Source organism: Corvus cornix, chromosome 4 (assembly GCF_000738735.6).
Source record: "Corvus cornix cornix isolate S_Up_H32 chromosome 4, ASM73873v5, whole genome shotgun sequence".
Lineage (NCBI taxonomy): Eukaryota > Metazoa > Chordata > Aves > Passeriformes > Corvidae > Corvus > Corvus cornix.
This window is the reverse complement of record NC_046334.1, coordinates 45,424,579-45,568,757: the sequence shown is the minus strand read 5'-3', so window position 1 is coordinate 45,568,757 and position 144,179 is coordinate 45,424,579. Positions and strand designations below refer to the sequence as shown.

Genomic DNA, 144,179 nt, shown 5'->3' with positions numbered 1-144,179 from the left:
TGTAACTCAAAAAGTTTGCAAGCGGTCAGCATCCCGTGCGGAATACATCTGGAATGAGGCAGCCGGCAGCTGTACTGCCTCTCGGTCACAACCTCTGTGCCACAGCCACGGCTGCAAGCACCTCAGCATCAAGTGCAGGAGTGGGTGCTCCCTTCAGCTCTGTCTACATTGCAGACTGCACCACTGCAGCAGCCTGCAGCCTTGGCCCTAGTGTGGCTTTCTTCAGGCCTGCATCCACGGCACACCGACAAACTTTGATGAGGCAGACATGGAAGTACATTTGAGATGCCACTTCAAGAAAATGAGATGGCATTCATGTAAATGACAGGCAAAATCAGAAATACATTTACTACAACATGTACTTCGTGTGTAGACCACACAAAACATGTTGGTTTGCAAGGGGCATTGCAAAGGACAAAATCTAACCTTCCAGCTAGAAATGAAATAATAACTGTCTCAGGTGAGAACAGATGTGGAAGTAGGAATGAGACAGTATAAACCCACTAATTTTCAGACAGTTGCCTAAAGGTAGAGGTTTGAATACTTCTATTTTCAGAGTATGCCAAAAATGTTGACACCTTTGCTGAAATCTAGGGATATGTGCTTTGTATTTGGCTTTGTCCATCTATAAACAGGAGGTGTGTGTTCAGTGTGCATGGACATCCCCAAAGCGGCTTTATTCTAGCTTGGCTGGGTGCTGCAGGTAACAAAACTGGAGGAGCAAGTTCATTGCTGTCAAGCCCCAGACTAGTCTAAAGTGCCTTGGATATGTCTCTCCACTCCTAGGCATGTAATTATGGTTGGAGGCATGTGGAATTTTAGGGACACACCTTTGAAAAACTGAATTTATTTCATTGTTTATTTGCTTGTCCCCATAGTGTCCTAAAACTCTGCATAACTACTCATGCCAGGATAACAGGGTCCTACACATCCCTCATTGAAGGAGTTCCTTTTTTTACCCTATCAAGTCACTTTTTGCCACCAAACTCTTTGTGGGGCAAGGGCTTTGTGGAGAAGGGACAAATGCCTTTGTTGTTTTTGTGGCTGAAGTCTATGGAAATTTCTCTGCTGCTTGCAGCAGGAAGCAGCTCTGAAGCATCACTTTCTGAGCAGGAAGCAGAGGGTGCCTGGGGCCCCTGGTCAGTTTGGCTAATGGATGGGCAACTGGTGACAGGGACAAGCTACAGATTCTTATACAGAAGTGGCACGTAATATTTTTTTTCTTGTTTCTTTTCCTTCTTTTTTTCCCCTTGACTTTTCTTTTTCCTTTTTGGGGCTCAAAGTCAAAAGTCTCTAAAAAAAGTCTCAAAGCCTAAGTTGACAAAACTGCCAGAGAAGAACAAAAACCTTTTTTCCATTAGTTGCCAGGTGCAGCATGCTTTCACTGCATCCTCTCCTGTGAAGAGATTTGCATTCACAAGAATACCCTCACCTCCATGCTGCAGGAATGGAAAACAGCATCCTTAGGCACTTTGTCCAAATGGCTGTGTTTTTACGTGAATTCCCTTAATATTCACTGAAGGAAAACAAGGGAGTAAGTATCACACTACTCACAAAGAAGAACCTAGAGCAAAGACCTGGATTCTGGACCTTGCACCTGCAAATATGGAAGGAGTTTGATATGGAACAGCACCATCAGGAAAACTGAAATGGCTACCTGTTATGGCATGGTGTCTGAGGCTTTCTAGTGACACAAAGCCAGGCCTCCCACAGCTGAATTTCCATGGTAGTGGAATTCTAACTTTGGGAAAGAGTCTGCCAAAGATATGTGTTATGAAATAAAGAAAAAATGTGAATGTATCTGACAGAGAGCCAGCCGATCCAACATATTCTTGCAAGCCATCATTGCGTTCAGAGTAAAAGCAATGCACCCCAGATCCCAGGGTGTTTGTGTGTCCCATACTACATAAGGAACAATCTGAAGGGTTTTGGGTTGTTTGTAGCACTTTTCTGCTATGGAGGTGCCTCAGTGTCTGCTAAGGATTTTATCATGTTGCAGCCTTTCACTGGTGAGAACTCTGAGATGTCTCTCCTACACCTTACCACTTCTTAAATGAAATAAATATGGACCTAATATCTTAGAGATATTTAACCACTGTCACGTTTGCTTGAAACTGGCAGAAGAGTTAAAAAATTATGAGTCAAGTAGATATAAAAAGTAAACAGACAGACATAAAATGTGATTAGGTAAGTCCTATTTCCCTAGGGAACCAGCCTAAAAGTTACAGGTCACAACAACTGGAAAAAACTGCCAGCACTTCATAGGACAGCATTAAAAGTTGAAACTGGAGGAAACTCAAAGGAGAGAAACAGGCTGTCAGAAATTGTGAAAACTCAGCCTACAAGGAAAGGCTGACAGATTTGAGACTGTTCAATCTTGAAGAAGAGGAGACCAGACAGACAGGTGCGATAACAACCTTCCAGAGGGGACAGACTGGAGGTCCCTGATCAATTATCCTTATAGTCACCAAAGGTAAAAGAGGAAATAATCAGTCTAATTTTCTAGACAGGAGATTTATCTCAGATAATGGGGAACAGTTTCTGATTTTCAGGGCAGTTAAGCACCAAATAAGGTTGTCTGGAGAGTCTGGGACTGACATCAACTGAGGTATTTAAGATCAGGTCTGTCAGATATTTATAAGGGATGAAATTTAATTCTGATTTACAATAGAAGTCAGTATTAGAGAGTCTTCTCAGGTTTATTCACGTCCCATGTATTCATAATTAATAGGAATACAATTTGTGGTTTCCCATTCTTTAATAAAACAGCCCAAAAATTAGGTACTTCTTTATTGGGCCAAGTGTAATACTTCATCCAGCCTACAACAACATTTCAGCACTCCTTTTCAGCTAGAAGAACTAATGTGACCAGTCTGAGTTGATACCTCTTTTACACCTTTTTCTTGGAAGGTATCTTGAAGTGACTAGATTTCCTGACATTTTTTGTGTGTTCAGCAACAAAATTGAAAAAAATCCCAAACCACCCAACCTCCAAACCATTATTCACATCACCCTACTTCCAGCTAGGAACTCCTGGGAGATACCTGAGGGCAAAAATTGGTGAGGACTTCTGAAATGTGTCAACGGTTGCCAAAGTACAAGCAGCATTTTATAGTGATGGTTCAAAATTACATCAAACGACTTTCCCAAATCAGGGCCAATTGCACAAAGCATGTGACTTCTCTTTCCCAGCTGTTGCTTGCCAGTACATTTAAACTGCATTTGGGGAAACTCCCAAACTGGCTCCTTCCAGGTAACTCATTTTTTTCCCAAATGTTTTCACAGCCAGGATAACTGAATAGTAACTGAACATGTTTTTTATTATGGGACACAATGTAGGGACTTAAGAACGCAAAGAACTTTGAGATCCACAAAAGACGCAGCAAGGGCTCCTACAGACATAGGAGGGATCTCCATCTCTCTACCGTTCTTCTGAAGACCTTTTTGGGTACTAGCACACCTGGCTCTCACAGTCCCTCTGAAGAACTGAACCTCCCAGCAGTGAGGAAACCTTGTTTTCATGGTCAAAATTTACTTGCATAGCAGATATCTTAAATGTGATTAAACTCTTTAACGTTGTAATACAAGAGTTGATTTTTAACACCCATGTCTCAAAAGCCTTTTCTTACAAAGTGTATAAGTTCATCACAACTAATTGTATTTGCATGTTAATATTTTGTTTACAAAACACCCATTTTGTTTATTTCATACCCATTTTAGTGAGATAACGGTCATCATTTTTTCCAAAGAAAAGAACTGTTCCACTAAGTGCAAGTTCAGCTTCTGTTCAGGTTTCCCTTCCAGGACACAAATCAGTCAGGTTTGAAAAGGAACAAGAAGAATATCACAGCTTCTTTGCTGATCAAAGTACTCTCTTTACAGAGGTACAAATCGTGTTTCAACAGTCTGGGGAAGCAGACTACCTCAATTCTCAGATTCTTTACCCCAAAGCCAGAAACCGTAACCCAAAGCTCTGGTTTCTATGGATTTTGCCTTTATGAACAAGCTGACTGATTGATTACACTATTTTTAATCACCTGACTATTTTCTCACATCTCTAATCCAAGAAGAAATATCATAGCAAATATTGTACTACCTCCTCATTGTTTTCTGCTGTGGCTGTAGCTAAATGAATCCTCTGAACTTTTAGTAGCTGATGTGTGGCGATGTGGGACCAGAAGAAAAGCATCAACAGGAAAGGAAAGGAAGTGACCAGGCACTGACTGTATTCTTCACTGGGTTTGTCTCACCAAAAGTTGTCACCAACCAAAGGTTAAAAAATACATTCCACATTGTTTTCTGGAGGGGGACGCCCAAACAGGCCACGCACAAAATTCATAGAATAATCATTAAGGACAGAAGGAAATATTAGGACATTCAGTCCGACCTTTGAGAACCACGGGCAGCAAAGGGAGCCCACTGGGACACAGTGCTTCATTATTGAAGTACAAATTCTACTAGCAGAGAAGAGGAATATTTACTAGAAGCTTGAGCCTGGCTGAAGTTAGAGCCAGACAGTTAATAGCAGATGAAGGGCTCAGAGCCTGCATGTTATTCAGGAGGATTTTAGGATCATATATAATAGCAACCTTAGCACTGTGTTGAGATTATTCTAAAAAGACAAACTGTATGCTCATATATATGGGGGATATAATATATACATTTATATTTATACACATATATATCTGTACTTTGTGAGATGTCAGGAATATTTCTGCAATTCTACTAGTATAACATTTATTAACTACACAGTAAACATAGCTGATAAGCATTTTGAAATAATTTCATTTCACTGAATTGCTGATTCAGTTCATGTAATACATTACCATTCCCACCCTTTCAGTTGTGGGAGTCACCAAGGCAACTCTTCCTTGTAGCACTCATAGCAAGCAATGAGGACACTTTTTTCATCCTGCCCAGACTCAGAAGGAGCTGATTAAGGCTAACAATGCCAAGGAAACAATAAGGAAAGCACAGAACCTTGGGAGGGGCTGGAGGGTTTCCTAGAGAACCATCCTGCAGCTGAGGGAGCAGTGAGGGAAAGAGCCCAGCTCTGCTCCTTTCCATAGTCAGCATCACATTTTCCAGGCGAGCCCTGGATACAGAACACCACAGATTGGGAAAACTGATCTGCAGGAGGCTATGTGGTGGAGGCTGCCAGACTTTTCTCTGGGGCATTGCTTTCTCTGCAGAGGTCATAATTCAGTGGCAGCATTTTCAGCTGAGACCAGCAGTGAAATGCCAGGCAACGGAAACAAGGTGATTTTGGAATTTTGAGTCCAAGAATGACATGGTGCAAACTACACAGGTGCAGATGTAGATAGGGATGCCAAATCTCCAGGCTTAAATTGGTAGGAAGGACTTTTTCCTGAAGCCACAACTATCACCATTAGAAATGAATGGTGAAAGCAACCATTTGGGTGAAAAGGGTGACAACCTTATGGAATTGACATGGACCTCAGATTATCTGGTTTTGGACTTTTGTCCATAAAATGCCACAGGATGTGAGTCAGCAGGAATTCTCCATAAGCCTGAAATTAGACCTTTATTGCAGGAAATACTATGCCAACTCTGAAGTGTTGGCACCACACAACACACACCTCCTTATTCTTTGACATCTGCAGACTGCCATGTGCCAAGAAAAAGGTAACTGAGCAGTTCAAGGAAGGAAGACATTGAGATCAGGGTCAGTGATATCTGCCAAGAAGACTTATTTTATTTCAGACTTAGAAATACAGGAATGTTTGATTTATAAGGGGTGAGAATCTAAGCATAAAATTACCATTTCTAAATTCTTAAAAATCACAATATTTTTAACCCAAAAAATATAGCAACAGGGGTCAGTGAAGAACAAATCTGTCTAATGTCCACAGATGCATGAACAGTCACTGTGTAGAATAAGCCTCTGTCTCTTAATTCCTTTCTCTCTGCCTCATTTATAATGTCATTTACTGTATTCACACAGTTGAACTGTGAATTTGCTATCCTCTTGTTATCATTTCAGTCACTAGATTTTTTGTGTGTGTGTGTGTGCCAACCTGTGAAAATATTTTGATTGAACTGGTGCAAAAATATTTCAGGCAAATCCAAGGTATGGATGTCAAAACTTGGTAAGAGAATAACACACCTACTGGTATGTAATAACATTATCCAGTTATTAAAGGAAGCAAGTGGGAAAGTACAGGTATATGGTTTCTAGCTAGTAGGGAAAAAAAAGGAAAAGACAGATTAAAAGTTCTTAAAGGACTTTGAATACTGCTTCCCTTCCTTAATCCATTTGGAGTACAAAGCATGGCGCCAGCTGGCCAGGAGAACACATGAAAAGTGGGTAGCTTTACCACACTCGCCTGGCGCCGTCAGCGAAAGTCACTTTCTGTAGCCTCTAGCCTTCCTCTTGGATGTGCGTGTCATCAGGAAAACTAAGTCCAGGCTCCCTACTTTCTCTTCCGCCCCTCTAGCTCCACATGTTTCCTGACCCTTGGCTCCTCTGCTGCGAGGGCTTGCCACCTGCACGCCGGCTCTGCTAGCACAACCACATCCTGTACCTTCCCGTGGCCAGGGTTCATTATTTTCATCAGCCCTTAGGATAGCTGTGTGATGGGAATGTATTGGGTTCAAACTGCCCTTGTGAATGAAAAGAAACCAGTGTTTCCATTGCAGGGTGCAGCAGGGATAGCTGAGTAGTAAAAAAGGAACCAAAGACCATGTAGCATCAGGCTGGTTGCCTCTTCGGGCAGGATGATGAATGGCTGGGGGGGATGGGGGCCTTGACCTTTGCAAATTGGCATACAGGGGTTGCAGCATGTGTGAAAAAGCTGAGCTCTGTTTCTCCAAATAAGTCTGTCTTCTTCTTCCAAGGGAGACGCTGCTATGAGTGACAGGGAAAAAAAGGTCATTTGCATTTTCTCCTATATTCCCAATCCCATCTGCCCCCCGCCCCCATTTTTTCTCTGGTAATTTTCCCAGGATAAGAATCTCTCCTTGTGAGATGCTGTTTCTGAGGAAACAAGAGAATAGCCACATCTGTAGGGTGAGAAGGAGACATCATCAAGGAGGTAACTTAATGGAGAAAAAACAGGCTTAAAAAGGCAGAGCCAGAAGGAGAAACATATCTCTCTCCATATGTTCAGGCATGGAAGAAAAAGTCACCTCAGTCCAATTAGAGCTCAGCATGGACTTTTTCCTACCTTTATTGATCCAGCTCCCAAGATGGCTGCTGTTCTGGTGCTACAGCAAATTAAATTACTGCCCACTTGCAGTTACCAGGCTGTACCATTGAAGGACAGAGACTGAGCAGTGGAAACAGGTCCTCCCACATGAGTCCCCAGTGCTGTGTTCTCCAAGAGGATGAAGCAGGCCAAAGAGTAGCACAACAATCTCTAGCTGTATGGTGACTTTGGAAAGCCATGCAAGCCCACAGCATGTTAATGAGGGCTACAACAAAGCCCAATGTGTTAATGTGTTACTATGTTCACCTGTACTGCAGGTGCCAAATGCCAAAGTGCCTTGGATTTATTTATCGCATACCATAGAAAAATGAAAGGCCAGTGCCTTCCAAAAAGAAACCACAGAGTTTCCAAATGAAGTCCAGTTCTGACCTCCTGCACTGATGCAGGCTGGAAAACTCTGCATGAACATCCTTCACTGGTTAATGTAAGGTATCTAAAATGCCACTTAAAAATAACTCACCTTGAGAGTGTCAAAGACAGAGGAAAAAATCCCCAACATTTCTGATAGAATTATTCAGCTTTATAATCCTTTTGACCGTAACTCAAATTCAGTAACCCTTAATTTCTCTGAAGCTGATAATGACTTCAGCTCAGTGTGATGAAAGAAGAAATGCCAAGTAGTTCTTCATCTGAAATATGATCTTCTGATTGCAGTGTAGAGTCCTCACACAGGACCAGAACTTCCACCAGTGAGTAAAAAATAATTTTACCCGTGAGCTGATGTCAGATCTATTTTCTTAAAAACAACAGACAGTGTTGCATGTGAGAAAGAACCGACACAAAGAAGAGCACCTACTTTCATTCATCAGGAAGTGTTTGCACAGCCTATAGAAATCTGTTGGTTTTATAAAAATCCCACAACTTGGGGCAGGAACGCATCTTTGGAATTCAGCTACAATTGGTTTGAATAAATGGTAAGGATATTTCCACCAGAAAAGTCAATCTAGATTTCCTCAGTAGGAACAGGTTAGATTTCATTCTTAATGGCTGGATTTTACCAATTATCTACCTGAAGTCATTACTTTTAAAACTGTATTAGAGAAAGATATAATCCTCTACTGTGAGTGTGGTGGGGCTTTTTATGCATTAGGAATAGAGACATCATTTTCTTCCAAGTGAGCATCAACACACAGTGATAGACAATGAACTTCTGATACAGGGAAAAACTTGTGTCAAATTTTGGAGGTGATATTTGGGGACAGTTTTAACCTGGAAGAGATTTACTTTGGGAGATGACACAACAGCAAATCAGGCTCTCCACACTTTATCCATCACACTGAAGGGTTTGTACATTGTCCTTTTCCAGAGGTGAATGAAACTGCCCCTTATCTTTAGATCAACTTCAGTAATAGCCATATAGCACTTTGGAAATGCAGCCTTTATACCCTGGAGGATTTGTAATGGGCTGGATAAGGAAGAACTTCCATTTGATGTCAGACAGCAGGAAAGGCTGTGCAAAATGAACTTTTATGAAGGCTGGAAGTGTCTGGATTTGGTATGTTTAGTGGTAGAAAAATGCTCTGGTTGTGAGAGAGGATGCTATAGTGGGAAAATAACACAGTATCTGAAGAGATAATTCTTCTGAACATGTAAGTGAGAAAAGTAACTCAAGAGCTCTCACCTAACTGATAAAAGTTTTATAGGCATAGAAATATTTCCTTCTATGAAATACTTCTCAAGATGATCATTGTCAATCCAGAGGTCACAGTCTGTAAATATTTAGGTTTTTCTTTGGTTTTGTTAGAGCCTGACAGTCTTAATCCAGTATTAGCAGCTATAGTTTTGAGTTACCATTGACCAGAAAGGGCATAAAACCCAAGCCACCCTTTCTTGGCTATGAAAGTTGACTACTGTGTTGTGTAACAAATGGGCTACTTTGGTGGGCTTTCCTAAAACAAAGGCCCTATAGTCATATTATAGCCCAGGGAAGCCAGTGTAGGAACAGAGGCCACTCTGCCTAGTTTCTGCATCACAGTGGAGGAGAGGGAGCTGCTGCAGCCAGTGTCACTCTGGCTATGGAGGCAGCACAACAAGCAGATACAATTTCCAGGTCCAACAGGGACCTCCAGACCAGCTCAGGTGCTAGATTGGAGTGGCTGATCAATGGAAGTACTTTTAAATCTTTGGATGGAGCGTCCATGTAAATCCTGTTTGAGGTGAATAAAGTCCCTTTTGTGCTTCTGGTCCTTTGATGCGCAAAGGATTTAAAGACCAGCAGTGTATTTATTTTACAATGCATTCAGCGTGTATACTTCTGAATGATAAGATGTTTTATCTGTCGTTTGCTTAATCTTTTCCTGTCATTCATGGAGATTAAGCACCATTTTCATTGTAAACATTCTCTCTGCTCCCTTCATGATTCCCTAAGGATGCACTAGTTCAGATATCCCTTCAAATAATGAACAGGCAAGGACTAATAAATATTTCACACATAAAAGGAATCTTGTAGCAAAAGGTTCTAATAGCCCCCTTCATTATGGGGAATATTTCCATCTGGTTTTTACTCGTTGAATCTTTTCTTATAACTCAGAGCCAAATACAGATTTCCAGTGAAAGTGGCAAGCACACCCAGACCTAGATAAAATAAAATGATGGAAAATAAACTGTCAGAAGCAGAGCGCTTATTTGGTGTGCCCATCCCACTTCCTATAATGCATTTCTAGCAGGGGCTGTCCTATATCCCAGCCCAATGAAGCTTACTATACATTTTTCCATTGTCATCTAAAGCACACTGTGCTTTTAAGACTAAAGATTAAGTAAGGGGAAATTGAAAACATAATATATGGTGAAATTTCTGTACATATCAAATCCAAGTTTAAAAAAAAGCAAATAAAGAAGAATACCAGAAGGCTCATATAGTTTTCCTTCAGCTGGTTTTTAAGTAAGAGTTGCCAGTCTATTCCATTTCTAGTCATCAGAGAGCAATTAATTAGTAAGGGATAAGGCATTTCATTTCAATGGTCCTGATAAATTCCCAGTGCCCAATCTGGGCAGAAATCATGCTGTCTTTGGTGTTTTTTCACACATTTTGAAGGTATTGCTTCCTTCAATTTTTTTACTGCCCAAGTACTCATTCTCTGAGAAAAAAACCCAAACAACAAAACAGTAGAGGAAGCTGTGTGAGTCTAAACATCTAATTCCTTTTCAACAAGAATCAGTAACTTTATCTGGGGGAAGTAAGTCCACAGACCCCAAATTTTACACATAGTTTCTTGTTTTGAAAGAAATGTAAATGGTTAAGAAAACAGAACTAGTGGTTTTTCTTTGAATAAAGGTCTGACTTATGAGCTGGAAAAACCTGTGGTGATTTCAGTCTCCCATTTCTCAGAAGCTGTTGCTTTTGCTGTAGGACATCTCATTGGCCTCTGTGAATCCATGAGGTTTACAATCTGGCAAAATTGCAGAATGAGTGCCTATTTTGTGAAAAGATTATAAGCTGCAATAGTTCAGTAAGGACAATATCCTTTAGGAAAGAAGAAGACTGAAGAGATAGGGACCTGGACACCTAAATGCATCGCATCTCCCTGGATATGTATCCTGCTTCTGTGGAGGTGTTCCACAACATGGACTTAGCTGGTCAGGTAACACTTAGCCAGTTCTGTGGTACTTACATCCAGACACCTCTAAAGGAAGGTAATGACGGAGCATCACTGAACACAGAAGCGGCTTTGGAGCTCCCCCTTCCACTTTCTTACCAAGTCATGCTTACCATTTGCTAACAAAAACATACTCATCAATCAGTCACTGCCAACATGGGCACAAGACCTCTGCGTTCACTCAGAGGTGTGCTCTTGATGCAATGGCTTGATCCCTCATCTTCCTTTTATGTGGTGACTGCTACTGTGCTCCCTGCCATGAGTTGAAATGAAACTGCATAAGTAGGAAGTTATCTCTTCTGGCAGCTAAACAGATTTTTAACCACATAGTTTTAGCAATAGCCAAATCTGCTGGATGGTCAGCTTTCAAAATCTTGAGCTTGAATCATTCACCATGACACACATGTACTGATATTAGTGGAAAACTTTGGTTCAGGACTTGTATTTTACTAGTAGTAGTCTTCTCAAACAGAGACAGAAAATTTTACCTACATTACCCATTAACACAGCAGGTTCAGGCCCTGATGTTGTGCTACGTATGTGGGCTGAGCTGAGACTACTTCTGAGAAAGATGGTCACAGCTTTTTCCCCACACATCCCTGTGGATTTCTTAGGGCCAGCTTTAGTGCTACTGTCCTAGAGGAAACACAGGTTCTTTCCCACCCTCAACAAAGTATTGGTTTTAGGGCTAATGTGAATACTGCTGGCCAGCTGGTGCCTCAGAAATGGCATCTGAAAATGAAGCTGAATATTTCACCTTTTCCAGCATGATCCAGGCAGCACTGGAAGGGATCCCATGCTACACCTCCAGGCATAAATTGTCACTTCTCTTTATCAGCATAATCATACAGTTACAGTGAGTTGGTCAATTGAGTTCATCCGGCAGAAACAGACCTAATTCCAAGAAACAGCTTTCCATCAGCTCAGATCAACAGACCAACACAACCCATAATCATGCAATTACTAGACAATAAGGAACTTATGATAAAAACTGGGAAGCATAGATGAACTCCTTGTTGGCAGTGAGCAGTCAGGTCTGATTTGGTATATCATGAAATTGCACCAGAACGCTGCTGCCTCAACTGAGTCTAGTGGATCATGTTCCCTGCAAAGCTTCCTGTTTTCCAAAAAGTCATCCTCAGAACTGGCATAAGCAGCAGTGTCACTTGCCTTTGCAGCCTGAATCACATTCATGGTTCCCTCTTTGTACTCTCCTGTTCCTTCCTGAGGGCACACAGTCTGGAGGATTGCTCTGCCAACAGTTTTCACCAAACTTGACTTCATACAAATTTTGCTTTTCTTCCTCCATTTTGGAAGCTGTTGATTTAAAAAACCTCATACTACTAAAAAGCTAAGTCCTGATCTGATACAATCACATTTCAAGACTCTGTCGCGTTTTGACCACTTGTGAGCACCTCATGGCAGTAACCTTGTTCGGAATGCCAGCAGGCTTTCAAATGGAGAGGAAACCTTTCCAGCAAGCTCTCAGGGAGGTGTGCTGGGAAGGCAAGAGCAGATGGGGAAAGAGGCAGCTTGGGGCTCTGGCCTGTTTGATGGAAATGAAATAACATCAGCAAATTTGTAAGAGCTGACTGAGGCCTTTTTCAAAGAAGCACAACAGCTGCAGGGCTGACTTTGAGGCTGTCATCCTGTGCTGTGCGGTGCACTTTGACCACGCTCTCACAAACACCATCTTCCAATTACAGGCAGGCTCGGTCACTTTGCTGGAGAAAACGTGGGGTGAAATGATACACCAGCGCTGCAAGACATATAGTAGTGATCAACAAGCAGATCCACAGTAAGAGTAATAACGATGAGGATGTTCATAATTAATAAAAGCAACAGCATCACAGCTCATAAGAAGAGGTGGGAGAAGTAAAAAAATTTAAAAAGGTTCATTGAAAAAAACCCATTTTTCAATATGCAACTTTCTTTGCTAAAGAAGGTAATTTAATTTGGACATCACCTCTAACAACAGTTGTGATTTGACCCCACAAAGGTGCAGTTGCTTATGGTTTGTTTTAGTTCAGTCTTGCAAGGTCCTGCCCTTGCTATTCCTAAAGAGGTTTCAGCATGTGTCCTCAGTTTTAAACATATATGTATCTCCCATGGCTTTCACAAACAGGAAGAGTGTTGTGAGGCTGACATGCACTACGTTGACATGCACTATGGGACTGCAGCTTGGACTCAGCTGCAGCACCTTGTGAGATCAAGCCTTGCACGATTTGAAGCTGTGACTCAGCATGTTGTCCTTCATTATGGTCTCACTGGACTCAGAGAGCGGAGCCTAGGCTGTGCATCACTTGGAGCAAAGCAACTTTTGCAGTAAGAGCAGGAATATGTCTTAAAGGAGTGAGTAATTTTGCTGTGCGCTGCAGTTTCCACTACAGTGCCTTACTTCAAGTGCTGCTTCTTGCCTCAGGGAATATTTTCCCACTCTCTGGTGTTTATAATAATGAAAAGGCTGGTCTTGATTTGGAAAGAGCAATGTGTGCAGATAAGATAAAATTGCCGCTGAGGAACTGAGAGCAGTCCTTTCCTTGCATTACCGTTTGCCAAAGGCCATCGTCTCGTACCCAGCCTCCCTCTATCTCAGGAGCAAGCAGCAGGGCCCAGTGCTGTATATGCTGCTCAGCCAGTTTCCCAGACATCAGGAAATGAACGTTTTGACAACTTAGCCAAAATAACAAAATAGCTAAAGTTAACAGGATAGCAGCTGTGAGGACTTATTTCTCACATGGGGCTTACCCACAACTGTTATTGCATGCTGAGGTGGAATGATGGGACACTGAGCTCTCCCTTAATTTCACATATTTATTAATAGAAATAGTTTCTGTAGCAGCAGATAGGCTCACACTCTTACAGTTTGAGGTCTGAAGCCCTCTGATTGCTTATAGAGAAAAGGCACCAGCAGTCTTTCTCTATTGCAACACTAGCATTTTCTGTCATCATTCAGGTGAACACATTTGGAAGGGGAAGGTTAAGTTTCACTACAGTTTTAAGTCAGTCCTAAGTCTAAAGGTTTTAGCAAGAGGTTTTTTATTTGGTGTTGGATTAGGTTTCTTTTGAAAAGGGGACAAACAGGAAACGGGCATCTCTCCAGGACAAAGCTGTGCTCCTGCTGAGCTGTTCCATCTCACTGCACCAGGCAGGAGCAGGGTAGGCCCCGTTCCCCACCTCCCTGTGGCAGCATGATGAATGATGAGGTCTCAAGGCTGCAGCTCAAAAGTCAGACACCAGGAAAATCCTGCATCCCTGTGAATCATGAAGACAAGATAGGAGTGCAAAGCCTTTTGTTGAAGGGTTGGGAAAGTTCCTGTACATCAGGACTATCTACACCAACACAGGACATCTGGTCTCCCAGACTTAGACAAAATGGGCCAACACGGTCTCTTACTACACCAGTAATCATAGCAGGGTTTGTGGCCATTGATGCTGCTGTAATGGGGAGCAGATCCACGAACACATGGCATGACCATGAGTGACCGTCGTTCCCACACAGAACAGCTGGAGGGTGAATCACTGGAGCAATGAGTTTTGCCCAGGAGTGAAAATTTCAGTTGCTGGAAAATCATGCAAGTGTTTAGCCTAGAGCTCTGGAATTAGGAGCCACAGTCGCAGTTAGGGAGGACTCAGCATCCTGAGGCTGTAAGATGGAAGTAGGATGCAAAATGCTCCATATTACCTTCAGATTAGCAGGTCTGCATGCACTGCCACTGGGGAGGGCTTCAAGTGGGACTTGAGGCATGCTCAGTCCTGGGCTGGTGACACCTAGCCTGGGTATTTCTGTACTGGGCTCCAGAGCACATCATGCTCCCATAAGATTTTTTGTCTATCATAAAAAAATCGACAGGTGCCTTCCTGCACAAGTTTTCACTTACATTGGTGGAAGAGAAGTGTCATGGGATAAAGCTGGAGCTGGTATAAACTGGTGCTATTTATTCAAAGTCACTGAAACCATCTCCATTTATACCGACTGATTCAGCCATCGAGGTAAGAGAGAAGAACTTAGCCAGTGGGCAGCTCAGTTAGAGGGACTGACAAGTGGAAGGCAGAGTACAAAGCTGTTTATGGGATGGCCTTTATTAAATTCTCCCAACAATTCTCAAACATTAATGAGAAACATACCATGTGGTAACAGTGTTGACAAGTGTTATCCTTGGTCCTAGCTGTGTTATAATGCAGAGAGCAGAAGCAAAGGCAGTGTTTGTGATGCCACAGGACTTTTGTAAAGAAAGAAGCATTTATGGAAGGTATGGCTTGTTCATTCTAGACTTGCAGAAGCTCTCACTGAGGTATTGTAAATACTTGGCATTGATAACCCTTGTCCTTTATGTGCCTTGGACCTCAGGCTTTTCATAATGCCATTCTTCTTAAGACAAACCACAGCCCCCTTCAGAACAGGTTGTTGCTCTGGTGATTCCTTCTACCAGCTCCAGAAAAGAAAGTTGTATTTCATTCTTGAAGAAATAGCTGCTGAGTGGCATGATCCTGCACCAAGAGAAGAAAAATCCCTGGAAAAGGTTTTTACAAATAGAGGGCTTTTATCACCACGGTGTGACCTCCCCTTCAAGTTGGTATAAGAATGAAGTTGCGTCTCAAACATCTCAGAACCATTCTGCTTGGACCCAGCCAGGAGGATGCTTGTCCCATACTGACTGGGGGTGGAGGTGGGGTGCAGTGTATTAGGAGTGATGGAGAAGGTGAAGAAACGTCAGGGATCAGGGAGCACAGCCCACCCAGAGCCACTGGGGCTTTGCTGCTGAGCGGAAAAGTGGGGCAAGGGTTGGCTGAGCAGGGGTAGAGGTGCCACAAGCATGGGGCCAGGTCAGGAGCAAGACCAGCACTGTGGCATCATTTTAAGGACCAAGAAGGGACACCCATTTTTTCTTGATCATATAATCTTAAAACAACTTTACTGCTTTTTCTCTTACACATGCTCAAATTAACTTTGACTTGACTTCTGGGGAACTAACCTAGTCCTTAAAGTTAAGCATAGGTATAAGTATTTTTTCTGGAGCAGTCACAGTGTACAAAGCCCCTGGCAGGATCAAACATACACTACAAGGAATCTGCAGAATCCTTTTATACACCCAGGAATCTGCAGAAAGTAAATGTGCCTTTTATGCACACAAGAATTTCTAAAAGAAACCTGATTCTAGCAGTTATATTCATTTAGCTAAGAGTGCAGAAATTTCTCATGTAGCCTAAAGCAAATCATCTCAAATGTCCAATATTGATTGGAAACTATTTGCAAATGGTCTGCAGCCAAAACTTATGTGCAGAAATTACACAGCTAAAAATTCATGACAAGTAAGTCTGTTTACCAGTCATTTCTCTGGGAAATAATGGGCCAAGTTCAATAAGTCTTTCAAATTATTTCATGTAATTTTATTTCTGAACAAAAGCTGCTTCCTGTCATAGTGGGAATGTCAGAGCAATGCCCAAACCAGGTGTGCAAACAGGACTATATGCAGAAGCAAAGGGCGGGCCAGAAGGAGACCCTCGGAATGTGAGGAAAGGTTTAATCACCATTAAAATCAAGAACTGAGAAAAGTCATAATGAGAAGGCAAGACTCAGAGGGCTGAAATAAATTTGGGTTTCTTATTTTAACTACCCATCCTTTGTGGTACCAAAATATGTTTCATTCAATTGATCTTGACTGATGTAACTGCATTTATTCTAATTAGGCTCTTACTCTAATGCATATTCTTCTAATATCCTCTCCAGCAGTGCACAAACACAGGTTTGCCCAAATTAACCTCGCGTTGCCCTTGAGAAACAACAGTGACACCATAGTCCATAGGTCCTTTCCTTCTTGTGCCAGCTGGATCCACACTGAGAAGCTCCTGTGGCCTTGCTTTATGCACTACAGACAGGATGCTGCTGTCTGTCCCACGGTAACAGTCCATATCTGCTCCTGCCTGGAGAGGCCCTCAAGAGTCAGCTGGGGCCCATTAGGCATTTAACAGGATTATATTCTCTGCTTGTAGTCCCAGAGAAACTTGTACTCATTTTACTGGTGAAAGCAACTGGTGCTTTCACACTCATGGTGCAGGTCATCTCTGGTAGGGGGACCATCACTGGGTCCCTGAAGCCTGGGATGAGGTTATGGCTGAGAGGATGACATGAGGAGGTGAACTGATGGCCAAGGAAGGGTCTGAGTGAGCCAGAAAAGCCTTTTCTCCAGCAGTCCCCACGACTCCTGCAGAAGGCAACAGTTGTGTTTCCTGAGCATAATTTGAAATGCAGGTGTGATACAGCTGCACGAGAGCCTTGGACCATATGGAGGTATATTTTATTACCAAGTAACCTTGACACACTTTACCAGCACTTACTGTCTGTTGTTGGCCTATTAGTCACTTTTCCCTTCTTGGAAAATGGCAAGAAATGTTAATGAAGAGGGTCTAATGTCACCATCTTCCTCAGCAGCCATCCTAACTCCAGTGCATGCCCACTGGAGATAGCCTTGCTTACTGTCTGCCTACTGAGTGCCTGTTTAGTCATCACTTTGCTGATACTTACAGGAAAGAGCCATTGTTCCTGGGCTTCCTCGTCGATAGCACAAGTTCCTGAATTTCTACTTGTAAGTTAAAGAAAACACTTCTGAAGAAAGCCTTTGGTTCTGATTCGTAACTGTCAACGTTTTCTGACTATAATCTGCATGAATTGGTTTCATTTTTTAATTCATAACATCTGAAGCAGCAAGGGGGATTGAAGCAAACTTCTTTGGGCAAGATTATAGGTGCAGCTTACAAGAATTAAAATGCCAAAACAATAGCAACCAGCAAACCTATGGGACTGCCTGGAGGATCCTTGAGTTTTGAAAGCTGCTCAGCCCTGCACTGGTGTTTGGAAGAGGAAAACAAGGTGCTTCTCAAGGGGTATTTTCAATGTAGCCAATGTATTTGTCAGGTTAGATCACAGGAAAGGAACATGGGCAAAAAGGAATAATTTTAATTAATTGAGTTGATAAGCATAATAGCTGCCTGGTTCAACATAATAAGGGGCACAAATAATTCCGTCATTTGCCAGTACCATCTGGTACATTTAACTGGTTTATAATGTTAGTATTGTTGTTCACCTAGGAAGGGCAAGAAATTACATCTACTGGAAATTAGGAAGAAGAGAAACAAAGCATACAAGATAGAAAGCTGGGGAGGCATCAGTGTATCTAAAAAAATCACTAGGATAGATGGGAATCTGAAAAAATTGGGTAAGAATGAGACATTTTTAACAAAGTAGAAACCCATATGAGTACATTGCTTTTTCTGTAGGCTGTGTCCTGAATATGCAGTAGCCTTCTTTATCTAGCTGACATTGGAGGGAGATACAGAATTTACCTAGTTAAATGTGCTTAGATAATAAGAGTTTTTCATGTGAGTGCTGCTCTGTAATAGACATGGCCTTTGCTGAGATAATGAGTGATTTAGGTAAAAGATGGGCATACTGTATCAACTTGTAAGATATAATTTTCACTAGGACATTCTGAAAGCTGAACCTAAAATAGGGTTCTAATAATTGCACATGTCCAGGAACATTTCAGTAGATAAATGCAACAACAGCAGCTGAAAACTGTTCAACTCTTTGGCTGCTAAAAATGCGATCTGCATGACATCTACATAAAATTACAGACTTGTGTCACTCACGCCAAGCAAAAAAAAAAGCAGTAATATTGTAAAACATTTTGGCATTGCTTTGGGTGCTTGCATTAGTAAAGGCTAGGAGTTAAGGCTTTTATAGACTCAGGTCATGGTTCTGACTGTGTTTTCCTCTCAGACAGACACAATTGCATCTGTACAGCCCTGTGCACACCCAGACGAATAGCGCAGCATGGGCACAGTAAGGCTGGTACATATGGTGTGATTTATCTGTAGGTGTGCAATAACCATTTTTCCTGGCAGCTGCCAGCCTGCACTCCCAAGCATCTGGAACAGTGGTGCTGCAAAAATACAGGAAAAGACACATCCCGTATCCTTGTCATATGGTGCATGGGAACTGGCCAGGCAGTACAGGAAATCCTATGCAATATGAGCAGTGCATAGCAACCCTGGCACTAAACACGCCTCGGGAGCTTGTGTGTAGGGAAGGGGGTGGCTGAACCTGTGTTGCAAACCTGTGAGCTCAAAATTCAGGGTGGTACTGTCTCTGCCTCCTCGGGGCCCAGCTGCACCAGTGCCTAAGCGTCCTTCTCATGGAGCCAGCAGCTCACTCTGCTGCTCTCACTGACTTGAAAGAAGCTACTCATATGCTCAAAATTACCCCTGGAGCAGAGCCAGACTTCTCAGCACATTATGGGACAGAACTGTCGACAGACGATCTTAACTCTCTCGCTTGTGAGAAGTTTGTACACACGCTCAGCGGAGCTGCAGGGCCAAGGTCTTGGCCTCACATTCTTGCTGAAAAGCCCACAGTGCTTTTCATGAGGATTAAGATATCAGGATCATCAGCCTGATCCAATCAGATGCTGATGCCAGTAAAACCCTCCTGCCCTATCCTCCCTGGGTATCTGTAAACATCTGTAAACCAGTCTGCCGTACCCCAGCCCCAAGCAGCAAGATTTTCAAACAGTTTGGCATTAATTTGACTTTAATACTGAAAAGTGTTAATGAAGAAATGAAATACTCAGAAAACTGATATTCCTAGCTGCTATTTGTGGTCACATGTTCTGTGTTTGTACAGAAACAAATTAGAGAGTACAGCTGAGGCATTCACAAAAAGCAAGGTGCTTCTGTGGTGGGATTATGCCAGCAAGCAAGCAGTTGAGTAGAAAGGTTAAACTGGAGTAATATTTCATTGGGTTGAATGGCAGATTTTTCTTCTGCTATTAGTTTGGGCAGAATAATCTGGAGGGGATGGTGCATCCATAGAGTTACATTCTCGTTAAGAAAGAAGACCAAAGGAAGGAACTCAAAATTCTTGGCCCCAACAGGACAGCAGACTTTTGTCTGCTAACCTTTATAATACTGATCTTACAATGAGGTGGCAAGGCAGAAGTGCCATGAGGCAGCCCCTGACCACAACAAAAACAGTAAGACTGTCCACATTAGCAGTATGGAGCATGTTACATTTCCTGGGCATCTTCTTATCTGCATCTTACTTGGGTTTTTGATCTATGGATGAGCGAGTCAGGAAGTGGCCTGAAAACATCCCTTTTGCCTTGTGCATGGAAATTTTGTAATTATAGGGCTACATCGACAGGCTCCCACTCCTGTCATGACACTTGCCATGGTTTATGTGGTTTAAACAAGAGGGGGAAGAATTCACCTCCCCAAACCAGTGAAATAATGAGGAACAAAATGCACTCTTTTATCTTTTTGTCAAGTGAGGCAAATCTATTATCTACCCAAGCCTGTCTGGCCCAGAGCAGCATTTTACAGGCTGATTAGTGTATAGCTTCCTGCAGTAAACTGCCTGCAGTGACCAGAACACAGGAGGGGAAAGAGAAATTTAGGGATGAGATTTAAGTGCCAGCCTTAGTTTTTATTGCCTATGCTGTATGTCAATACATATTTAACTGATAATTCACAGATATTGTACGACATGCACATACAAATGTGCATGCAAGCACAGAATAGCCTACATCAACCCCAGGAGTCACAGCTGACTTAGAACAATGCTAAATCAGGAAGGAGTGAACCAACTGGCTTTGGAAAAAGGCACCCCTGGAGCAGGTTGGAATGGCAGACAAGTTTGTAGGACAGTGCTGGAGTTCCATAGAGCCATGGCCTTCAGATTTGAAAAGAGCCAGAGTCAGTGCAGTGGAAAAGCGCTTCTGCTACACTAAAAAACTATTAGCTTTTAATATTTTATATTCTTGGGAAGTAATTATGCCATGTTGAATTTGTAAAGGATTTCCTTTCATAATCTTGTTATTATTCAGTTAGACATGTCTGTTAAAAATGGCTAATTGTATAGATACAAGCAGATAAATATATTTGTGACAACAGGAAGAACCAACCCCTTGTTAAGTGTCTAATTTGTATGGCAGAGTAATGATATGACAGTAAATTTCTTACACCTCCAAACTGTTAATGCTTTATTGCATTGTGCAAAGCAGGACAAAGCTTGAAAGTCATCAGGATCTTTTGGGTTTAGTGACTAAGAATCTTGGAAAGACTCGAAAGTAGTATTTGCTGTCAGATTCTATGACTGTATGGAGTCTGTAAGCACTGTAACAGAAGAACTGGCACAAATGATAAGCAAGAAAGTGGCCTTATTCCTAAAAAAGCTTTCTGAAGATGTCTCAGCAATGGAAAGAGGTGACTTGAAGGCTAACTGGGAGCTTGCAGCGCATCTCTTTTTATGAGCCAACGCACAGCTCACTCAAATCAGCTCTGGTTCTGTGGAGGCAGCTGCTGTGCAGGTTTAGCAGGAGGAGTTTTTCTTCACTGAAACCAGAAAGATAATCAGCTTTTAGATCCCGGATGTGATTTTGTTAGGTGCACTGATCTTGATTTGGAGATACACTTCAAATGAGGCTTTGTAATAGAAGTTAAAGAGCCCAGAACCCTCCTGCCTTTTATTTATTTATTGTTAGCAGCATTATACACTTTGTTTAGATGTAAATATTTATTCCAGGTAAATGGGATAACCTTGGAAAACCACGGTGATGATACCATGTGTATTAACTCTGCGCGTTGTGCAAATCTGATTTACTTCAAATATTTCTATATCATCCTTGCTGAGACTGTCACAAAAATTAACTGCTGTGGTTTCTCAGATGAAGATGAGTTAACGTAACTCCCATTATTCAGCTAAATCCAGTGGGCTACCAGGATTATAGAGGAGATGGCTTGGGTGCAGACCCTGATCTCTCAGCTCCCTGGGAGCTGCTGAGAGGTGCTGCCTCACAAAACAGAGATAAATGAAAATAGAGCAGAAAGATAATGAGAAAGATAAAATTGCACAAACCTTCTCCCTCACCCTCTCAATGAGCTTTAACATCCATTGAACATGACCTAGTCAGGCATGCAAACCTTTCACACATCCAGAAAGGAATTATAGACCATACAATCAGATGTTGTGAGGGAGAGAAGCTGTCCTAGATCAACTATTCAAGGTGTTTTCACAAGGAAGAACTGTTGCAGATATTGCAGCTCTGGCAGGCAGCTGGACTGGGCATTCCCTTCATGTTCAGTCACTTGGCACCAGTCTTAAATTGCCATTAGTATTTTTCACAAAGAACAAGTCCAGTACTCTTTTAAGCATATTATCTTCATCAGTAGACTTTCCAGATCCAGAAAGTTCTCTAGACGTTAGACTATTGTCAGAACCATACTGAGGGGATTTGCACAGTCCCAAGCAAGGCATGATATAGAGAAAGCAAATTTAACTTTAAAAGTCTGCCAAGGTAGGGTATTGACCTCCCTCACCAGAGGATTGTGTTCTTTCCCTGTGTCAACTCCAAATGTTAACCTGTTCACAGCAGAGGCATAGCATAAGCATCAGCAGCTCCTGCAGAGCAGCCAGCCTGCTGCTATCATTGAGATAACCTGCCTGTGGTTGGCCCTCACTCATCTTAAATCAGAGAGAGCAGCTAGAAGAACAGTATGTCCAATTTTTTTTCCTTTTCATTTCCCCAGAAGCAGGGCAAGCTAGCTTAGAGCAGGATGGGGCACCATGAGCAGTCAGGGCACAGGACTGCAGCCCAGGGATCTCACCTCCATCCATGCTTGGACACACAATCACTGCCTCACATTCCCTGGCCACAAAACAGGAGCCATGGGGCACACCCAGATGTATGATAAAGGACCTTCAGATCTACACACCTGAATGGCAGCAGAAGTGCTATGAACTAATTAATAATTTTAATATTTCTTACCTTAATATGAGCTGAGATTTTTTAAAAAATAACTGCTGAGCAAGTACAGAGGCTGATGAGCGAAATCACCAAGATCCCTTCAACACAGCTGGAATGAGAGCTGGATGATACACTTGGCACAGGAAAGGTTGGTGGCAGCACAAAAAGCACTCCAAAGAATACGTAAAAGGTGTCAGCTCAGAAGAGGATAAAAGCCCAATTTTATCAGGGCAGAGGGGAAAGAAGGAACTGTAGGGAAGGGAATGTGTGTGAGGATCAAGGTGAAGACAAAATCTGGCCCAACAAAAGACTCATGAGTCCCAATGAATAGAAAAGGGAAAAACACTACTTTTTTATCCTCTCTCACATATGAAACAGAACAGAAGATAAGTTAAAAATCAGACACATCAGTTTTAAAACATAACTTCATTTGCAAACTCAATATATGAACTTAAGTTAAACTGCATCTGTTGTTCCTTTTTTCCCAGTGGACTAAAGAAATTATTGATTTGACTGACAGTGCAATGGAAACTTTCAGAAAATGAAGAAAACCTTTATCACCCACCAACTCAGCACTTGCTAAGGTAAAGGACTAGGAAAAAGCATTTGGAAAAAAGCTTGTCTGAAGCCATCAGAATGTGCTCCTAAGAAACCATTTTTAGCAACCCCCTATTCAACTGGTTCCTACCCAATAAAAAAGTTCCTTATTGCCTCCTTTTTCTGCACATGGCCATTAAAGGATCAGGGATTTGTGGTTCTTTGGGATGCATCCCTGAATCACCCCCCTTCTTCATAGAAAATACACATGTATGCTAAATGCATAACTTTTTCAGCCTTTTAATACAGAACCAGATCCCTCTCCAACCTAGTGAGTAGAAGAGACTGATTTATTTCAAGTTATACTTGAAAAAATGCCTTTATTTGCAAAGTATCTGGGACTGCAAAGACACAACTGATGATAAGACTTTTCTTTACCTAGCTCCTCCTAAAATGAAATAAGATGGCAGCAAAGCTAGAAGGAGTTCTCTTTCAATTCACAAAGCCTCTGCGTGTCTTAGCTGTACCTCAGATTTAAGCATTTAAGTCATAGCATAGCATTGGGTGGGAGAAGACAGTAGTAGTAGGAAGCTTTGCTCAGTTAGATTCATTCATCATGGATCTGGTAAAATGAAGAGTCCATAGGATATAAGTGAGTTTATTTCTGGCACATGAAAAAGGTCAGCACTCACTGTGATAAGCTGTAGTGGATAGTGATCATCAGTTTCCAACACTGGAAATTTAAGCTCTTCACTTGCATCTGAGTAGAGTGACTCTTTTTTTACCAAGTAATTGTGCAGAAAGCTATGATCCAAACGTTGTGTTTACCCCAGCACAGATACAGACTTCTATCTTGGAAAGCACAAAGGAAACAGGCTTTTCTTGCATGGCTTTGTACTGTCTTCAACCCCTGTCAGGAGTCAGTCCCAAAACTCAAGTGCCACAACACAACAGGGAATGAACTCTACTCACAGATTTTTTTTTTTTTTTTTTTTTTTTTTTTTTTTTTTTTTTTGTGTAACTTCCTCATGCTCCCTAAGCATTTTCTATAGGGACAATTTCTCCCACTGAACAGGGAAATTACCTTTAAATATACCTTATCTCATGCCTTGCTTTGGGGAAATATTCATGTGCTTGAAGTCTGGCCAGTTACATTCTGAAATGAAGGCTTTATGCCATTTTTCTTTGGGGAACAATTTACAGACATAACTAACCAATTCAATACTTACTGTAGAGATCAAAAGAACACCGTATTTTTTGTTTTGTGATCACTTGGTGCCAGAGCCCAGTGATGGGGGAGTATCCCGTGAGGGCCACTGAGCCCACTGCAGTAGCTGAGGCTGTGCCAGACTCCACACCTCAGCACAGGGACTAGAAGCATTGAGTTTCAGATAGTGCTGTATGATGAATAACAAAACAAACAAACAAACAAAACCAAACAAAAAACCCCAACCCCCTCCCAAAAAAGAGGAAAGTTAAAAAGTAAGGAGAGATTTTGTTTCCCCGGTACCTGCAACTGCAACCCATCGTCTTCCTCCCTCATCTCCACACTGGCTGCTACCTCATGAGGCTCTATGAAGAGGTGTTTGCCTGCCAGCATTTTGCAGCTTGCAATATGTAGTTTGATGTCAAATCCACATTCAGAAATGCCTATTTTCTTCTACACAGGTGCTTACATTGGCAGCCAGGAAGGCTGCTCTTAAGTGGTGTTGGCTGCTTAACAATACAGTTTAATCTGTGTGATACTCAATTTGGATTAGAAACTGGCAATGTTTTCTCAAGAAACTGCTCCAATCTCCTTTGGGATTTCTGCTCTTTTGCATTTTATGTAAACTGCACTTATGTTTGGATCTGACAATGGGAAGTGTACAGGATCTTTCTCTTTTTAAAAGAAAATTAATTTAAGTCCAGCAGGAAGAGCTTAACTATGGAAGAGTCTATATTTAGATTATCTTCCTTTTGTGCACAGCTGAGTGTATTTCCAGATCCCTTGAGTGTCTGTCATGTAGTGGACAACTACAAAATACATCCCACCCTTGAAAGCTATTCCAAAGGCAGAAAGAAGACAAGAAAAGAATAATTATCTGCAATGATCACAAAACTTAGGAAGAAGTCCCTTCTTTCCTCAGAAAAAAATTTACCTTGTTTGACAGCACAGTTGTTGAATTACTTTCAGTATTCTGTCATAAGAGTTAAAACTCACCCATAGGAGCACAAAAGCATTGAATAATTTAAGTTAGAAAGGATCTCTGGAGATCATCTAGTTCCCTGCTCAAAGCAGCTCCTGGATTAGACCTAACATAAAAATTAGACCAGGTTCTCAGGGCCTTGTCTAGTCCAGTATTTAATATCTTTGAGGACAGAAATTACATGGCCTTTCTGGACGACTTATTCAGGTGCCTGGTTATCCACACAGTGAAAAACTGAAAAATTGCTTGAACATAGTCTAGCAAAGAAGGACCGGTTTAAATATAAATAAACCATTTGGTGCTGTGTGAATACTAAGAGGCTTTAACGCCTCAAGAATGTATGAATTCCAAAGGTCTCAAATGGGAAATTTAGCATTGTCAGCAGCATAGAGCCATAACTTACATAATTTTAAAAAAAAGTTAATTCAGCACACACTCATGTTTCTCTTCCTATTTACTGCTCTTTCTTTTGATCCAGTCAAATACTTCTAGAGAATTACATTTACAGTTTCCAGTAGTAACATTCTATTAATTTCAGTAATATTTTAGTAATAGTTTAATGGCCAAAAGCACACACATTAACTTCCATAACATCTTTCTCTCTTAAACAGAAGAGAGCTTTAGGATGTGATATTCCAGAGAAAAACCCAAAACCAAAACCAGTTTTTTGCTAAACTGAAATTAGTTTGGCTTTAATTTCTGATTTTCATTCTAGTTTCTGTGGTTATAGGTTTTAGATGGATTTTTCTTGTATTTGTTGTACAATATTTATCAGTGCTGTGTTGGATAATAAAAACTATATTTGCTTGTGCAACAAAAGACACAGCAGAATGAATGTAATCTTTAGACATACTTATTTCAGACTTTCAAAACCCTTCAAAATCTGTCAAGCATCGAGAAAGATGGTCAAACGTGAAATTTGGAGGCAAAAACATAATCACACACTGTATTTAGATGGGTCATAAGTAGCCTCATTTAGAAACTCAAACAATCTTACAGTGGAGGTGATGTAAAAGATGAGGTCATATCCACTTCAACGTGACCTCACTGAGAAGTTAAACATCATCTTTAACACAATTTTATAATTGAACCAGTCCTCTATCACTATTTTGGAGTTATTTTTATTTGCACTAGCATAACACTCTGGTTTTCATATATTACAACACAAGCTTGACCCTCAGACTGCTTACAATTTTTGGAGATTTGTAGAAAAGAACTAGCTGTTTCCTTTCCAAGAAGATGTGGATCATGGTACAGCTGAACAGGATCACAGAATCTTATCTCCATTGTTATGACAAAATAAACAGTCATTACTAGCTGCAAAGAAAATAAGCTCTTCTGTAAGCAGAGCAGATCCCTAGCCTACGAGTTCACAAATATAAAAACAATGCTTTATGAAGGAAAAGTGTCATGAAAACCAGTTGATCATTAATTGCTGAGGAAAGAAAAATCCTCACGTAGTAGAGACATGTTGAAGACTGTTGATGGACCAGTAGCACTGTTCACATAAAGGCGGTTTTGATTTGCTTCTAAAGCTCAAGGTTTCAGACACAAACAACCTGGTGGGCACACAGCTGTCCATGGTGCAGGCAACCCCAGGTGATGTGCCTACAGCTGAACACCCAGCCCCATGCTTTGTGCCCAGAGAGGTACACACTGCTGGATGGAAAAGTAGTTGAGCTTGGCATTGCCACAGTTTTGCCAGGAAGTCCACATGCTAATGAAATACACACTTAATGGGTGTAGTTAGTAACACTCAACAACGTCTGACAATTTGCACAGATAAGGACAAGTTCAGGCTGAGTAAGCAATTGAACCACTGCTTCTAGTATGTGATAGTGCATAAAGGGTCCGAGCAGGAATTAAATCCTCCTTCAGCTAGGTACTGTACAAACAAATAGCAGAAAGAGAATCTCCCTCCGAGTTCACCACCTTGAGCAGTGCATTGCCAATAGCAGTATCACTTATAGCTGAGACTTGGCCGCATTTTCTGAGTTAATAAGCAGTGAAGCAGTATTTGGTATTAGATGGATTCTGTGAGAAATCTGGAAGCTGGCACTTAAGAGAGAAGTACTGGCAGGCAAAATGTAAAGGAACAGCTTATAATTTAGAATACAGCCATCACTTAGAAAGGACAAAAAAATCATATAGGTTATGGTATGACCAACTGATAGTCCAGGGAGAACAAGTAATGCAAAAAAAAAAAAAAAAAAAATCATGGAATGGCACATAGGGTGGCATTTAAGTAATCCAAGAAAAGACTGAAGACAGGGTGTTTCTTGCAGAACAAAGACAGTATAATTATTTTTTTCTTCCGTTAAACTCTTAGATATTACTGCAGAAAGGTGTGACAAGAGAAGGAAAAAAACAAGTCTTTCTCAGGACACACCTCCCTGTGCAGAGGGAAAGAAAGGAGTCCAGTAGCATCCAGCCTGCCCAGCATGGCAGGGGGCTTGCTCCTTGCTCACCCCTACTCGCTCCTCACGCTGCTGACTCTCCAGGCACCTCAAGTCTCCCCCCTCTCCTCAGGACATGGCCCCATGCTGGCAAGTCCCTTTGCCTGAACTGGAGCTGCTGGGGCATCCTCCAGAGAAAAGTCACTGAAACTATGGCCAGTACTGCTCCACCTGTGTCATAGGTGATGCCATGTCTTGAGTGAAAAGCTGCAGAGGGGCTAGAATAAAGCTAGAGAATTAAACTTTAAGTAAACAGCAACACATTTTCTTTGTTTTCCTGTCATCCTGTTACCCTTGTCCAGACCTTGTGCTCCATCTACTCTTCTCTTCCAAATTTTAAAGAGGCAAATAGACAGATCCCAAAGTCAGTACTGCCAACCCCTAAAGTAGCTTTTCCTTTGGACCCATGCAACTTGTGTTCCTTGGATCCCCAGAAGTCTCATCACAGAGAGCTGTCCTGGCCATTGAACACCCAGCTCCATGCTCCATATCCAGTATGGTATTTGCTGCCAGATGGAGACAGAGATAGTTTGTCTTAGCATTACTGCAATTAAGTCATAAAGCAGATTCCAGTAAAGGTGAGCTTGGGTATTGACACTTAAGTTCAATCAGAAAAAGGACGTGAGGGATCTATCTTAATCCTGGTAAAAAATGTAAGTAAAGCACCATGAAATCAAGGCATTTGAGATGCATCTTTATCCCAAACAGCAGATTTTCTCATCCCTGTAGTCCTATATCACATTCACTCAACTCACACAATTCATCTCATTATTTAACATTTTACAAAATATTTCCTGGTATGCAGACACACAAATATGGGCAGAGCATTATCCTCTAGCACCACAAACTCCTTCAGCTAACATACAGCCACTGAGGTCCATCGAGCAGAGGCTCTGCTTTGTAGCTCAGACACACAGGTTGTGTCTGCAGGGAGGTGATGTGGGGATGATTAAGCTACAAAAGTACCGTGTGAGAACCATTAAGTGTCACAAGTTGTCTGGAGAGTGATTTTTACACTTATCAGCTTAATGGCAAGCAAAGGCCATTAGCTGCACTCTAAAAATTCCTCCCTGCTATTTGCGGGTCCCCACAGCATGCCGTGGACACGCGCCGAGGGCTCGCGTCGTGAAATCCTGCCGTTCTGGGAAGGTGGAATCAATTACCATGTAAGATGTGTGCTTAGGGGAATGAGCCTTGTTGCGAACACCCGACAAGAGGTATTGGCCAGGCTGTTTGCTCACATGGAGCCTGTTAGTTACACAAACACAAGGAAAGAAGATAGTATTACAGGTGAAATCCTGCAGTTCTCCTAATGAAAGTGAATTTGTTTCTCTTCCTGTTTTTCTGACTTATCCTTACTATTTGACCATTATTAGAGTGAGGCTTGTGTGCTGGTTGAATGCCAGTTTTCTTCCTCCCATTCGACATTTTGTCTCTCTCTCACTGACTTTAACTCAGAGAAATTGCAAAAGAAGTACCTAGACTTTTCTTGGGAGCAACACCAAGGAAGCTGTTGCTGATCCAGAAGGCTGTTTCAAAATACAGCTGGGAAAAACAAACCCTCAGAAATGGATCAAAAGTGGCAATTTCAGAAAGAAAAGCATGCTTTTTAAATTTTTGTGTTCCAGTGATCTTTGACCTTCCCATTTACATTTATCTTCTTCAGTTTAAGAAGGAAGCAGTGCTACCAATAAGAAAAAGTAAAGCCCCAAGAACAGCAGCTTCTGGGGAGGGAAGACTTGCTTTATCAGAAATGGCATAACCTGTACATTGATTTTAATGCAAAGCCGAGGATTTAAATTCTCTATTCTACCAGAGGATCTTGGGAAGAACAAATGTTAATTCCTGCTGTCTGATCTGGTGACACCCTAAGCATTACTCAATCCATGTGAGTAGTGAGATATCAAGCCAGTGTTAAATTCCTTTTCTTATTCTGAAAGATGGAGTCCATGGACAAGGGGAAATTATCTTTGCCTTAATGAGTTTTTCCACTTCTGGTCTTACCCCCTAAAACTTGGGGACTGACAGTCAATATAATGGGTGCAATCTGCCCTGGCTGGTCGCTGTCAGGGAACATGTGCTGAGTGGAGGTGGTCTATAACAAGAACTGAAGCAGAGGTAGTTCAGCAAGAAAAGACTCTTCTGAGATCTTGGCAATAACACTTAGATGAAATTTTCAGATTATGGCTACTTTTCAAAAGATTCGTAATTTGGAAAAAAAAAAAAGCGGATTTTTTTCAGGACCAATACACATCTCAAATTTAATTCTTTATGTTAAAAGGGATAGTTTTCCAAACAAAGCTCACCATTTTAAGACTGGAAAGCAGATGATGATGATCATGATGATCATGATGATCATTATTATTATTATTATTATTATTATTACTATTATTGAAGCAGACCACCAGCATGGGCAATATCAATTCAAAGGGCTGACATCTGCAGCAAGTAATAACATGTAACTTTAATAATAGCCAATACTACCAAGCAAATAAAACTGTGTTGTTTTTATTTTTAGAAGTCTGGGAGAAAGTATGGTGGAGAATCCTGAAATACTTCTCTTACCATAGAAATACAAAAACTAGTAGTTTTCTTGCATCTTTTTATTCTGCAAAACTATGCAAAGCCTGTCATTAATTTGAAAAATCCACAGGATTTTTTTCTTTGAGTTATCAACATAAGTGCCATTGACCTCAATATCAATTCACATAAGCTTCAATCTTTCAGGCAGCAAGAGGGAAGAGTGGGAGTGTCTTGAACAGAAAGCAAGAATTGAAAAATTCAGCGCAAAATATGAATACAATGAAGAATACATTAAATAGGGAATTTATAACACAAGCACTTTTTATTCCTTCATCTCTGTAACACACAGATACGCTGAGACTTGAGCAAAATCAAACTGAAGATGGGTGGCATGAGATGCCCTCTCATTTGTGCAGAGTAAATGTAAAAAACATTTAGGATCTTGAAGAAACAGGATGGGTTAAAATTAGAAATCAGCTCTTAAAATAGGAGTTACCTGTAAGGACTGGGCTTGAGCTGTATGGTTACAGCCTCAGACCAAGAGATGAATAAGGAGCAGAAAATGCAGAAATGTTTTTATTGTTTTTGGGGGGGCAGTAGTGATGAGCTGCTTATGGTTAAACGGTCATTTTAAAAAAGTGATAGAAAGGAGGGACTGATTGAAAACATAACACAGAGTCGGGGGAGGTATCATCAATTGTATATCATGTTGTTCCCTGAAACTATGAACATCCTCTACCAATCTGAAAGCTCTTGTTGCTCTTCAGGATATGGACCCGAAAGAAATAATTACCAAAATGCATGTCTCTGCAGTAAATAAAATTTCAACTAATTACTCTATTATAAACATATTTGCTTTTACTGACAGATCGTGGGTTTTGAAAAGTTTGAAAGAAAGACTTCCCCTTCCTCCCAGAGCTTTGAATCTGTATTGTCCATTTGATGAAAATATGAAGTCATGTTCTTCATATGACAATGCAGGAGGGAAAAAAAAAAGGAAAATGAAAAAAATAATATCAACTCAGCACCATAATTTCAGAACATTTTGGCACATTTTATTGTTTCCTCTTTACCACCCCCTCCTTCTTATCTCATACACAGGCCCATCTACAGTAATGTTTTAAATGAAAAGCCTTTTAGTGAGCCAACTGCACCTTTCTCTAGGGAGTTCCCACAGAAATTCCTGATAACACCAAACAATGGAACTTTTTTCAAAGAGTTACAAAGCGCAATGAAAATGACATAAATTATAATTTAGAAATTTCATCCCTTTGAACACATTTTTCCTTCATTATTCAGAGCATTTTTTTCTAGAAAAACAAACCATGATAAATCTTTCCACAGAGTAACTTACTTAAGCCAGAATACTAGCTGTAGTAGTGGGCTCCCCCAATTATTACCATTTCTGTTTTAGATTGCTTTTTATAAAACAAGCAGTTAGAGAGCTGGGGAACTCAGGAGCCAAACATTTCCAAATATTTACAGCAACCAATTAAAACCACAGAAGAGGGGACACAGCTTAATATGTTGCAGGCTTGACTCAGCTGTGTATATCTATTGCATTTAGACAGATTTGGATTTATGGATACATGGAAATGTATGTTAATAACAAATTGACCTCCAAAAATAGAAATCCTGAGCCTTGTTCACGCAAATCAATGTGTTGAACAGACTTGTGCTGCCTTCCTTCATATAGGTACGTAGGAGATGGAGAGGTGTAGTTGCTTGGGCCTGTTTCTAGTGCTCCCTCAAAGCCATGCTGTCTGTCAGGGATGAGAATGGAAGTCCAGGGGAAAGGGGACACCCACAGAGATCAAGGGACTCTGTGTGGAACATCTTCACCTGGTGGAAAAGACAGAGTCATTTCATGTTTTACCTTATTGATTGCCCAGTTTAGGTGCCTATGCTGGTACATGCTGGTAAAGTTCTCTGAATGTGGACAGTTACTTCAATTGCACATAAGAAGAAGAAAGGGATGAGTTAGTCCTCTGAAAGTAAGCTCTTAAATTCACTACAAAGGCCCTGGCAGGAGGAGGGTGTCTCTGAAAACTGAAGCAGATCCCATCCTGTGAATTGGACTTCTCACCCACACGGGGAGAGCGTGCCTGCCCAAAGGGTGGTCTGCTCAAGACAGGTTTGGTGTTCATGCCTCTCCTGGGTGCCCCTAAGAGGGGAAGAATGACCCAGGGGTACCCCTGCCTGGAGGAAGGACACCCAGCCTTGAAGGGCTGCTGCAGGCTGCATTCGCCATGGCTGCTCAGCAAGTGGGTGGATGGATGCTTATCCCAGCTGAGTGCATGTAGAGGGGCTCCTTCAGACTGGGGCAGACATGGACTCTGTTTTGGGGGAGATCTCTAGCAATTTGATTATTGCCCAAAAGTGCGGGTGTGGGTTGCTAATACTATGCTTATAATTTCTGGCATCAGTAGAGAGATTAGCCAGTCCGAGAAAGTAGGATCAGTATGGGGTTTAGGCAGACTAATTCCCATCCCAGGTTTTATGCTATTTTGATTTCTTTAGTCTTCTGCCAGGCCAATACACAGATCTGCAGGAATTGCTCTTCTTCCAGCTTCACACAGGCTTACAAATGCCAAAATTAACAAATCAAGATTGCCTTTAATTCCAGATGAGCACATCTGAATTTCTCCATCTTATGATAATATTTTGCATTTTGCATACTTAAACAACTAAGCAAAACATTTCAAAAATCAACTTTTAGCTCACATCTCTGTTCCTGACTCCAAGACTACAGAGTCCTCTCACTCTTCCCGGTCAGGGTTGTCTGGTGCAAGGGAGAACTAAGGAGTTGGGCTCCAGCAGTGTCAGGCAATGAAAGAAAGCGGTTGCAGACCCCTCGTGGGTGAGATGCAGGTATCATGGCACTGCCAGGACTGGGATCCCTCCAGACAATTCCAGCTGTGGAAGTCAGTTTCCAGCTGTGGGAACTGGTGGAAGTGCAGCGGTGAAAGCTGGGGTGCTGAGCACCACACTCCTGAGTGCTGGGGCTGGTGATCCCATCAAGTCACAGCTTGCCCTGTCATTTACAACCTGCAGTCCCAGGGCTCGGCCGCTGCTGCACAGGAGGACTGCAGCAGGGAAGGCTACTGCACATGCAGAACCTGTGTGCAAGGATAATTTCCTAACCATTGTACCCTTCTTTATTGTTCTTAGTGCTTCTTCAGCATGCAGATCTTCTATTTGCAAAGGCAGGTGCAGCATGCCAGGGCCTCCCCAGGGGTAACACAGGACGACTCTTGATGAATTTCAGACCTGACCTGCAGCAGATCTAAAATATTTCAAGTGAATCTGAGAGGAAGACTTGGCAACAATTCAAGAGGTTTGAGTTCTGGGTTGTGTAGTCTATAAAACCACCCCCGAACATTTTGTTTAAACATCTGTTGCCCACACCAGCCTTCTCTTTCCAACCATTATAAAGGAATAGCAAAGCCTAAACTGCAGAATTTCTTAAAAATACTTCCTTTGTGTAGGGGACTGTGACAAATACTAGGCAAATCACCAAGAGATGAAGACCTAAATCCCTAAGAGCTTATACATATGGATTAAAAAGAGTGGTTTGGATGTCAAAATAAATAAATATAAAGCTGATTTTACACTACAGGATTATGCTTGGGAGGGAAGGTTTTCCTCCTGTCTTACACAACCAAACTTCAAAAGAAAACTCTCTGTTAAACACTACTGGGTTTCTGCAATCATGTGGACAACTTGGTTGAGCAGGACAAAGCTTTTTTTTTTGTTTGAGGGAAAAGCTCCATTTGGAAGGTTTGGAAGCAATTTCTGCTCTCCGTTTGCAAAGTGCAAATCAGGACAGTTTGTAACAACATGGAGCTATTGAGATGCAGGGAACTATTTACATAAGTAAGGTAAGCAGGATTTGACCCAGCTCCATGAGCTCTGCAGATAGCATTGTCCTGTCAATTTTCACTCCCTACAGCAATGAAGCCAGATAAATGGCTTCCTGCCATATGGCATCACCTTTTTACAAGAGATCATGAGGGCACTACCACTGGCCGATAGATGCTTTGGAAGGAAAATCCCACTTTGCTTCACAAAATAATTTCCAGAATGTTTTCCAAATCTGCTGAAATATATAAAGATGTCCTGGGTATGGGTACCAGGAAAAATGAGACTTGTGTGTGCTACCTGTGAGGTTTGATATCTTCAGCCCCCACCACTTGACAGGTCAGAGATCAGCACATGAATTATGTGATCACTCAGGGTCACTACTGCCTATTTTTGTCAGGCATGACTCTGTATGATCCCCCCATGGGCCATTCATTTATGAGTTGGACCCCATGACCCTTGCGGTCCCTTCCAACTCAGAATACTTCGTGATTCTATATTTTGATCTATTTCTGATGCCTTCAGGGAGAACAGATACCAGCCTGAGTTTTGAACACAACCTTTCATCAGAAAGCTTAGACTGTCACATGAATGAAGTTTAATAGGAGAGTTTAGCCTGTTAGCTGGAGATCTTCCTCAGTATCCAGGCTGTGCTTTATCCATAGGTGCTTCCTCTCATCCTCTCCTGCCCATCAACTATAAACTAGCTAGTTGCTATGTGTCTCATGACTGTGTTACACCAAAGAAAATCAAAGAAAATTAACGATGTTATTCAAACTTGACTTCAGAAAAGAGCAAATCTCTCAGGAAAGCACTCCTCCCCTCTTATTTATGATATAAAACTCTAGATTCTCACACCTCAGGAAGGGATTGCTTTATACTCTCACTCTATGTAAAATTTAGCCTGCCAAAAAACAGCTGATAAACTCAAATCTCTTCTCACAGCATGAGTTTCTTAATGCCTCTGCCTCATTTGTTCATCAGCACTTTATGAGAAAATAAACAAAAACACTGTCTGTTTGCCCATTGTCATCAAGGGCATCTGAACACTTCCTGCCGGGAGAGGTGGTTGTACCACCCTTGGAGCAGAGGTGATCGCATCTTTCTTCTGCCTCTGCATTTACAATGGCCCATCTACAAAGCTGGAATCCTAGGGAGCTTAATCAAAAGCCTGAAGACACCCCAGGGTACATGTTATTGTCTAATAAGACTAAGCAGTGTGCACTGTTAGCACCAGCATGAGGCTAGTGTCAGCATCTCTGCATACTTGGGCATCCCTTGGAGGAATCCTACTGCTCTTATGGAGCAGAAATTTTTACAGATGTAAAAAGCAGGCTATGGCAGTCACACATCAATGATTTTTGATAGGGTAAAAAATAAAAATAGATCCTTGGTGCTCCCCTCTGGAAATAGTTTTCTTTCTCATATCAGTTTGGAAAGGACATTTATGCTTTTTTTCAGTTCATCCTATCAGATACCATAGTAAAGCAGTTCAGCAGTGCCCCAAAATATCCCAGGATAGCAGGTTTGGGTTAAAACCCACAGATTTCATCCCAAGTCCACTGGCCAACATTTCAATGCTTTTTAAAAGTGCAGCTCTGTGAGAGGCTCAATGCAGTTCTTACCATCCATCCCTCAAACTAGGCAGCAGTGAATGTGCAATCTTCTAATGATTAGCACAATGGAATTTTGTCCAAGAGAAATTGTTTTCTTCTTGTCTGATGCTTTTTTTTTCTTTTTTTGCAGTTCTGGCTTTTTTTGCAACCAGTCCCCCTCAAGTCCTTTTTTTTCCCTCCACAGTCCCTTTTAACAGTACTTTTTTTCCTTGTTTTTAGCTTCTTAACTGGATAGACATGGATTATTCGACCCCACTTCTGCACCCACATGTGCTCCTGTCAGAGATGTTCAGCTGGGAGGGACATTGTTCATGCAGGCTTCGCTCATCCAGAATCGGAAACTGATTTAGATGAAAGACACCTAATAGTACTCATTTGACTCCAACCTTTATGTGAGGTGCAGCATGGAAAAGGTGCTGGGGAGGGGATTCAGTCTGCAGGGAGGCTCCTGTGCCCAGAGACAAAACAAGGGCCTGCTTCTACCCTGCTCACTGTACCCTGAAAGTGAGAGAGAGAATGTACTTGTGAGACTGTAACTGCTATAATCAGGAGGAATAAATACTCTGTCAAGTCCTATTTATACCATTCTTAGGCAACGGGAGACCTAAAGATCTTTGCATCTTTCCTTTTCATCAATGAAATGGTTAACAAGGGGAAGAGGAGCCGGAGCAGAAGCGTCCTGGGCAGACCTACAGCCGTGCTGCCATTCCACACAGCAGAGTGCCAAGAGTTCAGTTAAATGTGTTGTCCCACGACCCGGACTCCACAGCGCTCCTTGTCCTCCACAGCCACAGCGGGGCAGGATGATCGCCAGCCCACGCACTGGGCTACACCTCCATGCCCGCACACTGCATTTGTGTGCAGCTAGCAGGGTGAGGTGGGACAGCCTCTCAGAACTGCTGCAAAACCTGATGCAGAGAGCGCTCTTCCCAGCAGAAGTACCTCCTGTAGAAAAGGTCTTTTTGTTTGAAGTCAATTCCAAAGTGATTCTTAAAGGGTTTTGCAGTCTGCTTCAGTGGGGAACTGGGACTCCTAGAGAGATCTCAAATGTCCCTCTTTAAAAGTGTTTATAATCTGGTACCAAGTGTTTTTCACATGGGATTTTTGCATTTTAACATTACAATATTGCATAAATATACCCAGAGACATACATACACACAAAGAAACAGATGTATAAAAAAAGTGAAATAAAATAAAACACTAAGAAAACTAACCAAAGCCAGGAATATCTCAGCAATTCTCACTGATTTGGTTTCTTGTACTGCCAGGGATCATTTTAAAAGTTAAATTCTCATCAGATATTGAGGAGGGAGGGAGGGAAGGGAAGGAAATTCATGACAGATTGTGCTGCGAATTCCTAAGCCTGGAGTTTTGTTTGTGATTTATCATTGCTAAGCCTTATCAACCACTGATTGAGTCTTTCCTCTCTCAGCCCTTGAGGGTGCAGTCTGTGGTCTCCCGCGGTTCCCTCCCAGATGACCAGCTTCTCTAAATGCTAATCAGATGATACGGACCCTTCTGTGATCTTGTGAAGGGCTCTATCAGCAGTTTGGTAGAAACACCGTCATGTAAAAATGATACTCCCTTGTCATCTCTGAGAGGTGTCTGCCAGGAAGCAGGGTAGAAACACAACATCAAATGGTTTGTATACTGTCAGCTCCTGCAGTTCACCCTGTGATGTGCTGAATTGTGGACAAATACTTACCTGACATGAGTTGTTACAGAACTTGGGCTTTTGTGAAGAAAACAGATGCTTTATAACTCATTAATTTTGTTTCTTTATTTGCTAAACTGAATGAAATTCAAACAGAAAACTCTGCTGTTCCAGATAGGATAAACTCGGGGCCAAAGTCCTAGCAACTTTAGTTTCCTCATGGAATATATCATAAACATCTACAGGCAACAAAGCCAGCAATCTCCTAACACATAAGCAAGCAATGAAGCAATGTCTCCCAACACATAAGTAAGAAGGCAGCTATGCCACCAAACCACTATTCCTTGGTGCAAACTGCCATGCTAAGGGCAGAGGAGGAATTCTGCTTTTCCTCTTTGAGGGTAAAACTCCTTTGTGATAGGGACCTGGCTGGTAGAACGTATATGTGATCCTTCCATTGCCAGCTGCTAGCTGAGTGGTCCTTGGATCAGAGGGTGGAAAGAGGCTGCCTCAAGAGCTCTGTGTCTGCCCAGCACTTCCCTGGTGTAACATCCACCAAGGGCCACCTCTGTGGTGTGTTATGGACAGACTTGTCCAGGCACTACCTGGGATGCAGGCTCTCCGAGGAGTTCTTGTACAGATCTCGTGGGGCACTTTTCAGATGCTCACAGGGTTGCAGCTCCCCATCATGGGCAAAGTGACCATCTGACCACATCAATGTAACCCCCTTTTAACCAGGAACCAAAATGTAATATAATATATAAGATAATAACAATGCTGGGTACTGCCTGCCCTTCCCTTTCAGATGCCCTTCCCTATTTCACAAGATGCCCAACCTCAGCAGAGAGGACAATGGTCTACTCCTCTCCAACCTCAGAGGAGGGTCTGGATTGCCCTTTGTGGACAATCGGTTTCTTGGGATAGCACAGGAAGAGAGGAAGGCACCTTTTCAGGACTGGATTTCCCACCAGAAACATGCAGAGGCATCCACATAGAATTTGCCTATAGAGTTACAAGGGAAATCCACTCCAGCTGTGCAATATTATTCCACTATCCAAATACAAAAAACATGCAAAATTTAATTAATTTCTTTTTTGCTACTACTATTCAGGTTAAAGCTATCTCAGCTTGTGTCATTGACTATGCCCAGAAGTTTCCACCTGGGATCAGTCGAAAATCATTTATTGATTTCAGTTTGCTCACACAACAAACAAAAACGACCCCCTCTACACCTGAAAGCACCATGACAGCCTTTAAGGGAAAAGCCAACCACCTGTGTCACAATATGTCAAAAATACTCATCAACCAAGCCTGTTGAATTTAAGCAATCTATAGAGATACTGTCTTATAAAAATGGCTAATAAAATGTGTCTTAGGAACACAGAGGCATCCCCTAACCGAAGACCATGAGGAACTCATTCCCCAGCCCAAAAACTGCTTGTGTGACAATTCTGGGAGCAGATCTGCTACCTGACTCTCACACACCACCCACCCACACACCCTGCACAGATCCACAGGTCATTTCTTCTCTTTCAGCTCTCTGCCCCTGAAGCTACAGTGTCCAGGTGAGAAAAACCACTGGGGTTTCAGGCAGCACAATGGCCCCAAGCTACCCACAATCACCACACATTATTGGAGTGGGGGGGTTACACTCACTGCAGGGCTCTTTTGCTTAATTAGAGGCAAAGCAGTTTCAGATATTAATTACCGCTGGCACTGCAGGGCCAAGTTCAGTTCCCCAAGCTTTATCCAGAAGTGTAGGAGACTATGGAGATACAACCTGATATGTTTATCTTTGTGAAGCACGCTCTCTGCCTCAGTCGTGTGCCAGATGTAGCCACAGCTGCAGGAAGTTGTTTATCTGCCCTCGTGACCTTGCAGAAGTGTCGGGTGATGGTAAAATCATGTTTTTATTGAACATCTCTTCTCTTCAACTGGAAATTCTTCACCATCAGTTAAAATGTATTTTAAATTCTATAAGGAAGCCAAGCACTGATACTGCAGAGCTCTGTAATCCAAATATATCCTTTACGGTGTGCTCACTGAAAGAGTTTATTTTGGTGAGCTAGCTTGAAAACATTCACCTTAGGGAAAAAAAAAATTGAATGTCTGAACACCTGTGGTAGCTACTGTTATTAGCACCCTTTCCAAATCTCATAAATCTGTATATTTATTGCTCTTTACATCGCCACTTTTATAGAAACTTCATCTATCCCATTAGCTGTACTGTGACATTATTCTGGAGCATAAGGAAGATCCTACGAGCCTTTGTCTGTGTTGTCCAGGACTACTGGGGCACACAGGCACTTGGTACCCCTAGGATTTCACTAAGAGTTGGAAACCAAATTATACTAGGTCCCTCTGAAAATTTTATTCTTTACAGTTCTCCAAAGGAGAAAAAGGATACTGTGTGTCAGATAATCCTGTCAAAATAAATTTACACCTGCAAACGACAGAACAAGAGCATTTGGCAGTAGAGCTAGATACTAATATACATTGATTGATCAACACTATGGTGTAAGCGATAGTCCTGAGCATGGGAGAAAAAGAATTAAGCAAAATACAAATGGTATGCATCCATCAACCTTATCACTCAGAAGAAAAAATAACAGTGTCATTAGCTAAGTTTCCAAAATAGCCCAGTTTCCTGCTTGAAAGTCAATCCTTCAGAAACAGGTTAAGCCTTTATTTTGTTATGACATGCTGGTAAAGTCACAAGGGTGCCTTTGGTCTTTTTCTGTCAACATTAACGTGCTAAGTGAAAATAATTGATGCAATGGAAAATACTCACTTGGTGCACAATACATTATAATTATCAATATTTCTTTTTATTTGAACAGAAAGATCTTGTTTACCAAAAAATAGTGAGTAAAAGGATTTGGTAATGCTTTGTTTTCATTTTTCCCTCTACTTTTAATCCCTTCATTTGAGTTGAATGAACACAGTAATTTTAGTCATTCTTTTTATCTTTTTCATTTTTAGAATAAGCAATGCAATTAATAGTAACGTAGTCACTTGAATATTAAATCTTCCACATAACATTAAAATCAAGGCACATTCATTACGCCTGCTGGTGCTGTATTCAATTAGCTGCTTCTGCCTTAGCTGGTAACTTCCAGACATTCGCAGTAGCTATGTTTAGACACATTTACTATGTGCTCATGACAAAACCAGAGCCATAGATGCTTTAAAACTTGGAGTAGATCCCCATAAATACGAGGCTGCTCTTGAAGGTTTGCATCAACTGGAGGTCAAATTTGAGAATTACATAATTCTTCGCTGCAATCTCATTTGTTAGGGCCCCGAGATAATCTGTTTACATTTGGATACAGAGCTGATTTTTTTTTTTAAAGTTAATTTAGTGTTCTTGAAAGAGCTGGGAGCAAATATCTTATTTAGCCACAGGGAAATGACAGCTCGGGTAGGAGCAGCATAAATTCCCCACCTGTTCCTAATGAGGTGCCTCATTTCTTTTTCTGAGAGACATCCTGATGGGGCTGAATGGGTAGGTCTGTCTCTACGGTCATTTTGGCCCTGGAACACTTACTTAGTCCTTGGGAAAAGTGCCTGCTAAGAACAGCCATGGTGGCAGTACCGTGGTGTGGGTACTTGCAGTTATAAGACTCAATAGTTCCTTTCACACGGGACACCCAGTAACTATTAAAGGCCAGTAACCCTCACTTACCAGTGACATGAGAACAGACTAAACCTACAAGTAAGTTCCTCATCCAAGATTTTCTAGCCTGCCAGTGGAAAGTAAATCCTAATTTTCCCAGATGGGCAATTAGATGCTGAAATACACAGATTTAGAGCACCCATTTTTTCATAATGTTAGCTTGAGTCTGTGTATTACATGAATCTTTACTTCCTAAAATCCTCTTTTCAAAAGGTAAAGAGCTCCACTCTAGGCAAAATAACCCTCAAAGTGGACCTAGAACATCATATGATTATACGTGAACACAGTAGAAACCTGCTGACTTCACAAAATTATCCTCGTGCATTTTCAGTGCCATATGATCTGGACACGCAAAATCTTTGAGGTTTCGAAACAGACAATTGGGTGGACCAAACGAACACACTGTCACTCAAACTAAACTGTATTCCAGTATTTACAAAGTACTGACTGAACTCCTGTTGCAGTAGGATGCCTTGTGCAATTCTTGGTCATATAGGTCATACTGAGTAGGAGGGTTAGATCTCTTCATATTTAAATTATCAAAACAGAACAGAGATGATTTGATCATAGGTGCATGCACTTGTGCTGAGCCTACAAGCTGGATATTTTAATCTGCAGGAGACCAAGGTATAATAAGTCCATAGAGTGAGAAGTTCAACCCACACAAATTCAGTTTAGAAATAAAGTGCAAGCTCTTTGGCTATAAGGATAACTAATCACTGGAAAAACTTACCAAAGCTTATGGAAATTCTCCACCACTGAAAATTTGTAAGTCAGGACTAAACGTCTTTTTCTTTATCCTAAAAGGTGTTCTAGGTCAAACTTTCATGGAAGTTTCATGTGTTTGATGGGGAGGAAGGTATCCTGTATGTCACAGGGGCTTTGGAGTCTATGGCACTGTCAAAACTGAAGTCACAAAGACTCATTTTGATTAGAATTATTTAAAATACCATAAAAAGCTTAAAAAAACCCCCAGAAATTATCTATTTTTTCTTTTCTCAATTAAATATCATGGCAATATACACATTTTCACAAAACATTCAATCTGAAATGAATCAAAAAAAGTGCTCCTAAATGCAGCATTGGGAAATTTTGGCCAGCTCTTGTTTAAAAATACCCCATGAACTCTCTGTGCTTGCTGGTGCTTTTTCTGTAAAAAGCTCCAATTGAGAGCAATACAAACTGTGATGCTAGGAGAAACTTGGGGCTGCACTCTATAGGCAATTTCAACTGAAGCATAAAACAATAGAGGTGATATTTTATATGTGGCATCACTAATGTTCAACAGCTTCCTTGAACATGAACATTTTAAAAATGAGTGTTCTGATCTTTTCTGTTATTCTGTTTCATTAAGAAACAATCTAAGAGTTAAACAAACTCTTTCACGTCTCCTCCAGAGATTTATCTTTTCATGTCTCTACCATCTATATTCCTTTTGTTCACACCATAAATCAAGGTTCCAAGCCAGATATTTGTAATAAGTCTATAAAGAAAACAGAAAGAGGTGTGGTGAGTTTATCAGCTTGAACCACACATTTAAGTTTCTGGTGTACATAAAAATTCCAGACTTAAGTCTCTTGACTCTCCCTTCCAAAACATTTCCTGTATAGTTGGGAAAAAAAAAAAAAAAAAAAAAAAAGAAGAAAAAAGAGACAGGGACAGAGAAAGAGAGAGAGGGAGATTTTTGGAAGGACACACATAAAAAAGCTATAGTAGCAGGCTTTATTGGATCTTCAGCAATGGCATGGCATGTTCAGACAAGCCCCACTGTGCTCCCAGGCTGCAGGACTCACCAACCACATTTGATTTCCAAAGCAGAGAATGGAGGTAAGAAGCCTGAGATTTATGCCTGTTCTTCATTTCCATCGCAAAAAGAAGAAAGATTCCTCTTTTGTTTTTCTGGGAGCGCACACAAGTTTTGGTACAGGCCAGACTGGAGCTCCTGCAAGGTGAGAGCCAGCCCCCTCCATGTGCAAGGGCTCCGGGCTGCTGGTGGACAGCAGCGGGATAGCTCCATGTCAGCCCCACAAACAGGAATCCAAAACCCCAGGGTGGAAAACTCCGTGCTGGACAGAAATCCCTTTGTTTTTCCTTCCCTGGCATCTCAAAAATGCTGTACAATAACAGCTTAGTACTAGTCACAGAAAGACTTGGGGAGGCAACAGAGAGCTGCATAGATTTATTTTCATTTCCTTCTAAGTAGTGTCTTCTAATTCATCGTATCACTTTCCAAGTCTCTCTAGATCTAAGTGGAAACAAATGCTGCATGCAAAAGAAAGGAACTGAGCAGAGACAACCGTCCACTGTCACTGCATTTTTAGGTGTGACAAACACTGAAACTGCCTCTCCAGTACATCACTCCAGCACAGGTCACTGGGAATTAATCTCTGTTTTTCCTTAAGTCCTTAAGCCAGATGGAAGCTGTTGATTCTGTTTGGAGGTGAACTAGGGAATTTAGCAGGATAAAACTGTCTGTATTGGGGTGAAATGAAAAACTAGATGTTAGATGCATGTTTCCTCAGCCAGGATGAATTTTTGGGGAGCTCATGAGCAGATCAGGAGTTGAATTCAACCACAGGTGACCTTGGTAGTAAATGCTGAATCCAAAAGTTTCCAACAGACCCTCTGGTCACTAAGAACTGGGAGGCAGACAAGATACTGCCAGAACTGATTTTTGCAGAGGTGGGGAGGAAGCAAATGCTGCCATCCCCGGACAGCTGGTCAGGCAGGGGCTTAGGGCAAGCAGAGGGACTCCGCATGACTGTTGCACTGATGGTCCCAATGAAATGCAGCAGTGACAAGCAGCAGGCTGGCCATTCAGTGGGCATTCACAGCTCTGACATACACTGCTCACAACAGTCAGACCTCTGACTATCGTGCTAATAAATACAAGGAAAGTCCTGAGCTTAACTCCTATCCCTGTTCAGCAAAGCCACAGAGCTTGTGTTTAATCCCTTGCTGAATAGGGAGGGACTCCTGAAATAAGACCTAAGTCAGCTGCAGGATGACTAAATTTAAAGGATCAGGGAGAGTGTCTCTTGCCCAGTTAGAGCACTGACATGCCATGGTCTGTCCTCTTGGCCGGCAACAATTGCACACCTTCTGAGGCAAGCCCATCAAGCCCAGACCCACCATGCAGGATGCCCAGTGCTTACATCTCTACGTCCCTGCCAAGACAGGGCCACTTATACCACTCTGATAAGGTGTAAATGAGTGGCAGTTAAGGAGAGGTGTTTATCACTTATTGCCCTGTGCCCTGTCTACGCTGAGCACTGGCTCAGACAAGCTAGCCTAGAAGGTTTAGTGATGTGGCTGTATTTCTCCTCACACCCATGGGCTGCACAGTTGGAAAGGAAAACCTAAATTGTTTACATAGTGGTACAAATTGCTGTGGTTTTCACCTCCCTCTCTCTTCCTTCTCTAACTGCTTCAGGAGTGATTTCAGTAGGAATAGTATTCTGTAAGTAAAGCCCAGCAGAGCTACAGGTATAACACATGGCTCCGTGTTCCTGGCACAAAGAGCAGAAGCACACACAAATAATACATCCCCATTGCTCTGACAGCCATCTTGTTGCTCTCAGTCCAAGGGGTTTGGAACCTGTTAGGATAAGATTTCACTAAAACAGCCAAGAAAAAAGCAGCCTGGAGAGAACAGCCTTCATCTCCTCCTAGGTAACAGTGCCAGCCCCAAGTGACCTCAGCTTTGTTTTGAGTCCGGACAATAAGAATGTTTATTAACTGCTGTCTCAGCTGCTGAACCGAGATGAATCACACAATGAATCTGGCAAGCAAGTGGTGATGTTAGCCAAAGCTGCTTGCAGCATCTGAACACAGGGGCTGGGATTATTTATCGCCAGAGACCCCCCATGCCTCTATCATATCTACCCGCTCATAACCGTTTATTTTTCTAGCCCTTAGTTCAGAGAGCAGCAGAGCAGCATGTGTCAGTGCAAATACACAGGTAAGGCACTACAAGTAATTAACTTGTGGATGACCTTTCATTTGCTTTAACACTTCCAGGATCCTTCTTTAAATTATTTTTCCCAGTCATATACACAGATGCCAATGAAGTGGACACCAACGTGCTTGCCTAGCTGTATCACAAGAAGCACCTCTGGCTTCTCACATATCTATCAAATCCAGAAGTCTGTTTCCACTGGGAGAAGACGCAGAATATTTTCAAATGTGCTTTAAAACCAATGTAAGCTCCCAGCTCCTCTGGTTTGCTGCTGCCATTTTATAAAATTTGCTTCTTAATTCTGAGCCCCCAGCTCAGAAGCTAATCCTGCGCCATCATGTGTGTGACAGACCTGGTAGGTAAGGAAATCTCAGCTCTCCTACCTAAAAATCACCACGTATTTATCACTGATTGGCTGCATCTGAACATGCTTGCAGCAGGCAGTGCTCTTCAGGCACTGTTTCTCTCTCGGCTGAAGGCAGTATTTATCACAATTCTACTGGCGTTTGTAATGTTAAGTCTCTGATAAATATTCATTGAGAAAAGTACTAGCATAACACTTTCTTGAATGAATGAATACTTACCAGAGATTTTCAGTCAGTAAGAACACCAAGGAAAAAAGTTTCCTTTAAAAATCTGTTACTGCACAAAATGAATTAGAAAAACAAGACAAGACAAAAAGTAATCAAACAGCTGGCAAAAAGGAGTACAAAACTTAAGCACATGCCGGCAAGGGAAGAAGTATACAGCAAAGGGTTTGAGAGAATAAAAGATGATGTGTGAGCTAAAGTGGAACTGATTCCCTTCTCACTCCAGGTTTCGTTCAGAACTAGACTGGGATTTGTAACAAAAGCTACAGATAAAATTGATTTCCTTTGAATAAAATCCCATTCTCTTGCACCTTCACTTGAAAATACTGCAAAGCCGGCATTCGTTTGTCTCATTTACCACATCAGAGTGAAAGCTCAGATGTATTTAGGATCAAGTCCTGCTAAGGTAACTTAGCAGTTTGAAGTACAAACCATATACTGTTAGCACAGATCTTGCATCTTTTTTTCCCCTTTCTAGCAATGTGGCATTAATAACAAAGCAAAGATGTTAAATTTTCTTTCCAATATTAGACTAAATTAGTTAATCAGGAAGAGTTAATTTGCCCAGATTATATTTATACAATAAGGATAAATGAAAAAATTTTTGAATATTCATAAACAGCTTTCATTTCCCTTGTGACATGTTTACCTTTAGCAACACAAATTATTTTCTACAGCTGTTTTTACAGCTGTTAACTGTACTTAGTAGTTGAAAACCTGAATTTCTTTCTAGTCACAGGTCACAGACAGTAAGGGTTCATTGAGTGTCTGCATCTTTCCCAAGGCAGGATCACCAGTAAGTATAAGCAGATACATGAATTTAGCCTATGACTTCCTGTTACGGCAGAGCACTGATAACATAGGGAAAATTACACATCTGCATTCTGGAACAGGGGAGTAGCCTGGCATTTTCAAACATAACGTTTGCCATTTTGAAGCAGGTGGTATCCCTGGCACACAGGCACATTCTTTAGCTCCCGTACAAAGGGAGAGGTACCCACTCCAGATAATGCCCAGTTGAGAAGGTGGTTCTGCTACTCAGTAATGTCATTCTCATAGTCCATGACAAATGTGGGTCATGCTCCTATTTATGAGTTCACGTATAGACTGGAACACTTTCTACCACCCCAGACAATGGGACCTATGTCCTAAAATCCCTTCTGTTTTTGAGATTATTCTTCTTAAACAGGTACCAGCATTAAAGTATTATTCATTCACAGTCCTAGAGGGTGTGGAAAAAGCCCACTAATGTCATCCATTTCCATGGAGTGTATAAAGCAGCATAGAAATGGTCTGTATTTCCTTGAGGGAATTTTGATTCTTCCCAATTGTGAGCCGTAAGTATTGTTATTACCTTTCTCACTGCCTGCCAAGTTTATTTAGAGCTTTCCTTCTTCAGCTGATACACCTGAGAAAGCTAACTGCCCTTCATGACTTTTATCAGCCTTGGTCTTTCTCCTCTGGCAGGCAGTTAGTGCCCCTGAACTCTCAAATCTGAAAGTTTCAAAAGGAATCTCAGGGAGAAACTGTTACTTTTGAACCCATGCCTGAATGCAATCCATCTATTCCAGAAAAATCCCAATCATTTTGCAAGCAAATATGTTCTGGCAGATTTCTAAATTAAAAAAATATATACAGAAGACAGAGACAGGTATGTCCTTTGAGAATTTTTGTACAGAGTTAGACAATTATTTGCTACTCTTAAGGGCCTGAATTCTGCCCCTGCCAAACCCTGTGGTTGTAGCATGGACCGGTGCCCTTTGACAAAGAAACTATTAATGATTCATCCCTGAGAATTTTAAGTTATCTTCCCTGCTCTCATTTTAACCATAACTTACTTATAATCTTAAGTAAAGTTGTATTTACTTTTCATTAAGCTATTCTGAAACTCAAAATTATTCAAGTGATAATTATGAGCTTTAGGTAGTTTTCTCCCTTACAAACTTCCTTAGATAATGATAGTTTTCTAAAAATCCAAACGCCAGTTCAAATAGCAAACAACAGCCTGCCCAGACTTAGCCTTCACAGAACATTACCAGTCTGAGATCAACACCATATCATGTAAGCTGAAGAAAGCTGCTTTTATTCCCAGGGTGAAACTCCAAACTGTCTCAGATGCCAAGCTAACTATGCTGGCAAGATACTGGCTAGCTGTGTTTGGTGAAAACTCAGCAAATAATACAGCTGAATAGCGAATAAACCATGTATCTTAGTATCATGGCTCTAAGACATGTAGAAGTCACACCTTGAAGTCTATGGATTCCTGTGCATGAATTATGGATTGAGATCTATGCAAATACAACAGCATTTATCCCAGGAGCACGGCACCAATCCTGAACAGGAGCTCTCATCAGAGACTGATTCCTGCTTTCAGTCAGCCAGTGGAAACACTCACTTTTTATAACTTGAAAGCCAAGGGCACATAGTGATTCCCTGAATGGTGGGAAGTGCGTTTCAGTGCAACTGTCTCACATCTCTAAGCATGCTTTTTTGGTACTCTCTGATTTATGTTTTCTTGGCTACAGTATCTCAGTATATTCTGCCAGTGATCAAAACCAGTAGAGCACAGGCTAGCATTGAGCACAATGCAGCAGTCTGATGGCTTTCATGGTTTACTTGCCCACAAATCACAGAAGTGTATGAATTTACTCCATTGTGTTAATTAGTTGAATCAAAGAATGTTTTGACAACTAAGGTTTCCAGACCCACTAGTACCAACCAGCTAAACACAGATCATTACATCCTATAACCAAGTATCTAGATTTTAAAATCCTCACCGTACGGACTTTAAGCATGTTGATACAAGTCTGAAAGACTGTGGCCTCTACTTCTACTTTCAGGGTTGTCTTTGTGCTAAATTCACATTGAATCCTATCTTAGAGATTACCAAGAAACCTAACTGTAGCTATTTTGTTCACTAAGTTTTTGGGCTTCATTAGTAAATGAAAATATTAGCTGGAAAAAGAAAGTCTGAACAAAGCAACCAGCAAAAAGTACCTGAGTAACTGAATAATTTCCCTATTCTCCCTTATAAATGAAAAAAACAACAAAACAAAACAAAACCAACAAAATCACTACACAATATAAGTGGGTAAGTCTATTAAGTCTGGAGTTGCAGTGAAATCTGCTGTGGGCTGGCCAGTAAATGATACTGATTTTTGTCCCTCATGCAGACAAATTCCTTTGAATAATATGATGGCCTGAGCTGAAAATCTCCAAAGCAGAGCTTTCCTCTCCCACAATGCTCCTACAAGCATTTTGTGAAGTTCTATCAGACATTATGGACCTCAGTGGCCCATACTAGTCCAGCTTTGTGACACATACATTTGAGCTCTTGCCTGATCTCTCCAGCTTTTCCTATACGGTTCAGCCAAGCCTTGATCCTCCTTCTCCACTTTTGCACAGCATCTTTTCAAGCTCTCTCTCCATTCTCCCTATACTAAAACCTAGTAAGTTTTGTTATAAGTGATGTCTCACAGAAGCCTATAAACTGTCTGGGTAGGTCTCCTTTAACAGGCAGGAAACACAAAGCAGTTACATTTACAGATAACTCTCTTGCATGACCCAGGCTTTTGTGAAGGAGTTTTTTTTTTTAACTTAGTGAAAACCTCTTTGCATGACTCATCAAACCAACTCTACATCCAGAAGCATAAATAATTTATACCCATTTTTATTCTGTATCCTTTAAGATTCTCTTTCCCTCATGCAGATCTTCACCAGGGAGGAAAATTCAGCTTAACAGTTGAGACACCCATGCTTAGGAAGAAAAAAATTGGCAATCTGGGGATACCTGTCTCAATCAGTCATATCAGGAACTCACCCAAATAGTTTCATCCATTCGCCTAATTTTCAGATGGATAAAGTTAGGTAAACTGAACTCCATCCATCAAGATGCAGTAAGTGTCACAGAGCTGAGAACAAGTATTTGCCACAGAAAGCCAACAAGCAACCACAGACGTCTGCAATTGTCGAAGTTCAAAGCCTACAAATGCAAAAATCAGGTGTTACAGACAGCCGACGCGAGGAGAGGCCGCGAGGTGGGAGCCCCGCAGCGCTGCTGCTGGGAGGATGCTGGGGGGATGCTGGGGGGATGCTCCGGGCCCTCCCAGGCAGCAGGAGCCGGAGCCCAGCGCAGGGCGGGCGGGCTTCGGGGAAACCGAAGAGTGCTGGTGCCACCTAGAGGCAATTACTCGCCTAAAAAGTGCGGAAATCGTTACCGCACATGGTGTCACACGATTTGCCACAGATGTTCAGCACGGGGGCAAAAAAACCTAGAAAGAAAGGCTCTCTCTCACTGCTGTGCAAACTATATACACAATATGAGCAGTAGCACCGTACAACTTAAATCTTCATCTCAGTATAGCTTGCAATTATAAATGCAGACAGCACATTTAAGACAACCAACTGCTGATTCCTCTTCCCTTCAAAAAATTTCCCAGCCCCACAGCTGTACTCCTTCCCTTCTTCCTCCAATTATCCAAACTCTGAGGAAATAGCCAACAAGCTGACCCCATCTGGAGGCTGGATCCCACTTTCCTGTAGCAACAGCCATGGCTGGAGCCAGCTGGCGTGGAGGGTGCCTTGGGCGTCCAGAAAGTACTATGTGGTCAAGAAAGCCTCGGGGATGCAACTCCACAGCCCTCTGTAGACAACCAGCTTTTCTAAATTACCCACCTGGAGTCTAGCATCTTCCTGTGTAACTCAAATCTGCTCTGCATTATAGGGGGAAAAGGGCCAGCATCCACAAGCAAAGGAAGGATTCAAGCATAAACATAAATCATTGCACTTCTCTCATCATTAAATCTACCACCTACAACCTGTGTTTTGCCATGATTACAGCAGTGACAATAACTTGCAGGGACACTGTGGAGCTTGGGGGAATGTTGCTGATGGGTGGACTCTGAGACCTTTTCATAGGAGATTAAAGCAATTTCTGAGTAAGTGTTGACCAAAACATTGTGGACCACAGCACTTTCCTGAAGCTGCTGCACACAGTCACTGCCATGGATTGGTCCATGGGCACAGCATTCATGCTGTGGCTCTTATTTGCCCCACAGGAAATCCCACATGGCAGCAGTGCTGAAGCCAATTGTTAAAATTTAAAAGTGACCTGTTCTATCTCTTATGGCTGCAGTTTTCTCAAACACTAATTCTCTCCCTTCCCACCTTCATGTCCTGGTAGAGTGCAGAACAAGTCTTGGGCCATGCCCTCCTTGCCTGGCTTTGCTGGTAGTAACACTTCAGTCAACACATCACAGCTGGCAACACAGCTTGCCATGTAGAATTGGTGCCTTGTAAAAACACCCACATGTAGAAGATTCCTGGTCCTTATTCCTGAGAGCTTAGTTCATGAAAGAGTTATTTGATATTAAATATTTGGTAGTTCACTGACCTCCATGAGAGCTGTATCACCAAGGCTCTGGGTCAGATAAATTTGGAAGATTATTGAAGAGCCAAAAAGTTGAGTACCTGTCACCCTAAATGGGAACACGGCAAGATGCACTGTGTCTTCAGTTATGTGGGACAGTCCTGCTGTCATACACCAAATCTATTCCTGAGCAGCACACCTGTAGGCACTCTGGCCTTCACTGTCTCATAGGCACTGTAACAGCCACATTCCTTATCCTTCATTTTACAAACATCCCCAAAGCCCAAACTCCACAGAAAAATGTAGCTTGACAGCAGTGGAAGCCAAAGATCCACTCAGATGGCTGCAGAGCCATGCCATATACCCAGCCAGGAGTGTTAGACCATGATTTCATGAAAATGGCAACTGCACTGGCCACCAAAATTGCTGAGCAAAGCTATTTGAAGTTTTAGAAGGTTGCTGCTTAGACAAAGGAAGGACTTGCTTTATATGCCAGATCATTGCTGCCCCTTGTCTCATCTGTCTTTTGGAAGCCGTAAAAGGAGCAGACTGCAGAGGCAAGGCTGCAATGCATCTCCTTTGTGTTTCAGATAGGAGATGAGGCTGAAAAGAAAGAGGCACATCTGCAGTGTTTCAGAGAACCACACTGCAAGAGCAGACAATGTCCAGCTGTGGGGAATGTGCAGCACAAAAGGACAGGGTGCTTCGCATCAGGACCTGCAGAAGCACATTGCAGCTGTGACTTGCAGGCTGTCACAAACAGCTCTTTTGCCATCACTGCTTGCAAAGCAGACATGGCTGCTCCCTGCTTACACACACCCTGCTCTGCCAGAGCCAGTAGCCACAGCAGCGCTTCAGAAATGTGGCTGTGTGGAACGCAGAGATAAGCACAGCACGGCAGCTGCTGACTGAGCTCCCCAGCTGCAGGGCTGGGAAGCAGGGATGGTGACACCCCTAACTCTTGCCCAGCACAGCCTGGATACGCTCTCTTTCCCCCTTCTCTCACCAGCTGGGGGATTACTCACACATGGCTAGCTTCTCACTCCCCAAAAATGTACACCCATCTGCCTGATATACTCATCTCCTGCTAATTACTAAAACCATTTGGCCATGAAATCCCTGAACCAGATTTAGGTTTCAGTTATACAGAATTGACAAAAGAATTAGATTGAGCTCCAAGCATTGACAAAAATGATACTGAATTTAACATATTTGTATAACCTGCCATGCAGATAGAACCAGAGAGCTACCAACACGTTTTAGCAGGAAATGGGAACTTCAGTGAATTTTTCCCAAAGCAATGTTACTGATGCCATGCCTGCTTCAGCAGAGCATGTGCTGATTTGAAGGATTCACTGATAGGATTGATTAATGAAGTCATACCTCAAAATAATCTAGGCACGGTTTATACCTCAGCTTAGTAAAGTACATTGGTAAAATATAAAATTTGCACCTCAATGTGCAAATTTGCACCTCACCTTGTAGTGAGTGAGGGGCCCAAAACTGAAGACAGCACTCGAGGTATGATGATCACTGCCCTGGTCCTGCTGGCCACACTATTGCTCATACAGGCCAGGATGCCACTGGCCTTCTTGGCCATCTGGCTACACACTGGCTCATGTTCAGCTGCTGTTGACCAGCACCCCCAGGTGCTTTTCTGCTGGGCAGCTTTCCAGCCACTCTGCCCACAGCCTGTAGCAGTGCAGGGGGTTGTTGTGACCCAGGTGCTGGACCCAGCACCTAGCCTTGTTGAACCTCACATTACTGGTCTTGGCCCATCAATCCAGCCTGTCCAGATCTCTCTGCAGAGCCTTCCTGCCCTCCAGCAGATCAACACTCTCACCCACTTGATGTTATCCATGAATTTACTGAGGGTACACTCGACTCCCTCATACAATCAACAATAAAGATCAATAATAAAGACATTAAACAGGACTGTGCTCAATACTGAGCCTTGGAGACCAGCCGCCAGCTGTATGCAGCACCATTCACCACCACTCTCTGGGCCCGGCTACCCAGCCAGTTCTTAACCCAGCGAAGGGTGCACCTGTCCAAGCCGTGGGCTGCCAGCTTTTCCAGGAGACTGCCGCAGGAAACGGCGTCAAAGGCTTTGCTGAAGTCCGGGTAGACAACATCCCCCGGCGCTGCTCTGGGCGTAGCTACAGGGACAGCGCGCAGCGGCCGCAGCTCCCGCACAGCCGCTCGATCTCCAGGAGCCCTGCTTTCCCGAGAACGGGAAGCGGAAGGGACAGCGCCGCCGCCAGGGCGGGGCGGGGCGGGGCGGGGCGGGCGGGGCGGGGATGGGGCGGGGATGGGGAGGGGCGGAGCGGGGCGGGGCCGGGCGGGGGGCGGAGCGGGGGCGGGGGGCGGGGAGCGGGGCGGAGCGGGGCGGGGCGGAGCGGGGCGGGCGGGCGGGGGGCGGAGCGGGGCGGGCGGAGCCGGGCGGGGCGGAGCGGGCGGGGCGGGGCCGGGGCAGGGGCCGGAGCCGGGCGGGGCGGAGCCCGGCGGGGCGGGGCCGGGGCAGGGGCCGGCGCGCAGCGGGGCCGGGGCGATGCTGGCGGCGCTGGCCGCCGCCTGGTCCCTGCTGGCTGCCGCCTTCCTGGCGGCGCTGCTGCTGCTCCGGTGGGCCCCGGCGCCGCGGCCCGGTGGAGTTGGCCTGGTGATCTCCGGCCTCTTCCAGGACCTCATTCGCTACGGGAAGACGAAGCGCGGGTGCGGGCAGCTCCCGGGCTGGCTGCGGCTCCTCCAGGTGCCCAAGAGGTGAGGGGCGGGTCCTGCCGCCATCGCGGCACGCAGCGGTGGCCGAGCGTGTCTCGGTTACCGCAGGCGGAGGCCGCGGCAGGGAACAGCACACGCAGAGGGCACGGCGGAGTTTTATCGAGCTGGGCTCAGCTTTGTTGCAGAAGTGTTCGTCTGGTTCTGCACATGGGGATCCGAGGAGCGTAGATACTGCGAGCGGTCATACAGAATCTGTGTGTTCCAAATCGGAACAAAAGCCTAATCTCTTCCAGTCGCATGCGAGGTCTCCAAAACAAACCTTCCTGCAAGACTCAGGTCAGGCACCTGGGAACGTGGAATCCTGAGTAACTGTGACTGTGCAAATATGCTGCAGCTTGACTGTCCTACACAAATTCTCAGTCGTTGCCTTCTCCCTTCAAGGTTTCTTTTTGAAATGTGACCAATAACAGCAAGGGAACACAGCAGTCTAGATCCTGCATGAACAGTCTCTGATAAGGCAAACAGCCACTGCGTTATCCAAATCCATCTTAATGGATGTTTGGTGAAATGAAATTAAATATATGTATATGTTTAGATGTTGAATGAAATTAAATAGATGTTTAGTGAAATTATGAAAGGGGGCAATCCCCCCACCGACCTCACCCCTCCATTTACAGCTTTTTATGTGTTTCTGGTTTTTTATATTATGGGATTTCTTACTTTTTGATCAGCTGAGATTCGTGACTAGAACTAGTCTTTGACTTGAACGTGGGCCAGACAGGATCTTGCAAGGCCAGCAGGACAGGACTGGGAGGCTACTTAGCCTGAAGATCTGATTGCCCCTGTTGTAACAATCTCTGACACATTTTGTATACAAAGCTTTCAAACCAAATGTTAAATGTTAAAAAAAAGTTTTGTGACACAGCATGTTATTCATGGCAAGGTAGTGTAGTATTTTGGTTATCAGGCTTCATGATACAGCAAATACCCAGGGGTGTGTTTAAGATGTGCAGTACTCTGAGCAAAAATAAGGACTCATAAAGGCTTTGTCTTAATCACTGTGTACTGCAGGTTCTTGTCTGAGTTGACCTTTCTCCAACAAGTTTCCCAACATCCCTTCTTAGGGAGATTGGTGTCTGAAGAATGTGCTTTTTCAGGGCATTGGTCTCAAGGTCTCAACATCTACAAAGCAATTCTCTTACTTAATTAGTGAATCCATAACACTTCTGAAAGAATAGAGAAGATCTTAAAGGTAGCCACCGAGGCATTTTCTGTTCTTTTCATCTGTGTCTTTTTTCCAGACAAGAATTGTGTTTTTACTAGCCTGGGCTTGTTTTTAACTTTGCCATTCTGTCTTGTAAAATGTTGTGTTGCATTTCAGATTGGTTTGGCAAATAGTGAAAATTCCTCTCGTTGAGAAGGGATGGCACGTGTGCTTACTGCCGTGCGGGTTTGATCTCTAGGTCAGATATCCTCAGTGTAATTGGGATTACTGAAAGATCGCAGGGTGTGTCTCTTTTAAGGTGCCAGGGCTTGTTTGTGTGCTGGTAGCACAAATCAATGTGGAGAAAGTTCCCTGGCAAGTGGCAAGATACGGGTCGACTGAGTAACAGGACAGCAGGGAAAGAGCTTGAAACTTGGAGGTGGTGGCGAGTTTTTATCAACATACAAATTCTGTTTGTCTTATAAACAGGATGTGAGGGAGAGGGGTTAAATTTTAGTTCTGCTGTTGTGAATCAGCAGACGAAATGTTGCAGTTTCTGCTTGGTAGGAGAAGGAACTGAGAAGTGATAATCTGGAGGGGCAACCAGCTGCTAATGGGCAAGGTGCTCTGGAGCACGCAGGGATGCTCGCTGCCGCTGTGATTCTGACTTGAGCTCTTTTGTGATCTAGAGATACCTGATCTGCCCTGGGGGGGGGGGAGTCATTTTCATTGGTTTCACTACGCAAGGGTGTTGTACCCCTTCACTGCCCCGAGAGTAATATAAAGTCTTCCCTTGGCTATACAGTTATATTCTAGTTTTGTACCTATAGTTACATTGTCAAGTCAAGGCCATCAGCGTCTTCCCATGGGATGTATTTTATGTCTTTGCAGTTGTTTCCTGAGGTCCTGATTTGTCTTCACTCCCAGAAGGACTTTTAATTTTAAAAGCAAAAGGAAATACTGGATCACTTAGTTTGAGCTGGATGTTGTAAGCAGCTGTAGGCTGTTTAACACAACCCAGTTACCTGCCTTGACTGTCATGTCTTGCATTTTGTTAATGCACAGTACGCTTTTATAAATGCATTATGGGGTTGGGAGATTGATTGTTTTCCTAAAAAACCAAAAGTGTGGTCTTGCCTTGTAATCACCCAGCAGTGTTGATGGTCACTGCTTTTTTCCTATATGATTGTTGCAGACCTTGACTTTGCAGAGGGACAAGATATTTTAATGTAGAGCACGGTAATTACTTCTAGGTGCCTTTGATGAACTTTAACATGTCATGTAATGCACCCACTGGAACTGAGAAAAGTGGGAGTGCTGTGAGGTACAGCAGCTTGGAAGGAGAAAACTAATCTGGATATGCTTTGAGTGGTGTAAATTATAAAGAAAATGTTATGTACATCACAATTAGCTGTAAGCCTTGAGGAATACCTTTGCAATGTCTCCTCTTTAGTGCAGCTATGTTAGTAAGGTAAGCTAAGCTAAGTTAGAGGTTATTTCAGGCAGCATTTCACTGGGGTAAAATGTGTTAAGGTTGTTCCTGCTTGGTACCACTGAAGTCCTGAGTTCTCTACTTGGACATTTGATGTGGGCACCAGAAAGGAATGTCCTCACCATCAGGCAAGCATGTCCTGCAGCTGCATTTCCAACTAAGGAATGATGAGAACATTAAGGAAAATCCTTTTTTGCTCCCACAGGTGGTTTACTCACTTTTATGTGGTTTCTGTGCTCTGGAATGGTTTTCTGCTGATCTGGCTTTTCCGAGCTGAGTTCCTTGGAGAGTCATTCCCATCATGGATTCAGGACATGCACCATGCTCTTGGCAGAGATTCTCAGAGCGAGGACATGGGCAAGTATTCCAGATATTATGATGTAGATATATAAATATTAAAAAACTGTATTACCAACGCTGTGCTGAATTTGTATCCAAGTGCTACTTCATTGGTCGCTTTTCAACTACGCTCCAAATTACTTTCCTGGTACACCAGGTACCTTTGTCAAGGTACCTTATTCAAGGTAGAAATATTTCTACCTTATTTCTACCATATTCAAGATAGAAATATTTCTAATTTATGGATATGATGGCTTTCAGCAGTCCTTTTAACAGAAAGGGCCATTAGCTCCTTCTGGAATCTTGCTCTGGTCAGCAGTGCCTCACCTGTACAAATATTTTCCCCAGTTAATTTAAAATGAGGGTAAAATTTTGCTGTGGGTAGAGGGAACAACAGTCTTTTTGAAGCACTGCCAGGGTAAATTGTCCCTGTCTGTTTCAAAGTTGCTATTTTTTATCTGTAAGCAGATAGTGAGCACTTCTCTGCGCTCCTGGTTCTCATGCTCCTTTGGCTGCATAGCTGTCGAAGACTTGCAGAATGCCTCTGGACCAGCGTGTTTTCCAGTGGTGTCATTCATATTGTGCAGTATTGCTTTGGACTTGGTTACTACATTGCTGTTGGCTCAACTGTGCTGTGCCAAGTGCCTACTAATGTCAGGAATGGTAAGTGCCTGCTTAGTTATCATCAAAGATGCAATTTTGCTCTCATTTGTTTCTATTGTGGCAAATGGTTTCATAGAGGGCTGCTTGTTTGAGAAGTGTGTTAACTGATGAGACATAAAAGTACTTCCTGGCATAGTTCAAAGTAATTACATTTCAGTGTATCATACAATCAGCCAGCATTATACACAGACAGTGACACACTTTCATGTTAACTGTCATACTTATTTGCTGAAAGACATTCACAAAGATACTTTCAGGATATCGATCATATGCTTTGTGAAGGACAGTAATAAGTACCAGTTCTCAAATGCCACTACACAACTTCAGTTCTAAAACTGAAGAGGAGTTTTTTTGTTGTAAGCTTTCCTGCAAGGTGAGTCTGCAAAGCTGTCTTGGCCACCTTGTTTTTCTTCCACAGAGAACTTGCCACTTCTCTGCCTTGACTCAGGCAGACTCTTCTTTCCCTTGGTACTGTAATGCTTTCATTAATACATGAGAAATTTGTATTACATGACTTGTTTCTGCCAACACGTTCCATTGGGTCTCACAACTGAGCTGCTAAATCCTCTGCATAGACGAACCACCAGCTGGTTGTAGCACTCCTCCTGTGATTAATTTTTGTGAGGCTGTAATTACCAGGTTTGGTGAAGTTTTTAACCACTTTGAACCACATAGGGTGGGGAGCAGTATGCAGGTGTATGTATGTATATTGCTGTGAGGAAGACAACTGTGTGCTTGCATGTCGACCTGAGCCATGACAACATGTTTAATTAGGATAACAATAGCTACAAACAGGGTTGAATATTGAGGTCTTGGGCTACCAATTATGTATCTCTGCACATCACACTGTATTTCAAACTGCTGGATTAATAATTAGGTATTTTAGTATAGAGCAATCAAGGGAAATGAGCTACTAGCTGGGCACTTAAATGATGCAGGATTTAAAAGCATCTTTTAAGGAATTAGAGGCTCGCTACTAGAATTTGTAAGACAGTTACATTTTAAAAAATGTATATAGTGTTTTGGGATGATGCTTGGGAAGTTACTTCCTGGGTGTATATTAATAAAACATGTTTCATTCAGGAAAAGAACTTTCTGTGCAGATCTGCTGGTATCACATTATAGGAGTTATGATGTACATTTGGGCTTCTCTTCACCAACACAGATGTCTTGCAATTCTAGCTAATCTTAGGAAAAGCAGATCAGGTAAGATGTTTCTTTTCTGTCTACTGTTTACTTAGGGATTATCTTCTGGTTGGTTCAGTAGGCTTCTGTAGCTTCTAATACCTTAAACACAAGTGTAACTCAGTTCCTGTAGTGTGTAGATTAAATGAGGCTGTTTGGAAAAGAGATTGGATGGCTGAATTGGGGGGAGAGGGTGTGGTATGTCTGTATATATAGTTCTGTAAAACTTAAAATGAAGCTCTCTCTTCCAACATCTTAAGGATGGACACATCCTAATGATTATGGCCTGTGCCACTCCTCGGGGGCCTCACTTCTGTTTCCATGTGGGATAAAAATTGGTTTCCTTACTCTGTATTTGCACAGCCAGAGGTGGCATCTTCTTAAGTGCAAAGCTGCCAGATCAGATGGAGGTGGATGATGATGATAACTTTAATAACGATATTGTTCTGTAACTGTGAGAAGAAGAGTTTGTTTAATGCATTTTCCCAATTAATTTCTGTCTGTCTGGTTGCAGGAAAGGTCGTAAGTCTGAGCCACAGTGTACCTTTTGGAGACTGGTTTGAGAGTGTTTCCTGCCCTCATTATTTTGCAGAGCTTCTCATATATGTTTCTATGGCCATCACACTTGGAATTCGCAATGTGACGTGGTGGTGTGTAGTGATGTATGTTCTTTTTAACCAGGCACTGGCCGCTGTTTTGTGTCACGAGTTTTATCAGAAAAGCTTTAGCTCCTATCCAAAGCATCGGAAAGCATTTATACCATTTGTGTTTTAGAGAATTTTTTTCTAAAGTATCTCTAGTGCAAACTGGGAATATAAGAGATTAATGGTTTATTACAACCAAGGTAAAGTTGCACACTTTCTCTAGTTCTACCTCAATAGGTCATAATTTTAATGATAATCTCATCCATGTAACCAGTTTGTGAGGAAATGTAAGATCTCTGCATATCATACAATATAAAAAAGGTTTACTGAAGACCTTAATTCAAAGTGGAGAGATGCTAATCATGTCTTTTCTCTTTTATATCTTATGCATAAAACACTTGCTGTTGTGCAGCAAGTCCAAATACATATATGTGAAGACCATTGAAAGGAGGGAATCATTTGAACTACTGTATTTCATGTCTTGACTAATATTTAAGCATATTTCTTTCCAAGTCTTTTCTTTGAATCACTTCAGAGGGAGGCAAATCGTGTATCTTTCTGTGCTTCCCTGCTGACAATGGAAACCAGCCACTGCTTTACAACTGTAAACACAAAAAGCAATGGAAAAAGCTGTGGTGGAGGAATGACTCATGCTCAGCAGTGGAAATAAACATACCCATTCGCTGCATTTTCTCTCCTGCTCCAAAGTGTTTTCATTCATTGATGAAGACTGTTTTATCCCTAAAGTGGGGAAAATAGTGGGAGGTTCTCTGACTAAAAAGACAGTAGAAGAGAATTGGCAGAAAATTAATGTTCTTGGTTGTGGTTCTGTTGTCTTTATAGTGGGTTATTTGAGTCCCTCGTGTGTTAGAGGGGACAGCTGTGCAGGATGACCATGACCACAACTACACTGGTTTTTAAACAGATATAATGAACTGCTAAGGCAGAGACCACACACAAACCAGTACCTGACAAGCATTGCAAAGAAATTCTTTACTGGGGAGGTGATGTCACTCAGCACAGGGACTTTTTTTTGCACTTAACTACTGAATATTTTGGTCATTCTCATGATACTGGTGTGAATGATCAGTCTGTGTGATGAAGTATATGGGTGCTGGTGTTTCAGCATGTTGTCTATTTACATGCACTATTTTGTATATAAAAGAAGTATTTTTATACACTGAAATATATCTTATGAATTGCCTAATTAAAAGCTTATTACACTCTATCTCCATTTTGTATGATTTTTCAAAATTGAACTTACATATTTGAAAAACATGAGCAATCACTTTACACAAAATGTTGTGCCTCTCTTGGCTGTCACATCCCTCTCTCTATCAACACTCCCATAGTTACAGTTCACCATGGAACATCAGCAGCCATGTCTTGGAACTGCATCTATCTGTATAACTTTTTAAAGTGGTTTTCGAGAGGATCCTTGAGCCTGTGTCCAAATGCGTTCTGTTTAAATGGTGTTCTTGTCCTATTTCCGAAATTGCTCCTCAAGAAGCATATTCCTGTCCTTGCTCTGGGGAGAGCATCAGGGCACACGGCTCTCCTGGGGTCCCCAGGGAGAGCATCGTCTGGAATGCTGTGTCAGGTTCTGGGCTCCTCAGTACAGGAGTGACATGGAGCTCCTGGAGCAGGTCCAGCAAGGGCAACAGAGGTGATTAAGGGATTGGAGCATCTCTCTTACACAAGGAAAGGTGGAAGAAGCTGGGCCTTTTCGGCCTCAAGAAGAGACTGAGAGGGGAACTCATGTCTGTATCTAAAGGGGGGATGGTGCCAAGAGGATGGATTCAGGCTCTCCTTGGTGGTGCCAACCAATGGGACAAGAGGCAATGGGCAGAAACTGATGCACAGGAAGTTCCACCTGAGTATGACGAAGAACTTTACTGTGCGGGTGACCGAGCACTGGAACAGATTGTCCACAGAGGCTGTGGAGTCTCCCTCTCTGCAGATATTCAGGAACTGTCTGGACACAACCCAGTGCCGTGTGCTCTAGGATGACCCTGCTTGTGCAGGTTGGACCAGATGACCCGCTGTGGTCGCTCCCAGCCTGGCCCGTTCTGCGATTCCGTGCTCGGGGCGCACGGCCCGGCGGGGGTCACGCATACCCGAAGCGCTGCTGTGCACTTGGCCATCAGTGAAGCCGAGACGTGTTCGGGCCGTTTCTATGCGGATTGTTTTGCCGCCTGACGCAGCCGCTCCCTGTCCCTCCCGCTGTGCCCTTTCCCTGCCCGCAAGCAACTCCGAACGGGGAAATGACGCGCTTGGACTCGCCCGCTCCCCGGGAACGCCGCACAGCCACCTTTGCCCGTCCCCTCGCGACGCCGGGAGCCGGAGGAGGGGGTGGCAACCCAAGCCGGGATCTCGCCCCGAGCGCCGCGGGGCCACCCCGCGACCCCCAGGACACAGCGGCGGTTCCCCCGGCGGGGCGGGGCGGGGGCGGGACGTCCGCGCGCGGCAGGAAGCGGGCGGGGGCGGCGGCGGGGCCGCGGCGCGGGCGGTGACGCGGCTCTCCTAACCGGGGCTCGCGCCGCCCCCCAGCTCCGCGCTCGGCCGCCATGGGGTCCCCGCCGCCGCCGCCGCCGCTGCCGCCGCTCCCGCGGGCCGCCGCACTGCTGCTGGCGGCCGCCCTGCTGCTGGCGGCCCCGGCGCGGCTCCGCGCCGCTCCCGAGGAAGAGCCCGGTAGGAAGAAGGAGCCGCCGCCACCGCCGGCGGCGCAGGGAGCGGAACCGCGGGCTGAGGTGAGGCGGGGACGGGCCGCGCCGGCTGCCCGCGCTGTGCCCGCCGCGGCAGCTCTCGGCCGGCGTCGCGCCGCGCCGTCCGGAGGCCATGGCGTTCCGAAATTCCCCGCTTTTAGCAGAAAAAAGGAGGGCTGCAGGACCACCGCATCCTCCCCTTTTTCTGCTAAAAGAGGGATATCTAGGTCCGGCATGGGAAAGGGGTCAGCGCTTTCTTTCCCCCGCAGAAGCAGCTGAAAGCAAGCTTTGTTGCTACTCCGAGCCTGCCGGGTTTTTTTCCCCTCAACATTTAATATAAATTTCTTTGCGTTAAAACTTGTTAAACAGTGTTCTCGGTGAGGGGATTCTAGTGCCACTGATCACACAGAGGTATGGAAGAATTACTGGCATGTGGCTTGGTGTAGCACATGGAGCACGCCAGATGGTCACATACCCGAACCAGAAAACAGAGTGCTGAAAAAGGTGAAGGAGCTCTGGGAAGTCACAGTGTGTCACACAGAGCGTGGGATCTTCTAAATATCAACACCAAAAAACTTGGAGCACTGCTGAAAGTGGAATGCTGGGAAGCCGTCATGTCAAAACATGCTGCGGGGCTGTCTCTGCTGGTGGATGTGCTGGAACAAGCTTTCTCAGCCATGCCTGGTCAAGGATGTGAACACCGACACAGAGATCTTGTGCCTTGCTTTTGATCATAGATACCTTACTGTGTGTAGGAGTGAACACTTCGGTGAGTGGGTGGGAACTGGAGTGTGCTGGTCTGGTTTCACCGCTGGAGTGTCTTAAAGTTAGTTTTCAACAACCACAGAGCAAGTGCAGAAAAAGCTGATGAAAACTTGCACAAAATTTGCCTTGGGCTCAAACTGAAAGAGCAGAAATATAGGTTAGATATTAGGGAGAAATTCTTTCATGTGAGAGGGGTTAGGCACTGGTACTGGTTGCCCAGAGAAATTTTGGATGCCCCATTCCTGGGAGTGTTCAAGGCCAGGTTGGATGGAGCTCTGAGCAATCTGGTCTAGTGAAAAACGTTCCTGCCCATTGCAGGGATCTTAAAACTAGATGATTGCTAAAGACCCTTCCAACCCAACCCGTTCTGTGAATCTATAACATTTTAAGGCATCTGAGATGCAAAGATTTTGCAAGGGAAGAAAATGATCCTGACCATTTTTGAACAGGCTTCTTACTTTCCTAAGGTATCATAGTCATTCAGTTCTATTTTGAAGCACTTACTAATACTTATGTCAGAAAACTGTTTAAGGTTAAGGTCATAAAGTAGGTAAGTATTTTAAAGATTGCAGTATTAGACCTGAGCTGACCATGTTTTGTTGTAATCGTGGTTCTCATGTTCTGGTAAATAGTGTGTAGAGTGAAGTAATGTTTTAATAATCAGCAGGATCTGGTCCTCTTGCTAAGTGCCTAACTGGCAATTTGAGGTGGGTGGCAGCCAGGAACTAGTTAACAATCATTAATGAGCATGAGAGGTACTTAAAATGTCTCTCTACACAGTATGGTATGACAGGAGAAATACAAGGCTCTGTACTTCTGTCTCCTAAGTGTTAAAGCCTAATTGATGAGTGTTTAGGATTTGTTTTGGTTTTTTCTCTCCCCCCTCCCTCCCCCCCCCTTCTTACAGAAAGGCTCCTCACTAGTTGCTCCAGTCCACATTGTCAGTGAAGAGTCAGCTGACAAGACTAATTTGGGCTTTATTCATGCCTTTGTGGCTGCTATATCGGTCATCATCGTGTCAGAACTGGGGGACAAGACCTTCTTCATCGCAGCCATCATGGCCATGCGGTACAACCGTCTGACTGTACTGGCTGGTGCTATGCTTGCCCTGGGACTGATGACATGTTTATCAGGTTAGCAGTCTGTTTTTTCCTTTTTGTTTTATCTCTTAAGAAGTGACGGGTATGTATTTATCAAAAAACCTTATTTGGAATGCACATAGTACATCCATGCAGTTTTCTCTTTTGTGGAGAGTGTGAAGCTTTTCCTGTGGAGCATGGAATCTCAGATGGAATATTTAGGCTTTTGGCTCTAATGAAGTCGTTGTGTTCCCTAGGCTTCAACAGGAGTTTAAGGAAGGGGAATGAGATGGAGAGCCTAAGCACTTTGTTTGATTTTTGGACCCCTGGTTTCCTTTTTTTTTTTTTTTTTTTTTTTTTTAGCTCCTGCCGAATTAGTGTGCCTGAAGGGAATGTGGGAGTGGCGGAGTGGCTTCTGTTTTTCCTCCTAAGGCAAAAGATTCTTCTTTATATGATGACACATTTTCCTCATCTGACTTGTATTCCTGCACACGTAGCTGTTTGGATTTGTGCTGGGAACTGCATAAGTGGAAGATGAAGGGGAGGGAGTAGGAAGTAAGGTGTCAGGTGGCACTTGAGGAACCTGTAGCTGTGGGCACTTATGTAGCTGTGATTGTAAAATGGAGCAGCCTTCAGGTACATCAGATGCAGCACAGAGTTTGTCTGTGTGCTCATTTCTTACCATGCCCATGTCAGAAATACTTGAAATAGTGGTGATTGGTGTGTACACACTGGAGACAGCCAGTTCACTGGCTCAGGCTGCTTGGCAAGGGTTTCTGTGAATGGTTTCTGGGTGTGTAGCTGTTGCTGTGTACACTGCTGCGATTATTGCAGTTTTAGTTAGAGCAGTTTCCACTTGCATTGTGTGTAGTTTCTCCTGCCCATTATGGCTCTTTTCTTCTATACAAATTATTTCTTCAAATCTTTCTGGATGCTTTCTCATAAAAGCTTCCTTTTCTGCTTTTATCCCTCAGTTTAGAGGTTCCCAATTATTTCTTCCCTTTTCAGAAAGGAACTTGTTTTGTTGTTGGGTTCTTCCTCCCCCACACCCTTTCCTTCTCCTATCTCTTGCCCTTGTTTTATACAAGCTGAGTTTGGAAATTCCTGGGGGGTTTGCCCACCTTAATTTCATGAAGACATGCTCATTTAAACTCATTAGTTCCAAGTAATCTACTTGAGATATTTTTTCAAGCTGTGCTTGGCTAAATAAGCTGTCTTACAGTTCTGATTATTTCACTGTCTATGCTTATATATGTAATAAATGCTAAGAAAAAGATAGCTTTTTTTGTCTAGCTTTCTTGCATTGTTTTACTGTAGTATTTTCAGTCTTTTTAAAGAAGTTTACTTTAAGTCCTGGTTAATTTAGCTGTGCAAATAGTACTGCTATTCATGTAGGTATGTGCTGTGTTTATAAGCCTGATTAATTTTGGTCTCATATTCTTACTTCTGGTAGTGGCAGTGCAGAGTTATTTCTAGATCATGTAGTAACTTCTGAGTGTATTTTTCAACTAAGAAGGTGTGTACAAGAAAGCACACATGGTAATATGCTTTCTTTTAGCTGATTGCATGTGGAGTAAAAAAACAGCAGAAATACTTGTGAGTTCATGGTCCAAGCAACCTTGAATATAAGGTGTGGAGTTTTAATTTCTTCCCATTTATATAGGCCTTTTTCTGTCAAAAAATGCTAAGTGGTCTTACTTTGTGAAAAGTAAGTACTCTGTCCTGGATACATATTTCTTATTTAAGAACTAGTTTTGGCTTAGTTTGATCACCTTCAATACTTCTAAAAGATGCACTGTGGAGGTTGCTTTTCCATCTCTAAGTGGGATCTGCCTTTGAAATAAAGAAAGATCAAAGTTAGTCACATTGTGTGTATGGGGGGATGAGGGAAGTAGTAATGTGCACTTGGCAAAGGAAGACAGACATGGATTCACCCAGCTGGATGGTTTGTAGTTATGCCTGATAGATTTAACTTGTTGATGATCTTACTCTAACTTTATCTGATAAATTAAATTATTGGAAAGAGATGTTATCCAATATGTAAATGGAATTAACTGGGGTACAGTGTGACTAATCTAACACAATTACAGATGGTAGTTTCATGGTGTGCATGGAGAAAGGCAGGACTGGATAGACCTTGATGGGAAAGATAATTTTGTTTGGACTGGCTCTCAGGAACAACAGCACCCCAACTTTGGCTGGAGTGCGTTGTCTGCATCTTAGTGGACTTCAGCCTCTGGCATCACTGGTAATGGTTGGAGCGCCTAGCGTGTTATCTTCCAAAAACTTAGAAAATTATACAAAAATAACAAAAGACGCAATATTTATTTATCAGTGGATATTTGGATTTCAGACTTTGCTAGCAAGCATTTCTTAGAATGTGGGAAAAACAACTATGATCCTCGTGCTTATTTTTTTAAATGACACATTTGTTTTCTTTTCAGTTTTGTTTGGCTATGCCACCACAGTTATTCCTCGTGTGTACACGTACTATGTGTCTACAGCACTGTTTGCAATCTTTGGCATCCGAATGCTACGGGAAGGCTTGAAAATGAGTCCAGATGAGGGTCAGGAAGAGCTGGAGGAAGTTCAAGCAGAAATTAAAAAAAAAGATGAGGAAGTAAGTAACAAAATTGCTGTTGGTTACAGCTGGTGGAAGAATTACAGCCATGAAGCTGCAGAACAGCACTGTCATGTTTGGGGTGTTGGGCTGTGTCTGTGATTGGTAATCTGACACAGAAAGTGTGTGGTAGATAGGACAGAAGATGCCCCTGGAGGCTCTTTTAGCAGGTGATTCCAGTCCTGTGGCAAGCCTGGCTTCTTAGGACAGAAGGGACCTTCTGCTTAGTGTGGGTGTTCTTGAGGTGTTTTTAATGCATTACTAGTAGAGGACACCGACAGTTCATTCTTGGCTCTACTTCTATTTCTTTTTATGGTCAGACGCTTTATTTGTAAGCAGTACAAGATGGACAATAATCAGAGGTTAGAGCTGATTACAACTATATGTGTGTGTGTATTTACACATACATGCACGCATATACTTAGCATTTTTTTTGCAATGGTGACTGTATAAATAATATGTTGATAATGCAGCAGTCAGTGGCTAACAACATTCTAGAAACTAAATGTCTAGCTGTATTGTTAAGTGTTTCATTTGGGTTGTTCAGATGACATTTTTAATTTTATGGTTATTTCTTTTTTTTTTTTCCCCTTGACCTCCACAGCTTCAGAGAACTAAACTGTTAAATGGGCCAGGAGATGTGGAATCTGGGCCAGGCACCACTATACCTCAGAAGAAGTGGCTGCACTTTATTTCTCCAATCTTTGTTCAAGCTTTTACTTTAACATTTTTAGCAGAGTGGGGTGATCGTTCCCAATTAACAACCATAGTCTTGGCTGCCAGAGAGGTGAGTGTTGCAGAATCCCTGCTGTTCTTTTGCCTTCTTTGGGTTGCCCTTAGAGAGGTATGAGGCAAAATACTCTTGGGAGGTATCAGATTCATACCTGCTGCCTTGATGTGGCTTAGTGTGTATCAAGACCTGACAAGAAGGGCACTGAAGCTCTGTAGAGTATTAAAACTACTGTTACATGATTGGACTGCACTGGCATTTCTAGAAATAGCTGCTTTATATCATGCAGCCGAAATCAACTGGATTTTGTTACAGTGTTGAGAGATGCTACAGAACAGATGTTTCTTTGCTCTGTGCAGTCATTAAGTTTTAACTGGGTAACTTTAAAAGATAGTTCCATTCCATCGAACTTAAAACTGTTAGATACCTCAGATACCTCTTGTTAAAATATGAGTTCATATGGTACAGTGTATAGAAGGACAATAAACTCTAAACTGCTGGGCACTAAGTAATGCTGTAAATTAAATTACATTCATTGTGACGATTAGACTGTACATAACTGTATTATATTTAAGGAAGATGAAGGCTTATAGTCAAGCTTTTAATAAACATAAGTAGCCTGCCTGTGCTCTTTCATGCATTGAGATAATTTACATTTCTTTCCCTAGGACTCATGCTTCTTTTCAGGTGCACTTTCAAACATTCCCTAGGGATAAATCAGGGCTGTGTAATGAAGGAGGCTGTAATCTGCAGGAACCTCTTGTCTCCATTACAGTGTAGGGAAGATGTTTAGAGCTAATAGCAGGAGAGGATGATCTCATTGTTCAGGCAGTTACATGCCATCTTGGAAAAAACGGAAGCCCTACAGCCTCTGCCCAATTTGCTGGGCAGGTTGCTTAAGCCCATCTTTTCATGGGGGATTGTTGGCTTCTGGTTTGCATTTCCTAAGTGTCCCATTAGGAAGTGTCTGTCATACTCTTTGGTCTGGTTTGTGAAGTGCTGAGCATTGCAGTTAAAGCCTGTGGGCTGTCATACCTGTAGAATATGAAATGTTCATAAGAGTGCTACCAAACAAATGCTACAAAAACTTAATTTAAGGTATCTTGATACTGGCTTTCAAAATCAGTGAATAATTATGATGGAATGGGGGGATGAGATCCACCTTCTGCCAGTGAGGGCTGTATAGGTAATTGCTGGCTGCAGGGATATCCAGAGACTCTGGGTCCCAATCCTGGGGCCCTGTTTCTTCTGCTGGCCCAGCCCTGCTTCTCCTGCACTTCTTGGTGCTTTCCAACCTGCCAAGTGCTTGGTGGTCACCACCTTTTCTCACTGGCTTGTGGTTTTGGTTCTTTTGGGCCAGTGAGTGTTGTCTTCAAATGATAGAATTTCTTAGACAGTTTTGCTGTTCGTCTCTTTGAGATTTCATGCATTCCTCAGGTGATGGCAGCAGCTTTTTTTTTTTCCTCTTGGAGCTAAAAATGTGACATAGAGATGAGCAGAGGACATATGCTGTCCTTAACCATGTCATTTCTAAGGAGATCTGAGAAACCTCTTTATGTAGTACAGTTGTTCACACACTGAGGAGCTGCTTGTTATTCAGTGATGTGAAAAGCTGTTGTTGACAGTAAATTATAAAATAGTTTCTTATCCTCTGGACTTTCATGCTTCCCTCTTTGGATGACGGAGGGGGGTAGAGTGTAGAGCACAAGTGGGTGAAACAGGGCAAAGAACTTGGAATGTTGTAGCTGCTGAAAGCTTTCATTTGCAGTTCAAGGACTTATTTTTCTCTTTCTTTATAGATTGGTTGGTGTTCTTCCAGCTGATGCATATTGTGTTTTTCAACAGCTGCCACCTTCCCTCTAGAGGTTGCTTACTGTTTTAACTACAACGGAGCGATTTCTGGATCTATATTTAACAACTTAAAGATGTTGCTTGGCTGAAACATGCAATATGCTCCTATCTTAGGCTGGATTTAAGTCTGTCTCACCAGCTGATGTTCACTATTACTAGTCTTTAAGACAGTGCTGAATGGCAAAGCAGAGGAATCACCAGATGTATCCTCCATGCTTGGCAGTCTGCAACCAGGGAATCAAAGCACTGCTCCGAGGTTGTTGTAGGACTAATGGGTTTTTAACAGTGCTGATTTATCCCTTTGTGCTTTTTTTTCCCCCTCAGGATCCCTATGGTGTGGCAGTAGGAGGAACAGTGGGACATTGCCTATGCACTGGTTTAGCAGTTATTGGAGGGAGAATGATAGCACAAAAAATTTCTGTTAGGACTGGTAAGTGAAAGCTCACTCCAACCAAAAAAATGTAATGCTGGTAATGTTTGTGGTGTAAAGGGCTGCATGCTTGGGAATGGTGTTTCTCAAAACTTTTGGAAAACCCGTAAACTGGTGGTTTGGATTTTTTGGGGACTTTTTTTGAGCCTGTCTTACATCCCACCTTGTTTTGCTTCACTATTAGCTACTCCTTTTAGGAGACCAAAGGAAGGAAATACACTATTTTGAATGGTCAGTATTTATTGTTTGACAGTGGATAATAGAAATTCTGTTGCAATTCTGAGTCTAGGCCATCAGGTGAGCAAGAGAACTGCATACTAGTGACTTATACCAGCCATATAAAAGCCTTAAAAGCTACTCTGTGTGGCATAAATGTTTTTTTTTTTTATCATACCTGCTATCTGCAACAGGCAGGACCAGTAAGGTTGCATTGGGTTGTTTGTTTTTGCTTAGCTTGGGTTGCAGCTTGCTTCCACTGTCAGTCCTATGATGTGGGAGATTTCTTGCTCCCAAGAATAATCCTGTGAAGCTGTTTCCTATATATGTTAATTCAGAATATTTATTCTGTAGTTGCAGAGGTGGTAAAAAAACCCAACTTCGTTGCTTAAAGTGAAACAGGCATGCTGTTGTGTTTGTTTTCCGAGGAAGGTGGTGACAAAATGCTAATCTAACAATGATTTCATATGTGCCAAGCACAGTGTGGATCTTGAGCCACAGGAATAGCCTTAGATTAAACCAAAGATCCTTCTAGCATGTTAGTTTGTTTAAAGAGTCAGAGAACATATACAGTGGTGCTTTCCCAGAATTCTGTCCCAGTCTCTAGCAGACTGTGGCCATTGCAAGCAGTTAATGTTTTTGATACTTTTTCTTTCAATACAGTTGCCTAAAATGTGCAAAAAATGCTAATTATGTCAGTCCCAATTGATGGCTTGCTATGGCATGAGAGTATTCTATCCTATTTTCTGCCCTACAGCCAAATACTCAGCAGCAGTTGTTAACCTAGTTTTATACTGGCTCAAGTAATGAGTAAAACAAAGCTTCCTTCTGTGGGCCAGAATATATTCTTGGAGATGCAGTTAGACAGTGGGTTGGCATATGGGCATCCCCATACTGAGCTGGAAACAACATCCACTGCTTGTAGCACAGATTTTTAAGTAAGGTTATTTGGGAATCAGACATTTAAAAAAATAAAGTCTGTAATGTGTCATGGAAGATAATTACTTTTTGATATCTAATTTCATCTTGGTTTGTGTTTCCTTTTCAGTGACAATCATAGGAGGCATTGTCTTCTTAGCATTTGCATTTTCTGCACTATTTATAAGTCCAGACTCTGGTTTTTAAAATTTTTCATTGCTGTAAAAGAACAAGGATTGGAAGCATCAAGCAGTTTTCCTTGTGCATTTTTGTATATAATGTACAGAATTCCAGTTAAACAAGTGCTGAAGATGACACACTGAACTTTTTATAGCGGATGATTCATGGGACTGATGCATTTATGGACAGCTTCTGCAGTGGAGATCTGCTGATTGTCTGGTTTGTTTGTGCTGTGGTGCCTGCTCCCACAGTGGGATTTGAGTGGTTTTCTCACTTGCTGGACCCAGCTCAGCTGAGTTCAAGGATCTACTCTCTGAAGTATTGAGAATTCCTCTTTTCTTCTTCCATTACACACAACCACCTTTCCTGTTTCTTCAAGAGCTGATTCTTCAGGCGTCTTAAAGCAGACTGTGTCTTGTTCCATGTTGCTCAACAGCAGGTGTTAAGGAGAAAACTGCTGGCTCCCACCTCCAAAGATGGTGGTTCCATGGTGCACCTGAGGCTGGATAATCTAACCAACAAGAAAGCTGGGAGCAGTTCCTATGCCATCCAGTGGCTGAGCCAACCAACAGAGAATGTTACAAACTTAATTTAGAGGGAAAACTTCTTAATCAGGGATTTTTATCAGGAAATTGATGTGGGGTGATTAACAACCTACTGTGTTCAATATGCAATCTGGCTGGAGCTAGTATTATTTGACTTTTTTTTCTTTTTTTTGATTTTTAAATATTGAGGTATATAGAAAGTAATGAAGTGGTCCAACTTAACCATATTCCATTCCCAGGATTGCGCAGTAACAGAATTCTTAGGTTTAGATGTGTTCCTGATTTTTCTTTTTAGGAATAGAAATGTAATCTGGAAGAGTATTAATAAAACATAGTGTCTCCATTTGTATTACTTTCAGTATTGTTTCTGATGGCTGCCAGAATTCCTGCCACAAAGATTTACCTAGTGATAATGTACTTAAGGTGAGGAAAGTTTGCCAAATTTATTTTGGTTACTGATAAATGGCAGTGTTATAAAGACCTTGAAAATGTTGAGTGCTGAAGGTACATGGGTTGCAGAAATACATGCTTATCTCTGCTCTCCAATGGTGATTTGGATTCTGAGCCTGTATAACCCACTAAGAGCTACCTTGTAGCAGTCTTGGAAGATAGAAGACATGGTTTCTAATATAATGAATCTGCCTTTTTTTGAAGCTGAAGTAATATGGAGCATTACAAATTTGACCATTCCATTTGTATATCACAAACAGAGCAGCCCCTAATCCTTCTTTTAGGTGTCTCTTCCCAGAAAACCCCTTAATGCCACATTTCTGAAACTCTTAAGACCATAGCAGTGCAATGCCAGGCATGCACAGTGGTATGAAAACAGGCTGCCATTTCAGGCTCCAGGTCTGCATGTTCACATCTTGGCCCAAAGGAACTGCATTGGTTTGCTGGTGAGATTTTTTTTTTTATTGTTTTAAGGGGGTTTTTTGTTGTTGTTTTTGTTCTCTTTTGAATCAAACTTTGTAGCCAAAACCTTCTTTCCCACACTCTGAGGACCCACGCTGCCCATGATGAGTTTCAACTCCTGTAGGGAGTGCATTTGTAGCAGAGGTCATGTTAAAACAGGGCAGGAACAGGCATCTGCAGGGAAGAGCCTAAACTTCTAACTGTGGGACACCTGCTTGTTGTGTTAATCAGAAGCAGTGCCGCTGTACGTTCACACAGATCTGTCCCAGGTAGCGTAACTGTGGTGCCACCTGATTTTTCTTTTTAGGAATAGAAATGTAATTGGGAAAAGACATGGAAATTTTTTACTCAAAATCCAAAAAGCCAACCCAGTTGGCCATGCTCTAATTGTAGAAGCTTCCCGAAGTTTGTGTGTGCTGCTTAATGCTATTTTTGGTATGAAAAGATAGGATTGTAGGATCAACAGGAGAATGAAGCTCTTTAAGAGGTTGTTTGTAGAGGGGAGTGTGAAGTTGCAGAACAAATCTCTGCAACTTCCACATCTATATTTTACTATTACAGACTTACACAGATGCCAGGTACTGGTTTGGCCTAGTCAAAGCAATGTGTTTGGGTGCTCTCAAAGACCAGCTAGGCAGGTTAGTTTGAGTAGTGCTGTTTGGGTAGCTTTTTGATTTTTTTTTTTTTTTTTTTTTAAGCACAAACTGACGTTTTGGAAGTTTTGCATGAAATCAGATAGCTCACGAAATTCTTTGAAAGGTGCTTTAGTAGTTGCTGCTAGTTACAGTGATTGAACATTGTCAGTGCCTGTTGGAATTTTTCATGGTTTAAAGAATTGAGTTGGGATGCAAGGAAGGACTGTTGAAGGTGATGGAGGGCTCCAGTGACATATTCTTAGTAGTGCTGTGTCTTACTGTGCAGTTTCCCGCACAGACTTGGCCTTGTTGCTCCACAGTGTCTCTAAGGACTTGCACCCTGGCCAGCTCTCACCTGTTGGCTGGGTCAGGGTCTGGGATTTTAGCAGTTTTCATCAGCCTTCTTGTCATCCTAGCACATTGCCAGTGGAGAGGGGTGTGCTGCTGTACTGTCTCAAAAATAGCTGGATATTTAGGATATAGGCAATATATAGTGTGTATGGGCATTTTTATATAAGGTAACGAGCTGAAGTTTTGATTGCCACAATCCTGAGCACTTTCTTGTTCTTTTGTAGCTGGAGAATGTGAAATGCAGTGAGTGAGAGCTCAAGTGCTGAAGGGGGAAGGCTCTGCAAACCGTTGCATCTGCAACATGGGAAACGGGCAGCTGTCCACCACAGGCTTCCCGTCCATCCTGCAGCTCTCCCTGCTGGGGTGAGATGCAGCTGATTTCAGCTGCTACCAAAGGAACCTCGAAAGCAGCATCTAAAGCAGGAATTTACATCTCTGACTGCACATTGCACGCAGCAGAGGTTTCCAAATGCACACTGCCAGCAACTGCTCATTTCCAGGCAATAGAACTAAAATGGAAATGATGGTCAGTTCTACTGGAATGGAAAATTCTCACATCAATGGAAATGTTTACAATGAGAAAAACTTGTGATTGTTATTTTCAAAAGTGCCTATTCCCAATCCTTAGGTAAAGCCTGTCTCATTACTCTGTATATGGCAAAGTGCAATTAGCAAGGACTAAGGTAAACATCTAATCTTCCATCCTGCCAGGACAAAGTTTTTCAAAGGAAACCTGTTGAACTGAAGTACAGTACCAGGTCACGAGCAAGCCTGCTCTTCCTAGGGTAATGCCGGAAGGTGTCTGAGTGCTGGGCTGGTGCCTGGGCTTGTTGTTTTGAGATCTATGAGTCAGACACCAAGTCAGAAAACCAGAAGTGAGAGAGGGGCTGTGTTCCCTGAGCACTGTAAGAGGCAGCCTGCTGCCATACAGGCTCTCCCTCACCTCAGCTGCCCCTCCAGCTCAGGCTAGCTCTGGAACGCTGCCACTGGATTCATGTGAGCGGTTTTAAAACATGTTTCCAGAAAGAGATTGGTAGTTCAGTGTACCTCCATGTTTGTCCCAGATACTGTATATTAGAAAAAAAAAAGATACTGAATCAAGAGGATCAGACTCTTTCATCCTAATATAATCAGAGTTATCCTTAATTTCCAGAGCCATGGAAATAATGATGTAATGGCACTTGCTGTACTGACATGGCATTTTTCCAGAGATGACCGTGGTACGTTACAGCTCCAGGCTCCTGCTAATGTAGATGTACGTTCCCGTAGCATTTCCCATTGACGTGGGCATGTACTATAGCTGTGGTATCTTTGGGATTACTTCAATTTACTTCCCAAGTGAGAATGTCTGTGCCAAAGGGTCTGACAGTGACAGAGACTGTGTGCTACAAAGAATTCTAGGAAGGCTCTTGCTATTATATGTTACCCTCAAACAGCTGAAATGATCTGGAATTAATATCACTAATGCCTGAGAGTAAGAAGTGCAACTAACCTTTGGATTGCTAATCTTTACAAGTACTTAACAGCTTCATTCTCATATGAGCATGGCTTTTGTTTTCAAGATTGCATGACAGCAAAATGCCATTGAATAGCATTGCTTCAGGTGTGGCAGCAGTTCTAATTACCACTCTTTCTCCTGATAAATTTATGGAAAAATACACTCCTATTTCCAAAGTTCAGTTTTAAGAAAACTGACAATTGTGCTTGCTACGTGCTCTCAGTCTTATCACTGATGGGTGGTGACAGTTCTTAATTACAGCTACAGCATTTTTACAGCTGACTTTCACTCTGGGGCATGGGGGCCTCATGCCATATAGAAGTAATATACAACTTGCACAACTATTATTTAATTCTCAAAGGCAAATGCTTAATATCTTCCTCTGGGCATCCAGTGTGGTATTCCAGAAAAAAAAAGTACTGCAGACTGTAAAAATGGCTAAGTGTATTTATCATTTTCTCCAGGAATTCAGTTTCAATTACAGAATTTTCTTCCCACCCTCCTTTCCTTGAACATTTAATTAATTTGGAATTATTAATGTTTGCACTTTGATCAGTGAAAAAAGGGTCAGACCACCCTGACAGGTTACATATTATCACACAGCTCTCAACAAGTTGTGCTTGCTGCTAAATGCAAGTCTCTGCTTCCTTGCTCAGTGCCATAGCCAACATTTCAGACCACCTCTACTTTAAAAATAGTAATTTTTGACATTTCACCAGCAGAAGAAATAGCCAGGGAGGGGAGTGGCACCAATTTAAAGAGAGGGGAGTTTTGCCTGTGACAGAAAGTGAGGGAAGGGCTATGCCCATCCAAACACGCTGCAGTGCTGCTCCATCCTTTGGCAAGAACAGGGACTGTAGACAGGAAGGTGTGAAAGCAGTTTTAAGTTGTGCACACTCAATCCAGTGCTGTGTGTGTAAATTCCAAGGCAGTAATGTAAACACACAAATCAGAGGTCTCTAGCCTTTAGAGTGGGGCATCAGTTTATAAAGAGATACAGAGAGAAGACAAGGAAAAAATACAGTATGCATTTTTACTGAAATCTCACAAGTCATTTGTCTGGGGAGGGGAGAGAAGATAAAAGTGACATCAAGCAACTTCTCACAAGTCAGTTCTGTGGGTGGGGGAGAGAGAGTGCCTTTGGTACAGTCGTGGGAAGGGTAAGAGCGCTTCACTGTGAAACTTGGATAAAACTGACATCAAGCAACTCAGAAAAAAAATTTCTATAACCTTAGAAGCTAGAGAAAGCAAAATTTTAAATGAGTTACATTTATTCAGTTAAAAAATTGACAGTTAGTAATGGTCACATGAACACCAGGGAACTGTATCTACATTTCCTGACGTCAATATGAACGGCACTAGGGTTTTTCTGTTTGTTTTCTTTTACGTATATAAATCTAATGCCAGTTAAAAAAATACAAAACAAAACTGAAACCCAAGACACTGTGAAATCAACACTGCTTAAAAACTCAAATTTCAATCTGATATATTTGAAAATAAATATTTTTTACCTTTCTTGTTAGAAAAAGACAACTCGCCAACTGCTTTCAAAGCAGTTACACCTTTAAGACCATTCCCAAAAATGTTTCATAAATAATTACCCATTGATTGATTGTCTATTAATGCAGCATCTCTCAGTCATAGCTGGGGTCTCTGTATTAGGCCATAAAGTATTTTTTTCAGACACAGTGTTTTGTTCCCCCCCCCTTCCTTTTTATTTATATCTTTGAATATAGAATATCATGCTGGCAAAATTCATGCAGGTGGCATAGCATGAAGTATCACAGAGCTTAAAATCACCTGTTTAAAAAAGAAAAATACAAGGAATGTAGTGTTAAAAATCATGATCGTGAAAAAGCAACTATCCAGTCTCATGGACAACCAAGTCAATTTCAAATGTTCTCTCACAGTTGTCTCATCTACTATCATTTGTTTAAATATGTCTTTTTTAATCCAAATTCATTTCATTCTTTTCAATTTTTTCCACCAGGGATAAGTAAAAAAATAAAAGGTTAATTATTAAAACTAGTCTCTTTTCCCTTTTAATTAAAATAACCATTTTCCAGCCCTCTGACTGTACATCTAATTTTAATAATTATTTCAAATAGAGAAGCTTATGAATCTGACATGTTTGACATCTCCTGATGCCGTGACATTTAAAACACTCATAACAATACCTGGGTTAAATCTCTGAAAATATAAATGATTCTTGAATCGACTTCTAACATTTGAAAAAGGCCACATCTTTAAACCTTCAGACCATTCTCACACAATTTATAATCCTAAGGGACACTTAGAATTACTGAGCAGGCAAATGAGCCTCCAGATGATTCTCTCTCATAGGCAACTGTGCAACTTAAAAAGCCTCCTTCCAAGGAAGCTATCATCACTAATCCCTTCCCCATGCCATATAAAACACAAAGGCAACTGGTTTTAGAAGCCTTTTTAATCCTGCACTTTGAGCCTCAAAGGATCACCATAAAGAAACATTTTCCAGAAATGTCTCTCTTGACAGTTTTATGTGTTATTCCTTGATGCCCCCACTTTTTAACAGTTTCACTGACTAAAGAAATAAACTGTTTTTCAAATAGTCTTTTCAGTAAAGTGCTTGTTATTACTCAAAAAAAACAAAACAACAACAAAAAAAAGAGAAAGTGCTATTTAAGTCTTAAGAGAATTTCTTCCTGTGAAAAACTGCCTGATATATCTTTATTTTATTCATTTTTACATAAAGCTGAAATGAAACCTATTTCTTGTAAGGATACTGGGTTACTAATTTTGGTGTTTGGCAGTAGGCAAGATGCCCACAGAAGGTGGTGACACACTGGAACCGTAGTGCAGAAGGTAAACCTTCTAGATGAAGTGGAAGGCATATGGAGAGTTCCTACTAGAATCCTTTCATATTTATATACAAATATAATATATATTAAATATAATATAAAAATAGCTATATTCTTTTTTCTCTCTGAAGTTATCCCAGACACTTTTCTTCAAAGCCTCACCCACTGCAGACAATGTCTGTCTCCTAAACTCTGTGCAAATGCTGCCCTTTTCACTCCATTATGTATCACCAGCCCCTTTCTTTACAAATACAATCCTCCCCTTAACAGACTCCTTCCCTTCTGTCAGAGTCCTTCTGTAACATTTCTGCTCCAGAACCTGCAGCATCACAGCATTCATTGTCGTGCTGTTTATCAGGATGTTGCAAATAAGTCTGTAGTAAATGAGCTGGGCAGAAGCAAAAGGCTGCTTAAGAAAGAGGCAATGGCCTGATCCTCTTCTCACTAAAACTCAAGGACAGTTGATTCAGCAACAGGGGAAGCTGCAGACCTGTTAAACATACATTTTTTTAGTCACTGCTTGTGAACAAAGCATCTGCATACTTGCACACAATCTGGACCAAGTTCTACACACTTGCTTTTGTAAAGTTTGCCTGATTCACAGCAGGAATTCTTCAAATGTGTGCTGTATTGTTCCAGTTCCTTAGAATTTCTCCATCTTCTATCCTTTCTCTGCTAGCTGGTAGTTCTGTAATTGAATGACCTCTCTCTGAGGCTACAAAAAGCTTCTTGATCAAAGCATACATTTCTATAGTTCCCTTTCAGCAGCCACGCTATCCCATCATCTAATTTCTCTCTCCTAGTTTAGCCTTTTTACTGACAGACCTATAGCAGCACACCCAGAGTATTTGGGAAGGGGGGAATGGGAAGAGAAGTTGAAATGAAGCTTTATATAAAAAGCTGCATCATTAACTGTCTGGCATCTCTAATTTCTGTAATTCTCAGTACAATAGCTTAATACACCTATTTTACCACTATTCAGTAGTTCTAACAGCACTATTAAAGCTCTCCCAGTTTTCGTTTTTAGTGCTATATTTTCATTGTAATTGGTTAAATAAATTTGTATCTAACCTATTTTCCATTAGGAAAAGAAGTGATAGCACAGACCTCTAGTCAACGCAGCTTCATATAGAAACAGGTGGAATGGAGTGGTAGGGATAGCAGAGGGAGGCAGGATTTCTTTATATAGAACTTTACAGAAACAGGTCTCTGACAATTATCCCAGTCTGAAGAATGCCAGAAATCCCTTTAAAGAAGGGAAAGTGTTCCTTGCTATGTTTGGTATTGGCATCTGTTCCTTGCTCCAGGTTGCAATAGGCTTCTTGGAGCAGAGAGCAATCTGATTCTCTTTGGTACTGTGTTTCTCACACTCTCCTTCCTTGTCCACTGCTTGGCTTTTTGGTGCCAAACATTTGCATTATGACTGGGGAATAACAAAGGTCTTATGCTGGGACACGTGCAGAGGCAAAGGCTTGCCCCAAGACGTAACCAACGGCATCAAAGGCTTGGCTAAACTGGTATTACCTCTTGCGGGTTTGGTTCATCCAGTAATACAATCAAACTGTTCCATAGTACAAAATAGACCATCACCATTTGGTTACATTCATTCAACTCCTCCTCACTATTCAAGATTAATCCAGCTTTCTCTCCCTAGCACTAGTTTTAACTGCTTTTACTGTTTTTTGTTCTTAATTAATTATCAGATCTATCAGCATTTATTTATTTTCCTCCGAAGTTCTGGTTTCCACAAACTAGTACCATAAAAGCCTACCAACGTTTACTTAAATAGCACATATCTGTTGGAACTTTTTATTTTCTTTATAAAGTGAAGTTGCCTTCTGAAGTCTTAGTTCAGTGATATCTCTTAAATCAATACCTGGTAGTGTTAAACACAATCATGATCTCGCCCAAAACACACTTTAAATGCTTCCGAAAATGATTTAAGAAAAAAAAATCAGCTTATTATTCTTCCTTCCGCAAAAAGAGTCCTGTCTTTTAAGGTTTGCTTTTTTTTTTTTTTTAAGAGTATTACCTTAAAGATCTTAGATTTTTTGAGAATCCTCTATTTCTGGCTACTGTCTGAGGGGGAGTACCAGTCAAAAATATTCATGGTCTCAACTCAGACCACTGTTAAAATTAACACAATACAGAAATATCTATGAAGTAGATACACAAGTTTGGTTGACAATGTGCTAAGACTTCAAAATTGAAAATGGTTACAGATTCAAGACATTGTAATTCAAGATGTTCAACATTATCACCTGAATTAAAATCAAGGCACTATGGGTTTTGTTGTTGTTGTTAAAATGACCCTGAATTAGTTCTGACTAATTTTTGAAGGAGAATAAAAAGATTCCAACATGGTTTAACAAGTTACAATTCTCACCACAGAGAAAGTGGTTAAAAAGTGCCCAAAAGGTTATTAAATGTAAATATATTTTTGTGCAAATTACTCCTATAACTGAAACATTCTTGAAAATTACTGTCATTTTTTTTTAAACCTTTTACATAAATATTTCCAACTATGAACTATATCAAAAGATAGCTTTGGGGAATAAAATTCCAAACCATCCGCAAGAAAGCAGTGCAAATTCCTATTTTTCAAATAAAATGATGAATTCATTATGAAATGATGGATGATATTCATGAATCTGAATGTCCTGAACCCTGATGCATGATCACCAGTTCAAACAGCTTCATCAATAATTTAACTTCAAGCAGTCAACTAACCAACACACTATACCTCACCGAACAAACCCTGACATCACGGACAAAGCACAAACAAGAGACTTGTGCCCACATTAAGGGTGAAAATAATGATGCATCATGTTGTAAACAAAAGGGTAGAACAGAGGAAAACATTAGTCTGAGTATGGCGTGAGAATTTAGGGAAACATATTCAAACCTACAAATAACAGATTACACTTTCATGCATCATATAAAATATTTTGCTCTTTCTCCTTTTATGCAGACATATACACAATATTTTACAGCATCTGTACAACAGAGAACTGGATTTCACACAACATTTTCAAAATATTTACTGTCCTGTAATCATCTGAAAAAAAATTAGATGGTTTTTGGACTATATTTCTGGCATTTTTTCCTGCTAATTCAAAACAATTGCTTCATGTCCATTTTAATGCTTTAAAAATGTACAGGATTGATAAAAATACCAATATTTTCAGCATCACTCTCATTTCAGTCACATTTGGAGATTTCACCTGGACAAATTACAACATGGCAGCAAATCCTTTAGAACACAGAAACTGGGGCAACTCTTGAAGTTGGCCATGTCCCCATCATCATCTTGTGGCTTTTCTTAGCAGATTCCAGAAGTTAGAAGTAGATCTCAACACCATGGTGTTAGAAAGCCTTCATACTGTTACCTCTGTAGCTTCAGTGCAACTGTTTGTGGGGCAGCCCCTCTTGGCAGTCTGCTTCAAGAAGAGGCAGCACCCACACTACTGTGGCTGAACTTTGGAAGGATCAGTCATCTTGTCAGTTCTGTGTCGTGACAGCTGCTGCTGCTGAGACTGATGCTGCTGGTGGTGGGACTGAGTGAAAGTGCTTTGTTGTAGTGGGAAAGCAGCAGAGAGAATAAGCTGAGCCGACTGATTTCCATGAAGTAACCTGGATGTCTAAAACACAAAAATAGAAAAAAATTATTTTTCCTGCTGCACTAAGAAACACAGGCCTAGCTGCTTTTTAACTTTTCAAAAGGATTCAATCAAAATAAACTTCAGATTTTGCCAGTTAAGCTGAGCAAACAATGCAAAGATTTGTTCATACTAATACATTTAAGCAGTGCATCTGACCAATTAATAAAGCAGCTGTAATTGGTCTTTCTAATTTCTGTGGTGATAGGTAGGAACACACAGAAATTTGTCTTCATTTCAAACCACAAAAGCATAGCACATAGTGGGGCATAAGGAATCTATTTGAGGAAATGCATGGTTGGCACAGATCACATTTATTCCCCATAGACAAAATGCATAGTCAAAGAAAATGCTGCATTTGCAGACCCAAATATTCCCTTTGAAGGAGATTTATTACTACTGGAAATGGTACATAGTTTTAATATTATTCTTCATAGAACAACAACAACAAAAAAAAGATTACTGAGGAAAAGCAATGAAGGATGGGTACAAATGCACTAGGACGTCTCAATTCTGAAATGTTCTGCAGCAGAAAGTAAAGTACATCAACCTGCTCCACCTACAGAATCAGACTGTAAGATGCCCCAGTGAACAGAAGAAAAGGCACTTTTGTCCTTTTTAAAGAGTATTTTCTTCACTTCGAAGTCTAGCACTTTAACAGTTTGTATTAAAAACACTAGACTTTTGCCTAGAAAGAAATTCTAGAGTACCTACAGACCTCTTGGGATCTTCATATTTCACATATCTGTTTCATCAGGATTAAGTCAAACTTGTATAAACTTTTAAATTTAGAAACAGAGATAGAGACACTACCAACCTGCTAAACAGCACTGTTGTTACAGTATTTATCTGACTTGTCAGAGAACACATTCAAATCTGCACTCTGGTTTGATTCAGTTGAAGTCTCCCACTACATAAATGAGTGCTGAAATGCTAGTGAAAGAAAATTTTACTCAGCCCTAATCAGAACTGCATCTATTCCCTGTGCCTATAAATGTAGGTTAAGCCTCCAAATACTTACTGCATTTTTATACACTCCACCTCTGCAGAGGATCCCAGATTTAGTGGAAATGGCATACACAGTACGGAACACTTGCAAAGCAAGAGTTTTTTATTATGTATACTCTTAAAGAATAAAAAAGACAAAATAAATTGACTTTCCCAGAGTAGTCAAAACAATGTTAAGAATGTGCACAAACTACATTTGCACTTTAAAAGACTTTACCTTTTTTTGAAGAAGGCAACATCAGAGGCCAAATTAAGATTTTTTGAACCCATGTTTTCTTGGAGGCACTGCTTCTCTAGTGTTCCAGCCACTACACCTCCTTCACCAACTCCAGCTGCTGGGTGACCCATGTGCCAGTAATTAATCAACAAATGCCAACAGATTTTCCCATCAATTCCTTCTACCTTCTATTTCTTTTTGAGAGTTCCCATTTCTAAACTTCTTGGGGTTTTTTTTCCTTCTCTTTTGACCCAATCTCTCTTCCTTCTCCACTACAACAAGGTTCTTCCCTACTCTCTCCTTACAAAGTTACTTGCTGCTCAGCCTCCCCTGTAGCCTAGACAGAATTTCACCCCTCACGTTATTGGGACATGTCTTGCTTTGGGCTGTGTGCTGCTTTCCAGACCGTATCATCTCTCATGCCTTATTGCATTAATATGTCAATGCAAAGAAAATGTAAACTGTTTTAAAGGAAATACCTGTTTTTTCATCCCATAGTCAATTAAGAGCAATTCAAAGGGAAAAAGATGTAAGATAGGACAATGCATGGAGTGAAACTGCAGGAAAGACCACCTCTCCTTTAAGTAATAGGACTTTAGAGAACAGCTACAGAATAAACTTACCTCATGCATCAGGCTTATTCACAGGTTACTATTTTAAGTGCTTTGTTTTCAAGTAAAGCAACCCTGGATAACCTAAACATGCTGAAAGTGCCAGGACTTGGAAAAATTTGTAGACAACTCTACATTCATTACCTGTAGGAACTGCTGGGGCTGCTGGGTCAGCTGCGACTGAGCTGGTTGTTGAACTGTGGTGAGCTGCTGCTGATGGTCCTGCTGACTTTGCTGCTGCTGCTGCTGCGTTATTGACAAAGTCTGTGTCTGCTGCTGTTGGGCAGCAAAAGTGGGGTAGGCTGTCACCACCTGTCCCATAAACATAGTACTTGGTACCATTACCGCTCCACATGCTACCGGGGCCGTGACAAGTTTTGTTACAAGCTGCTGACCTTGAGAAAATCTGTCAATAGAAAAAGACATTTGGAGTCCCTTCAGGAAAAAAAAAAAATCCATGAAGCATCACATACACTTGAGAAAGGCAGATTTCTCAAAGTCATACTTTGCTACAACAACATGGCTTTTGATAAGCCTGCAAATATGTTACTTTGGGCAAAGTTTAGTTTCGGGAGTTGTATCCATACAGCTGAAACACAATCACACAACCTTTTTAATGCTACTTTAGTTACTTTTGTATATGGTGCTGCTGCATAAGCATACCATTATAGAAAGTCATCTTGAAGATTTACCTGATTTGTCTGTCCTGTGTAAAAGTGGTTACTGCAGCAGCATTCTGGTTGTTGTTCTGTGGTAAGCTAGAGGGAACCTGCACCACATTTCCTGCTGTTGGCTGAGAAATCACCATAGTGTTGTACAAAGGTGCCGAGACTGTGTTCTGTGACTGACTGGCAAGAGAAGACTGTTGATTGTGTCCACTAAGTACATTTTGTTGATTATGCTGAAAAGAAATTTTGAGATAGTAAGTTGAAAATAGTCACATACTACAGCTGTCCTCCTCACTGTCACTGCCCACACTTCAAAACTACCAGTGGTTTTCTTCCATTCAAATGAATTCTTAAAGTACACAGGTATTTCTACGTTAACATCTTCTCCTGTTCAGATTATTTTTTTCCCTGAATTTTTCAGCTACTTGCAAACTGTTTGTTCAAAATTCTTTTTATGCCTTTAGTGTCTCTGTGCCCAACTTAGACTAAAATGTGCAAATAATGTCACAAATTTCTTACTTGAAAGTTTGGAACTAGCCTACTGCTGAGATGGTAACACGCACCACTAGTCTGTGTCTTCATAAATCTCAAAAGGAAAGTATGGAATGTGGAAAAGGGTACAAGAGGAGGGTGACCACAGAGATCAGAAGTGTAAGGAGTCTCCATACACATAATGGTCAAACCCATTAGAAGTGTTTGGCATGAAGAACCAGCTTCTATGGGGATACCTCTGACAGAAGACTTGAAAATCATGAGTCAGAAGATGAAAAGTGGAGAGCTGCTCAATATATTTCCCCGTATATGAGGTGGATGACATACTGAAAAAAGCCAACATAATCACATTTCATAGGAAGTAAAGCTGTAGAATTCACTACAAGATACTGCAACTTTAGAAGTATACACAGAATTGAAAGAAACTAAATAAACTCATGGAAGAAAAAGGCTATTACAGTATAGATGTCCTATACCTATTGCATCTGATGGAAAGTGTATGTTCTCTCAAAAAAAAAAATCACACATTCAAAAAAAGGCAAGCTAAAAGTTTTCTTGAGACTGGTCTTTCAAAAAAGTTACTTGTTAATAATTATTTACATACCTAAGTCTTAATGAAAACAAGATCTGAAATTGCATTATCAAGAACCTAAATGCACTTCAATTGTAAAGCTTCAAACATAAAGAAATTAATGACTCAACAGACATTGTTCAAAAGAAATTTGGGAGGGGATGTCGTGGTGCATTCCCCCCTTCTCCTTTCCAGGCCACACTGTGATCTGAGAAATGCTTGTTAGGCCTCGGCCTTGAAGAACCTGAGCTTAGCTCCTCCCGAGCTTATCAGCAGCACGGTTTGCTTCCAGGAACTTGTGCTGCCCAACAAGCATCCTCTTCCTTATGAACAGTCTTGGACACTGTTGTTCTTGCCTGAATGGCATAACTTTCCTGTTCTCACACTTTCAAAGAGAGTGTCGACCCAAACTGTGGTCAGGATGAAACATTGCTATGACTAAAGTCCACTCTCTTGTGACCCTATAAACAGCAGTCCAGAATGAGACCCCTGGAGCCCTCCTGGGCCGCAGCGCGCCTGCAACCAGCAATGTCCCTCTGAGGGGGACGCCTCTCAGAGCCAGCAAACCCTCAGGTCTGCTATACTTGGAGAATCGCCGAACAAGGACAAGTCCTGGGCTGATGCCCTGACTCCTCAAGGTCCAACCCTTCGCCCATTGGGAGATGCAAAGGCATCAAAGTGAGTATGTCACTGACCTCTGAATTTTTCACAGGTACCTTGCTTGTACTGACTCTATGTCTGTGTGCATGCACATGCACATATGCTATAGCAAATCTGAGAGAAATGCTGCTTTCTTAGATATCCAAGTAAGTTAGGCCTGTAAATAAGCCTGTGACTTATGACATAAGCTTACTTAAACGCCTCTAAGTGTTGTTCTTTTGCTAAGCTGTTAAGTTCAACATAAGTTATAACCTAAGTCTTGCCAAGTGTTGCTCTTTCAGTAAGTTGCTAATTATAACTCTGAAGTTATAAGTTAGGTAAAATGCTGTTGAGTGTTGTTCCTCTGTTAAATTACTACGGTTAAGTTATAAATTAAGGTATAAGTTAAGTTAGGTGTGAGTTACATGTTGCTCCTTTGTTAAATTACTAGGTTTAAGTTAAGTGAAGTACTGTTAAGTTTGAGTGCTGTTAAGCTTTTAGGCCATGTTCCTTTTTTATCTTTGCCCTCACTGTCCTTTTGTCACATGCACCAAAACACACACACACATATACTCCCCTAGATAGTTCTCTGTTCATTTCCATTTTGATTGCCTGGATTCTATTTGGTTTTGTTGCTGCTTGTTTTTTCTTTGTGCCTTAACTGCCCTGTAAGTAGTAGAGTGAATCTTGCCAAGGAACTTTGTCGTGCTGTCACTTAATATTAAATTCGGCTTTTGCTGATACCCTTGCCGATAATTTTTTTCAACAATCTCAAACATTCATTCATAACAGGGGAATGTCAGGGAAGCTGTTGTGTTTCAGCTGCGGTTTTGAGCATATATTCTATCCAGCAAAATCAGTAATAGAATTTTACCTGTGTTGCAGTACTCTGCAAAGGCTGCTGCTGTATCATGTGTGGAGTACTTATATGGCCTGTGTTCATCCCACTTTGAGTCTGATTAGTCTGAACAACTTGGCCTTGCATGTTTATTGGTGTAAGCTGCTGAACAGTTGAAGAATTTCCAGAAGGAAGCTGCACAGAACCAAAGTTGAGTCCAGAAGCTGACTGCTGCAAGAACATCTTAAAAAATTCCACAAGTTATAGGGTCAGTATTCAGAGACTTGACACTAACTGGTAAGAATCAGAATCCTCATTTTCTACAGTTCTAAACATTAACATTCAGTATTTATTCCTTCAGAAAAAGTACCATTTAGAGACTAACTAGTAATGTAGTCCACAACTATCTAAAGACAAAACATATTTGAGATCACACTTCTATTTGTAGGCCCTTCAGCAGTAACACTAAATCAGATGAAGGAAATCTCTGAATCAGTAGATCTAGGCATAGCCCCAAAAACATAATCTTCCTTGACAATCAGGAAATCATAATGATTATACTGAACTTTCCAATTGTTGTAATAAACAGAATTCAGCACAAAAATATTTGGTTCTTTACAAAAAGTTAGGCCCGAGCCTATAACAAGGCAGAATGTGCACCACTGAAGTATTCTCTCTAGTTTTCACATTCCTGAACAAGGTCCCTCCTCACTGCAAGGGAAGAGAGCTGTGAATCTCTCCCTGTGAGACATGGATAACGCAGTCTACTGCTGGCATGTTTACACTAGACATCACACAACACTGAAAATGGCACATGCCAGAAACTCCTACTCTTTCAACAGAATTTAAGCAACATACTCAATACTTCCATGAAGTATTTTTTCTACTCTTTAGTCACAATCCAGACTGAAAATATTAAATTATTTCCTTAAAATGTATCCTAGTTTGAGGTGATCACTTTTTTTTGTTTGGGTCTTTTAACTAGAAAAATCCAATAGGGTAATTATTTTCTTCCAAATATAGCTGATAAGACAATGACAGAAATAGAAAAATATATACTGGTTAAAAAAAAATCAGAAATCAGGTAGTCAGCTGCTAGACTGAGTAATGCATCCTCTAGACTTCTTGTCTTTCTGGCTCAACTCCTTCAAGTTTACAATGCACAGTAGAGCCACTCAGCATGATAGGACAGTTTAAGAAACAAAAGCATGGATTTGACACCCTCAGAGCTAAGAAAGAGATGCTCATCTTGAAGATTTTGGATTAATATTCTAATGGCTGAAAAACTTTGCAAGAATTAACAACCACTCCATCGTTCTACATTTATTTAGGTTAAGTCATAAGCTAAGCTTGACCTGCTTAACACTGGGGGATTTCCAGATACATTCAGAAGCAAAACATCAGGTACCTCTGGAACAGCAGCTTCACATACTATGGATTTTAGACATATTAGGCCCAGATGGCAGCTGACAGAGAATATGGAGGATCATGCTGTGCAATTAGGTGCCCAAGACACATTTCAGATGCCTAAATTCTCTACAGATGAAACCTGTGATACACGAACTCACCTGGAGTCCTTGACCATGAACAATTTGAAGCTGCTCTTGAATCTTACGCAACTCTTCCTGCTGCCGATGAATATTTGCCTCTATCATGCGTGTTCTCTGCTCTAGCTGGTCCTTCAGATGCTGCATAGCTCCTAACTGAGCTGAAAACTGAAACACAGGCTGTAGTGCAATGAATAAATTAAAAGCTGAGCAAAAATGACATTTTATTTCCAAGAGGTAAATACAGTCCTCCACAGCAGCAAAGAAATCAAGCACTGCTCTTTACACTACTAATAAACCATAATCTGAGGACCAATTCATTAGTATGAAAACGTCACAGAATTAACATTTAATGGATGCATCAGAATTTGTGAACTAAAAATATCCATAGCATGAGAAACTGACTGTGTGTCCAAATCACACACACATATATATGTAGCCCTAGTAATTTACATGGTGCTGTGGATGTTAAAGCTCTCTCATGTTAAAAATTAGAACTGTGCCAGTTTAAAAAAAAAAAAATTCACCCAGAGCTAAAATATAAAAATAACTTGGGAATACCCTCAATCACAAAATGCTGATGGCTGAGCCCACAGAGAAACTATTTGCCACTTCTATTCCTCCTCAGACATCTGCTACAGGCCCCAAGTCAGTATAACCTTTCGATACCTGTATCCTGTTCTTATTAGAAGCATTTCACAGACCAAGCACCCTTGTGTTATAAGCATATGCCTGAAAGTTACCAGCAGAGTTGATGGATTTTTAAATTCATGCCCTAAAATATTTTAGCTTTAACTATGTTTATGTCTATGTTGCTAATGCGCATGGCTGAAAATTATATCCCCACAAATAACAGGAAGAAAAACATGAAGTAAAAGTGTCAGATTAGGGAATTTGCTCATTTCAAGAGAATAATTTTAAAGATGAATTTGGCAACAAAGGACTCAATTTCTGAAAGAGAAATTAACATTATATTCAGAATATAGAAGCAGAGAATTGTTTAAGATGGAAAAGACTTTAACATCACCAAGGATAATCACTAACCCACCACTTCCAAGTCCAACACTAAACCACGTCTCTAAGTGCCACATCTACATGGCTTTTTAATACCATCAGGGATGGTGACTCCACCAATTCCCTGGGCAGCCAGTGCCCATGACTTGCAGCCTGTTCCAATGACTGGCCACTCTTTCAGTAAACAAATTTTTCCTAATATACAATATAAACCTTCCCTGGTGCAACTCAAGACCATTTCCTCTTACCCTGTCCCTTGTTGCCTAAGAGACCAACAGTTGCCTTACTACAACCTCCTTCCAGGAAGTTGTAGAGAGGAAGTAATGAGGTCTCCCCTCAGCCTTCTTTTCTCCAGGCTGAACAACCCCAGCTCCCTCAGCCACTCCTTGTCTGATTCATGCTCCAGCCCCTTCACCAACTCCATTGCCCTTCTCTGGACTCACTCCAGCACCTCAATGTCTTTCTTGCAGTGAAGGGCTTAAAAGTCAACACAGCACTTGAGATGTGGCCTCACCAGTGCCAAGCATAGGGCCATGATCACTGCTCTGGTCCTGCTGGCCACACTATTGCTGATCCAGGCCCGGATGCCATTGGCCTTCTTGGCCACCTGGGCACAGCTGGCTCATGTTCAGCTGCTATTGACCAGCACCCCCAGGTGCTTTTCTGCTGGGCAGCTTTCCAGCCACTCTGCCCCCAGCCTGCAGCACTGCAGGGGGTTGTTGTGACCCAAGTGCTGGACCCAGCACCTAGCCTTGCTGAACACGGCACTTGGCCTTGCTGAACCTCATACAATCGGCCTCGGCCCATTGATCCAGCCTGTCCAGATGCCTCTGCAGAGCCTTCCTACCCTCCAGCAGATCAACACTCTCACCCAACTTGGTGTCATCTACCAATTCGGTACATCTGATTTACATTTACCTCTGCAGACTCACTGATGGTGACCTCAATCCCTTTGTCCAGATCATCAGTAAATATGTTAAACAGGACTGGCCCCAGTACTGAGCCCTGTGGAACCCCACTGGTGACCGGCTGCCGGCTGGACGTAACTCCATTCACCACCACTCTCTAGGCCTGGCAACCCAAACTGTTTTTCACTCAGTGAACAGTACCTGCACCCAAGCCACAGGCAGCCCATTACTCCAGGGGAACGCTGTTCTCTAGGAGAACAAGACTGTTTAAAAAATAATAATAAATCGAGTTAATCCATACCTGAGTCATTCCAGACTGGAGCTGTAGAGTTGCAGGCTGAGATATTGCTGGCTGTGTTACTGGTTGTCCAAGAGACTGTGAGCTTAAAGACTAGGATTAAAAAAATTGTTCCATAATCATAAGAGAATGAACTTCATACTTGACCTGAAGTATTTCTTTAAAGTGTCAAATACAAAACAGTATCATATGAAAATATGATAGAAACTAGTAAATTGTTTCTTGAAATATCTAGCCTTAATTATTAGAGAATTAAGAAAACAAAAGCAACTGATTATCTACATAATATACGCATTATTTCCCGGCTGCTAAAAATATATATATAAGCAGTAGGTATAAAACAGAAATTACAACTATAAATATTTTAGAAGTCTTAATTGTATTAAGGGAAAGACTTTTTCAACGAGTTTGGAAGTTGACACCTTTGATTTATTCTTAAACTAACAATTTTTAGAAATACATCTTTTAATAAGCATTCTGTTTTTGAAGTGAATGTATTAGTTCAATGGGAAAATGAGCACCAAGTACATGAAGCATGACACTTTCTCATACTATCAAGATTTCAGAAAGGATACAGAGGTATTCACTAATATTCTTAGTCATCAATTTGTATGAATTCTCTATAGGGACACACACACAGCATTACACTGGCAATTTTACATATATATGTGCGTGTGTGTGTGTGTATTAAAAAATCCAGAATCACAGAAAGAAGCTCCCTGTGAGTGAAAGCAGAGATTCATTCACATTCTTGCAAATCCTAATGACAAAACCTAAATACATATATGCTTAATTATTATATTCCTTTAAAATCTAGTGTACCGAAGTTGCATATTGATGAGGCAATTCTAAGAGACATATTCCATGCAAAACTCTTACAGTTTAAACTGTGTTTTTAGAAGAAATAAAACAAAGCTTATATGGATTTAATAATAGCTTTTAAAGGTGAACTACACTGTTTAAGTACATTTTTCTCTGAAGTTACCTGACTGCTCAGAGATGATCTTCTTTGCGCAGTCTTTTCATGACCAGATAAGCTTTGCCTTGGAGGAGTGCTAGTGTCCACTGTCATTTTAGTTGGTGTTGCTGACAATGTTGAGAGTTAGAACAGAAAGAAACATGTTAATAGTTATCTCAATTCTGTAATGCAATAATCAAATCACAGGAAGCTTTTAATGAATAAAAAAACTCTTAAGGCTTGGACTCTTTTTTTTTTCCCCCCCCGACTATCCACCAGTAGTGCAACCTGATGGATTGAAATGGGGTGTTCCAGTGTCTGATATTGTACTCTTAGAAGTAAGTCTTTTTCAGAGTAGTCTGCAGATCTCTGAACCATCAAAAAGGATGTTTTCACTTGCACACCTCTCATAAAATGATTATTAACTGCCAGTTACACATTTAATTAAGTAGAGAAAGCTTTCACTTTCAATAGAAGGCAATTCTATTTTCAACAGTTGGTGCTTACACGAATGATCCGATACTGCAGTATGTGAAGATTTTCTCGAACTCCTGGAAGAAGCAGAAGGTGTAGGGCTAGTATCAAACCTTTCCAGTGCTTCTTTGAGACTCACTGTGTTTATGTGATTGTCAGACCCAGAGTCCTGACTCTGAAGAGACACACATAAATAACAATTATTTCTTTAATTCAGCACACAATGTACATTTCTGCTAGAAAATATCTCAGACCTTGCTGTTTCTAATCAACTGCCTTACACAGGTGACCGTGCAGAAGTACTGGCCTGTTTGATGGCTGTAAGCTCTGTTTCCATTTGAGGCTTTTATCCTTGGAAACCAAAGCTATATAAGCCTAGAAACCAAAACGCATGCAGACTCAGGCCACAAACTGACTACTGAGCTGACCTCCTTCTCTAGCCCCTCAATTCACTCTGAATAACAGTGTAATGAGTGAACTGCTTATTCTTTTGGAAAGGATAAGTTTGTTCCACTAGAAGGAGCACCAACAGATGAAACTTGTGAAACTGCCAAAGGAAAACATTTCTGAACTGTCAGACTAAAACATGACAGATCATATCCACAAGCTTATAACATGCATTGAGCTTCCAAGGGCATTCATTCAAAAATAATTTTGTATATTTCTAAGAAGTGGGACAGAGTCATTGAATTAAACAGTGCCTATTTTCCTATTGTGAATTCCCTCAAGTCAACTTTCTGCGTTGATCTTGGTTTTTCAGATTATGGGTACTTCCAGTAAGGGGAACGTTTATTTAGGAATCTAATGCTGCAGAAATCAGATCTTAATAAAAACTTATGGGTGCTACTGTGTTATAGTATAACTACATGGACATTTATTCCTGAAAAGAGAAGGACATTATAGGCAGAGTACAGTTCAACACTCTTTCTAGACTTCTTTGATCATTTTAAATAGTCATATTATTTAGAGACCAAATAATTACTTTATTTAGGGACAAATGGGACAAACCACTTTTTGCTGCTGTATATTTGCTTGCGTATAATTTTTAGTATGTGAAGATGTAAAATAAAATTGTATAAAACACTCACTTTATCTGCTGTTATCTCTGGGAGAGATTCCTCAATACCAAGTTCTCGTCGTCTTTCTGCTCTAACTTCTGCATAACTAGAAGAACAAACCAAGTGTGACTACTATATTGCGGGATGATTTAAAAAATATACCTCAAAGACCAAACTCCTCAAAGCCACCTTGCTTATAAAGTATCCCAGGAAGTTTTCCAGTGATTCTTTACGCTGCTATAATTTCTCTACTTCCAAAAATACCATCAAGGTAGCTCCCATGCCAGTGGGATTACTTTAAAAAGTAACCTACCTTACAACAGTGTGCGTACAGACAATAAACTCTGGCCTGGAATTCCACTGGTGATACGTGATATAGTAATGTGTTTGCAGCCAAATCCATTGTTGTCCCTTTGTAAGGAATCTGTAGTAACATGACTTCCCTTTCCCATATTGCATTACTATAAAGATGAAGAATAAAGTTTACTGTCTTGCCAAGCTGTAAATACTCCGGTTACATAAAAAGAACATTATTTCCCAGGTTCGTATAGCCCAAACCCATGTCTAAATCCAGTATTACAACCACTATCAAGAACAGGTTTGAAAATTTTCCACCAATTTTTGCACTTATTAAACAGTATAAAGCCTTTTAAATGCTATTGGAAGAACTGAAAAAGTATTAGTCATAGAGCTGCGCACTCCAATTTACCACAATGAAACCCTGGAATTATAAGATAAAATTAAATGTGTTTTGTAGTTCTGTTTCAAAAGAAAAACAAAGATAAGGAACAGCAGTATAATAATGTCAAACTTCACTCAAAATATCACAAAATTTCAGCAGAACAGTTGTACAATTTAACAAACTTGCTCATTTTAGTGACTTAGTTGTACTCACAATGCTCATGACATTTTGCCAGATTATCTAGATCATCCACGTGATAATAATCATAGCCTGACGTTCCCAAAACTTCAAATGGAAGATAACCTATTATCGGAGGTGCCCTAATTTAATAGAAAAATCAATGTCATTTTATTTTCACACACACAAAAGACTCTCAAAGAAACCAGAATTAATCATATAAGCTGTCTTGTTTACAGTATGTCTCTGAAAAAAAAAATTAAACTCAACACAAGCTATGAGTAGTTAATGCAGGTTAGTGAACACCAAATACTACAGCCAGCAGTATGATTCAGCTGCTATTGCTACTACACAGAAGGAACTGCACCTGTGATCCAAGAATAGGAACTTCCATTCCAAGCTGTGTCTAGATGTGAACTCTTCGTTGGGTTCTTCAACAGTGCACATTTCCTACAAAGGAAAAAAATAAAAATCTCTTAAAACTGCTCTATTCTAGTAGATAAACTGTCAAAATTCAGACTTACCTAAAGTTAGTAGATAACTCCACAATAGTTATAATGTTATTTTTAGACTGCTTCATTGGTTTTGCTTGTTTAAACGCATAATACTGAGGTAGAATCTAATCTCAACTGTGCCAAGCTGACACTCAGTTGATTTAAATGGACTAACCATGTCATGAGATTAACTCAGTATCTACAAACACAGTAGTACTAGCAGAAATCAATAGCAGTTATGCTTTTAAATTGGAACACATAAAAGAAGAGATGAAACGTTCCCACCAGACAGTCTGATTATAGTCCATGTTTATAATGGGTAAAACCCAACACTAGCAAGATGGTCACATTACTCTGAGTTTAGGAATAGGATTCTTCCCTTTAGTGAACACAAAGTGCTCTAAATCTTTTTTGTGCACAGACATGTACTACAAATAACACACTATTCTTATGTTTAGAACTCATGAAAAGTAAGGGAGTGATGTATTTCCATTGCAACAAAACCTCAAGGTATTCTGCACATCATTCTAAACGTATTCCACTCCAACATATTCAGAGCATGTCAGCCAACTTCTACTGTCCCCTTTGAGAAAGGTAAAGATGCCCCACCAAGTACTGTGCCTCATGCAGAGACAGTCACAACACCACGCACCCCAAGCCAGTCAATTCTTTTGCAAACTCCTCTAGTACTGCCTTACAAGAAGGAAGATGGGTGATGGAATACATGCATACAAATGTATCCCTCAAAGAATTACATTAAAATTAGAGATAAGTAAATCTTTCTTTTTTGGACACATGCACACATTTGTCATTTGTAGGAGCTTGCAATGGTATTTCCAGGGCCAGGAACACCCTGGGATCTATTGACAATCAGTTACAAGAGTTTCCTAAAGACTGCAATGTGGAAGCTGCTGCTACACTGATAGAATACTTGTAGGTGTGGACAGATGAGCACATTGCTGCCCTGCAAACATCTGTAACTAAAGCAGTCCTGCAGAAAAATACAGTATAAGACTAACAGAGGGACCTTTCTTTTCATTCTTTCAGGTTATAATCCAAAGAGTTTAATTGGATACTTTGCAGTTTTTTAAATAGATCTAAGTTTTCTTTCTATGAAAGGAAAAAGTGACCACACCTAGGCAATGTTTTTTTCCTCACCTTCATCACTGTAAAATCTAAAGACAGTGACTGAGAAAATGATGGATGAATTAGATGAAGGCAATGAGCTAAACAACTCTGGGCACAAATTTACGACTCTTGATGTGAATTCCAGTTAGCAAGATTTAAGCTTCAAATCTGAAACTACCCCTAGAACCCAAAGCTCACCTACTTTTCTAAAATTACAGCATTTAATAAAGCACCACTCAAAGTAAGAGAAATGAAAGAGCAAGAGTATAATCCTTGAGACATACTTTTGATTTGTTGTTTCTTTTGATCTAATTATTTTGACGCAAGTCAAAACAAAAGTAAAAATCACTGAAGTGCAAGCAGTAAAACCACAGTAAAACATCATGGTTAGAGAGCAAATGGCAGCAGGTTAGTATCCAATTACTCAATGCATTTATATTAATGATTTGCAGATATTCCACTGTAAAATACCCCTGGGCAGAAGCCAGCTTGTTCAACAAGGCGTCTTGTTGAAGTTGTCAACAAGGCATCTAGAAAAGAAAGGACTTTCATTTGTAACAAAAAGTATTTTGGTAGAATCTTTTCAGCTGGATTAATCCTGCCTTCTTGATAGAATGCAAACATCAACTAGCCAAAATGCAAGACAAATGTTTTAAACAATGTGTAGAACCAAATGCCTTCACTACGGAGCAAAATTTGTGACATGTTTTATTACAAAAGTGGTAGGGTCATATGCATAAAAGAAAAATATGAACTTTAAAGATGCAAAAAGCATTGCATATCCTGAGAAATTACATTCAAGGAAAAAAAATAAAGAATCCAGAACCATATACCAACTGAAAGAAAGAGAATAAGTGACAGATGAGCAGGAAAGTTCTACCTTAAATAAGGCAATACTAGAACACACATCTCATTACTGGCTGCGCATTTGTTAGTGAAGTTACTGGGATGGTAAAATTCCTGACATACACTCATTCGCTAAAGACTAGTCAATGCTAGCCTCAATGATAACAGAAGGTATCACGAGTATAAAAAGGTATTGCCAGATTAAGTCTTCACTCTTATGTTAGTCTTCTTCAAAAGATTTCCCAAATGAACAGCACCGGTTGAAAGTCTCGAAAGATCTTAAAACTTTTGTAACATGGAAGCTTCCTTGGACACTGAAGGCTTAGAGGTTCAGATACAGGAATGAAACTCTGGCCAGAGTATAATCTGTAAGGTTTTCGCCTGCAGGAGACTGAGACACTTGAAGATCATAAATGGATGTTCCTCAGCTTCCAAGAGGAGGAAACATAGAAGATTTACTATGAACTGTCAGACTTTTTTAAAAGACAAAAGCATTCTCAAATGTCAGGTTGGTCTTTTTTCCACAATTATTTCATGAGGCAAAAATCCCACATATAACATCTCTACCAACTGTAGGCATAACAGGAAACATATTTTTTAGACCTGCATGAGAAGTAAAGTGGCAGATGAAAGATTTCCATAGTTTTGGAAAAAATAAACAAACTTTCTCTGGCATCAAGTCTGGAGAGACAAAATTCCTATTCAGCCTGATAGAACTGAAGAAGTTTCTATGATTTCTCCACATGCTCCCTACTATGCTTTTGAAGTGCAAAGTAGATAAACCACATCCTTCAGAAGCTACCACCAACAGTCTTCAGCTTAAGACATCATCAGTGCTTTAAACTTGTTTAAATGTTCAGAGTTCTTGTATTACAGACAACAGCTTAACACTGGGCTACATGCACTTCATGGCATTACTTTACAACTGAATTGCAAAAACAAACGTTAGATAGCAGACTATCCTGAACCTTGATTCACATATTTGTATGAAACATATAATGGAATCACAATCACTGACCATACTGTACTGTATCCTGAGTATTTATTTTTATTGGTTTTGGAGAGAAACAGGATTATACTTACTGAACTACAAGTATCATATGCATCCAATTCTAAGCTTGGAAAGGCACCTTCACATTGTACATTAGTAGTTAAGCAAAATGTTAGGTTTAAACCACTGAGTTACTGATTAACTGCATAGAAACAAAAGATTTCTATTACCTCAAACCCAACTCTTAATTACGGACAAGTAATGTAAGCTTTCTTTAAGCCCTCCAAGATTTACTTCTGTGTCAAACTGCAGAAAGACCACCAGCAACAAAAAATTCATGTCCGAGTTCCAACTAAATCAATCATTTCTCCAGTGAAAGTGGAACCTTGATGTAATCTTTCATATTGCTTAAGTTCATCTTGCTAAATTATATTCCTGTGGACTTCCTCGAAATTTATTTCTTGCATATTTCTCTTTTATATTCCTATTTAGAATTAATGTTCACCATAACCTGTTTGATACTTTGCATAAAACTTAGCCTATTTGAAGTAAGAAACAGACACTTTCAGTTTCATATCATAAAATTCCTTATGGTTTTCCATGAATATTTTAAATGTTGTTTGCATTCTCTCTGAAGTTTTCCCATTTAGAGTCCATTTAAGAATGATATAAAAGTGATTTCATTTGTACATACCTTGATAAATTGAGGTGTAGCTAATCTAACTGTTGCTACAAAGCAAACTTTTTCTTCATATGAAGGCCGGTGTGATCTCTGAATAGTTCCTTCAAAACCATTGTGCGCTGAGTTGGGAACTGAGGGCAGACAGAGGAGATGACAATATAAGTATGGAGGAAAATGGCAGTAATATCACAAGACAAGTGGCCCAATATTTATCTGTGGTTTGCTTGTAACTTAACATGCATTAAGAAAAATGCTACATATCTACATTTATATGCGCAGGAATAATAACACAGTAATAGGAGTAGTTACAGAGTAGTAATGGGAACATGACCATCCAGTTACTTACTCAAAGAACTAAAATTACAGTTAATACGATATTATTACCGACAAAGTGTTTTTAAGAAACTAATAACAGTTCTAATCCTTGCTAACTGGTAAAAATGACTGGATTACACTTTCTTCAAAAGTATCTTTAAAATTTATCTTTTGCATCAGGTTTTGCTAATTTTTTCTTTTGAACTCTGAGGTAAGTATTTACTTTGTAGACTTCCATCACATTTAAGCAACACATGCTGAAGACATACCAAGTAACAGAACAATCAAAGGCACAATTACAGATGTGAAAGAATCAGGATACTGAGCTAAGAACAAATTCCACTTATTGAATCACGGAGATGGAATCAAAAGGAGGCAAAGGATGGACTAGACCTCAAAACAGATTAACCTTATCTTTCATTTCCATCCATTATCAATTTAGTTTATCTTTACTAAGGCCTAGAGATGGTGACTTCAAAACACTGTGAGGTCTTTCAAAGCCTGACTGGTTTTAATTCAGCTCTAGATTAGAACCCCTACTAAAGTTTCTTCATGCAAATTTCAGCTTACAGCTCCTTGCTCTTTCCATCAGAAAGAAAATAAGCAGTTTCCTTCCTCTTTATCTTAGCCCTCGTCCTTTGTTCTTCAGAGTTTATCTTGCCTTTTAAGTTAGATTTATAAACTACTTCTTGTTTTGTTGCTCTACTCTGAACTCTCTCCAACTTCTTTACTTCTGACAAATAAGTATCAAAACTTGGATGAGGACATGCAAGTGCTAAGAAGTGCAGTGGGATTATTTCAGGTGGTTTTGACTATATTTTAGAAAGGCTTTTGCATTTTCAGATTGGTGGCTGGTCAAGGTGATTTGGTCACATTCAGTTTACATTCCACAGTAACCCCTTTTCCTAAAGGACTGCTACGTAGCTTGCTGTGGCCATCCTTGTTCATATAGTTTGATATTCCTAAACATAGTAACTTGCATTTTTTCTTAGTCAATTTTTCTGGGTTTTTAGACCAAAATAATTTCTTTTCTAAATTTGGGGATGAATTCTTCTCTTGTTTTTAGTGGACTATTTCATGACTTCAAACTATGTTCCATTGTTCATAACATTAATGAAAATACCAATCAAATCCAGAAGTTGTCCATTAAAACTGCACTTTGACGGTGAACACTGGTAACCTTTCCAATCAGTTTCTGCAGCTACTCTCAAGCAATTTCAATTAACATGTGCTTCCCTTATACGTTTGTGAGAACAGAATATGATAACAAAACCATATTTGAAAAGTCCATCATTTATTTGTGCTTTATCCTCTTATCCATACAGTGTGTTACTCTTTGGTAGAGGAAGCTGAACTGATTTGATGCTATTTCTACCTGGAAAATCCACAGTGGTTGCCATTCAATTCCCTGCAGCTTCCTGAAACTCATATATATTTTAATTATTTGTTCCAGAGTATTTCCAAATATCAAATTGCAACCAATAGGTCTGCAGTTTCCCAACTCCTCATTCCAAGACTAGCACTATATTTGGCCTTTTCAGGACTGTTTCTTGTATTTCCTATAATATTACATAACTGTATTTGCATTAAGACTCAACCTCTTCCCATTTTGTGAGAAAAATAGTGGTATCAGATAAAAACTCCACAGATTTATTTACAACATACTGGTTTTCATAATATTTTTGGGTGATCTTTCTAAGAATCTACTACTGATCACACTGCAGATCCCACTTGGACACAAAAACAGGCTTCCCAAGTAAACAGTCAGCACAGCCAGGCCAAACAGATTAGAGGTGCAGCACAGACGAAGAATATTATACATAGCTAATAAAAATAATTTCAATGGTAGGGAGTAGCAACTCAGTGCAGAAAACGGTACTGGCCCACCCACTCATCTGAGTGGTAACTCCTGTCAAGTGAAAGCACAGAACTGAAATGGGGGGAAAACCTACATTTTCCTTCCCAGTTGCCTGTGTAATGAGAGCTGCAGGTATTCAGTACCACTAATCTTCAGGTTAGACGCCTGCTTAAATATGGCTTATGATGAACTAAATTCAGGCTCCTTATTTTAAAACATTTACTTAAATTCCTCTAACATTCTTTTAAAAAATGTTTTACAAAATAGTAGTTTCCTTTAATTGAAAGCATTAAGCATAATTACTACGTTTTGCATTCAAATACACAGACCCGTAATACCTGATAGGCAGTTTTTCTTCTTTTCCATTACACCAATACAGAAGTGATAAAATTCTGCTTCAAGATCTTCTTTTGAAAGCTGGATTTTAGTTTACCTACATTTTGCACCATGGTCCCAAGCCAGTTTAGCTGCGGAGCTGCCTAAGTATTCCACTCAAACACTGCTGAAATTACTTACCATGATTCAAACACTTGAAATTTCCTATAAATTTTACATATTCATATGTAGGTTGCTCTTTTGGATCTATTGTTCCTCGCAGCATATGGCAACAGAATTCTAGCTGATTTTTTGCTAGAAAAAAAATAAACAAAGTAATAGGCTATATGCTTGATGAAGCACACAGGCAACATGAAATGGAAAGCAGGTATAATAAAGCTGAATACATATTGAGATACTGTAAGTGTAGTGATTCCAACTGGCTACAGCCTCTGCTTTTAACCAGCATGACAGTAACTAACCTAAAGAACTCCTTTAGATTTTGTGCACGAAGGGCTTTGAATATTAGCAACATGAAAATCTCTGAGAACTAGAGCTGTATTAAAGAAGATGCCCTGAACTTAAGTTCACTAAAGCACATGCTCCCAAACTCCATTAGCCTGCTATGTATTTATTCTTGCCAACTGCTAAAACTGTCTGAATAGAAGCTCTATAAACAATATGAACCCTTCTAATACACCGGGAAATTATAGATTAAAAGGCAATGCAACTTTGAAAATTCTACTCTAGAGCAGGGGGGACACTAACACTTGTGTTCTTCAGGGCTCTGAAGCACATCTCTGCTCAAATAACACTGGAAAAACTGATGATGTAAAATTCCAAGTAAATAATTTTTAACACAACTGCTGTACTGGTTTTATCTGGGATAGAGTTAATTTTCCCCACAGCAGCTCACATGGTGCTGTGTTTTGGATTTTGACTAGAACAGTGTTGCTAACAGGGATGTGCCCATTATTGCTCAGCAGCACTTACACAGTGCACAGGCCCTCTCTTTATCTCCCTCTGCTCCACTGGTGAGGAGGCTGGGGGTGCCCCAGCAGCTGGGAGGGGACACAGCGGGGAGAGCTGAACTAAGGGATATCCCATACTGTATGGCACTGTGCTCAGCAATAAAAGCTGGGGAAAGGAAGAAGGGGGAGACATCTGGGTTTACGGCATTTGTCTTCCCAAGTAACCATCATACATGACATAGCCCTGCTTTCCTAGAGATGGCTGAACAACTGCCTACCAACCAGAAAGAGCAAACTAATTCCTTATTTTGCTTTGCTTGTGCACACAGCTTTTGACTTCACCTGTTAGTCTGCCTTTATCATGACCCACAAGTTTGCTCACTTTTACTCTTCTGACTCTTTTCCTGTTCAACTGGGAGGAGTGATCGAGCAGCTCTATGGGGCAGAGCTGCCTACAGGGGTTAGCCCAAAATTACTACTTACATTTTAAGTATTCCGGTGTCAAGGAATCACTTTCCAGCAGATGAGAAGACAATATTTTATAAATTTCTGAATGTTCCCCCTCTGGGATAAAATTAAATACACTCTGATCCACAAGATCAGACTGAAAGAAAAAGATTTAATAAGTGTTAATTCAAGACATCAATGTCACAAAGCCTACTATTTTAATGCAAAACAATTCCACAGTTCATTACTGACTCAACAAAGTCACCTGCTGGAATACATATTAGTATTTTGCAAGAAAAAAATCTGTTCTGATATGCCTGCCCTATGGGGAGTGGTAAATGAATTCCTTGCATGCATGGCTTTTGCTTTACCTATTAAACTGTCTTTATCTCAACCCACAAGTTTTCCCGCTTTTACCCTTCCAATTGCCTCCCCCATCCCACTGAGGGGTGAGTGAGTGAGCTGCTGGGTGAGGATGAGTTGCCAGTTACCACATTTTATAATCAGTTCCATAGCTACATACACAAAACCGCAAACAACAGAGATGAATGCAGCAAAACTGAACAACTGATTATATGCATAAATGCATTTGGTTAAGTATTCAAAAAAAGAGGAATCATAAAATGTATGTTTAGAATTCATAAATCACACCTAAAAACCAAGAACAAACGTGCCTCTGAGAACCTGTCAAATTCTACGAAAAGAAAAAGTTAAAATCACAATTACCTGCCCATTTAAAAAATTCTCATACTGTTATCATGCATACTTTAAGAGAATTTATTTTGTCTCTTACCACAGTAAGACAACTAACATTTAACAGAACTTGTCCTTCTCTTCTAGAAAAACACGCAATTTAACTTGTCAATTGTTTGCACTTATTAATTTGCTTCACTTCAGAATAACATTATTCAAAGGTAACTTTAAAAACTTAAATGAATGTTACACGTACCAGTGAGCAATCTCACCCAGATTAAAGATGAGCGAATGTGATAAACCCAAAAGTATATACTGAACTTAAAAAGCAGAACCAGCAGCAATGTATTTATCAGAGTGTGTTGTCAAGAAAGAAGTGAAAAAGTAGTTAAAAAATTTCAATTATTTAGATCTTTAGTAATACTCTTCTGACTCATGTAGAGGCTGTGAACTCTAAAGGGTCCCCTGCAATCAACTGTGTTACTTCAGCTACACTGAAACTGATGCTAGGCACTTCATAATCCTTTCTAACAGAGTGACAACTGCATTCTGCATTTCCAAAGGAAATGTTTAATATAGAAGACAGACCAGTAGGAAGGAGTTGTGCTGAAGAAAAAACAGAAACACTAAAACAAAGCATACATCTGTCCCATCTGTCTGTTGGCCAAAAATGCCAACAATTAATCAATACTTGTGGGATATGCCACAAATACTCATATCAGAACACCAATCAACCACAGACAAACTGGTATGTTACCAAAAGCAATTTGTTACTTACTGGTAAATGTTCAAGTAAGGGAGTTATACTTTCAGACACGTATATTATATTTCCATCTGTCATAATTGCTAAAAAAAAACCATCAAGAGCCTGAAATTAAACATAACGGGCAGTTAAATAAAAAAGAAACAGCATACTAAAAATGTTAAGCTATATTCAATACAGAAAATAATGCAGACCAATTTTAGTTTAGTTTATTGCAGAAATGGGAATGTCTTTCCCTACTGAAAACCCTTAATCTTGTTTTTACACTAAAACGATTACAATTCCCATACTGTTCCATCGTTAAATAATCTGTGGTTTCAGAAGCAAATACATATATAGACAGCCACTGTTTTCCCCAACTCCCACTCTGCCTGCCTGTTATTTTTAATTCCATCACCATTTTAGATCTCAGAAAACTCATAAAAATGAGCTAGAGACAAAACCAAGATGTGGGAAAACTACAAGAAGAACAAGTAAAAGAGTCAGCAAAATCAATGAATTTTAGTGTTTAAAAAGCTCAACATTCCCAATCTCAATGAAAGAAGCTTGTATTGAGATTTTACTGAGACTTGAAATCTGTGAGATACAGTTCTGACTGCCTTATCTTTACTGAACTCAAACTTCTTTCCTTTGAATATAACACAACGTTTCAATTGAAAGCTACCAACAAAAGCACAACAGAACTGTATTTCTAAACAGGAAATTTCAAAGCTCACATCTTTGAAAAAAACTCTTATATCAGAGGACTTTTCTGAAAATTTTTTAAATACCAAAACCCACAACTTGTAACTTTTTGTATCTGTGCATCAAAGCAAAGGTTTAACTATGGAACAAAAATAAAGAAGTGTTTGTTAATTTGTAATATTTTTCATTTAACTATAATTAAAAATTGTTTCACTAACAAGATATAAATGACTTATGCTCATTTTCAATGAAATAATAGCTTATAATTAAAGTTTCTTTCTAGTAGTTTTGCAACTATTCATGTAATCTTCAGAAAAGTAATGCTCTCAACCAGTTTTGGAAAGCATAGCAGGTAAAGAAATTAAACACTTACTTATTGCACTCAAGTTACATGGATATGTTGAGCCTTTTTCATAACTAGAATTTTAATTTATGCATAATAATTCTTTCTCTAGCACCTTCCTTATGCTGCTAATTTAAAATATCCACTTTGACAGTAAACATGTTCATTTACAGACTTGCTGTTATTATGTTTATTTAATTGAAAATGTAGTTCAAAGCAAAGCTGCTTTTCTGAAACAACATTCTGAAACTCTGCTTACATAGGAACTTTGATGGCTTATCTTGATGAAAACATATAGTTACAACTCAAATATGAGAATAAAAACATATGTCATCAAACTGAAAAATTTCATAATGGAATGACTTCCAGCAAGGAATTCTTCTACTCCCAGAAAACCAGAAATAATGTACCTCTAACATTAACTGTGTGAACTCTTCATTACTAAGGAATGTCGGTTTCCAGTCCTGTCGAATTTCACTGGCATCTGATTGTGCAGTAATTTCTACAATCAAACACATACACAGTATAAGGATTCATACTTCCAAAAGCCATTATTTTTCCCCTAAGCTACATATTCATAGTTAAGGAACAGGAGAAAGTTCTCCAGTCTCCTCTGTTGTTCATTCATTACATACAGAAGTTGTTCCGTAAAAAGAAAATAAATGTCTTCTTCCATGTCGTAATAAAATTTGTCTTCTCTTTCCTTCGACCAGTTTGCCAGATTTCAAGGCAATACTGACGTTAATGACAGTCAGTAACAGATTTTGATGATAAAAAATACTCTTTCCCCTGAGACTATAATGAAATGTTTTATAAAGAGTGTTGTTTACAAAGATTTAGAAAGCCAAAATTCCTGATCAGTTTATGTCATTAAAACAGCTAATCCTCAAGTATCTTGGCCAGTCCTTGTCATTCTAACCCTTGCACTAAAAATTGTCATTGTCCTTTCTCCTTTTCCTGCTCTTTTCTGGTTATACTTAAAAAGAGTCGTTTTTCAACAAAGATTCTTAAGAGCTCTACAACAGACTCCACTCTAGAATTCCTGTCTGTTACAGACACATAAATGAATTTTGACATAGATGAATTTTGAGTAAAGATTCCAGCAGGAGTTGAGAAATACATAGATTAACTTCCATACAGAGGTGAGAGAATCAACAGCTGCTAAGCAAAGCCTGACGCCAGGTTCTGAAACTGATGCTTCCTTATCAACTGATAACTAAAACAACAAGAAGCAGGACCTCATAGCTCTTCAGTTTTGAGGAATAACAAGAGCATCACAGAAGTACTGGTTGTACGAACAATCTTGGACAAGTAATCAAGTATTTAGACAAATCAAAAGAACCAAACCAATTCTTTAAGGTTTTTGATTTTTAAAGGACAAGTCTGTACAAAGATCGTAAGCTAGAGTCTTAGTTCAGGTGCCTCAAAGAGCCAGAAAACCTGGAATTGAATTAAATATGCAAAGAGCTGGAGCAGTTCGTAGTTTTTTTTACCACACTGAAGTGGGAAAACTTTACAAAAAAGCTTTAGACTTAACTAAAAGAACAGTAAACAACAGCAACGTCATGCAAGAAACTGGCCAAAAGTGGAAAGCTGCAAGAAGAAGTGAAAAAAAAATCAACAAGTAAGACCTTCCAATTATCCGATCTCACAAAACATATAAATTCATCAGGCTTTTGCAATCTGTTTTGAAATGGTATCACAAAGCAGAAAGAGTGGGCTGGAGAATTAAGAAAACCTATGTATAATCCCAAATGTAGCTTTTCAGTCAGAATGAAGATACTGAACACTGAGGGGCAAGTCACAGGACTTGAAAATGAAAAGCTCTGCCACCAAAGTGGAGGCAAAATTCCAGGAACTTAGTGCATTCATTCCACAGAACACAGATAATCTTCACTTTAAACTGGAAAAGTCTGATTCATTGGCTCATTCTAGCCCTTATAACCATCCTACTTCAGAATTAAAAAGACTGTCTTTTGCATTAGAACAGATATATGCTAAATAAAAGCTGAAGTTCATGCCTTTAACAAACCATTCTGAAATATCTTATCACAAGTACAGGTGTTCTTTTACATTTTCCATAATTAGAGCAAGCATGATACTAGCAAACAGAGCCAAAGCAACAGAATGAACCTGTTCCACTTGGCAACTTCAGAGAAATGCCTAGAAGTTCTGGCAGAAGGTTGCACTCAGAGATAAATGGTGGTAAGGCCACATTCCTGAGCTAGATACCAGAAGGAGGAGCATAACCAAACTTGCACATTAAACTTCAGTCTTCAAGTTCTATATCTGAAGCAATTCTACACCAGCACCAAGAATTCTCAAAACAAACTGCCAGCCAAGCCAAGATCTATACCATTTATCTGTGGGTTGTAGGAGTATCAGTCTACCACCTGCAATTATAGGCAGCTAAATTCTTCAGTATTTACTAATTTTAAAAAAATTGTTTACAAATTCAGTGAAAGATGACAGGCAGTACTAGTCAAAGAGAACCTCCCAGTGATACAGTGTCAGTGTGTTTAGCCTCCTGTATCTTCCCAGTGAGAAACAGAATCCACATTGGCCAATAATAATTAACTCAGATAGTTCATTTGGAGCTGCTGCCAGAGTACCAAGCTTGGATAATGTGGAAATAGCCCTGGAAGAACCAGAAGCAATGCAGTTAAATCCTGGTGGCTCAACATAGTAGGATTTCAACCATAAAGCAGCTACTCACTGCTGAACAATCCATTTATCCTAGGTCATTCAGCTTTATTGCAACATATCCAAGCACTTCAGGAGATAAAATATTCTTCTGAACTTTACCAACATTTTGTCCAAAACCACTTTAATGTAAAATGCTGTACAGCAATGCTAGTAAGCACTGACAGTCAGAGCTTTAGGGACCTTAATATGATATGTGCAGTCACACAGAGCTGCATTCTGTCACACTAAGTGAAGGACAAAAGTGCCCTGCCCTAAAAGGCATCCTTCTCCAAAGCTGCTTTTTGCCCCTTCATTCTAAAAAAAAAAAAAAAATCTCAGCACTTTGAAGAGAAAAATATGACTGCTGGCTGGCTGACACACGTTTGTTCTGCATTCTATATTTTATGTCAGGAATTTCCAATACAAGATAAAGTAATTTTGAAACAGAACCAACTTTCACAAAGGCCTTATAACCCGAAGAACTGGCTTTTACAGAAGAGGAGCCTTCATACTGCTTTTCTTTTCTTATGAGACAAATGTATCTCAGCAAATTAAAACAGCATAATCAATATTTAATTGGGAAAAAAAAACCCCAAACCTATGAATTCTCATATGAATTATACCACCCTCCTTTTTCATTTAAATTATGTTTACAATTTTAACAGCAATGTTCAGTACACATTTGGTGTTACCGGAAACATAACATTAATGGAAGAGATGTGCTAGGGTATGGAAAAACATTTCTCATACCTTAAATTGACACACATACTGTTGATAAATACATAGCTATTCATCCACTTAATATCTCATTTTATAACCTTATAGTTACTTTTTTTGACCCTACTGCTTTCTAGTTAGCATACATTCTCAGAAATTACCCAAGGAAATGAGCAAAAGAGTCAATTTTCTTCAGTTTCTAATCTTGTTTTTGCAGTGTGAACCACAAGGTGCCATATTAAGAACAAGTGTAGGAGCAGGAACAGAGATTTTTTTATGTATATAATATCTAACAGCCATAAATCAGTGTACACTTGGTGGAAGAATTTTTTTCATGACAGAAATAACCTGTAACAAACTTCAGTATAACATATATGGGTATATCCCACCGTCAGTTGATGCAAACAGCAAAGATGTTCAAGGATATCGATTGTTTTGACATTTCACATGACCTTTAAACAACAACACACACACAGAGCCTTATACATCCATGTGTATATCTTAAAACTTTAAAAGTTTTTTAGCTAAAAGTATTTATAGATTTTCTGGCATTTTTTTCCCAGCTGGGAAAAAAAAAAAAAAAAAAAAGCCAAAATGCCCATAACTCCTGGTCTCTATGCTCTCTGTATTGCACTTTCTCTCATCAAGCAACCAACCCAGTAACACTGCTGGAAACCACAGTGCCCTATCGCCTTATCATCTTTGTTTAAGCAGCCAGTTGTGTAGGCGGCACCCGACACAAAGAGAAGGAGCATTAACTTCTCTTGGAATAGCTTTTCAGTGCTTTATCTTGCTTCATGTAGAACCTGGAGAGACAAATCAGCTGTTCAAACCAGGCTTATCTAAATACCCAAATAAGTATTTCGAGCAAGTACTTCCACTAAAATGGATCAGCAGTTTTCCTGTGAAGCAAAACTTTAGCCATTTGCACCCATGTCTGTCCAGAACAAAAAACTTCGAGGTTATTTCAAAAATAAAACTTCTCTTTGTGAAACAGATTTCATGTTTCACAAAGAGAACCATGGGACAAAAAAACTCAGTACTGGCTTTTGCTAAGTATTAGCAGAAATACAGGTACATCTCTGCTACCTAGATGATCTTAAGAATATCTTTCTCCAGAAGCACTTCACATTTTTTTGACAAATTCCTTCAAGGAGCTGCAGAATTTTTAATATTTTATGTAATAATTGAGTATCACTTTAAAAAGTAAGAATTTATAAATAACGTTTACTGTTACAAATAATTACCTTTGTGCTTCCGTAAAAAGTCAATGCTCTTCTGCAGCACAGTGGACTTATCCATCTTCCGAGCATTCCCTGGAAGCATGGAACCCAACTCTTTGATAAGTACATTGAACTGATCTCGACGTTTCTTTTCGGACTTGTTTCTAGACACTCTGAAAAGGAAACCAGAAAATATTTTATAACAACTATGAGACTTACTTATACACTGTATACTACTGCCAGGTTCCTGATGCAAACAGCCCCTTAAGAATTTCTGCTGTGATAACTGTCAGAAAAACACCTACTCTGTATCTCAGACACCATTTTTGAAGAATGGCTTCCTCCTTAAGGAACAGTGCAGCAAAGCCTTTGGAATAAAGCACCCTTTTACAAAACACAAACAACTGAGCCACACTTGTAAATACACAATATATCTGAAAAGTAACAGTAGAAGAAATGCTGTTGAGTAATATGTTTATTTATATAAGAGTAACATTTTTATTGTTTAGAAATCACACTGGTAAGTTAAAGCATACAAGTATAGGACATTTCTTAGCTTTAAATAACTTTGAAACTGACCTTTTTGCTTTATCTTTGTCATCTTCTTCCACCAGCCCATCAAAAATGCTTCCGTCATTTCTGAAAGAAACAAAAAGAAATAAATGTTGGAGTGAAAATTCATCTCGTTTGAAGTTCAATCACAAAGAAAGGGGAAGGAGAAAGAGCTGACTATTCATCATTGTCATCATCTCCATTACATCAAGAAAGCAAGGAACTGTTTTACTGTGATGTCTCACAAGGGCCATCATCAGTAACCTGAAGCTAAGTCTTCTGTGTTCTGCTTGCATTTACTAAAGAAAAAGCAAAAAACCTTACATTTCTGACACAATTCAAGAGATTCTCAGACTGCTTCTCATAAGAACTTACAGCCCTATGCAAACACTTAATTGAACAATGCTTCATTTTGGTTTTTGTCTTCTTGGTTATTTGCATTACCTTACCCTTTTGAAAACATGGGAGAGGATGTATGTAATTAATTTTTACTTACTGGCAATTTCTATTCTAATTACTGAAAATCTATTTTTCTTAAATTATGAAGTATTATTAGTGGAAGAGAGCTAAGGAATATGCTATACTTCATCCACATATGTAATTTCATAAATATACAATTAATATCAATGTTAAACAGTAACTATTCATTATATTTGCTTCCTCAGTAATTATCACATAAATTTCTTAGCTTGGCAACTGCCGATCTACTGCTAAAGAGGTGTTAAAATACCAAAATAAGAATGTGTTTTCCTTTGAAGATGCCTCAGTATCCTTCGTACAGTTCCTTTGTTACACTTCCTTTTGCTTTGAAAGTGAAGTCAAAACTGTTCTGTTTTCCAAAACTGCTGTATAATGGACTTTCACATGTTATTTCTGCAACTTCTCCCTGCTTCCAGTCTATTTAGTGCTGTCCACATCAACTTCTGTATGTCTATCCTTAGGAATTTCTTACCCTAATGTTTCTTTCCCTTAAGCAAAGTAACCTTTCTAAAAAGTTTACCTCATCTCTCTGATTCATAAACCATCAGGCAATTGTACTGTACATTATGATTACAGTGATGTTAGGAAGTTACTATTTTGTATGCTACTACATAAACATCAAGCTTTTAGAAGCAATTAATATATTCAAAAGGCTGAAGTTTCAGTGAGATGCCAAAGAACTTCACTAGAAGAAGTGACAAGTTAGACAAGCATTATAGAAGTTTTATCCATTGCTTTTACTCTTATTTTTTCCACTGACATAAATTAGATGCAAGTTTCATTTCCCAAAGTCTCAAAAATGGTAATACACAGGACATTAAGTACAGATGTTCACCTACGCTGCTAAGAGAGTGCAGCACAAGGAATCAAGTAGAAAAACATGCCTCAGTTATTACTTTTCCCTTGAAATAAGTTAGCAGGTCACTTTACTATCATCCACAGCAACACTAATCATTTAAATGTATTTGCTTTTCTTAATCAAAAACTAAGTACTAAAAAAATTGAAAGTTCAAGTAAACATTAAAAATCAGCTCAACTTGCACAGATGTTGTCCCATGGCTGAAAACAAGTAGTGCAATTTAAGATTAACCTCAAGCAATCTAAATCACTATTTTCAGTGACTACAAAATGACACATCTAACAATTACCAAATTTACTTTGTCAAAAATAGCCAAAACCTCACTCTTTAATTTTTGCATAAATTAATATCTAAATGTATTAACCATACAAAAAAGACTATTAAAGAAAGAACTGAACAGTAATTCTCCCAAAACTCTCCACATCTATTAACATACCTGTCTGCAATGGAGCTCATTTTATGGGTGCTTATGGTAAAAAACATAACATATCACACTTTAGTCTTGTGGTAGACATTTGTACGCTTGCCTATAAGAGAAGAAAAAATATCAAACTGTGCTGAGGGGAAAAAAATGTGTTTTCCATTAGAGCATACTGATGTTTTCATTTGTTCTACAAGCTGTTCCTAATCTTCCCCTCTCTTCCAACCTTCTGCTCTGCCCTCCTACCTTCTCTAAAGTAGTCTCCATTACCATCATAACCTGGGCCTTAATAGCTCATTTTACATGACAGGGTTCAAGAGAACATTATTAAAGGCTACAGTAAATAAGTCTGCACTAAACAAATAGAAACCTTTTTAGACTCTGAATTCAGATATAGCTTTTCATTTTTAACTTTTTCCTAAAGAACCCTCATAAGTTTGAAGGCTCAACAGATGTGAAATACACTTAGGAGTACACTCTCTTTAGAAACAGTGCAAACAGAAAGCATTTGGGATATAGTTCTTTACAACTATAATTTATTCTTACTGCATTTTTTCTTGAGCACTTTGTTATCATAGACACTTGAAAAGATAACAGTAAGATACCAATTAGAATGTGATCTCCGTACTGTGAGAAAGTTAATCTGACCATTTCTTAAAGCAGTGACATACTCAAGACATGAAGTTTTTGGTTTTCCAGATGTGCATTTGACTTTGAATTAAGAATGTGAACAAAGTATTATTAGTGAGAGAAGGAATATAACACAGGTTATGAAAATACTAAAGTCAAACATAAAACAGTAGAATTAAACCTTTTCCTTTCATTTGAAGTCAGTTGTCAGAGGCTGCTAAAACAGAGCAGCAAGATTGTAACACTGGCAGTGATTAGGGAACAGCTGCATGCAGCAAGTTTTATATGAGCTGAACTTGCAGATCCTTCAGGAATTTTTAGTAGCCTACAAACTTAATAGTAAAAAGGCACTACATTTATTTCCAAGATGATCTTAGTCCATTTAGTGACTCAGTATTTTCTGAGAAGGATTTGTTTGTTTCTGAGAGTACTAAAACCAGTGGAATGAGCAGTGTCAATACCACAACAAATATGGCAGCAAATGCATGATGAGGGAGCTGAGCAAGAAAGCTTGTGATTCAACCAAATTGACTCTGAATCTTCAACAACATATGGTGTAGATTTCCCTCACAGGAACAGCATTTTTCACCACAAAGTTTCATAACTTAAGCGCAGCCGGAAAGTATATGGGAAAGCTGTGCTGCAGCACAATCTCTTTCAAGGCACATCACAAGGCATGCTGGTGTTTTTCCCCAAATGCCCCACTTCTTCAATTAGTATGGACCACTTTTGTCTTGCCTTCACTCACCAAAATCTAGTGCTACAAAGACACACTGGCAGCAAACCACTTCTTCCCTCCAATTCTTCAAAATAACAATTGCATCAGCCATACTGACAAATTAAATTTCCCACATTAGTTGGCCAAGCAACAGAGTTGTAACATTTGAACACCAGCCATAAATGGCATGAGAAAAGTAAATTATGAAGAAGTGTCTGAATTTTTGTCAAAAGTCCGCAACAACAGACAGGCTGCTCAGCAGTAAAAGCTAACTATCATGACTGGCATGGAACTAAGTTTAAAATCAAGACAAAAGCTATAAACCTGTTTTCATTTAGCTTACATGGTAAGCACTAATACAGCTATGCACTAATTACACTTCTAGCCCTGTGTTAATTTTTATACAAAAATGGTACCTAAAATTATAGGGATCAAGAGCAATATGAAATTCTGTAGGACAAATTATACACTTTCCTTAATCTGCAAAAGAAAAATACTTGTACAGCTTAATACAGAAAACCTTCACTTGCGACATAACTGACATCTTCATTATGCAGAATCAGAATTTAAAAGTCAGTATTTTCACTTTAACAGAGCACTCAATTCCCAGAATTCAGTAAAATTATTGATTACAATATACAGATCCTGTATATTGCAATATATACAGTCAGAACTGGCAACCTAGATCTGGTATCCAAGACAAATAGTTTAAAGTACTGAAAAGTACAAGAAATGCACCTGTAGCACCCTTGTTTCTCATCTTTTAAGGTCTGACTCTTCTGTCTTTGCACCCAAATTTGCAAGACACTGAACACTCTCAGTACTTATACATGCCAAGGATAAGACTGCAGAGATAATTCCACCAAAACCAGTCAAGCTGAAAGTAAACACCAAATAAATAAAGGACTATGTCTATTTCTAAGATTCAGACTCAGTCATGTTCTAGAGAACAAAAGGTACTACTTAACACTGCTATGCAGCCCATCTGTGTTGATAACTGAAAGCCATGGGAACCTTATTAATTATAAGAACACAATTTTACCTTTTACACTTTGGGACTTGTTAAAGTATGAGGTTTAGGGACAATGCCTGGTTCCTGTGAAGCACAACGTGGAGTTAGATGTATCCTCTTCTGCAGAAAATAAATTCCAAACTGTCAAAAAATAACAAAGGAAAGCTTTAAAATTAATGAGTTTAAAAGCTATATACTTCTTAATTTTTTAATAAAGACAAGCAATTCTTTTAACAAGAGTAATCTCTAAATGCAATATTCTGCTTATCAAAAGTACCTCAAGTATTTCACTATCTGAATTGACCTTGCTTTAAGGTTCTTCTTGATAAGCAGGATATTCTGACACCGTTTCATCTTGGCTTTAAGCTATCACTTTATGCCTGTCTTTAGTCTTGATGTCCTTTTCACTTTTGAATTTGGTTTCACCCGTACCATCTACATCTTCACTTCCACTTGCTACCTTCAAAGTATATTTATACACCATTATTTAAACACCTTTTCACTGAAGTTCTTATTAGGATCTCTTCTGGCTTTCTCTGTTACATCTTCTCCACTCTATGTCTCTAAAATTACTATTCTCAGGACTCCAGAATGTGTAGAATGTTTCTGCTGCTGACAACTAGCAAAGTTGCCCAGTTGCATTATTGCCTCTCCCTCAAACACAGCCATTAACTCTTTCTTTCAAAACTCACTTCAAAATCAATTCTTGGAATGTATCCCAAACTTGCTTCACAACTGTACTTCTTCCATACAAAGACTCTGCACTGACATAAAGTTATTGCCTACTTCCAGTCTCTCGATACCATTACATTTCATTTATAGTTACTTCTCTTGAACCATGCCACTTTCTACATTTTTAAGCTACATGAAATCAGGTTTTTTCCCCTCATCTTTATCCTGTTTCCATCTGCCTTGCTTACTGGTCCTAAAATAAAACAAATTCACTATAATATGTACTTCTTCCATTTCTGAAAAATTTTATTTTAAAGTATATTAAATTCTAAAAAGGAAGCTGGGATCTATAAACGAAGGTTATGCTACTCTTAAATTCACTGATGATTTTTACGGAAAATACCAGAATTATCACTTATTTGATTTGAAAAGTGCCTTCTCCTGCACCTAACAGAGGTTCTCAAGTGGTTAAAATACAGATGAAAATATTAACATAGGAAGTTAAAGCATAGCAGAGCAATCTGCCAGCAGGATAAAAACAATTACAGCATGATTCAATGAAGCCACTCGTTCTTGTCTGGCCAAATAACCTGCTGGCCCATTGACCTACTTTTTTAGGGGCTTACAGCCTCCTCTCCTATTTTGTTTTGTTCCATTTGACAAGTGCAAGCATTAATAGTGACAGAAAGTCCCATGGAAGTCTGCAACATGAAACCAGTGTTTTTAAACTGCTTGGAGTGGAATAACTCTGCCAACTCTCACCCAGTGCCTAACAGAGTTCTAATGATGAAAATTTTAGACCTCCTCTCTGCAGTATGTAGAGGTGCACTTCTTTTAAATCACAATTACACACTTAAGATAAACATCACAGGTCTTAATCACAGAACCATCTTCTATAATGTTTCAAAAAAGGGAGCTTTTACACATATTTCAAAAAGGTATTTTAAGAAGAGCAGGAAAGGAATATGTTTATATCATAAATGAACACATGCAAGCTTAAATCAGACCAAAGAGAAGCTAATTACAGTGGAAAAGCTTTTATTGCCAAAACCACATAGATCTCTAACTTAGTAGAAATAGCATGCATGTGAAAGCCAGCCTACATGCCAGCACTGGCAGCCACAAGTGTTCAAAGGTCATTGTTCTGTCTCCACAATTCATTAGTTTTTTTAAAAAAATAAATTACATCTGTCTGTCACTTGATACCATGTGTTTTGAACACATACAGGCATGTTTTCCAGCTTTTCTGTAAACCAAGGCAGCTAGAAACTTACTATCTTAAAGGAAGCTGAGGTCCTCAATCAAAAATCTTATCTGCTGCCACGGATATGCAAACCATTACTACACCAAATTGCTCAATCTGTACAAAAATTACAAAAACTAGCAATACTGCAACTTCTGCACTATGCTGACTTATCACTCATGGAGAGGCAATAAGTTATTGCATCCCAAGTCATTGCTTGGCCAAATAAAAAAGGTTCTGTATAAGTTACAGGGTAAAAAGCCGTAATTCAAACTAAAGTAATAAAGTTCACACCATCTGATAAAAAATTCCATTTTTTACACTGAAAGAATTTCAGTACCTTCAGTCCAATTTTATTATCAATATTGGCATGTACACTGGTAATATTAAATACTGGAAACAAATTCAAAGATTGAAGAAAGTATGAAATTACAGCACAGTCTTGCTCATGACAGATGTTCTGTCAGGACTGGACTGAAAAATCAATGGGACAATGGTGAACACATTGCCTGTACTTCATTTTGTATAGAGCCAGTAACTGAAATCCCTATGACTCCAGCACTTCATTCTATTGGTAACACTGATAAATATTTTTGAGGAAGAATAAGTATTGTCCTTATACTGTAAAATATATTTTTATAGAAAAACCTTGATTTATGTAAAATTTATGTCAAGGCATACAAGTAATACATGATTTTGCAGATTACAATCCTCAGAAATAATGTGACGTGGCTTGTATTATTAAGACAAATAATTTCACACAGGGAACATCACAGGAAAAACATATGAAGCAATACAGTTTTCCAACACTACAGTTTCTTCTGTGTACAGTGTACATAAATAGTGTACAGAAACAGATCAACTTCTTTAATACAACCTGATCTCTGTGCTATAACCCAATTTTGCCAGGGGAGCAAACTAGTTATTATAATAATTGAGGATTAGCTGTAGAGAAGATCTTGTTTAAAGAATCAAAGTCACAGCACCCAATGCCCTGCAGAGCTCTAACACTAGTCACCCACCAGGGTAAGAAAGACCAAGAGCAGAAACATCACGCTGAGCAAACACTCAGCAGAACCTGACTCCCAATGTAAGCACAGCATCAGAAGCCCTGCTCATTATAGAGATTCTGAGGATAATTATAAACCATCCTGATACTCCTTTCCATGAGCTTCTGATCATTTGGATTATGAACTTCTGGGGTCTTACTCTACTAGGACATTATACCATAATTGGGGCAAGCAGTGATCCAGCCATTATCTCCTGCCCAGAATAGTACAACACTATCACTCATATTTTCCATTTTGCTCTTTGCTTCATTGGTTTACCTCCAGCCCAATCATTCTTCTCTTTATTTTTCTCTTTTTTGGAGGTGGGGTAGAGGGGAGGAGAAAAGGAAGAATTTGCTCTGGTTTAGTTTCTCTCCAGGAACCACAGACTTTTGTAGAGAGCAAGAGATTTTTAGACAGATATACCATAACCACCTCTCATCACATAGTTTGGTAGAACTACAGAACAAGCAAGCAGGTTTCAAGGTAGTTGCTCCTTTGCTTGCAATGATATGTACACCAACAGAAAGCAAATTAGGGTAATGACTGATTAATCTTTTCTTGCTAAGCAAAGGCTGTCTGTGAAAATATGGTGGTTTTAAAACTGACACGTCTCCTTTTTTGCCTCAAAAAAAAAAAAAAAAAAAAAGGGCAATTGAAAAAAAAACCCAAAAGACAGGGCTAAAAGGAACTTCAAGGAATGCTGTTCAAACTTTGCAGCCGAACAGGTTATTCCAGCAGCTAGGAATAGTCACATATTGCAACCTCTCCTCTACCACATCGACAAATCAGTTTTTGGTCTGTATTTGTGGAGATGACACATCCTAGAAACGTCATTTTCTGAGATAAAACACGCTATAGCAGCAGGTGTTCATCTTCCAGTGCTTCACAGGACAACCGAGGAGAGGGCTGCTTCTAGCACAGATGGATCCTAGATGGCTTTTAATAGGAAAATTTGTGAGTGGCCATGAGTAGTCTGCTGTGGATGAGCAGCTTCCTTAGGTCCATCACCTTTTCAGAGAGTACTGAAGAACATATAATGGAGAAAGAACAGTAGAACAGAAGACTGGTGGTGTGGGTTGCCATTACCTGAATGGCAGTCTCGTGTCTTCCTCCAAAAGGACTTTTGGGAAGAGAAGAAGTCCAAACAGTCTACAGGAAAGATGAAATGCCTGTTAGGAGGCCTGCTATGGTAGTAGTCAGTGATATCACAGATTAGTTGAGTTATAATGACATTTGAAAGAGTGCATACTATTTGCACACCATCATTCACAGTTCACAGAAGCTAGAAGAGGCTACAGATCACCTTGGGTAGCAGAAAACGTAACAACAGAGGTAAAGAGAGGTTAAGTTCTTAGAAATGGTTTGTCACACAGATGTGTCCTAGTCTACTCCCTGACAAGGTAATGGACCTAAGCAAGCTGTTCAAACAAGTCTGGTCAAAAGTCATTGCAAATATCATCTTCATAGAAGCATGAATTATGAGGATTACAGGAAAAAGCAATTCTCTCCTGCATGCTTCACATATTAAGACTGTCCCGCCATCAGGACAGAGATTTCATCAGGAGAGAGATTTCGCTACAATTTGGGACTGACCACAGTTTGCAATTTCCATCTCTCTAGCTCACAGATAATGAAAACACCCCTGCTCACCACTCCACTGCTCCAGATCATTCAGGCTGTTCTGCTGCCACTCTTCTACCCTTCTCTGTAGTCTGTACCTCCTTGCCCTTACTCAACACAGAGGTGGCCCCATAGCTCCCTTCCTGATACAGTGCAGCTCTCCAATCTTGGTCCAGACTGCAGTGAAGATGCATGCAAGAAAGCTCTAATAAGCCTGAGACCTTTACCGGGGCTACAGTGATTACACGCTGGTGGAGTTCTGAGTCTGGTGAGCAGTGAATTTAGGCCTCTGGAGCCAGCCAATATGAACCTCAGGGACACTGCCCTCTGGGACAAGCAACAGAGCTGGCGATCTGTACGGATGTCCTCCACAGAGCACAAGAGCTAACAATCCCCAGGCACAAGAAATCAAGCAAGGAAGGCAAGAGTCCAGCAAGGATGAGAAGGGACTGCTGGTCAAACTAAAGGGCAAGATGTAAATGCACAAGCAGAAGCAAGGACAGGCATCCCAGGAAGACTGTAGGGATGCAATCCAGTTGTGAAGGAATGGAATGAGGAAGGCCATGGCGAAGCTGGAGCTGAACTTGGCAAGGGATGCAAAGAATAACAAGAACAACATCTATAGGTATATTAACGACAAAAGGGAGGTCAAAGAAGGTGTACACACCCACTACACAAGGCTGGTAAACTGGTAACAACAGATGAGGAGAAGGCTAAAGTACTCAACAATTTTTTGCCTCAGTCTTGGCTTGCAACCTCTCTTCCCACACTTCTTGAATGGATGGACTGCAAGACAGAAACTAGAGGAACAAGGTCCCTTCTGCTGTAAGGGAAGATCAGATTCACGATCACCTGAGGAACCTGACTGTATGTAAGCCCATGACACCTGAGATAAGATGCATCTCGGAGTCCTGAGAGAATTGGTTGATGTATTTGCACAGCCATTCTCCGTAATATTTGAGAAGTCAATGCAATCAAGCAAAGTTCCAAGTGACTGGAAAAAGGGAAACATTGTACCTAGATGATCTTTATGGTGCCTTCCAACCTAAATCACATGATACACTCAAACCTGGCCCACACTTGTCCATGTACCCCACTGATCTGGTCTCTGACTCACCAAACTGACTTCTCAGAACATCCTCAGACTTGCCACCTCACCAGGAATTTGCTAGCAATCTGGGCTCTTTGCCTGAGACTGGCTTCCCTCCAGCTCCCTGGGAGTGACCAGGAAAGCACTCAGCAGGTTGCTAGGTGTCTAATAATTTATCCTTGGCTGCGGGGTGCTGAAGCACTTACCAGGCTTTTTTCCCCTCCATCCTTTTCCAGGCTGTCTGTATTTTGCCTTCCAGGATCCCAACTAACTACACTTAAGGTGTCTCCATCAAATTACTAACAAAGATACTAAAAGAAAGTGATACAATACAAATTTTCTGAGTCATCAGTGAACAAGCTCCCCAAATCAGAAAAACAAAAAGGACAAACAAAAATAGTACAAACCCAAGTTCGTAAGATAAATTTGAAAGGCAGCATTTAATAACCTATCCATCAGAAACAGCTGCTATTCTTCTGCAGTCTCATTTAAAATATTTTCTTAGCCATTTGCACACAGTTCCCTACAAGAGATCCCCTTCCTTCAATAACAAAGCTGTAAGTGTGGCAGAAATAGTATTTGCAAATCCTATGCAACTAGTCTGTACAAAAAAAAACAGTAGCTACATGTTATGATCCCACTTGCTCCCATTTTTATAAGGCTCCACCCTTCCTTGGCTCTCACTGGAGGTGTGCACCCCTATAGCTCTGGCCACACACTGAAGCAGATTTGTGAAATTATGTGTTTAGAAGAATGCACATATCACACAGTTTTAATAAGAATGAAATAATAAAGACTATTTAAAAACTGTGGCTCCATGTACCTTTGAAAATTGGCACAGCTAAGAAACAGTACCCCTCGACAAAGAAGAGCAGGAACCTCTTAGCTACATCTGCCACTCCTGGATCTATAACAGGGTACCCTGGATTAGACTTGAGTATGTGCTGTGTTTGCACATCTAAAATACAATATATATTGCATAATCAAGTCTGGCTTAAAAGTACACCTACTGCCTCTTTAAATGGTGCTTAACACAAAAACAGGACTTCGCAACAGGAGTTTAGGTCAAGAGAAGCTAATCACTAACCAGTTAGTGTTACAATTCAAAACTGAAAGGTTTCACATCCCTGTGTAAATCCCCATTTCCAATGGAATTCTGGGAAGATACAACCTGCAGTCAGCTAGCCAGCTCAAGAACAGATCCTAAATTAAAGCTCACTGTGCTAAGGAAAAAAGTGCTATAGATGGTATAAAATCTGCAGTCTGGTATTCTCTCACAGGACTCATCTAAACTTGGTACATTTTACAATGAACAAACAAAACCATGCTTCCTTCTTCCTTCTTAGATGGAACGGAGAAGGTAGACAATTGACAGGTTTTTTTCAGGAATTCAAAAGGTGAAAAAATTCCACACACATGTTCTTAGATTTAAATTCCCTCCAAATATTATAACTATCCCATAAAATTATTTACTATACACAAATCAATTTTTTTCTACAGAATAAAGTTACCAGACAGTAGAAAAATTGGTTTCTCAATATTAACAGAAATTTAAAGAAAAAACTTTAAAGTACCAAGATACCTATCCTGAAGTTAAAAACACTTTGAAATAATTAGTCCAATTAAAAATGTGCATATTTATGAAACTGAGCATTATGAATTTTAGATGCTTTGTATCAGACACAAACATTAAACAATCAATTTTTCTAAAATGGTTTGTCACATTTTCATCAAAGCATAAATACTACAAAGAATGCTAACAAATCAAACCAAAGAAGAAAAATTTATTAAACATTTTACTCCTATACTGGAAATAAACATGATAATTCACCAAGAAATGAGACAGATCAAAGAGTCAAACATTGGTTTTCCTCTACCCCAATAATAAAAGGGAAGAATGACTAAATACAGAAAGTCAACTACTTTTTGAAAATTGTCCTGGAGAAAATTACTTATCAATTTCAACAGACACAATTATTACACATTCAAAGCAAGATAACACCAAGGAAATTCTTCTTCCATTCCACGTAAAATTTCTGTTTGGTGTTGATATAAATGCAAGCTTAAGTTTAGAAAATGAGGCTTTATCGTCATTATTACTGCAACAAGACTCAGCTATCCACCTCAATTAATCTTCCTGAAATACATGAACCTACACATTACGTGAGCACTTCAACTGCCAGACTTTTAGCATGCAGATGTGTCTTAAAAGGTGGGAAAGAAAGGTAAAAAGAGATTATGAAATTCACACAAATGAATCTTTCTAAAATTCTATCCTAGACCAGAAAAAAAACACCCAATGAAGATTTATTAGCTTTTACATTCAAATGAACACTTGCACTTTTCACATAAAGAATTCTGACTAATCAAGAGAAAACGTCAGTCAAAATTTCCTGCTCTGTTCTCATTGTCCTATTCTAAAACTTTCAGAAATTAAGAAAGTCAACAGTTGGCCAAGAGGGTCTGTAAGAAGTTATATAAATTATGTCCGCACCCAGTGCCTTTATCACAGAATCACAGAACAGGTCAGGCTGGGAGGGACCAAAGTGAGACATCCCATCCAACCTTCCTGGTGAAGCAGGGTCATCCACAGGGCACAGGGTTGTATCCAGGCAGTTCCTGAGTATCTCCAGTGAGGGAGACTCCACAGCCTCTCCGGGAAAACTGGTCCAGTGCTCAGTACCCACACAGTAGAGAAGTTCTTCCTCTTCAGGTGGAATTTCTTGTGCATCAGTTTCTGCCCACTGCCTCTTCTGCTATTGCTTGGCACCACTGAGAAGAGCCTGGATCCATCCTCTGACATCCTCCCTGCAGATACTTACAGACATTGATGAGGTCCCTTCTCAGCTGTCTCTTCTTGAGGCTGAACAGCCCCAGCTCCCTCAGCCTTTCCTCATAAGAGAGATGCTCCAGTCCCTAATCATCTTTGTTGCCCTCCACTAGACCTGCTCCAGGAGCTCCATGTCTCTCTTGTCCTGAGGAGCCCAGAGCTGGACACAGCACTCCTGATGTGCCCCACCAGGGCTGAGTAGAGGGGCAGGATCAGCTCCCTTGACCTGCTGGCAATGCCCTTCCTAACGCAGCCTAGGATACCATCAGCCTTCTCATCCCCATGGGCACATTGCTGGCTCATGGACAGCTTGTTGTCCACCAGGACCCCCAGGTCCCTCTCCACAGAGCTGCTTCCCAGCAGGTCAATCCCCAGCCTGTGCTGGTGCACGGGGTTACTCCTCCCTGGGTGCAGGACCCTGCACTTGCCTTCACTGAATTTCCTTTCTGCCCATCTCTCCAGCCTGTCGAGGCCCTTCTGAAGGGCTGCACAGCACTCTGGGGTATGGACTGCTCCTCCCAGCTTTGTGTCATCAGCAAACTTGCTGAGGAGGCATCTGCCCCTTCATCCAAGTCATTAATGAATAAGTTAAACAATTCCCAGTATTGAATCTTGGGGGACAGCACTAGTGTCAGGCCTCCAACTAGACCCCGTGTCACTGATAGCGACTCTCTGGGGTCAGCCAGTTCTCAATCCACCTCACGGTCCACTCAACCAGACCATGCTTCCTGAGTTTGCGTACAAGGATGTTGTGAGAGACAGTGTTGAAAGCCTTGCTGATATTGAGGTTAAACAATATTCCACTGCTCTCCCCTCATCTCCCCAGGTAGTTGTTTCATCATAAAAGGCAATCAGGTTGGATGATTTGCCCTTAGCGAATGCATGCTCCTGACCACCTTCTTGTCACCCACATTGATAGAGATGGCCTCCAGAATGAGACACTCCATCACCTTTCCAGGGATTGGGATGAGGTTGACTGGCCAGTAGCTCTCTGGGTTCTCCTTTTTGCCATTTCTGAAGACCAGGGTGACATTTGCTTTCTTCCAGTTCTCAGGTCCTTCTCCTGATTGCCCCAACCTCTCATGACCAACCTCATTATGGCGCCCCCAGCTCTCTCAGCACTTGTTGATGCAAGGCCCCATCAGGGCCTATGGACTTGCTGATGTCTAGTTTACGTGGATGTTCTCTAACCCAATCCTCCTTGACCAAGGTAAAGTCTTCCTTCCAATATTCCTTCACCCTGGTTCTCTGAGTCAGATATTCCCGAGAGCTGGTCTTGTCAGTGAAGACCAATGCAAAGAATGCATTCAGTGTCTCCACCTTCTCTGTGCCCTCGGTCACCAGGGTCTCCTTCCATTTAATAACAGGCCCTCATTATCCTAGGCTTTTCTTTTGTTATGTGCTTGAAGGAGCCCTTCTTGTTGTCCTTGACATCCTTGATCAGATTTAATTCCAGATTGGTCTTGGTCCTTCCTGTCTTATTTCTACTTTGACAAACTCTCTATATTGATTCCAAGTGGTCTGACCTTGCTTCCATCTCCTGTGTATTTCCTGATTACACTTGAAATATGACAGGAGTTTTTTTCATTCATGCAGGTCTCCTGCCCCTTTTGTCCAATTCCTTGCTCATTGTTGTTGAGCCTTGAGGAAGTCATGCTTGAATATCAACCAGCTCTCTTGGACTCCTGCTCCCATGGGATTCCTTCAAGAAGATCCCTGAAGAGGCAAAAGTTAGCTCTCCTGAAGTCCACAGCTGTAATCTTACTTGCTGCCCTGCTTCATCCTCGCCCCTTACAGTCCACAAAGGATATAGCTTATGAGTCTTAAATCAGGTTTAAGGGACATCATATTATTCTATATCATCAACTTACTCCTTTAAGGTACAAGTATCTAGCACATCCAGAAACATCTTACCGCTTCTCAGTTATGCCCACATGAAAAAGTGAGGGAGGGGTTAGAGGGGAAGTGGCACACCATGCCAGACAACTAAACAAAATGAACTCAAGGGATTTTTGTAGGTGGTTGTTTTGTTGGGGCTTTTTGCTTGTTTTGTGGGTGGTTTTTTTGGTTGGTTGGTTTTCTTTAAATAGGAGACAAAGACTTATTCCTAAGTGGTCAGGGTATTTACCTAGAATGTGGGAGTAGTAAGACTAAGTACTTCCTCTGAATCTGTCCACAGATGAAGAACTACCACATGAAAGATAGCAAGAGCAATACACACACAGACCACACAGGTAACTACATGGCTACAGAGACCAGGCACTTCATGCCCTAGCAGCTACTTATGTTAGTAAGCACTTTTACCAATCTTCTTAATCAAGCCAGAAGTTTTCATAATGTTAGCCTTTGATCATTACTCTGACCACTCATTTCCATGGCCATATTAAATTCCTTTTTTTCAGCTAGCGTTCATATGTGATCAGTTGACAGAGCCTAAAACTGGTCCAACCCAAAACTAACCCAAATGTTGTTTCATTCAGCTAAATCAACTACATTTGTTTCACCATTTGACTGCTCAAAAGCTGTGTGTTGGCACAGGGGAAGGGGAAGCAGCAAATCATAGGTTATATATCTTTTGGCAACAGTGCCATTTCATGCTGACCTACACCACATGTTAAATTACAACCAGGGAACAAAATTAGGAAAAATGAGATTCAAATTTGTGCTCAAAGAAATGAGCATTGTAGCTACTACTTGAGAAGCCTGCTTCGTATTTAAATGAAACATCTTTACTCTCCCATGCACTGTTTCATCTCATATGGCAATCCATGACAAAAAGCTTCTGGGCAGAATGAGGCTTATTTTTATATAGTGATCCAGACTCATGGATCAGCTTCTGGATATGAAAACAAACCCAGAACTCAGCCTTAGAATCAATGGGAATCTCAAGCAAAATGTAAATATGTACACCTGATGTGTTGCTTAGCTGTCAAACTATCTGTCAAATAGCACGTTAATTAGCATCAACTTGGATGGGTTTAGGCTGATCCTCAGTACAGATACTTATACAAGGATACTCTTCTAAATTAATAACCTGAAACTAAGAAAATTTGATGAGTGATTTATACAACCAGTAGCTATTTGTAACACTTAGAATTGTACAGGTATACCAAATGGACATAACTTTTTAAAAACGATGACAGTTGCTAGCAGCAACACCCAAGAACATGTGACAGGTGTTTCAGAAAGTTAGTATTTTATCTGAAACTTAATTATCATGTAGAAATGCATGTATGTAAGTAAAACGCTTCTAAAAATATTTAGTGCTAGTCATCACTTTATTTTTTACAAGTTGATTGCACAATCCATGATTTGTGCAGCTGTGGCACTGTTTCTGACGCCTAAATTTCCCAGCATGGGTGACTCATGCACAGCTAAATTATTCTATAAAGCTTTTGTGAAGAGTGGACTGTTTGCCTGCCTGAAAAATGGAGTAGGCAGTGCACTTCACTGGAAAGCATCTTCAAAAAGAAAGAAGTGAGACTTCACATTTCCATAAAATGAGAGAGTTGGAAAATTTTAAGCTTCAACACTGAAGTGTAGTCCAAGTCAAAAATTACCGAACAAGCAGCTCCTCCTCTTCCCCTCTACCTCCACCCACCACTTTCCCCAGAAGTCCTGCACATCATTTTGGAGACCACAAAGTGGTAACAAAAGGAAAATGAATGAGGTAGCCAAAAAAAAGAACAAAACAGAACACGGGAAGCACTAGGGGATGGTCATTTCAGTGTATTTCCACTGTAAGAGAAGCGCAGGTTTGGGACCACTTGATGCAACTGAATAGCCACAAGCCTATGGGACCTGATGAGATGATGTTGCCATGCCACTCTCCATCATATTTTAAAAGCCATGGCAGTCAGACAAAAACCCTGTTGACTGGAAAAACAGAAACATCAGTCCTATTTTTTAAAAAACGGAGAAAGGAAGATCCAGGGAACCACAGAACAAGGAACCTCACTCTGTGTCTGGGAAGATCATGGAAGCAATTTTAAGGCACATACAACACAAGCAGGTGATCAGAGACAGCCAGCACAGCTTTACAAAGGGCAAATCATGCCTGACCAATCTGGAGACCTTCTGTGATGGTGCAACAGCTGACGAGGTTAAGACCAAACAATGTCATCTAACTAGACTTCCGTAAGGCCTTTGATATGGTCCCACACAACATCCCTTTCGCCAAATTGGAGAGACATAGGTTTGAATGGTGGACTATTGGAGGGAAAATGAACTGGATGGATGGACACAGCCAGAGAGTTGTGGTCAATGACTCTATATCCAGATGAAGGCCAGTGACAAGGGGTGACTGCATCCAGCTCTCAGATCCTCAACACAAGAAAGACATGGACCTGCTAGAGCAGGCCCAGAGGAGGCCATGAAGATGATCGGAAGACTGGAGCACCTCTCCTAAGAAGACAGGCTGAGAGAGCTGGGGTTCTTCACCCTGAAGCAGAGAAGGCCCCACAGAAACCTCACTGCAGCCTTCCAGTACTAGAAGGGAGCTTTTTAAAAAGAGGGAGAGCAACTTTTTACACAAGCAGACAATTACAGAATACAGAGGAACAGTTTGAAACTGAAACAGTAAAGGTTTAAATGAGATATTAGGAAGAAATTCTCTATTCAGAGGGTGCTGAGGCACTGGAACAGGTTTTCCAGAGAAGTTGTGGATGCCCCACCCCTGGAAGTGTTCGAAGCCAAGCTGGATGTGACCCTGAGCAACCCAATCTAGTGAATGGCATTCCCTGCTCATGGGGGAGAGGGACTGGAACTGGATGATCTTTAAGGTCTTTTCCAAACCAAGCCTTTCTATGATTCTATCCAAAAAATATGGCAAAATACATTTTTGTATTAGCATGCTTACTATTATATTCCTACCGTTAACAAGCTTTAACAGAAGAACTTAATTTTCTAGAATTCTACTGTCTGCCAGATCCTACAGTTTATCCCTCAATACAACTACCTGTAATTGAAAAAACAAGCTTCTACCGTAAATAAAACCCCAACATTATACTTACAGAATTCCAAATTTTAATTTCACTAAAGAAAACACTAGAATTACTCTTTTGTCGGAACTTTCAACAGAAGAATGTGGGCTCAACGGGAATTACAGTGATTGCAAGACCTGAGATAAAGAACAAGCACTTCCTATTACAAAGGCAAGAAGTGCCTTAACAGGGAAAGGGGACACCCCTCCCCCCCCCAAAAAAAACCAACCAACCAACCCAAACAAAACAAAAACACAACCCCCAAAAAATTAACAAACCAGAAGAGTTTTGCAACTGATACAGAGAGGAAATAACTCTTGTTTCAGATAAAGAATGAATAAAACTAAGACAAAACAAGTTTACTTTTCTTGTCCCTAGGAACTTTTGGCAAAACACTTTGTAACCACTTTGGGTACAGATGCTAAGTATCCCTTTGCCACCCTGCTACAAGCAAGATTCCGAAGGAAATGGAATCAGCCAGCATTTAGTCAGTCATTGGACTTGTTCAGGTGGGAAAGATGATACATTAATGTAACAAAAGAGATAGTGCTGCATGAACTAAACAGAAACAGCCATGCAGCGATAGGAAAAAAGTATACAAAATCAACTCCAAATTTAATTTAATTTTATTGTAATCATTCTGTATATATTCTTAAATGGAAATAAAGGAAGAGTATCTTTACTTAATTCAAACATTGGAGCACTGAACACAACGGAATTTCTGAATGTTCAGGAAACAAAGCTCAAAGAAAAATTACAGTCTGAAGTAACACTGTAACATTTAACATTTTTTAACAGTCTGTGTTTCTAAAACATTATCTATTTATGTAGATAACAAATTTTCTCACTTTTTCTTTATTCTTGAGCAGTAGAAGCATACACTCCTCTGAAACTTTCAGAGCTTGTGCTAAGTCCAGAAAACCAACTGAAATCACTTTCTGAGGGTCACCAGAGAAACAGCAAAAGACAAACAACAAATTCCGTCTTCTCATATATGAGTATGATCTTCAAAATGTTGGATATAGTCAATTTAATTGTAAATTAAGTTGATTAATTATGATGAGAATATTACTCTTCAGGCACTGGGAATTTTTGTAATGAAGGCTTTCAATACCTTGCAGACTAATTCAATGCTCATAGCAAAGTTCTGTCATATATCTCCCATTCTTTAAAAAATATTTTAAGATCATGATACTGACTGAAAGACAAAATGTATCAGGAAATTCTACACCAAGCTCTTATAAACTTTGCAGCTACAAGTTTTACGACAAGAATTTTCAAGATTAGATTGGGGGGGGAGCAGGTCACAATTCAGCTCATTTTTGTACTTTTGGAAATTCAGATTCTATCCTGGCACCCTATATAAACCCTACAAAGTTTCAAATGAATACTCAAAGTTATTTCTGTGAGAACTATTTGTCCTTTTTACCTTCTAGAATACTCAACAAAAAATCCTATCAACTACTTAGGACCACACTTGCTACATTTGTGTGACTTTAAACTCTCTTCCTCAGTTTTTTAATTTTTATCTTTTACAATTCACAAGTTTTTCTTTCACAGAACGATCAGACCACATGATTTCTATGTACCAAGATACATGTTTCTGAGTGCTTATTTCCTGCACCTCAAAGTCTTTGCACTCTTGAGATCCCAATGTTAGGGAAAGTTTCCTGCCTGACCATCCAGGAGCCACTCTGGCAGTCACCCCCACCATCAGAGACCTTCACTGCTGGGACCGAGGCCCCTTCACAGTGGATGGTTCTATCCCTCATAGGCTCTTTTCCCACTTAATTAACAAAACCTGACTTAGATCATCCAGCACTTAAGTCCCTAAAAGCAACATTAAGAAATATTTATAAAAGCATTATAGCTATTTCCATTTACAATTAATGTATCAGCTATCAAAAATGAAAATGACAATCAGGTTTTATTTAACTCCCTTCTGTTCACCATATTGCGAGAATGGTTTCAAAGACCTAGGATCTTGCTAGTGGCCTATTAAACACTGGTACTGAGCAATGGGATACCAAAAATTATCAATATTCACAGGAAATCCTGAAACTAACATGAATTTTACATTAAGGCCACATGCTAACAGGGTAATGAAAACAGCTGTATTGTATTTAAGCACACATTACAGCTTGAAACCATTTACTTATACCAAACACATTAAAAAAATAAACAAACTTAGCACTTCAACATAACAGTGAAATAGTTTTAAGGCAAGATTACTTAAAATAATGAGGAATCTTCCTAACTTACTGGCTTACAACTCACATTTTGACTCTCAACATTTTTCTTCATTTTAAATTGAGGCTTATATCTCAATTTTGAACAAATTAAATAATACTGCAAATAACTTTATTGTTTTTATTAAAGCCAGTGATTTTTTTCAAACAGTTTCAAAATGTTGCTGCTACTTGTGCTGTTACAACCTTAGTAGTTTTGGGAAGATTTTAATGATTATATTAAAAGGCTGTAGGTTTAAACGTCCTTATCAACAGAAATCTTAACTGAATCTCAGAAATTTTCTGGAAAAAATGCTGAAAGCCAAGATTTAGATTCTGCAAAGATCTAATAAACAAGAAACATAACTGAATTTAGTCCTAATCACTGGCATAGATATGTGGGATATTATGCTACCATTAAGAGTGCAAAATTCTTGGGAAACTCTGAACTTAAAATTAAACAGGGCAGATGGAGAGGACTCTTTCAACTGCTATGTAGAAATAAAATTATTTAACACCAGCACCTAAATATTAGATTTTCAAAACCTTAACAACCAAGGAACTCATTCCAGGCAAAAAAAAAAAAAAGTCTGTCATGATTCATGACAGCTAAGGCACGAGAAAGGGTAATAACTGCAAACACCTGCGAAGACCATCACTTTTTCAGTTTTTGTCTTGTTCTTACTTAATGGCTGCCATAAAACACTGGCCTTGGGGTTTTCATCAATGCAGATGAACAGTTCAAGCAAAACATTTGGGGTGGGAAGCATACATATTTTAGAGCTCCATACCAAAATTTTAAAATGAAAGAAACCGGAAGACTCCTCTATTTAACAATTTAAAAATATAAACATGGCAAAAACCCAAACTAATCAATCAGAATTACAAAAGGCAGTTACGATTTAGTCGTTTGAACTTCTGTCATTTGTAGTTATTTATTGACAGTTTATATTAACAAAATTGAAAAAACCAGTATTCACTGACAGTTTATATTAACAAAATTGAAAAAAAATATTCTTGGCCCTTCAAAATTTTTCAAAATCAGCACCCAAACTTATGGCTGGATTTGTAGCAGAGATACACAGATCTTAGAGATTCACTGCCCTCATCTACTGACCTATAACCAATATGAACAATTATGACTCTGTCCCCATTAGAAAGTAATGTGAAACCGTAGAAATGGATCAGTAGATGAAAGCAGCTGGTGCTGACACTCCCATGCTAGCTGTTCAAGAGGGTTTATTTTGGATTAGATTTCATCTGGTCTCCAGCAGCAAACATCACTATCACATGGACCATTCAAATTTTTCCAGGAATTTCATGATTGATGCAGAACTCTATGTCCCCAGTAGAGACAGAAGAGCACTTTGCACCTTCAGCAGAACTCACAGACTAGTCTTCTGAGAAAGACATGGAGTTCAAACACATTGAGCAAGTACATGATACGGGGAGACAACAGTGAGATTTCCTCCAAAGCAGTTTTAATCATCCAAATCACAACTGTAATGTATATATTGGAGTTACACCCTACCTTTTCAAACCGGACTAATCAACAGAGATGTCATGTCACAAAAGAGAATACTTGATGGCACTGAAAGGCTTTAGAAAAATTCTGTAAGCATTCTTCAAAATGCCTCACAATTAAAAAAAAAATTATAAAATACCATTTACTGGCTTCTACAAAAAATTTATTTCTCCTGTGCCAGAATGCAGCAGAAGACATAAATCAAAATATCCCTATTCCTTAGGCTTCATTTCTTTTTTCTTTGCTTATTTACTTCATCTTTTATGCCCTGTTTTCTCACTTCAAATATTTTATTTCTCTTCTTCTTTCTACCTTATTTCTTTCAGCCTTTCTCTCATTTATTCATTCATTCATTTCCTCCTATTACCTGTGCTATTAAATACAGTAAGGGAAAAATAAATATTCTTGCATCTCTGAACTTTCAGACAGAGGTGTCAGTATTGTTTTTCCCCTGGAAATTCAGATAGTATAGTCTGAGTCACATTTGTAAGCACTACTACTGTGATTTAACTTGCCCTAACTCAAACAAAATTTAAAAGGGATAAAGGTAATCACGTATACTGCAATGACTCAAATTGATTTCTAAATCCAGTGGTAACCAACTGTGGGAATTGAGAAAAATCAGATTAATGACATGGGAATATTAGTCTACTGTAAGACTGAAATCAGCCCGGTTCTAAACATCATCTCGGAGAACAACCACAGGAACACAGAAATACTACAGGAAGCTAATCAAGCAATTTATGGAATGCAAGAATTTCATTAAAGAAACACTAGATAAAATATATTTGGTGTATACACAGCTTTTTACCTTAGATGTAAAGCCAGGAATACATTGCTTAATCTCTGCCCTTTTTTCTCTTGGCTATGTTATTTATTTAATAATTTAGTCCTCTAGATTTTAGGTTATATGCCAGAGTTTCTCCTAGAACTGTAAGTTACAAACAGGATTTTTTAATCTTTTTTTTCACATACAATCAATTCATTCGTTGCTTAGAATAACCAAAATACTCAGACTCACCTAGTTTCACTGACATTCAGTATACAACATCCAAATAAATTTCCAGAAGATTTTGCAAATGAAAGAATGGGCTTCTCTCTACATTTGCTAAATTTAGATGAAAACAAAAAAAAATCAGGTCTCTTTAGAGAATTGTCTTAAAATTGTCTTTTAAGAAAAACACTATACAAATTTTCACATGCACATAATTTGAAAATTTAAAGTATATTGTCTTTCCATTTCAGAAGAAATATGGTCTTCATGTTCTAAAAATGTCACTTGAAAAGCAACACCATAGATGCACAACACACAGAGGTTTTCAGGATGCTCAAAAAGAAGTATTTCATAACTTTTAACCACACACAGCCTGCATTGCTCAAAATCATCAATTTTATTACGATGTGTTGTGAAAATAAGAGTAGAAATAAAGAGAAAAAGCAAAGAATAGAGAAAAATTGAATGAAAAAATGGACAACACTTATGGAAATATACTGCTGAAGCAGAATCTGAAGGACCAAATCAACAGTAGATGGGTGATAGGGTTAAGGAAAAGCACAAAGAGTACAGAAGAAAATCTTCTTACTCAAATGTTTGTACCTGACACTACAATGGAGTGGAGGAGATTAGACCTGTTTACTTCTCACAGTCCAGCTACAACATGCTCAGTAGCTCTGTCTGCTTATGACTAAAAGGATTTGGAATAGATCTACCTCATCTGATTTGGACAGAAGAAATGGATTTAGGAAATTCACTAAACTGGTACAAAACGTATTTTCAGAAATCTATCATGCTGCCTAATGTAAGTGGGATAGCAGAAAAAAAGCAGGCTGATACTGCAGCATAACAATTTGTTTCTCCTAAAAACTTGAGTGCTTGCTCCAGCATATGCAGGTGCTTTATTTTTCCAGTGGCAAGATTGTCACTGCATTTTGCATCAAGAAAACAGTATGTTCTTCCCTCTCAACTCATTCTCTTGACACAAGCTGATGCTTGGTTGAATTTTAGGTGAAGGAGACATATAACACAGAGATTTAAGTCTTACGAAATTATAAGCAACTAAAACCAGGGTTCTGGAATAGAAAGTGTCAAGCATCATTAACTGCAAGCACTGCTACCTGTAATTCCATTCATGACCAAACTTCATGCATGACCAAGCACCTCCAATGCATTATAAGCTACTAGGAATACCGGAAGGTTTTCTGCCAGCAAGAAAAAATAATCCTGCTGCAGCAAGATTGGAACAATGTCTGATCTACAAAAATAGATCAATTTCTTGGGGGTTTTTTTTGACCCAGTATAAAAGTGTATGTTTTGAGCCAGTCAAAAAACAACACAAAATCTGAAAAATAACACCTCCTTAGAAAGATGAAACATAAAAACACATTTATGGAACCTACAGAGGGCCATGGCCATGATCCTCATGATACATTGAATCAAAACCCCTTTGTTGCTCAAAAGATGAACCATAAGCAAACTACCCTGCTGTTCTGTGCTTCCCTCCATGTGATGCACAAAGCAACCAGTAATCTTACTGCAAGATACAACATGGACAAATCTTGCAAAGATGAAAATCTGCACCTCCTGGCCTATCCTCAGCTGGACAGTACACAGTGCCCAGTCAAGGAAGTGGGGAGAAGCAACCCTTTCATAAAAAAGGTGACATGTGAACAGAGATATTGGTACTTGAACCCAGTAAGATGCATTCTTCTTCTATATCTTACATGAATGGGGTATTAAGTAATCTCAACTTTAACAAAAGCATCTGCAAAAAAAAAAAATCCAAAACAAACAAACAAACAAACAAACAAAAACCACTAAGAAAAGCAGTGAGCATGGCAGTACATCTGCTCAGTCACCACAACACAACCCTGGGAGAGATATAGTTTAGCCTCCAGAAACCACAGGGCCACATTAGCACACTGCATGGCTGGGGACAGTGCCTTCATAAGGTCTGGGTTTTCTTCCTTCTAGTTTCCAAGGCAGCTCAGGTACAGTTCAGTTGTTTCATTCCACGCTCCAGTGTACAGGATAAATGCTTATAAAAAGCTTATTTGAAGTTTATTCTTGCCCACACACACCATTAATTTGAATATCAAATTGAAGTGGAATGTCTACCTTGCCTGAGGTTGGAAATAGATGTTTCTGTTTTAAGCATTACTGTTCTAGTAGCAATAGAATCTACATACTTACTTAAATTACCTAGAAATACATTGTGCCTTGTAGAGTGGGTGGGTAGCATTAGTAGTCCAAATGTGATGTCATCTGAGTAAGTCTTCTTTGGCACAATCTTCTGAAAAACAACAGAAAAACCCACAGTTTAATAAAAGTTATTCTGTTCAAAACAACTTCCGGGGATGAGCCCTTGATTATTTCTGTTTTCTCTCCTGCCATTTCAGTCATTTTATATGCATCCTTAAATTGTCCACAATTTTACTTTCCAATTCCTCTATTCAACATAGTGAAGTAAATACTCATGAAGGAGAACTTCAGCATTGGATACCACCTTTTATATAGCTCTGGCGCTGTCTGAAATCCAAACAAATATGAGACAAATGCAATATCCCAATGGTAACATAAAATTTACAGACATAACGATGTCTACAAAGCATTAATATTAGAATTATTGCATTACAATTGCTTTGGATTGTATTATGACCTTGCAGATCATCAATAATACACTATGCAAACTTCTGGAAAGAAAATGCATCAATAAAATCTTAACTGTGTGTACTACAGTTCAAACAGGACACGTGAACTACCTCAGAACACAACCTGAAACTCTCAGAAAACATGGCATGCAACAGCACAAGACTCCCTCCACTCACTAATCAAACTCCCCTCGCTAATAAAAAACTAATTTCAGTAAGATGTGCTGAGCAAAAGCTAACTATACAACAGAGATTTCTATACACAAATATTCATTCAACGAAGAAATAGCTCCCCACCTGCTACAGATCAGAAATTCTGTATTCCTACACACCGTACTGTGTTTTAAATACACACGCATCAACTTGGTAATATCACCTAACTCATGACAATCCTGCTGGAAAATCTCCTGCTAGTTACCCACTGTTGATATTTTCTATTCAGCACTCCCACGTGGCAAAGCATATCCTTTAAGGCATACATAAATCTATTCCCTTCCACTGTATGCAAGGATAGGTGGATTTCCTTTGACATAATATAACCAACACAAAGTAACTTCTAAACCCGCTCTTTACCACCTTGTCCCCCAGTACATATAACAGAAAGAAGAAGCTGTGAAACTGAGGAAGAATGCCAATGTTTGAGGAAGATCTACTGCCAAATCTAATGGGATAAGAAATGCAGACCATTATCACCTACATATCTATTTTTCTATGTAGTCAAATGAAATATTCTAATGTTAGAAATCAATGTTTTGAATCAAACACCAGTATATAGATAAGAAATGGTAAACTATATTCTATAGGGCAGGAAGTCTAGGTGCATTTAAAAAAAATATCTATCCCAGTTTATGAAAGATTATTTTTCATTTCTTATGTTGGCAACACAAAGTTTAATGTATATCAATCTGAATCAACCATAAATCTAAATGTCTATATAAAGGCACTACAAATTTACCTAAAATAATTTGGAAAAGCAATTTCAGTTATTTTAGTGAAAAAAGTTTGTGATCTTTTTGACTTAGATAAAATGATAGTATGTCAATCACCACTGATGTTAAAAACTTCATAGTCGCACCCTCAATTGTACTGAAGTTCGTATGAAATCCTCCAGCTTGTAGAAAAACTGTGTGTAATAGAAGATAGTGACAGAGCAACAGGAATGCCTGAGATGAAATTTTCAGGCACAGCTGTCTGTTGTTTTGCCACTCATTTTAAAAGCAAGTTCGAGTGACAGCTAAATTTCTTAAAGAGTTAAAAAAAAAAATCTTCGTACTAGAATTTATGTCCTAACCTCCCTGCCAAACTGATCAAAACAGCATATACTCAAATCCTTTTCCTGTCTCATTTTTCTCTTCAGAAGAGTTAAACCCATCAACATAATTTGTAAGTTTCTACAGCTTTTTTTCCTGCCCTATTTCTAAAAACCTTCTAGTTATTCTTCCTCTTGATTCAGACTACTTTTCTGATTTCACTATGCTTTCCAGATCCTGTAAAATATTTTGCTTCTTTTCCTCCAAATCCCTGTATTATTTGGACTTGCTTTATGCTGTCTTTTGCTTCTATATTCTCCATATTACTTGTTGCTGATCTATCTTATGTTCTTAGAAATGAAACTTTAATTCACTCACTATAACTCGCTTATTAATTTGAATCCTTGTCCCCATTTCTGAGGTCATTCTCCTCATTTTCTATGTCAGTGAAATTCAGATCACAAGCTTCTCAAGGCTGAAACTCTATCTTATTTTCCATGAAACATCATTAAAAGCTTTAGGGCAGCACAAAATGTTTAGCTAAAGCTTCTGAGCTGGAAAAAAAGACTATATAAAAAAATGAAGTAGAACATTTTAACAACATGAACATTTCCAGAAAAATATATTACATGTAAAATTGCTGAGATGTTAGAGAACTATCAGTGGAACTACCGTACTAGCTCTAAACCATAGTTCTAAACACACAACTGCTAGTAGTAGCTTGGTTACATACAATGGATGTTGCTGCTGTGGATGGCAAGAAAACTTTATTAAATCACATTACTACATTAAAACTGACAGGAAAGTGTGTGTGTAAGAGAGCATCTGCATTCCTATTCTGACAGTTCTTGGAAGCTGTGATTCATGCTGCTACTTGCTTTTCTACTCACAGTAGAGGAAAATCCAGTTTCCTTTAGAGTATTTGTTGTTACTATGAAAACTACTTTAAAATAAGCACAAGCCAAAACCACCGATTTTGCAGTCTGCTATGATATTCTAAAAATGAACTATTTTAACACTTGAAATCAATAAATTACAATTTGTTAAGATTATGTTGGTCACTAAAGGCTTGACAGGTATATTTCATATTATACAGCAGAGAATTCTCTAGAAATGAAAGCAGCACAAGCTAATAAAGTTTTCTTCACTTTTACCATTACTAAGTTTTTGAGTTTTTCTAAACCAACCAGCAGGAGATATTTCTCTATTGAGACTTGATAAAAATCTTCAAGTTGAACATAAAAAGGTAGATTTCAGTCTGCTGTTTATCATGATAAATAGGTACTGCAAATACAGGCCAGACAGGAAAGAAGACGAGAAATGCCATTCTAGACGTAAGTTCAGCTCCTGCTTTTCAACCAGTAACTCCGTGTCACAAGACAGAGGAGTGAGCTTACTGGAAATCTGACTTGGGAAACACTGTCTTTTGTTCTTATACTGAAAGACAGTATTATTATTATTATTATTTTGCTATAATATCACGCTACAGTATTGTTGGTCCCGATCCCTTTCCAAAACAGCCCAATGTTCCTCCTATCTCAAGCCCTGATGACACACACAACTCCCGCTCTCCTATCCAACACAGACTTACTGCATGCTAAAAAAAACAGGTCAGTACCAAAAACCCATTGCATTATCTTGCTCTCAAGAGCAGGCAGTGACACATTTTTCTCTACCCAGCTTGCCTATTTTCCCAAAACCTGTGGTAACATTACAGTCTGCAATTTCCATTCCTCCTACAAACATGGCTACAACTGGTCAACTATTTCAAAAGCTACTGGTGAATATGTAAGGAAAGAATGAGAGAAAACAAGGAAAAAGCATAAATCACATTTTCTTAGGAAATCAGGCTTTAAAAAAGGTAACTCCCTACAGCTTTTAATCGAGGAAAATTTCCTAGTTGTTTACTGAGCCAAGAGAAATAAGCAGATTGTGGCAAAATATTTTTTGATTTATCTTTTTACACTTCATACATAGGTTTCAAACAAAGCTTTGGGAAACTATGGACTGGGAAAGTTACCACATGAAACAAGACAGGTTTTTTCTCCTAATGTATCTTGAGGCTTTTGGATGACTGATGAAAATCCAAACCTTTAACATGTCTCTAGTAAACTGAAAAATTACATACCTTCTACCTTAGCACACCAGCAGGAGTTTACCTTCTCTGTATTCACAACCATCTCTCAACAGCAACCACTAAACTCCTAGAACATTATTCTGCCAGGGTGCACGTCAGTAATAGCCAAACCTCAACAAGCAGTTGCTGAAATTGCATTTAACATGCAATGCAATAGCCACCAAACACTTCAAATGCCCTTAAATGCCAGAAACTATTCTTTACTATTTCATTAAAAATTTTATTCAAATGTAAAAATGGAGACTTATGTTTTATTTATAACACCAGCAGGATTCTCAGAATTTGAAATACTAAATTAGCTGTATTAATGTATTTTGAAGTATCATTTTTTTTAGGCAGCTTAGTATCTCATACTCTCATTAAGATCATAATTTAAGATGTAAAAATATATATTTCCTCAGTGTTTCTAATGCACATTAGGAAACTAACATATTAACCTCCTACAAGAGCCACTTCTTACAGTCCAGCCTGGCTCCTCTATGTTCACAAATACTTGCCCCAATGAAGAAAGTGCTGAAACTTTCTGGAGATCTACCAGGTCGGCAGATGATGACACGCTTACGGGATGTGGGATCATTCTTCTGCAAGCAATGGAGATATGCTCACAAACTTGTGGAGCTACAAGCTAAAAACATCTTGTAGATGAGGTCATTAGCAATACTATTCCCTACTATAAAGCACTTAAAATTCTGACATCATGCCGGATGATCACCCCATTCCCAGGTATTCCTCCTTTTCTAAGTGTCCCACAGCAAGACCACTACCATGCAATGTGGTTAGCAACTTCTGCTGCCTGCTCTGGCTGTAATAGGCAGCACAACACCAAAGCAGTACAGTCTTCACTAAAACAGGGCACAAAAAGGGGATTCCATACAAAAGGATCTACAATTCTTAAGTACCAAAGCCAGGGAGAGTTGTATCACTCAGCAAGACTTTTACAAAAGTTAATAGAGATGCAAACTGTGTAAGTAACCAGTGAACACAGTATTTTGCCTTCACCTGTTTCTGAAGGCCTAGGGCACAGGTAAGATTGTAGTCACAATCCTGGTCCCTGTCCTTGTCATACACATAGCTAAGCTTTTCCCAACAAAGCAGGAGTAATATATTCTTTTAACATGCCAGCAGGGGAAAAGATGTGCTCTCATTTTGTCCAGCAGCACAGGGTTACAGCATACTAACCTGGAACACAGAAAGTGGAAAGCCAATCTCTACTCTGCCAAATGGTGTTTAAACCATAATCTCTCAGCAGGCTCTGCATCACATTGGGAAGATGCATCAACTCCTAACTTCTCATTTCAGTGGCAATTTTCAGAATATGGAAGCAAAGATAAAAAGCAAAGCTTTGCTGAACAGAGTAGCACCAGCAGTATGTATGCCTCTCTAGGCAGAAGGGCAGCAAACACGAGACACAAATCATGGTTTCCAGTTCGTAATGGCATTCAAAATTTTAAATAGAACACAGGCCAGAATACAGGTGTGTATATATATATCATCTCCTTTTCCTCCAAGAAAACAACTGGCCTAGTATAGCTCTTTAGCCCAATTAGACTTTAGTCATCTTGTCTGCAAGGAAAAGTGAGGTTCTAGGCTTTGGAGTTTTGTTGGTTTGTTTTTTATTTTGGGAGTTTCTATTTTTTAAAGGAGACATGAACAAAACCTCTTCCTCCTCACTCCTTTGTGCTCCTGAGCAAAAGGGAGAGTCACCACAGGGTTTTGGTCCAAGTCCAATTCCATAGGTGTGCCTGAGGTGTGGTTTGAACATGCCTTTGAACAAGTGAAGGCCTAATTTACAGATTGCCTAATTTATGAATAGTAAATAGATTTAGAAGCCAAGATGCTCAGTTGTGATAAGATTCTGGAAGATGTGAATGAGAACAAAACTTCAATGTTCAGCTTTGGAAAACTTCACTAGTGAAAACCCAGAAACCTCTAACATGGCTACAAATTTTATTTGAGGCTGGACACACAAAATGCATCTAAATCTATTTTTACTCCTCTATATTATTTTATGGATCTGGCCATATACCAAAATAACATACATCAAAAACCATCTCAGAGGTACCTGCAAACATCCTTTTTAATGGAACTCTAGAAGGACCTCTATAGAAAAATGACATCACATACATTTATTTTAAAATTCCACTTTAATTGGATCTGTCTTACTCCAAGAAGTATTCTCTTCTATTCTAAAAAAACATAATAGTCTAACGCCGTTTATCTTGTAGTACCAAGCTGTCATTATCGGTAAAATGACATTAGCCTCAAAACTGAAGCCTTCTCACATACCCTGAGATTATCAAACACACAGTTTTAGGAACAAAGCATTGAAGTAGCCACATTTATGCCTAATTTGGCTACATTTTTATCATGAATATGAGGAATGCCCATAGTATCTACTAAACTTCAAAAGCATCAGTCTCTAAATATAAGTCATTATCAGTCTTGAATCTCATATATATAACTAATTTTTAAGGATCTATATTTAATAAAATATTAATACTACTAATGATAATGTCATAATATACTCAGCAATGTTTCTCAGAACATCAGTACACAATAAGAAAACTAATTCACTGATTTTAATAACAAAATCTAACTGTTGGAAAGAGTCCAAAGTGTGCAGATCTAAACTGCTGAAAGAATCTGTGAAGCTTTGTTGCTTCCACATAATATTAAATATATGACAACCACAGAGGACCAAAACGTTTTATGTATATGATTATATATTCTAAAAGTGGCTATAAAAAAGAATTTATAATATACACAAAAAGTATGGTAAGAGAACATTAAGACTATAAATTTAAACACTCAGGCGTGAGGTATGCCAAAATTAAAGTGGCTTTTACATGACAAAGGAATTTTGTGGCAGCAATAGGGATAGAGAATTCAATCCTTCAGGGCAGCACACAGCTGCATGAACCCTGAGTCTCCTTTCTCTTCCATGATTTTGCATTTCACATCTTTTAAGTCCTACAACAAATAAACAGTGTAATGTCTGACAGAGTTTCATATTATTACAGATTCCCACTGAGTTAACAAAACAACCAACCATACTAGTAAGTTCCTTTCCCCACATGGACCACCCACAGAAGGTGGTGGAGGTGAATGAGGTACCTTCCTAACAGATATAGCCAAACTTGCTTGAGCCAGAATTACAGAGAGACACTGGAATCTTTCATTTGAGATTCTGCTAAGAAGTTGGTGCTTCCAACACGTCTTTTTATTCTGAAAGACCACCGGCTCCAAAATAATAATGCCAATATTACTAACAATAATTCAGCATTAGCTTAAGATGAGAGAAACAGCTGAATGGTTTGGTCACTGTCTGTAGTCTCACACTTTTTTTCTCCTCTAAAGATAAAGCTACTGTAAAACAGCTACTGTTCTCCCAAAAGCCTGGTGACCCTCCTGGTCTTGTGCCACCCCTTCAGGGGTGAAGCAGCTCATGAACAGTGAAAGGTTAAAAATACTTTGCAAAGTAAATAAACAGAAAGTAAGAATGGTAGGAACAACCACTACTGACTTTGCTATGCCACTACCTACTAATATCACCAATCCTCAGAAACAGTTCCGCATCTGCTTTCTCATTTGGCCTTTACAGTATTCCAGTGTTCATAGGGAAGCTAGTACTTTAAAAAGGCTAAAACACTAAAGTGAACTTTTCTTTACTTCAGAGATCTACCAAAGTCTTTGCCTCAAGAAAAACGAACTCATTACAAGGTGATGAAAAGGCATTTTTCAGCTGTAATTCCACTTCTTCTGAATGATATCTTGTATTTAAAACTGTATTAGGATACTAATTTTCTATTCTTAGAGGAGAGCTATCCATAGTCTTCATCTATTAAACTAAGTTGAAACGATGAGGCACTGACAACAAATTATATGTACCACCTAAAGGAAAGCATAGATAAAAAAGGAGCTGTTTCAAATAAGGAAATTACCTAGTGAAGAAAACTGCATTTTTGATTCACAACTATTTTCAACACAAGTTTATTGGTTTTTAATAAAAAATTCACAACTTTCCAAGTTGATAAAAACATTTCATATAAAGAACATGTGGAGAAGGTGGGGGGCAATAACTCTACTACTAGTTTGTATCTTCACCTTTTTGCAGAAATTTAAAATACAGGGGGGAAAAAAGCAAAAGCTCAAAGCTCTTAAAAGCAGCAATTTCTTTTGCAAGACCAATCCAACCACAAAGATTCATGACTTCTGTGAAATTCTATACTAAGAAGCTAATTAACTAACACTACAAATTAAATTACCACTCAGTTTTTAAATTGCTTAGTACAAAGAGAGTAAAGTTACCTACAGCAGAGGTTTTGGGGTCCTTAGAAGAGCATTAGTAATGAAAACACTCTGCTTTCCTCACATTCTTTTATTTTGCCTGAATGTGTTAAGCTTTTCCATGTAAGAACATGAAGCGGAAGAAATAAAAAACAAGAAATGGCACCTTAAACTATTAAATATCAACCCGGAAGTTTGGGGGTTTTTTCCCTGTTTGAATTGCTTGTTAAGAAGCAGTAACCCTTGCCTTACCAACAAAATTCTCAGACAAGTTGTCATATTCTACAAAAAGAACCTAAACCAAATACATTATGTCTGGTAATCTGAAAGCAGTGTCTGTAACAAGTTTGAGGAAGTATCTTAAGTGGATATGTATGAAAATTAATAATAGTTAAATTAAAAAGCAGAGTTACTTTCAAGTAGAATCCCTCAATTACAACAATCAAATTCTGTCCAATTTCAAGTAACAGGCCCAAATCCCACAGATAATTATAAACAAAGTTAATATTATTTCTGTAAAACTGAACATTGTGAAACAACTGCAACTGCTCATACTGAACTTTGCCAGGACTACCACAGTCAAGATGTATTTCTCAAGTACTTCTTTCGCTAGGTTATTTGCTTAAACAGTCCTCTTGCCTCCTGACACACCTGTTACCCAGAGAAATTATATAGGTTAAATATAACCACATTAAAAAGAAAAAAAAAAAAAAAAACAACACAAAAACAGTAGTTAATTTTAACCTGGATCATTTCCTCAAGCTAGTTACGGGACACAACTCCAAGAACCATTGTGCTGGTGCAGCTGAAGCAAGGAAGAGGCAGGCCAGGCCAAGTCAATACTGCCACCAAAAGCACTGCTCGTCAACCAGTCATTTAAGAAAAAATACTTTAAGGATTTAGAGGATCAGGATCTACGATCAGCCACTCCACCTCTACCTGCCATTTCATATTCCAGCCAAAACCATACCTGACTTTCCCTGTGCTTCTTGGTAGGTTAATGCTTACCAGCACATGAAAACAACAGCCTTACAAAATTCTCATTGCAAATACGTTTCATTAGTTCACAAACACTCCTCTTCATGGAAAAAAAAAACCATTTCCAATTTATATCGAGGCCTAAAGTAGCTGGAACTTGAAAGTGAAACCAACCAGAAATCCTGATCCACCTTAACCCAAACACAAAACTGAAGTACCACGGATTTCCAGTCCCTCGCTGGTCGTATTTCACACCCGCATGCACGGAGTATTTAACACACTGACTTTAAGGCCGCAGTAACTCGAAAAAGGGCTGGGGGCTAGTAAGAATTCCTCAGGTTTTACGAGCGTGAACACGCTGCAGTTATCGCAATAAAGTTATCGGAACTAAAAAAAAGGTGAAAAAAAAAAAAAAGCCTACGAAGTGCAGACGCAGCCCCGCAGCTCCAGCCCACCTGCCGCAGGGAGAGCGCCGGGCACGCTCTCGCCACCGCCCGGAGCCCGAGGCCCCGCAGAGCTGTCCCGCCGCGGGGAGGGCCCGGGGCCGAGCGAGCACCGACCGCCGCCCGTCCGCCGTGTAAACACCCGCGCTCCGCAGGGCCGCCGCGGAAACCTCCCCCGCGCGTGGGGCGGCGGGGGCAGGCGGGTCCCCCCGGCGCCCGCGGGACGAGCCGCCCCATGGAGCGGCGGCGGACGGGCCGCGGGGGGAGGTGCCGCCCGCAGCTCTGCTCGGTCCGGCGCGGCCCGGCCCTGTGGATGCCGGGGAGTCCCGCGCCCGCCCTGCCCGGTTCGCGGGCGCGGGGCCAGGCGGGCAGCGCTCCCGACGCGCCCGGGAGTTGTGACAGGAGCAAAGTGGGTCACCGGGCCTAGCGGGTGCCCCGCGAGCGCCCCCCGCCCCCGGCCGCGGCCGTGCCCGCCCAAGGGCAGCCGCGGCACTCCCGCCCCGCCGGTTCGCGGCGGGAGACACGCCGGCACTGTCAAACTTCCACCGCTCGCCTCCGCGCCGTCCCCGCGCCTTGCCCTCGCCACCGCACACCGGGGCCCGGCGGGTCCGCCCGCACCGCCTCGCGCCGCGCTCGCTGCTCACCTGGCCCCGCGCTGCCGCTGCCCGCCCGCGTTGCCCCGGCGAGCGTCGCTCCCCGCGCGCAGCCCCCCGCCCACCGGCACTGACTGACTGGACCTCCTGCTCCTGCTCCTCCGGCGGCGGCACCACCAGCACCCGGGCCCGGGAGTCCCCCCGACACCACCGCGCCTGCGCCGCCGAGCCCCCACCGCCGCCGGCCGCCGCGGCGCCTCGCGCCACCGCGCGTGCGCCGCGCGCACTGCAACCCGCGGCACCCGGGGCCGCCGCCGCCGCTGCGCGTGCGCGGGGACGGGACACCGGGGAGGCGACCCCCCGCTCTGCGCGCGCGCC

The 144,179-nt window shown here is 40.4% G+C and overlaps 3 protein-coding genes across 11 annotated transcripts; 2 read left to right on the top strand and 1 right to left on the bottom strand.

The window, feature by feature from the left end:
* Nucleotides 1-53,605: 53,605 nt before the first annotated feature.
* Nucleotides 53,606-60,530, top strand: SRD5A3 (steroid 5 alpha-reductase 3). Its single transcript, XM_039551350.1, has 5 exons — nucleotides 53,606-53,817; nucleotides 56,677-56,828; nucleotides 57,279-57,473; nucleotides 58,557-58,679; nucleotides 59,173-60,530. Exons 1-5 carry the CDS (start codon nucleotides 53,609-53,611, stop codon nucleotides 59,430-59,432), a joined length of 939 nt encoding a protein of 312 aa, XP_039407284.1. The 5' UTR covers nucleotides 53,606-53,608; the 3' UTR covers nucleotides 59,433-60,530.
* Nucleotides 60,531-61,869: 1,339 nt separating this feature from the next.
* Nucleotides 61,870-71,693, top strand: TMEM165 (transmembrane protein 165). Its single transcript, XM_039551581.1, has 6 exons — nucleotides 61,870-62,052; nucleotides 63,680-63,905; nucleotides 66,296-66,471; nucleotides 67,076-67,258; nucleotides 69,377-69,482; nucleotides 70,747-71,693. Exons 1-6 carry the CDS (start codon nucleotides 61,870-61,872, stop codon nucleotides 70,821-70,823), a joined length of 951 nt encoding a protein of 316 aa, XP_039407515.1. The 3' UTR covers nucleotides 70,824-71,693.
* Nucleotides 71,694-75,697: 4,004 nt separating this feature from the next.
* On the bottom strand, nucleotides 75,698-143,939 carry CLOCK (clock circadian regulator). Of its 9 annotated transcripts, XM_039551345.1 has the most exons (25): nucleotides 143,853-143,939; nucleotides 133,656-133,755; nucleotides 131,487-131,573; nucleotides 117,277-117,339; nucleotides 113,254-113,364; nucleotides 110,879-110,969; nucleotides 109,131-109,190; nucleotides 108,576-108,724; nucleotides 104,337-104,428; nucleotides 102,915-103,004; nucleotides 101,480-101,600; nucleotides 100,227-100,340; nucleotides 97,550-97,668; nucleotides 93,764-93,846; nucleotides 93,433-93,539; nucleotides 92,851-92,998; nucleotides 92,568-92,643; nucleotides 91,513-91,654; nucleotides 91,033-91,133; nucleotides 90,051-90,140; nucleotides 87,849-88,007; nucleotides 86,317-86,523; nucleotides 83,765-83,973; nucleotides 83,217-83,478; nucleotides 75,698-81,218 (listed from the first exon to the last, which is right to left on the bottom strand). In XM_039551345.1, the coding sequence occupies exons 6-25, from the start codon at nucleotides 110,923-110,925 to the stop codon at nucleotides 81,042-81,044; spliced, it is 2,553 nt and encodes an 850-aa protein (XP_039407279.1). In that variant the 5' UTR covers nucleotides 110,926-110,969; nucleotides 113,254-113,364; nucleotides 117,277-117,339; nucleotides 131,487-131,573; nucleotides 133,656-133,755; nucleotides 143,853-143,939; the 3' UTR covers nucleotides 75,698-81,041. The 9 variants fall into 9 exon arrangements, with proteins under 9 accessions (XP_039407279.1, XP_039407276.1, XP_039407283.1 ...); XM_039551342.1 differs by lacking the exon at nucleotides 117,277-117,339; XM_039551349.1 differs by lacking the exon at nucleotides 117,277-117,339 and having other exon boundaries at nucleotides 87,849-87,995.
* Between the last annotated feature and the right edge of the window lie 240 nt (nucleotides 143,940-144,179).

Bases quoted from the DNA above. Each gene is read 5' to 3' on its own strand.
- TMEM165 (XM_039551581.1), top strand. From the start codon at position 61,870: ATGGGGTCCCCGCCGCCGCCGCCGCCGCTGCCGCCGCTCCCGCGGGCC. The intron at 62,053-63,679 runs GTGAGGCGGGGA...CCCTTCTTACAG, and splicing joins GAGCGGAACCGCGGGCTGAG to AAAGGCTCCTCACTAGTTGC. The intron at 67,259-69,376 runs GTGAGTGTTGCA...TTTCCCCCTCAG, and splicing joins TAGTCTTGGCTGCCAGAGAG to GATCCCTATGGTGTGGCAGT.
- CLOCK (XM_039551345.1), bottom strand. From the start codon at position 110,925: ATGTTTTTTACCATAAGCACCCATAAAATGAGCTCCATTGCAGACAG. The intron at 93,540-93,763 runs GTGCAGTTCCTT...CTATTAAATTAG, and splicing joins TTCCTATTCTTGGATCACAG to GGCACCTCCGATAATAGGTT. The intron at 91,655-92,567 runs GTGAGTGTTTTA...GTGTCTCTTCAG, and splicing joins CAGAGATAACAGCAGATAAA to AGTCAGGACTCTGGGTCTGA.
- SRD5A3 (XM_039551350.1), top strand. From the start codon at position 53,609: ATGCTGGCGGCGCTGGCCGCCGCCTGGTCCCTGCTGGCTGCCGCCTTC. The intron at 56,829-57,278 runs GCAAGTATTCCA...ATCTGTAAGCAG, and splicing joins TTCTCAGAGCGAGGACATGG to ATAGTGAGCACTTCTCTGCG. The intron at 57,474-58,556 runs GTAAGTGCCTGC...TGTTTCATTCAG, and splicing joins GCCTACTAATGTCAGGAATG to GAAAAGAACTTTCTGTGCAG.